The following is a 144,179-nucleotide window of genomic DNA, read 5'->3' as shown; positions in this document are numbered from 1 at the left end:
GTCTACCTAAAAAACAACTTCTCTTGAGAAAACATTATCAACTTGAGAAAACATTATCAACTTGCAAAATAGAACAAAAGACAACTTTCATAACTGCACTAGTTCTGCTTATCCCATGAAGTAACCAAGAGTTTACTTTCTGGGCACCACCACTTGGAGATTGTGCAGATCTTGGGCTAAAAATTGCAACCAGAACCTCAGTGTATTTATCACACTTCCTTAATTGTGACAGAGGTCAGACTATGCTCTGCACCATTTGTCTTTGTTAGAAGTTCTGCAGAAGTCAGGTCATAAGGCAGTTCTGGATTGTTTTCTGCATACCTTGGATGTTGTAGACAGCCAGTTATATCTATGCAGGTAGTTATGCTATAAAAGGACCATTATGGCCCTGTTCCCAGTCTGAACTCTCTCAGCAGCTTCTGCCTTTCTTAGCCTTTAGGTAAGAGAAATTTTTTCCAAGAGACTTGTAAGTGCCTGTATTTGACTTCATCCCAATCCTTGAAACAGGGCTGCTTTCTCAGCTAGATTTCTTTCAGAAACATCTCAGGGTTTTCCCATGGCAGGACTCTAACATAATACAGATGAAAGAAAGCAAATACACTGCTCAGGCCTTGATCTCCCACTTACATGCGTAATTAATTTCATATGCAAAAATATTTCCATTGATTTAGGACTCTTCATTAGTGGAGTATGCAGTTCATATGTTTTTGTAGAACTGAGGGTCATACACTGTACACAACTGAACATTTGGTATCATTATTGGGGAAATATTGAAGTAAAGGCCTGAAGATTTAAATATTAAAAGAAAAATAAATTTTTATGGTTATAGTGTGGAAGCCTTTTCCAGGCTCAAGAAGAATCACAATGTAATGGTTTTCTGGCTATTGGCACACAGGCTTTATGCTTTGCCAGGTCACCTCTTCAACAATACTGGCTAATTCAAAACATTTTGAAATTTCCCATTCTCTAAATTACTCCAATCTAAACAGATCCGTGATTAACTTTATATCTGCATTCCAAATGGCATAGTCCTCCAGCTCTTTAGTTAAGCTTTCTCTTTGCAAAGGAATTCTTATTTGCTTTTATTGCAGTGTTACATTGTTTTTGGTCTAGATGTGAAGGCTGTTTAAGCATTTAAAAACTAACCTGCTGTTAGGAACAGGAGTAAAAGTTTTGGAAACCCTCAGTCCCTTCGTCTGACTCCAATAAACATCATAGACTACAATATTTTTAAAAATTCCAAGTACTTGATCAACTTGGAACAGCTATTGGTATGCTGGCAAAAATTTCATGTAAATATGTGCACTTAATAAAACTTTCATAATGAGAACAATTAAAATTCTATTATATCAGAGTTCTGAGCAGGCAGCCATGCCTTATTTCTACCTCTGTAGGAGTAAAACAATTCATAACTTCAATGCCCACTTCTCACTGCAGGGAACAAGCTCTTTAATGCTGTCAACAACACCAGGCTCCCCTCCAACATCTGCATTATTGGCCAACACATATAAACAAAGTAGCTCAGGTCATGCTTCCTGCTCATTCAAAATAAGGAATACCAGGCATGAACTCTTTTACCCTACTTGTACTGAGCTCCATAACTTAAAACAAAAAGAATCATTTTTTCCAATATTTCTTGCAATTCCTATGCCAAGAGAACACATTCATATATAAATGTGACACATAAAGCAGTACTCCCTTATAAAGTAATACTGGAGGTGAAAAAGGATGAATCTACTGAACACAGGGTAACATTATAAGTATACTAAAAACATCACTAAGCTAATGCAAATTAAGATATGGGCTTCTTTCTCTAGTGATACTTCCATCTGTACTAGCAGCATTTTGAGGAATAAATTAATAATTTTTTTGCATTCTTTGACATGTCTGGATTCTTTCACGGAGAGTTTTGTCTAAATTGCCAGTCAGGTTCATTGGGAAATTCAGGCACCACACCAATAGCTCTTAAAATCAGCTTCTTAATATTCACCAGAATTTCCAAACAAATTTACCCTCCTAACCATCTTTCATTTTAGAACACTAATCTCTGTGAAAGAAGTAAAGAAAAAGTAACAAAAGGTTTTTCAACTTTCTTTAAGAGGAATAGTCACTAATCCTCTATTATTTTTAGCTACTGTAAGGTAAATGCTTTAGTTTCTAGTTAAAGAGAACTACAGAGATTAAACAGGAAGGTCAAAATCCACATGTGAATCACTACAGAAAAGTTCAAATTTTAAAAAAATAATTCCATTCTTCTCGTCACTTGCCAGTGGAAATCTGGTAAGCTGTGCCACCTTGAATATTATAAGTATCTGTGGTTTCTGGTGAGCAGCATGGTCTATTCATTTGAGGTTTTACTGCCTAACAGCATCAGATCACAGAAATAGAAATGCTTCTGAAACAAACCCCTGCAAGTCTCAAAATCCCACTCAGAGACAAACAGTCACAAGTATTATATCAGGCCTGGTATATCTTTGTCTACCCAAGGCTTGAAAACCTCCAGGAATGGAAACTCCATCAGCTCTCTGGCTGACCTAGGCCTGTTTCTCCAGCCCCTCAAACTGAACTCTGTGCTGTTGTCTCATGTCGTCTGCCACTACTGTAAAGGCATTAGATCCACACATTCACAACTGCCATTCAAGTATTTGTAGGCTGCTGCCAGACTATCCCTTCATTCCCCTTTTCCAAAACGAATATCCCAGCTCTCCTAAGCCCTCTGCAAAGGCCCTCTGTTCAAAATCTCTGCCCAGAAGAAGGAAGGCCTCCTTCAGACTCTTGCCATTTCTCAACGTCCACTTGAAAGCGGTACCTAAAACAGGTTGCTGCATTCCAGATGTAGTCTCACCAGAGCCATGCAGAGGGTTATAATAAATTCCTCCAATTGTTTGACCACATCTTCCTAATGTGTGCCATAGCTCATTATCCACTTCTCCTTGTTCATAATGGCAGTGCAATTTTGTCTCTTATTCCAGTAGTTCTTCAGAAAATCCTCTGGTGTCCCTGTGGAAAAGTCAGTAGTGTGCACATGCAGAGAAGAAAGACAGCCAGATTTTGGGCTGTATTTAAAGAGTTTAGCCAACAGTCAAGGGAAGTGACTATTCCCTCTTTCCAGCTCTGTGAGGCCACATGTTTTGTATCCTGTTTTGGGTTCATTCCAGGACAAGAAAGATATGCGGCTTTGGGATCACTCCAGCAGGAGAGTGACCAAGGTAGTCAGTAGGCTGAAGCACAGGATGTTCAAAGAGAAGCTGAGGGATTTGGGTTTGGCCAATATGGAGAAAGAGGCTGTGGGAGACACTATTGCTACCTACAGTGTACTGGGAGAGTGTAGAGAGAATAGGGCCACTCTTTTCTGAGGTGCAGGAAGGACAGCACAGAAAATTCCAGCTCAATACAAGTGACAATTCCGAACATGAGGGTAGATAAACACTATATCAAGTTGGGGTGTGGAGATATTCAAAATACACTAAGACAAGTCCCTAAGCAACCTGATCTTAAAATGCCAGAAGATTCAACGAGTCAATCTCCAGAGACTTTTTTAACCTATGTAACTATTTGTCCTTCACTGTATTCCCAAGGTCTCCTGCAGCAAGGCTGCTACTCAGCCAGCCTGTTCCCAGTCTTCCACAGGCAGGTATTTGTTCTTGTTGAAATTCATGCTGGCCCAATCCTCAAGTTTCTCAAGGTCAGTCTGAATATAAACTGTGTCCTTTGCTGTATCAGCAGCTCCTTCTTATCTTAATGATGGTTGTAAATTTCCTGAACAGTGCTTTCTGCTTTATTATACAGGTTGTGGACAAAAATACTGAGGAACATCAGCTCCATTATCAACCTTGGAATGCATTGCTTTTTACTGACCACTATATGAGCACAGAGGCCTTTCAACTCATCCAATGGTCTGATCACCCAGCCCATCCTTTCTTGGCTTCCAGATGAGGGGTCTGGGGTCAGAAACCCTACTAAAGGCATATCCACCCCATTCCCCTCATTCTGATAACCAGTCATCTCACTACAGAAAGCAACCAGGATGTCTGTTTCTGATTACCTCCTTGTCCTGTCTGAGTTTAGAAGAGGGTTCCAAGAGAGGATCGTGCACCACAATCTTTGCAGGGACTGAGGTAAGCCAGCAGCTGATAGCATTCCAGATCCTATTTTTTTGCCATTCTTGAACATGACTGTATTGTTTGATTTTTCCATTTGTCATGATTTTTCACAGACAATACACAGCAGCCCTGGAATCACAGCAGCCAGGAAGGCAACTACAGCAGCCAACTTTTCCAGTACCTTTAGGTCAGTCCCAGGAATATGAATGTGTCCAGATGAAGCAGTTTCTAGCTTGTTCACACAGCACTGGCTCCTTCCTGAACTGTTCTGATACTTGCAGAGATCAGGGAGAAGGTTCTGCCTGTGATAAGAAAGGTGAAAAAGACCCTGAGTACTCCAGCTTTTTCCACAGAACCCACATTGTGTTGTCCCTTATACAGCAGCAGCCCCAAATTTCCTTTAAAATTTGTCCTTCTTGCTCAATATAATGAAGCTATTTTTAGCTTTAGGGTTTTGACTTTCCTGATTTTGTCCCTAAGCACCTTAGTGATCCTTTCATATTCTTCCTCTGTTGCCTATTTTTGTTTCCATTTCGAACACCTTCACTGTATTTCAGTTCATCAAGAAGCACCCTTTCAGGCAAGCTGGTCTTGTTTTGAAACTTGTTGTTTTCCCACATAAAAGGATGTCTTGCTCACCATCCATCATGAAGGACTTGAAGGAGTCATACAGCTCTGTTGGATACTCTGCTGCTGCATGGCTACTTCACAGAGGACTTTGCTTAGCAATTCCTTGAATAAAAAGGTCTGTTCCCTTCAAGTCTAGAGCCCTAGCTCTGCAGTTTTATTTCCAGACTTCCTCCAAATCCTGAGCTTCATTGCCTTGTACTCCCTGCAGCAAAAGATGCCACCAGTGACTGTGTGTGTCAGTCCTTCTCAGTCTGTGGACAGTAAGTCCTACAGAGCAGCACCCCCAGACGGCCTCTCTAACATATGCATTGGAAATGTGTCACCCACGCACTGCAACCTTGGGCTGTCTGCATGAGGCCACAGTGGCCTCATAGCAGTTGTCTGGACAGCTGAGACCACCCATAAATACAGGTGCCTGCAGGTGGGAGGCTTCCACTGCTTGTTTGGAGAAGGCTTCTTCCCCTGTTTCCTATCAATTAGGTCTGTGGCAGACTTCCAAGATGTCCTCAGTTTTACTCTCCTCTCTGAGGCTGACGCAGAAGCTTTCAATTTAGCATGCTTCTAGTTTTGCCCTATAGAGCCCTGTGAATATAAAAGATAACTTGCTCCTTATTTTCCTTGGATATCACTCCTCAGTGGCCTATTTGCTCCATGGATTACCTTCCTTATATTCCCTGTCTGATGCCAACAGACCCTGATTGGGCCCCGCCTTTTGTCCCCACAAACCTTGATATCCTGCTTCATCAAGAGGGGTCACTAAAGGCACCAAGGGCAGTGAAAATATACTAGATATTTAAATGAAGGCATATAAAAGTAGGAATAAGTGACTAGCTTACACACAATTACTCTCATGAGCAAATGGGATTTTAAAATTTTACTAAAACACCTAATATTTGCATATAATTGCATATTGACATAAATTGCAGAAGTAAATAAAAAGCATTCAGCTTGGAATCTTAAGCTCAAATTTGTGTTATTCATCCTTGGATCCATAATCTGACTCCAGGGCTTGTGTTCTTTGTGCTAAGTTTTCAGGTTCATGTAAGAAACATCTGAAGTGTCATACCAAAATCTCAAACCTTTTTTTCTACTGAATTCTACTAGTTCAGGCTGGAGAAAGATCAACTTTATTTATCTTTATTTTAGCTGTTGTGGCTCTTTTAACTGCCAGATTCTCTGCATTTGCATTGAACATTATTCACAATAATACTAAGCATTTGTATGAGCATCCATGTGTGAATTCTTACAGTCAGTGAGTAGCTTTATTTGCAGCAACTAGCATAATTTGACTTTCAGTTTGTTTTGAAATATTTCTCTTTTCCTCTAGCAATTATATTGTGCACTACAACAAACTCTACAGTAAAAAAATTGTAAGTCATAATAAAATGCCCTGGCTTCCTAAATGTAATGTAAAACATTTGGGCTTCATTTTCTTCCAGACACATTAAGCTTTTATGACTTCTCTTTGAAAGATTGTGTTGTGCTCCATTATTCATATTTGTTTCTGCTCTGGCACATTATCCATTTACCAATAAATTTATTATAAAACGCATTTTGGAATTCTTGTATTTTGGGGTTTTTTAAAAATTCTTTTTTGGGTTCATCTAGAAATTCAAATTAATAGCTCAGACAAATATAAGCAGTTTTCTGGAAGTCAATCCAAAAATAAATGCCCAAGTGTAAACAGAGTGCAGTATTTCACTCTTCTATGGTGTTCAAAAAGAGTATATAACAGCCAAGTTGTATTGATTTGTCCATTTTTCGATTATTTCATTCCATGTTTGAAAAATTAAATTATTACTTCAATAAAATTTAATATTTTCTTCAGGCATTTTTTAGTAACAAAACTTAGGCGCCATCCAATCCTATAGAAAATATTTTCAGATTTACATTGTCACTATTTTAGGCAAAAAAATGCTTGTGAAAAACTAAATTAGAGTTTCCATCACATGAAAAAAACCCACCTTTTAGTTTCTCATAAAGTCTAAGGTTTTTAAGAGGTGGCTGAAGGCAGCTTCTATTAGAAGCATCGGCACTTGCCATCATTATGGACCTCATCACACATCTGTAACACTCAGTTTGCTTTGAAACCCTTGACCACATGTGGTTTACAGTCAGCCTCCAGCCTCCGGAGTTAAGGTTGTTGTTAGAACTAATAGGGTTAGAAAGCTTTGTTCTTCAAGGCCAAAAATGGTTTCTGGTGATTTGCTTCTAAACAGAATTCTGCACCTGCCTCTGCCACCAGCACTCCTTGTGATTGTATTTTCTGGAAAATGAACCTCATTTTTCTGCCTGCTTGCAGTGCATCCTCTTTACGATAGCAATCATAACTTCTATGGTGTAAGAATGCACCTGGTGCATAAAACAGAGCTCACTGGTCCCCAGTCAGGCAGGAGTCTGACAGAATAAATTCAACTCTCCTTTCTTTCAGACCCATGTTGAATACAAGGCCCAAATTGTAAAACTTCAGAAAACCATATCAATGGATAAATTTAAGCCATATCAAATTAGATATTTTCCAGCTCCTGACCCTGAACCTTTTGTTAAAACTTGAACTCTGCAAACCAAATTATTTTTAGCTTCAAAACTCTTGGCTAATTTATTTTCATTTTACATGTCTTTGTGCTTCCAGTTTCTGGCAACTTCTACAAGTAAGAATGCCAAAGTCCTCCATTCAAATTGTATCCTCAGCCAAGTGAAAAGGGGAAAACACTCAAAATCATGCAAGACAGTCTTTTCTCATGAGTTTTCTGTTCTCATGAACTTTGTAGGCCAATTTTGGATGTACAAAAGTTCATAACGTAAGAGACATCAGATAAGGAACCAAACTTCTGAGATTCACCCATTTGTCACTAATTCTTCTTCCTTCTGTCAAAAAAAAAAAAAAAGCAAAAAAAAAAAGCAAGCAAGACTGCTAAAGGGAAGAAAAAACATAATGGAGGGAGAACAGTCCAGAAACTAAAATTTAAGAGAAGATCTGTGAACAGACTGGAAAGAAGTCTTGAAGAAATAAAAATGACAATAGGATGGGCAGAGCTGCATTCAGGAGGTAAACTCTGCAAAGATGGGATAAGATGGACATCTAATTGGATAGAGACATGTCCTTTGTCTTAGAAGCTGATACAACTACCATAACCTGAACACCTCAGTTCAGACAGCCAAAGCTGAGGTGAATAATACATAATTATTTGATTTCCTATCACCTTCTTTATTCTTTTGTGTACATCAGTAACTCTTGTTCTACAATATCGGCAGTATTTTAGGATCCTTATTTTTATACACAGGTGTGCTGGTTTTGGTTCAGGTACTTTTCTTCACAGTGGCTGGCATGGGGCTCTGCATTGGATTTGTGCTGATCACAGAGAGATGTTTTTGTTATTGCTGAGCAGGGCTCGTGCAGAGCCAAGGCCTTTTCTGCTTTTTCTATGGCCACATTGATGAGGTGGCTGGGGGGTGCTTGGGAGGCTGGGAGGGGCTGGGACAGGTGATCCCAACTGACCAAAAGGATATTCCAGACCATGTGACATCATGCTCAGTACATAAAATGGGGCAAAAAAGGAAAAACAGGGAACATTTGTACTGATGGCATTTGTCTTCCCAAGCCACTATTACACACAAAGGGGCCTTGTTTTCCTGGGGATGGCTGAAGCCCTGCCTGCCCATGTGAAGGACAGAATTAATTCCTTGTGTTGCTTTGCTTGTGTGCAGTTTTTGCTTTTCCTATTAAACTATGCCTTTACCTTAAGCCATGAGTTTTCTCACTTTTACCCTTCCAATTTCCTCCCTGATCCCACTGCTAGGATAGAGCTGCTATGCAGGGATTGGCTGCTGGCTGGGGTGAAACCAGGGCAGCAGGTCACTGATGGACTATTTATAATAGGTCTTTATAATTGTAATAGATGCATCAAAACTCTTGATCATAATAGAAGCCTCTATCTCAACTTTGTTGATAAAACCTGCATATTTGAGTACTGTACTACAATATATGGGAACATAATGCAGGGGCAAAAAAAGAAATGTGTGTGGAAATGGACAAAAATGCATTCACATTGTCTTACTTCACTTACATTCACATTCCTGTAGATCCATCTACCCAAGCAGTGCAGTGTTCTCTGAACTCACTCCATGCCCACTGCACTCCTCTAGCTATTTACAGTCTCTTAACATAAAGAGCCTTAAAAAATGCCATTATCTTGGAACTTGGAATTATAGACGCTTTAATTGTGTGGTTCTTATATCATCTGATCAAATGTTCCCAATCTGAACTTTTGCAGCATTGCATGACTGTTAACCTCATGGTTTTCACCATTTGTCAGGAGGCTAAACGCTCACATAACTTTGAAAACATACATGTTTAAAAGGCTCTTGCTGTTATTATGCATGCATGTCTGCTGGGATCCCCTGCAGTGCTTCCATGGTCTAGAGGCTGGTTTTGACTGTTGTGAATTATGTTCTTCTTCACCAGACACTAACCTTTCTTTGCTGAGGTCCCAGGTCTGCAAAATCTATGATTTTTTCACTAAAAAACCTACTTTTTGTGACTAAACTGTAGTATATTGGTTAATGTTTAGCAGAAATCAATTTCATTTTTATTTTTCTGTTTTAAAAACAACAGAGCAATCATGACTAATGCAAGAAACCTCTTAACAGCAATTCAATGTATACACTAAACATGCAACTGTCATTGAGAAATTTATAGATATTGACTATGTAGAGACATACTTGTAAATGCTTTATATGGAATAAGTCGGTAAGCAGAAGTTAGAGTATTTTTCTTTTTAAGAAATAAGTTGGGTTTTTTTCTTAAAAACCCTCTCTTCCAAAAGATAAGACAAGCTGCAGCCTGCTATTGCACAGTGGCCACCCTGTAGCTCTTAACATTAGCTAGCAAGTTCTCCCATTAGTCAAAGAAAGTATTTTTCCAAGAGACCCAGTTATGGGGTTCTCTGATACCAGTCTATTTTCTTTCCTTTAGGCAGTATATAGGAAACTTAGCTTTCCAAAAGGGCTGGGAGGAATCCAGGAGTCCTACCCTCACACTTAGAACTCCATACTTCAGCTCTTTACTCATTTTCCTCAACAAGAACTTTCAAACAAAGGAAGAGGAGACACTACAATCAGTAAGAATCTGAAATGTTTCTCCTTCATTGTAAACAGCTTTGGGTCTGCTGTAAAAGAGAACACTGCACTGTTTGCTGGCATTAATAGAAATGTCCTTTATTAGGGATTCCTGATCTATACTGCAGAAATACAGAATACTGGATGAGACCCAGTGTCCTGGATCCAGCATTCCTAACAGTGGGTTTATCTAATTGCACCAATGTAATTGCAAATGAGAATAAAAAAAACTCATCACCAAGCACCTTCTTTTTCAGCCTGACACAACCTTGTACAGTTTCAGGAAAGCATTTTAATTTCTGCCCTCTTGGAGATAAATTCCTGGTATCTGGCATCTCACAAGGTGTGGGGGTGATCAGCAGGAGCAACAGGTCTGCCCTTTGCTGGTCCTTCAGCCATCTTCTTGTGTGCCTGGTAATGCATTCCCAGGGCTGAAGCTTCCACTGAAACATACATCTCCTCAGTGAAATGCAGTTAGGAAAGGTTGCTCCTTCCCTTAATCATTTCAGCTTTATGCCCAATGCTCAGTGGGACACATCCAGGCCTTGCTGACTCTGAAAGGCTTGCAACCCAGCCACTACTTTGAGGTGCATCTGTCTGCACTTACAGGGAGGGTGCCAAAAATAGCAAAGGTTTAGATCTCTTCAGCCAAGATTTCTGAAAACACAGCCCAAAGAGCAGTAATTTTGACATCAAAAGGAGTCAAATCCAAGAGATGAAAGATTACAATACAAGGTTAGAAAACAGAGCTGCCCTTTGGCATGCAGATTGTTTTCACCAGCCTTTCCTCAGGCCAGCAGCTTTCTCCTGATGCTCTTGGTTGCAACAAACACTGGGCAGTCTGCATGGGATCCACTGGGTAGGTCTTCTTCCCACCACCTGTAAGACAAGTGTTTGTTCCCCAAACCTCTCAGAAAACTTTCAACATCCAAACACTACAGACTCTCTCCAGCTGCCTCCCTCATGCTCCATACTGACCATTCCATCTTCTGCTCCAGATGCTTAGATAGTCCAGGAGAAATCTCCCAGGAGCTACAGCTGCCCCAGAGAGCAGCATCCAGGACAAGTCAACCAGGGGCCCTCTCCTGCTGCCCAGCCAGTAGTAAGGTAGTAGGCACATCAAATGAATGTTCCTGTGTCTCTTCCATCAGTTTATCTTCTCTTCAGAGATTACAACTCTGTTGACTGGAAAAAAAAAAGACAAAACCAAACCAAACAACAAATAAACAAAAAACCCCACCAAACAGAAATCAAAAAGAAACCCCAAAGAAAAAAAAAAAAAAAAAAAAACAAACAAACAAAAACTCCCAAAACTTTCCTCTCTCCCCTGGCTTTAACTGGTGAATGCTTTCTCTTTACTTGCCCTTGTGTTTTATGTTTACAAGTACTCCTCTGATTTTCCTAAACTCAGTTGAGAAGCTCGAAGTCCTTTTTAACAGAGATACATTTCTTCTATGATTTGTCACTTATATGCAAGAGCTTTGTTTCAACATATATTGACATACATACATCCTGACACTGATCAAAGTTTTAATCTTTGCTCTTTCTGATAACCAACCCTTTTCCTTCCAGTTATCCTTTTCAATTTACTCTACATTTCTAATGCTTTCTCTGGTCATAAATCTAAAGTCAGTGTGGGCTTATAAAATGGACTTGTCTGGGGATTCAGAAGGTTGTTTCTTTAAAATTTCATGACCAATTCAAAATGCTGCTAATAAACATGCATACAGAACTGGCCAACCTTCACTTCCAATGGTGCTCCTTTACTGCCTATTTGCCACTAACTGCTTAAAAAGGTAATCTGGCAGGTAACATATAATCAAGTAAACTTCCAGTGTCTCCAACTTGTCTGTCTCAGGTAGCATCCTTCCTCTTCTGTGGCTCAGCTCTATGGACAGGAGCTGTGTAGGCCATGGTACTATGCAGTAACAAGCTCTTGAAAGTTGTTTTATAATTCACTATAAAGTCTGGGCTGGAAAACAGCTTATTACCACAACAAAACTGTATTTGGACTTGACTGATTGCACAGTCTGCTCTGAATCCCTTTAAGTCCCCAGGAATGACAATCATCCCTGCCATTAAAAGTTTTATGAGTAATATGTGTGTGTAAGGACCCTTCAATTCATACTCTGATAGTCTCATTCACCCTTAATGTCTCAGGGGGCGTTTATCTTTCGCATAGAAGCTCATGTTACATCTCCATGAGATCTTGAGCGTGTCCCTTATTTTTGGCAAAGGATTTGTAAACTTAAGATACAATTCATGTAAAATGTGTCTATAATTAAATTAATGGTCCATGTTGCCCAGTCTGGCAACTCCTAAATCTAGAAATGCCTACAGTACTTTTGGTGCCCTTCTGGTTATCCTGAATGTTCTGTAAGGAGATGAAGTACATACTTGAGAAATGCTCAATTCAGCAGCAGCTCTTCTGGAAGGAGTTGGAATTTTGGGTGGTTCCTAAACTGAAATGATCATCTATGCTCTATTGTTGAAGAAAACAGAAAAATTCCATTCTGATGAAGAAATGGGGTTCTGCAAAGTACGTGAAGAAAAAAATCCTTTTCATACGGTCCAGATGACAGGAATTTAGCTGAAGTATTTTGTCCAGTTAAAGATGCTGCAGTTTGCTAAAACTGGATCAATTAGGGAGAACCCAAATGAGAGCAAAGAGAAAGTCTAGAAAAGGATACCTAGGGAGGGGGGAAGAATGAAAGATATCAGAAAAATTATTAAAATGCAAAACATAAATAAGGCCCTTATGAAGATGAGCAGATTATTTCTGTTCATCTGCTCTGTTTTACCACTAAAATGGTCACTGTGTGCAGACAACATATTTTAAAGCATTTCCACAATTGACTGAGCTGCTTAATATTTTAGAACAAATGATAGGATGTAGGAATCTAGCTTCCTTCCTTACTTTGTGCTACCCTTAGTAATGGATCTAGTAATAGCTAGTAATCCACTAACAGCTGACTTGAAAAAGGACACTACTCTTCAGATTCTGCTCAGGATTCAAGGATGACCTCAACAATTAATCTTCTACTGCTGTTCTTGTCTTGTAAATAAAATTCCACCAGCTGCTACATTTATGCCTCTTGAAAAGTGAAGATGTCACTCTTCAAATATTTTAGTGGTAATTGCCTTTTTTTTTATGGCTAACTAGCCTATTATTATGTGAGGTTTTTTCCAGATATGGTGTTTGTATCAAACCAGTAAGAAATAGCTGTGGTGCCAGGATGTTGAGCTTACGTAAACAGAAATAATATAATTTTAACCCATGTACTCTTATTTATGGAGTGTTCTGGACACTTCTCCAAGGTCAGTAGATCTGGGTCAGTGAACATTACTGATATCCAGAGGGCAGAAAGAGTCATTTTTAAACATGCTCTTTTCCAAAAATGCTTCTGAGCTAGTAGGTCATCAAGACTTCCAGACTCTTACAAACAGGGAAGTTTGTAGTTTAGACTTTAAATATATTCTATCACCTTGACCCCACACAACATAGGGACAATAAATAGAGAGATTTCAAATCAGGGCAACTAATGAAGTCCATTAACCACCTCTCATATATTCTGCTCCAGCACTGTGCCCATGTTGACCCATCACATGTTCATTCTCTCATTCCCTAAGTTTCAATCCTACCTGTGTAAGAGCACGAGCTATGGATACGATCTCTATAAAGGGTTTCTGTTAGGGCCAGAATAATTATGAAAAAAATCCTTCCCTGAGATCAGTAACTACTCAGAACATACAGCAAATTTGAGTATAAGCTTAAAAATCTATTAAGGTCAATTTTTCAACTGAAACATCAATGACATTTTAGGGCCTATGAAAAGAAGGGAACATTCAATGCTGCACAATATCACAAGCTGACCACAATTAAAAAGAAAAAACATACAGTATATCTTCCTTCTAGGATATTTCACTTCTCTTCTAATGTAAGCCAGTGACAAAGTGTCAAAGGACAATGTCTTTTAACAACTTAATTCCTAGAAAATGTACAGTGTCTTATATGTCCATAAGTCAAAAACTTCAGAGTAGGGTTTACCCTAAGCAGTGCTAATGTAGCTCTGTCTTTGTGGAAATTTTGTTTATCTGTAGGAAGTAAGTACTGTAGTGGATAGTAGTAATGGTGGCAGTGTAAACGGCCATTAGGGAAATGATAAAAATTATTGCAAAAGCTAAACATTTTTAGAAATGCTTGAGTTGCCCTGCTATTTCATTATTTTTTTCCTCCTGATGTTTTTATTCAGCTTTTTCAGGCTTTACCAATCACACAGCAGTCTTTCTTGTTTTACACTCCCACAAGGATACCTAAAAATCTCATGCTAAGACCATGAGAAACATTTTTTTAAAAAATGCTTGTCCTCTGCCCTTGTGTTCAGGAACAGATGTACATGTAATGGGGCTGTGTCAAGAAAAACCAGATGTATATTATAACCTTGACCAGCACTGAGCATGCTGCTAGTGTCAGGAGCTTGATTCATCATTCCCCACATAAGCATCTGATGCCATTTCAGGAGTACTCTACACATCCTCCAGCTGCAGGTCTCAAAGGTCACGGCTCATATCAGTACCATATCTCCTGGCCCACTGACAATGTCTCACATTCATAAACATTAATATCTAGGATAACTTTAGGCAGCCAAAAGTAATTGAAACACTGTCAACAGAATGTTTGCATTAGGGTAAAGTTGTTCTCTGGGCTCAGAGCAATGAAAAGAGCTTCAGTTAGCTTGGCACATCTGAGACATCCAAAAACTTCAAGAGAAAAATAACTAGCATAAGCAATAAAGAAAAGAGCTAAGCTATTATACTGAACAAAAGGTGAAAAGCAAGGCCTGAAAATATTTCTACTCCAGTGACGGCTACCCAGAAATTTGGACAGAAGAAGTACTGGGCAGACAATGAGTAGTCACCCTAACAGAGCAGCACATCAGAGGCCTCCTGAAAGGAGCAATGCACTGTTTGTAGGTTACCAGCTTTAGAGGGGCAGGATGGATAGGTGAGGGAGTAGTGCTGCACCTGAAATGCCACAGTTCCAGTATCAAAAGAAAAAAATTAACACCCTAAAGTTTCTAAGGGGAGAAATCCCTTGTTCCAAAAAGAAAAGCATTATACTAGACCTGTTCTACTGAGCTCATTTTGGAATTAAAATAATGATCAGGAAGAGCTGAACAGGAATAGAGAAGCTGCAAATATTGAAGATTTAGTTATAATGAGAGATTTCAGCTTCACAGTAAAAAACTGCTTCCTCAGCCATCCAGCTGAGGAACCTACCAGATATGACACTATTCCAGATTTGGCCATGAGTGTTCCCAGGGCTTAGTTCAAAGCATACTAATGGGAAGACTCTTCTGCAGTAATAGTCACAATACAATTTGTTACAAAGCTGTAATAACAGCCAGTAAAATAAATCAATGCATCACAAGGAATTTCATAAAAGAGGACTCTATAAAGTCAGAAATCGGATATCAAGCAGACTAAAGACACTTCAAAAAACACCAGCATACTCCAATAACCTCAATGCTAAATTCTGCAACTCAGAAAGAAATTTAGAAGTACTAAAAAATAGACAGGGTGCCACTTGCTCAAGAACTCTGAAGTAACTCTGACATAAAACTGCAGAACTGCTGGCTGAGGTATACAACCTGTCGTGCAAGTAGCCATGATGCCAGAGAACAAAAGGTACAACTCCCTTCCACAGAAGGGAATCTGCAGGAAAATCTAGGCACCATAGACTTAAGATGCAGATTTTCAGTCCTGGTGAGATGACAGGGTCTATAACTAGGATCTAGACCACAGAACTCCAAGAAACATCAAGCGCATCATGAAAGAATCTGTGTGACTCCTACAAAGGGAAAGTCCTGCCTCACTAACCTGGTGCCCACAGATGTAATATATTCAGATTTTTAAAAAGCTTTTATAGAGCTCCAAACTAAATTTTTTATTGTCAGAAAGCAGCAGGAGAAGGGCTGTTCCATGAAGGGGTAAGTACTTACAAACAAGGGTAAGTACAGCCCAAGCAGAGCCCTCGCCCTTGGGCTCTGAAGCAGAGCACTCCAAGGCCAGGTGGGTGACCATGAGGGGTGACACCCATCACCCTGTGAGAACCAGGCAGGGCCGGGTCAGGTGCTAAATCAGGCCCAGGGTTGGTTCAGGATGTCCTGCCAGGAGGAACAGGAGAGAAAGCAGAAGATCACAGCATAGACCCAACCATGAGACAGGCCTAGAGACAAGGTTAAGCCAGCAGTACAGTAAAAGCTCACCCAGAAAGCCAGAGCAGGAAGACAAAAGGCCAAGATTTACCTGCTGCATGACTCAGGGCTAGAGCTGAACTGAAACCCCTGGGCTCTCAGTTATAGGTGTGGATGTGGCCCCAGGTGAAGATGGTCAGGGCAATTAAGGCTTATTGCTGCCCTCAGAACCTGAAAATAAAATAAATTAAGTTACCACAGAACTGTATTAAATGTCCTATTGTGAAATTAGAATTGGTTAGACAAGAGGAAGCAGTGTTTCAGTAGCAGCATCCCTTGGGGTGTGCTCTTTGGATTGGTTTAATTCACATCTTTATCTGTGATCTGATGAGAGGAATATGGTTATACAACAACATAGTTCACTATCCAAGTCTGGCAATGATACTAAAACCTTTCACCTACTAAAATGCTCAGTGGGTGGGCAAAACGTGGTGAGTTTCAGAATAGAAAAACAAAAGGTGATACATGTAAGTACAGGGCTAGAAATATGATTTGAGGCCTGTATCACCTCAGTTGTGAGGAAAGGCTGGGGGAGCTGGGCCTGTTTAGCCTCCAGAAGAGAAAACTGAGAGGGTGTATATCAATGCATGCAAGTATCTGAAGAGAGGGTGTCAAGAGGATGGAGCCAGGCTCTGCTTGAGCAATAGGACAAGAGGCAACAGGGAAAAAAGGAACACAGGAAGTGCTACCTGAATATTAGGAAGAACTCCTACACGTTGCAGGTGACTGAGCACTGGAACAAGCTGCCCAGGGATGCTGTGGAGTCTCCTTCTCTGGAGACATTCAAAAGCCATCTGGACACTATTCCGTGCAGGGTACTCTGGGGGACCCTGCTTGAGAAGGGCTGTTGGACTAGGTGGCTTCCAGTAGCCTTTCCACCCTTACCCATTCTGCAATTCTGTAATTCTTTGAAGTAGAAATTATCTATATAATGTGTAGTGTACAGATGCAGTGCTCAGGTCTAAATTCAGCAATTCAATGTGCAACTCAAACATTTGGAGTCAGCTCTGTGAAATTGGCTTAGTGTGCAGGAGCAGCCTAAAAAGAGGCATTGCAGTGCACTCTGTCACTAGAAAGGGCATGGAGAATTTTATGGGCATAATTTTGCCAATGCTGAAAACTTTGTTGCACTTGCGTTTGGCATAAGGTGTGTAGTCCTGGTCTTCACCTCTACAGGGAGCAGGAGATAAAGTGCAGAGGAAGGCTCTTAAAATGATCAGGAGGATGAAGTGGCTGCCATACATTAAGAAACTAAAAACCCTGGGACATTTAATTTGGAAAGTAGGAGGTTGAAGGATATATTCATGAGGTTTACAGAGTGGTTAAAAAGAACACAAAACTTTTTTCAGCATAATCCACAACACAATAACAGCAGATACTGGCTGAATTAGCAGGAAGTTATTATGAAACAGCTCTAAAATGAAGCACATTTTTAATACATAGTAGTGAATTTCTGGAAGTTTTTGTCATGGGAGTTTGTGGAGACAGGAAATATCAGCAGGGTATTAAACAAATTTAAGGGCAGCAGATCTACAAACAGATACTTTGGGGCTACAAATTGTTCTCAGTAGGAAGGGGTTCATTCCTTACTGCTCAGTATTCTGATTGTTTATCCTTGAGGCATTGTTGTTGGACAGGTTTTTATGACTGGCAATGTAACAGTTATCTGCAGTTTATCTGCATTTACTCCAACTACTCTCTTCGTTAAAGCCAGCATGAGCAGGGAGCAGAAATCCCAACCAGCTTTACAAGGCAGTGGAGGATTGAGGGTTTGGAAACCAAGCAGACAATCTAGAAGAGCACAGAGAAGACCACCAAGCAGATTATTTAGGCTCCCACCTCCAACAATCTCAGAATGGTGGGATACACATTGTATGTACCTGGCTCTGTTGCCCAACTTACTTCATAACAGAATAACAGAATCTTCAAATTAGTGTGGTTCAGTATGATATTTGTCTCAGGAAATTCCCTGGGCTGAAATAGTTGGAGGTGAGAAGAGTATTTGAGAGAAATACCTCCCATGGTTGCCCTCTAGGATTCTCTCGCTCTTGTAAAAGAATATTGGTCTGAGTCAGCATGGCTGTTCCTACTCTGACCTGTGCTCCTGCCATATATTGACTACATGAACAGAACGTGCTAATATTAAATTTGAAATTAAATCCACTTATCCATTGAAGACTATATAATTAATATACACTCTCTATAATTACATTAGTTCACTTTAGACTTACATGAAGCCCCACTATTTCAGAAACCATGTCTTTACAAAGTTTAAGAAAGGAGAAGTGCTAACTCAGCATACTGATGGAAAGCCAAAGCCTGGAGATACTACGTGACTTCCTTGAAGTTACTCAGGGAGCAGCAGAGGGGCTAAATTAGTGCTGGATCTCTTGGGTTCTGAATCACAACCACAACACTGCACTCCCTCTTCTCACTACTTCTACTCAAACCACAGCTTCATATACTAACTTTCTGCAACTACATTCTTAGGGAAACCCAAGGGAATCTATCTTTTTGGACCTTCCTTCTGTGGGTAAGTGTGCAGGCAGATGAGTGGCCAGTCACAGATGCCAAATATCTGACTGGGTGAGGCTAAGCAGTAGCCAGAGAGCAAGGCTGCCAAGCTGGTCCCTGCAGACAAGGATCAGAGCCTGCACATAGCCAGCAAATGTCCAAATGAGGATGTTAACAGAGACACAGCTCTAGCAAGAGTCAATTCTGGCTCCTCCTCTGCCTTACGCCACCGCGATGACCCATCATGGGAACCAAACTTGGAACAAGACAAAAACTCTGGACACGTATAAAAATGCTGTTTATCCAAAACAGTATTTTCTAGGTTTCCTCTGGGGTCAATGCAATATTTGCTTACTCTGAGCAATAGTGCTCCCAGCAATACAGATATTGAAAAACACAGACCCAGACTGAACAATTGCTCTTAATAATGCAAGCCCTTAAACTCATCAGCCAGAGAGGTTAACAGAGATAATGAAACTGGAAAACTCTGCCGTCTTGGAGTATTTGCTTAGAAGTGAAAGGAAGTACCAAAATAAGCATTCCCAAGAGCTAAATTTCATCCAGTACCCCAGAGCTGTTCTGTTCAGGAGAGAAGGGCCTGAAAGCAGTAAGCTGAAACACAACTTACAGGTTGCTGGAGAAAAACATTTCCCTTCTTTGCTTGTAAAGATGGCCATTTGGGGAAAGCAGCTTCCCATAGGTAACTCAGGCCTTTGGACATGATCCCAAGGCTTCTGGCCTTTGTGAAGCATTTACACAAGCTTCAGAGGGTCTCCTGAGACCTTGTGAGCTATCTCTCTCTGACACAGGGACTTGAACTTTTTCCCCACTCACCTGGTTTTCTCAAGTCCATTATCCTTCCATGCCAGGGCACATCCTGTGGGATACGCTAGATATTACCAAACTAATATTAACATCTTCTTCTTTGTATTCAATCTTCAGATCATAGGTGATTTCAAGTCCAGATAATGTGTCATTAGGAACAAAACCAATACTCATAGCAGCTGTTTTGCCAAGAAGCCTGGAAAATCTGAGCCAGGATTGAGAAAACCATTTCACTTTTCTTCTCTCATGATTGTCTCTTTATTCTGCTTATGGATTTTCATTCAATTATTCCCACAACCAGATCATATGTTTCCAAAGTGCACAGCTTTTACTTAAAAATTTAAATTGTGAGAAATTACATTTCCTTAGTTAAAACATTTTAATAGTTACCTTCACAGTCAATAGTGTCACCTGGTTTACTTGGGTTTGATTTCCAGCTGCTGGACCTTTTGTTTTCTATTTTAAGCTGCTTTATTTTTTCAGCAAATTAAATTGATATCCCCATGGAGAAGTGAAGGGAAACTATTTTAATAAATGATGGAACATGAACATTATGTTAGTTACTGGGTAATGTGCTTTAGCTTGTAGCTTTTACATACATAATTATTCAAAACAGTAGTGCTGCATAGTAATGACATGGCACTTTGTGCAGGTTTTTTTGCATTGCTTTTGAGGTGAAAGTTAGATCAGAAAATCAGGGAGACAAGATTTCTTTTTAAAAGTAGAATGTAAAGTACCATGAATATGCTGAACCATAACTCAGTATAACCAAACCTTATCCCTGACTGCTTTTTGAAAACCACTTCCTCTGATAATTTTGTGTTTGAACAATAACAGCGTTTTTACAAACATTCCTTAGCTCAGCAAATCCATTTTTTGTTAATTGTCTGTCGTCAGTCATAAAATAGGACATTTTAGTTAGCATACGTATGCTCATATAGATTTGCATGAAAAATAGAGTGTGTGTCTGTGTCATTTCTATCTCACCTTTTCCAAAGAACTTGTGCCCTATCTGACACAGCTTGATTAAATACATGTTAATAACAGGTGTTAGATTCCTCTCCCTTTCCTGCACACATGATAATTTTTCATTTCTCTCCTGAATGGAGCCCAGGATGGGACTTCATCTCCTGACATGGGAAAGTGTCTTGTGACTGATTTTTACTGATTGTTTGCTTTAGTGATACCTCTGTGTGTCAGTCACATTCAGAACCCTGTGCGTTACACAGAAAATTTGTATAAGGAAGAGACAATAGTTAGACCTATATAGATGTATAGTACTTAACCTGATAGGCAACTGTCTCAGCATTTACCAATTAATTCAGAGCTTCTCAGGTACTATAGAAAAGGCAGATGCTAAAACATCTCTGGGGTTACTGAATTCATTAATACATATGAAGAGGTTTCTCTCATCAGAAGAGCAACTTGGAAAAATGCATGAAGATACTTCTCATAAATATGTGATAGGAGGATGGTACTGTATTGCTTAGAGCTGGCACTGGCAATAAAGAGATGACAAGACAGCTTCTCAGTGCAGTTGGAAAGGACAAGGAAAATATCACTTGCAGAAGCATTCTTAATTAGGAGCCAAAATATTTGACATGCCATTTTTAGGTCAGGTGCTAAAATACTATGCTAGTATGAGGCCAAACTAAAATCATAAAGGAGGAAATCTAACCTTTTTATTTATTCCATTAGATAGCCTGAATAATGGTTTTATATGGCTTAAATGTGTGTTAAGAAAAAGGTTTAGTCAAAAGATCCTCTATTCCAACTTAGATTATTTCCCAGCTATATCCACCCCTCTGGGAGCTGACAGACTCTTCTGGTGGGCAGACTAGAGACAAGGGGTAGCAAGAACTGAAAAGAGGTGTATGCTGTGCCTTTCCACTCTGAAGGACATCAGTGCATTACTTAGTTGCATCTGAGGCAGCAGTTCCTCAAAAATGTTTATGCCAGCTGGAGAGTTGGAGGCTTCTACAGCAGACTGGACTACCAAAGAGAGCAGTGGAGGAAACAGAGAAATGAGTGGAGCTCAGGTGAGGTCTGAGCCCTGGCTCATCTCCCTACAGAGACACAGCCTTGTTGCAAGCTAAGGAAGAGCATCTGATGGAGTTCTACAAACCAGTGAAAGAAGCTTCAGAGCAGCCTCATAGAAGCCATGTGCTGCAGCTGTCAGCAGAGTTAACCATTACTTGAAAAAAAAAAAATTACAGAGCAGAGCAGAATTTTGAATATGCCAAACTGATTCGGGTCCCTTGCCTATTTGTTGTGGTTTATATCAAAAATGAGGAGTAAAAAGCCCAGAACCCTTCACAATTCTTTGTCTTGGGTCTTACAAGCTGAAAGTAGCCATAGGTTTGTGTTGGATATGACCCAGATTTGCCAAGAATAGAAAACCTATTGAATTCTTTGGCTTTGGGTAGCAAGAAAATAAGGCACAAGGAGCTATCAAATAGTAAACACCTGCTCTGTATTCATTAGTGTTCAGATGTTCAAAAAACCCCAAAACCTTGATATGAAAACAGAGACATCCTATCCCTGGACTGGCTGGATTTGGTACACACATCCTAAGGCTCTTTATGACTGTGTGGTCCTGCTCATTCTTCTAGCTGCTGGTGGGAGAAAAGGGCAGTGGAAATCCTTAAATTGCCTACATGACAGATTAGACAGCCTGGTCTCACAGTAGCACTAAGGAACTCGCTTGCAGACAAGGCTGAGCAGGAAAGCAGGACTTTGCTTGCAGGAAAGCAGGACTTTGCTTGCATCATATCATCATTAATATTTACAGTGGTATAGACGAAAGCCAGACATCCAAAGATTGCCTACATTTCCTTCAGGCAATCCACTCCAGATGCTATCAAGTGACTTCTAGCAGTGACCTGCTTGAAAAGAGGGATTAGCTGGATGATCTCTACAAGGACACTAACTCATTCCAACATAAAAAATGTCAGAAGGCCAAGATATCATAATTATTTATATTTCTGACACATCTTACACTACACAGTTTCAGAAATTGAAAAATATAGTTGGGTAAACCCCAGCAGTGATCACATAATTTGATCAGAACACTAATATGTTATAAATCAGGAAGGAATTACTGAAAATGCTACCATGCATACATAACTTTGGTACTACTGACTAACAGCCTCTTTCTTCTTTCTCTGTTGGTATATCTCCAGAGAACTTCCCAAAATAAATTCAACTGGTTTTTAAACTATACAGTTTGGATTATACTTCTGTAACTAAGAGATCGTGGAAGTGATATGTCTAGAACAGGAAATTAAAATCTGACCATTAAAAAGAGGGATTTTGCAAGGAACTTGCAAGGAACAATAGTCCCAATTGACTTAAATGTAGATTTAGATGCTGAGTAAAAAATTTATAAGTGTCATTGGGATTTTTGGCAATTCCAGCTACAAAAAGGTGTAAAATTATATGCCTGGTCACAGCAAGAGAAAAACTTTCCCAAGGTTAGGGATTTGCCAAAGATAATGCTCCTTGCCTTCCTTCTGTATTGATTTTCCACAATTAGTCCCTCAGGGTCATGAAGGGTATCAAATGTAGGATAATGCTGCATATAATAGGATTCTTTTCCCCCTGAAATGGACATCTATTTGTCTGCCGCTCCTGTTCATGAGAAGTGGAAGTGCAGGTTATATGGCAAGAGGAGGTGCTGGTACTCACAGTGAACCCAAAGAGAAAGACATAACTACTGGAAGAATTTAATCAGTGTATGTCTTTTCTCTGTCCTGTAGCCAGTGTCCCATGCTTTAGCTGCATTGTTCTGTTCTATTACATCACCGCATTCAACTCTTCCTTCACAATAGCCAGACAACAGGAGGGATCAGATAAATTAGAAATTTTCTCATGTCCCTAAAGCTGCAGACAAATTTAGATTGGATCAACACAGAAAAAAGAAATTTGCAGGGGGTTGGCCAGGCAGAAGAGAGAAGAAAAAGCCCCAAGAATATCTGTGGTGGGAATAGAATCAAGTCTGTAAGCATAACCTGACCATGTGTGACAGCCTTTCTGATTAAGGGAAGAGAGCAGTTGTTCTGCTTCTAGTCTTCCAGGATTTATGTTGTCTTTTCCTAAACAGACTCTGAAAAGGGCACAAGCTCCTGTTTCCTGCTCTTTTTGCAAATTAAGAAGAATCTAGAGCACAGTCCAATGCAGGTGGGCTTGGTTTGGACTATGGCTTTATGGCTCCTTTAAGATGGATGTGGTTAGGATTTATATGTGGGAAAAAAAGCTGTTCCTCACCCCCACATTCCCTCTATGCTCACATGTACTCCAAATCATCCATAAAAGGTCTGCAACATAATCACTAAACTGGTCAAATATGAAAGGCAGTCTTTGAAAATTTTACTTACTCATACTGCCTGCGTGAGTCACCTTTCATTTCCAGCAGTAAGTAAAGCATTTTTTGGCTCTTGTTGTCACCACTGATGAAAATATGGATTAATAGATTTTCTGTAACTGTAAAACAAATTCTTCTGTGCTACTTTTCTCATGACATTTTTGCAAGTTTGAATGCAAAGTTATACATTTGTGTCTGAATACAAATTTTGATCTATTTTTATTGTTTTTTCTCAAAATCTCTATGCTTCCTAGACATGAAGAGCACCCAGCACCCATATGCAGAACCTCATCTTTTGATTTATCTGCAATTTTACTTTTCAGGATTTAATCAAATGACAATGATAGCCAGCTAACTTATGGAGAATTTTCCATGACTTCCTAGAACAGTGAATAATTTTCTAACTAGATGTTGCCCTCTGTTGTGTGTTCAGCTGTTGATGTCTAGCACTCCTCTCAATGGACACACTGGTAATGACCCAGTCTTAAACATATTCTGCCATATTTGTGAAGGTGCCACAAAGCTGAAGATTTTTTCTTTATTCCTGAAACTGCTTGATAAACTAGGCCAGATTATAGGACTTCTGAAGAAAGCAATTGTTAATCATTGTGGGGCACTTGTAAGCAAGGAGAAGCAGCTTTCCAATTTTCTCACTCCTGTTCTTTATACACACTAGACCTCTTGGGAGTATCTGAAGCATTGCCAGAGGTAATTTTTATTTTCTTAACTAACATGAGTAAAAGGTTGCAGATGCTGAATGCAGTTTACTTTCTATGCAACTGTGCCACTGATAAAGCTCACCTGGAGATGCAAACACGTCCTTCTCAGGAATACTTATGAGGAACTAGCTGCCAGTACAGCAAACAGCTGTCTTTTAGACCACCATTTCTCAATAAAAGATCAACAAATTCTTAATTATTTTGGTTATTGTTTATGAAATTATTCTTGTGGTGTTTTCCATCTGTGCGCGTATGTTCCCGGAATCTGACTTACAAATAGTCTAATTTGTTCCAGTGAACAGGATTCTTCAGGTCATTGGTTTCTGGTATTTTTTTAATGTGATGATGGGAAGTTCATGTTCAAAGCACTCACAATGTCTTAAATTTTGTAGTAAAAATCAACATGAGAAATATCTTTTAAATGGAGACCCGTGACTGTTCTCCAGTACAGTGTGATGTTATGTTACATCCAAAGAGATTATTTGAGTACCTTGATAGAGCGTACACAGATATTTCCCCTGTGTGTTTTTGCAGCTCCCTTGGTAGCTGTATGCCTTGCAGTCTTCAGTGTATTTACCATAGCATAAATATATTCATTGGGCCTAGTCCCCACAATGGCAGACACTGTGAGACTTACCAATCCTCATCTCAAAACTCAGTGCATTTGTAGGTTGAGCTTATATCAGAGTCTGTTTTTGAAAGTCACTGTGTTCCTGCTTTCCAGGTCATTTTCAGAATTACACTCCACCTTTCCTGAGATTTACTAGTTCCTGCCCAATATGCATCTAGCTAGGAAAGTTTTTGTTATTTTTTTAATAGCTGAAGACTTGAGTCACCAGAAAATTCAGCACCCTGGAGGACTGGAACAGGTTGGACAAAGGCATCTTTCTTTTTGTAAGTGTGACTTGGATTTGAAAAAGCTGAATCTTTGAACTCTGGCGCACTGCCTGCATTTCCTGGTAACTATAACAGACATGGACCATTTGTGAACAGCTCAGATACTTGGACGCCACTTACATACACAAGACTTGATCCAAAACCCACTACAGTCAATGGAAAGACTTTTGGTTGACTTCCATTCTCTCTGGACCAGGAATATTTCATAGGGCTAGAACATACATGCTGTCTTTTGCTGCTTTTTCTCCACGTAGTAGCACATCCATATTGCCTTTTCAAATATTTTCCAAATAATGGTCCAAAACAAAGACCCAAATGCCTCAGCACAAAGTTTCCTTCTTCAGAGAAAAATTCCAAAGGGCAAAAACAGCAACTGTGAATCACCAAAACAACAAATCAGTGAGTAGCAGATGCTCAGTAAAGATAATACATCATCTATAATGTGCAGAAAACAGACAGAAAAGCTTTGAAACAAGATTACCACTATGAAGGCATGAGTCTGTACAAAAGCTCATCCATTTATGAAGCACTGCAGCAACCAGAATTGCCAGGGAAATTAACAAGAGAATAATGTGGGACTGTACCCTAGAAGCCACAGGCACATTATTTTTTGTATATAAAAAATAAAATATTTTTGCCAATTTCTAGTGGAAGTTCGTTGATTGTTTTCACTGTCAAAAAGTCTTGTTAGATTGCCAAAATTGTAAAATAATCATAAGATGTTTCATCAAGTGTGACAATTGCTGAGCTCCTGAAAGAACAGGAAAACTTGGCACACTGAAAACTTTGGGCTCTTTGCACAGCCTGTGAGCAAAAGGAGATTTTCCCTGCAAACTGTTATGAAAGGATCTTAATGTGTCTGAGAGAGGGAGCAAAGGAACTTCTCCGCCTGGGGCTGCTGGACTTGGATTTTTTGGAGAGTGGAAATCCTAGAGCTTCTGGGACACTGATGAGCCCAATTGCACGAGTACAGCTGGTGCTGTGAAAAGCAGCAATGGCCCTGCTGAGCCTCCAGCCCATGGAATCACAGCAGTCTCACTGAGGTGGCACAAGTGTCAGCGTGTACATCCAGAGCCACCACAGCAGCATGAGGAAAAATTAGGCGTTATTAGTAATAGAACAGCTAGCCCAGATTCAGTCTCCAAGGGGCACCTCAGGGCATCAGGTTCAGAGCAGGTGAACCTGCTGCCCTGCCTAGACATGGTTTGGAAAGAAAAGCACTTGGGGGCCCTGGGGTCCAGGCATTGCACATGCAGCCACTTGTGCCACTTGCCCTGTTGCTGCTCCCCACGGAGGAAAACCCAGCTCTCACTGCCATGAGACCATCAGAATGGCCTAAGTCCTTCTTGAGCCGATGGTACTGCCATGAAAACAGCCTATTTATTGTGTCCTTGCTCATGTGAGGCTGCTCCTGGGTTTGAAGGTGGGGCAAAGTGCTTCAATTCATGAATTTCCAAATGTTCTGGAGTAGTGTTATGGTTTTAAATCACCCAAATTTGATTGTAAGGTTGAAGTAATTGAAATTATCATCATAAATCTGAATACACCAAACCAAAGTTTCTCTTTGGGGATGCAAAAATAAGAACAGGAAAATTTAGAAATCCACCTGGTTTTCCAGTTGCAGGTAAACACTGAACAATCAAGGCCACTGACCAACCCAATCAATACTAGATTAGTGCAAAGGAGGACTAGAACAACCCATCAGAAAAATTAAAATGACAAATAAAAGATCAAAAGAGAAGATGTCTATACATATAAAACATAATGTTTGCTTTTCTTTCCAAACCATGTGTCAGAACCCAACATTCTTCAAGAACAGACTGTACTGGCACGGGCAGACAAAAAGCGATGGGAAAGACCAGTAAATCCCCCTTCAACCACATAAACAAACTTGTCTCTAGGCATGACATCACAACCCATAAAAGCCTCCAGTGCTAGGGTTTCATTCTGCTTCAAGTGTCATAAGCATTAATTTTAGACTTGAGTTTTTGAATAACCCCAGAGGGAAAAGGAAAACAAGCCATCAAGACTTTCCTCTATTCATCAAGTTCTGAAGGCAGTTTCCCACCAGCTGACACTATGTATTTCAGCCTTTTTCTTGAAGAGCAGCATAGCTAGAAAGAGCTATGGGGCATGGATTTTCCTCCCAGCAGGGAGGTGAACTGCTGGTTTATATACTGAAGAGTCAGATGCCTTTGTTTGTTCACAGTTATGTACACAGTTTGTACACAGTTTGTTCACATTATGTACAGTATATTGACAGTAATAGAACCAAGAGGGTCTATGTTGACATATATAAACATACAATTCATCCCTTCCTGAAAATGTTTGTGTTTGTGATAATGCCGGGCAATAAAACAAGCTTCCACTGAAAGGCCCGAATCTACATCTCCAGAAAGAACAATTTAGTGATAATATCAAAATAATATGTTATATCCAAACAATAATGGGCCACAAAGTGACAAACCACTGAGAGACAGATGTCGGTGATCTGAAAAATCAACAAACAACTCCTTCAATGAACAAGAAGTTTCCCCCTTGGGCAAGTCACTGGTGTTCCAGTTAGTGCTAGGGGTCCATGCTCCAAATTTTTCTCTGAGTAGCAACTTATGGTTAATTTAAAAGCAGAGCATCTGAGGGAAGGCAAAGACTCTTTCTCTTCCATTGCTTTCAGAGCCTTATGAGGAAAGAGAACCAAATCGGACAAAAAAAAAGCTGAATCTATTGTTGCTTAACTTTTTAAGTCTAAAAATAAAAATGGTTCTTGTAAAAATCTCATTTCCCATGCTGTCTACAATTATTTATTTTGCAGGGTGCTGGGGGAAGGTGAAGAGCAGGAATTGGGTGAGTATAGTCAGAAAATCAGCTATTTTATGACCTACCAACTCCATTTCCCTTCATTTGTCCTAAAATGGCTCTTTCCCTAAAAGATTTTCCATGGAATAAATCATCTCAATTTCTCATTTTTGAATTCTGCACAAAGCAGTTCAGAACTGCAGTTTTCAAACCATGGTAGAAACTGGTGTTTGAGACAGAGCACACAGTTCCTTTGTGTGTGGGATCAGAGCTTTGACATGATGGATAAACTGGGTGGGAAATTGTGCAGTCCCTGGAATGAGGTCCATGGAGGACCCAGCAGAAATGCTTATAAGCCACCTCTGCACACATCCTCCACCAAAACTGCAGCCACTATTTAGTATTTTGTCATCTGTTTACATAAAAATTTTGTCCTCTCTAAGGGTTCACTACTGAAAATAAGCCTCTGTTTTAAATGCCTTGACAGTGACTGCATAAATTTACATGGTGCATTTCACAATCCTTGGAAAATTGCTTTGCTTATGATGGATACTCAACATTTCTTTGAGATAAGTTTGCAGTGGGAGCTGCGGGGGAAGGCTACACTGGCAAGACATCAAAATCTGAGGAAATCATAGAACACTGCTAATAACATCTTTGTGCTGTACTTCAACAATTATTTTTACAGCATGAGGAATTGTGCCAGAAATTCAAATTACATTCATTTTATTGCATTTGCCCAAGTGTTTTGTATGCAGGTATAATACACTTTGCATCACAAGAATTAAGTAGGAGCCTATTACTGAATCATAAAATTAGAGAACTGTTGAGCCTGGAAGGAGCCTCTGGAGGTCCAATCTACCTAAAGCCAGTGGCCCAAGACTATGTCCAGAGAGTTTTTGAGGGTCTATCCAGGGATGGAGACTCCACATAGTCTCAGGACAACCTGTGGCACTGCTCAGCCACTCAGTCAGTGAAAAAGGTTTTCCTGATTCTCAGAGGGAGCCTCCTATGTTTTGGATTGTGCCCATTGCCTCTGGTCCTGTCACTGGATACCACTAGAAAGAGCCTGGCTCTGTCTTATTTTCTCCCTCCTTCAGGTGTTTATACCCATTGATGAGATCCACCCTGAGCCTTCTCTTGCCCAGAATGAACAGTTCAGCCAGGTTCTTCCACCCACTGCCATGAGAGTAAATGTCCAGCTGGTAAATCTGAGCTGTTGCTTCTTTACCCTCTGCCCAGTGCCCTTTGAAATGTGTTTAGATGATTACAACATGGAGCTTTACTTCATCGACTTTTTCCCCAGTTAAGAATAGCAGCACTAAAATTGACCTCATTTTTCAATACGCATGAAGTCACAACTGCATTGGAAGAGAGATAAGTTGTTGTTGGTTTTGGTGATTTTTAAATTGTTCTTGTTGAACTACCTACATTTCATTTAAATCTATATGATGACAGAGAGACTTGTAAGAATTATAAAACTGATTTCATTTTTATTCATCTTTTGCTAAAATAATTATGCTTTTATATAAGTTAGCTCATATGCTTCTGTTCGGTGGGAGATATTCTGAGCAGATGTGCAGCTTGTGTCTTCTTAGGAAAGATGGATGGATGTTTTTAATATGAAATACACAATTCTTTTATCTATTGTATTTCTCACTGGAGCATTTTCTACACTAATAATTGTCCATAGGGAAATTATTCTGCATTTTGCTTTTGCACAATGTATGTAACATATTTAGCTAAGAGATCCAAATTCACCCACTAAAAGATGATATTTTCCCAGTCTTGGGCTTGAGAAAGTTCTACAGGAAGTGAGGTTTTGTATCCCAAAACATAAACTAGGCATGAGATCCCCACCAAAGAGCACTTGCTATGCAGTTTCTGTCTAAATGTCCTGGTTGGCTAATCAGGGAGGAAAAGATTTTATCAAAAGGCTTCATATTTTACTCTTGGCTCTCCACCTTTCTGAAAAAAGGCACCTCCTCCTTCCTCATGGAAAGCACTGAGTGACTGCAAAGCACAATTTTATGATGTAAAGGGAATGAGTTTACTGTAGCTATGGATGGCAAGTAAACTAACCAGTGCTCTCTATGCATGTTCATGGAAACCTCACAATGAGTTCTTACATGGAAGGAATTCTTGAAAATGTGACCACTTCACTTAAATTAAGGCTGCACAGAGGCACATGCTAACCCAACCTGCATCTGAAGATGGGGAGTTACAAGCCACCTCCCATTCAGAGGTTACTGAGATGTATTAATGTGATACTAGATCTCAGCAAATACTGATATCCTACTCTGCCATCATCAGATCCTGCTAGCTGGGGCTCAGCACCATGACAGCACAGCTGACCAGGCTTCTTTAGAAAGCTGGTTCATGTCTAAAACCAGAGTATAACCGGTCCCAGTGCCAAACAGAAGCTGAATTTTCTGGGATAAAAAAAATAACTCAGGGTACTGAAACCTAATGAAAATCTGGCCAGAATTCATGAAATTCCATGCTGATTCATTTCCAATGAGTTTATTAAAAGCAAAACTCAATTGGCTTGGAAGGAACTTGTTCCTTCTCCAGTGGCATTTCCACCACACTGAGATGTGGCTTTTCCCACAGTTCAATGCACAATGCTCCTAATGTTACAGGATAATCATAGTCCAATGTAATGTGCCAAAAAACTGCATTCTAAGCGAGAAATATTGGTTGTAAAATTTGGCTGCCAAAACTGAATTGATTCACTCAGCTTTAGAAATTTGTATCCTTCTGCAGCAATCTGTGTAGGTGTGCAACCTGGGGAAAGACTAGCAAGAATAAGATCCAGTACAGCTTATAAAGGAAGGTGAATTTTAAACAGGAACAAAATGCCATCCAATATTGATACAAAAGGAAGATCTTCCCAGCTGCTGTAGCTGGAGCCATTCTTAAAACTACCAAAGCAAAATCAGTTGTATATGAGAAATATGTATAAAAAACATATATATGTATATATACAACTGATTAATCACAAATTTTCTTAATTTGTCATAATGATCATAATTTATCATTCCATTCACTCTGTTTACCAAGAATGCAAAACAAGGGGAAAACAAAGCCATTTACATGCGAAATAGAAGCTATTTGGATCTTGGGGTTGTAAAAGCACAGTTGACTACAGTTTCTTAATTTGCCATGTAGTGGAATGTCTAGGTATCATAGTAGTATTCTTCCAAAAGGAAAAATATTTTAATGAAACTTATGGTGTTGTAAGTTACCACAAAACCAATGTGTTATATTCTGATCTCCATACAGTTTTTGAAGCCTTGCAATACATGCACGAAGTCTGACAAAGACAGTTGACAGGTAAGAAAAATAAGGGAGATCTGCCTTTTTTTATCACTTCTAGGTAAGACCTATACCTTGATCTCAACAAAACTGTTCTTGCATATGTCCTTACAGAGGGTTTTTTACCTCTCCAGCATTTCTAAGTTCAGTTTGAAACACACCATCTTGTGAGATTGTCTTAGAAGTACTTTAAAGAAGGAATGAATAATATAGTTTGGTTTTGAGATCTCAAGAACTCTTCATCTACTCCATCGTGCAAGATGGATCTATTAAAGTTCATTATATTACCATGCAGAAAATAGGAAAAACTCTTCTTGTGATGCCTAATCATATGTGTATATATAAACACAGACACACACACACATATAAATATAGCTGTAATATTACCCATTCACCTCTGAATTAGAGACATAGAATGATTCAGAACTAAGAATTTTTTTTTTCATGTGAAAGAGAAATTTAAAATTACAAGTTGCAAGACTGAGTAATGCATTTAGACTGAGTTTGAGACATCAAAAATCGACTGAGTCAGTTGTTAAAGAAAATCTTTATTTCAGGAAATTGGTAACATTGCTCCTGACACAGTCAGTGCTTGGCTGAAAGATTATAATTTATGTCTCTTTCTAATGTCTTTCCATTTAGAGCTAATTTCAATGAGAATTGTCTAAAATATCTATTTATAAAAACTGCTTGTGACTCTCATCCATTCTACATTTCTAGGACTATATATACACTGGTACAAAAGGCAGGATATAGCTATCATTCACATTTCTAACATATTCCCTTTTGAAAAAATATCAATCACATTCTGCTCCCAATTACAGTATTTTTACAATATGCAGAAATTGTGCCTGTGTATCGTCTGCCAGAAAGGGATGGTGAGTGCATTTATTTTAAAGCGTAGACCTCTTACTTCTATTTTTATATTTCTGTAGATCATCAGCTACAATCGTCACCATTTTTCCTAGTCTTAATTAATCACAGCACAAAGCAATGCCTTAAATATTAACAAGAGGATTTGTGAGCAATACTGTGGGTTTTCTTAAATTTTATTTCTACTTCAGTGTCCGTAATTCAATTATTTTATGTGCAATATCTCAGTTCTTAATTCATTCCGCTTCTCTGTTTGCAGCCGAGGCCTCATTTTTATCTTTATGTAGTGACAAAATTCACTCTCTTCCATCCCTCCAGCAAGACTCTGCTGTGTCAACAGCCCTCCTAACACACCTTCAGCCTTGGTAGGAGCAGCCCATACAGACCTGTCCTAAGGGAGAGGTTTTGTACAGTTTTACCATCCAACCCAGAGAAGGAATAGTCCCAATGACAACCATTAAGGATTTCCCAAACTAAATATTGTTAAAACACTGCATGAGCAGAAAATAGTACTTTCAGAGATAAATGCTGAGCCTAACTGTACTTTCTGAACAAATATGGGGACCTCCCCACCTCCCCACCCTCCTGTGCCCCAGGATGCCATTTCTGCTCAGCCTGGGGCAATCATCCCCTGTTCCAGCGCAGTTATGAATCATGAGAACACTTTAATTTCATACCCCTGTCTAAGGAAAGCTTTGGATCTTTACTGTACATTTAAACATCTTTCTCTTCAATTTTCTGAAAGCTTTCTATTTCACTAGGAAATTTCTTGCCTCATTTGTAGGGAAGCAAGTGTCATAAAAGGAAGACACATCTTTCAGACTGGACAGAAACTGGACAGATATAGGAAATGTTTGGTGCTGTTTTGACTTTTGTCGCTACTGCAAAGAGATCAGTTCAGGAGACAGAAATATAACTGCAAGATACTACCTTAGAGGACAGTCTACAGGCATTTTCTGTCAAATATACTGTACACAAAGGCATTGCCAAATAACAACAGAGAGTATTCATGGTATTCTGAGAAGCTGCCAAAGAAAACAAGCCTGCAGATTATCCTTTATTTGATGTTATGCTGACATTTTTCACATGAACAGGGTTTCTGGAACTGAAAATTAAAGGATGAACATCTAAGAATGGATTCTGGGCCAGGATTCCTGCTTTCTATTCAAACCTTGGTTATGGTTTTATATCTTTGCTTATTTACTCATAATGCAAAATAATGTTGAGATTAAGGGCCATTGCAATTAAAAGACTCTTTTCCACTGTTTTTCAGTGCACCAAAAAAGTATTTATGTTCCTTGGAATTGCAAAGAAGTAATAGATTTGGGTTAAAATCATGATTTGAACCATCTCACTTCATAGTTGACAACTATGTAAAGCTACTTATACGAAGAAAATAATATAATCTACCCAGAAGACTTCCCACTCGTTAATCTATCACAACAGGAGCATAAAAGCTGGAAGAGGTCTAACAGTTCAAAAAGATACAGGGGGACTTGGAAAGGCCAATACTTATAAAAGTGTCAGCTATAAGAAACCCTAAAACTCTGTGTCCAACCCCCTGCTTTGGAATTCTGGATGCAAGATCGAAAATAGCAAATTGCAAGTCACACGGAGTACATGATTCAGGAACCCTAGAGACTTTCTTAATCTTTTGTCCATATACTGCCAGAAAAATAACAAGTGCTTGGAATAGCAGGAAGGCAGCGGGAGTGGAAGAGAGCAGAAAGATTCCTTCTTGTCAGACTTTACTTTGCCAGGCTAAACAAGGCCAACTTTTGCAATCAGCAGGTTCTCCAGGCCCTGGACCCCTTGGTGCTCCTCAGATGAACTAGCTGTAACATGCCCTTATCCTTCACATTTCCCAGAGTTAAACAGGCAGGAGTCCGTAGAATGGGGAAGGGCACATAAGCTTCAAGAAGGAAAGAGGGCATGGAAGAAGGGAAGGAATACCGTGCCAGGCATCACATGTTGGCATAACATGAGACACAAAAATGCTCCTGTACAATGTACAGTAATTTTAATTGCTTTGCTCTGTTCATTGTCGTGAACGGAACCCAAAGCTGCAAACATTGAATAAGTGTTGCAATTTTCCAGTGGAGGTTGCTATGAGGCATAAACATCTGGGCACTAAAACTGATAAACCTTTTTTTTCAGTTTGGCAGCTGCAAAACCAATATGACTCAAGGTATTTATCAGTTGTATATACTTCTGCTTATTCCAGACAAGAATGCTTTTTTTTCATGATGCTGGAGCTCTGTTTCTTTCTCAGAGACCTCTAATTCTGGTGAAGTTCATGACAGTAGGCCCTGGATATGTTCCTTCTCTAATGGAAAAAGAGAAAGCTTTTGTTTTCTTCTTTCTGGTATTTCCTGTGCATCTGAAGACTTTCACCTTTCATTATAGATGAAGGAAGAAAATACATCTCCCTCAGTATTTTTAACTTCAAAACTTTACAGGGACAACACACTCTGAAAATGAGAAAAAGTTTTTTTATTTCTTCTCTGTCCCATTTGCATTGATTTGTTCAATATTTAATATTATAGAAATAATCTTTGTTGTGACTTGGAAAGTAACTCAAGCTGGTTAAAGAGGCCAAGTTATGAGGGACATATTGTTTTCTGAATCTCAGAGATCAATGGGTGTCTCAAAGTAAGCACCCAGAAATGTCATGTTCTTAAAACTTTAGGAACTCTTGAAAATCCAATGAGTAGCTTGCATCGGCCCAGGAAGTAATAAATATGAGCTTCACAAAGAAAAAGTATAGTGGTAATGAATAAAAACCTCAAGACATCCTGGACTGCCTTTAGAGGAATGACAGACAGGGGAGTCAAACTCTGCACAAAACTATTCTTTGTAAACAGTTCAGAAACAAACAGGAGTGCTCAAGGATGAAGAAATTCATAACCACAAAGCTGACACATAAATGAAACTGAGGCCAGTGCTTGTGTGACAGCTCAATACAGTCTTGCTGCATTTCCTCATCAAAAAGCAATTACTGATTACAATCTCTGATTACTAAGGGCTTTCTAAATCTCCAAGCTTAGGGAACAGATTTGTTCACTCAAAGCAGGGGTAAAAATGAAACCTCACTAAATTTGGTGGAAAAAACATAGTTGATCATACAAGAGAATTTCACAATCACTCTCAGAGGTGGAACAATCACAATTAGCTCAATGATTGCACAGAATAGCAAAAACAAAAAGGTGGAAACATATTAAGCATAAATCAATGAAAATACAACTGAGCAATTTTTTTTCAGATGCCGAGAGTGTATCAGCACTAAAACCACTGTTGTATTCTATTTAGCTGAGTGTCATCTAAGAAATATTCAGATCTGGAGAAACATTCAAGAGAATTTATTTTAATCCTCAAGTCCTTTTCCAGAACGTGAAAGTGATCAGTAAGCATTCTTTAACTAGTTGGTCAAGGCAAAACTGTGAGGAATTCTGCAGGATACTGAAGGTAAGAAACCCTTTATTAGAAGCTGTGTTTTCTTGAGGGCTATAGGTTATATAAGGTATGATCTTTTCTACTTTGAAGACCAGAAATACAACTACCTTCATATCAGTAGGTTCAATGGTATTATTATTAATAAAATTATAGACAAGGTATTCATTCTTATCTAAAAACTGACATGAAAACAACTTCTATTCTCACAATGCAACATCTTCCCATGATTTTTTTCCATTCATAGCTGTGATCTGGGCTGCAGTCAAAAAATGCCAACACATTATTTCATTTCTTAACCTCAAGGGACAACATCAGGGATTATGTGCCTTCTTTAATGCATTTTCCAAAGAAGAATATATTTTTGAAACTTGCTAATAAGAATTATTGCCTTTAAGATCTGCAGAAGTTGATCAATGTATCACTAATACATGTATTTTAATTTTTTTTACTACAAAGAGGGGCCTTCATGGGAACAAAGATCAGCTGCTTGTGTTGTTTTTGAAACCCTTTTTGTCTGGCCAAATCATTTATTTTCCCTGTATCTTCTTCTTTTAGAAGTCTCTCTGTGCAGTCAGCACTAGGGAATTCAACAGATTACTGCAAAACCACAGCAAAAGTAAAAATGACGGGCAGCACTATTACATCCTTTCCTTTGCTCCATTTTTGCCCACTATTGCACAAAGATTTCAGCAGAGATGCATTACCACAATATTTAGCCTCCATAAATCAGTAACATTGGGTATTTTTTTCGGTTTGGCTATCCATGCTCTCAGAAATACAAAGCACTTGCTCTCTGAGCAGGGGGATTGTGGAACAAAGACTGTCCTCGTTATGCTCCTCTCTGCAAACACGGAATCACAAAAATCACAGAGGCACGGAATGGGCAAATTTCAAAGGGATCACAGTGGGTCATGTGGTCCCACCTCCCTGCTCAAACAGGGTCATCCTAGAGTGTATGGCACACAATTGTATCCAGATGTTTCTTGAACGTGTCCAGTGAGGGAGACTCCACACCCTCTCTGGGAAATCTGTTCCAGTGCTCGTTCACAAGTAAAGAAGTTCTTCCTCATATTCAGATGGAATTTCCTGTACAGCAGTTTGTGCCCACTGCCTCTTGTCCTGTTGCTTGGCACCACTGAGAAGAGCCTGGAAACATCCTCTTGGCGCCCTCCCTTCAGGTACTTACAGAGTTTGATGAGGTCCCCTCCCAGTCCTCTCTTCTCGAGGCTGAACAGGCTCAACTCCCTCAGCCTGTCAAGGGCTCCACACTGATCCCAAGCAAGCAGCAGCCACTTCCCACCTGCTTGTTTGTATCCTCAGCTTTTGCCAAAATGAAAGGAAATGTGTATGCAATTAAAATTCTGCTTTCAAACAATTTCTTTCTTTCAATCTGCCAGACTATATAAACTGCTCAGTTGTATATGAAATATTCAGGAACTGAAATTTGTTTGTATTTGCATTGAATCTGTATTTTTCCAGAATTTCTTTGGCTTGCCTTTGCAACAGCTTTCCTAGAAGTGTCATCAGTAGCCCATACCACCTCCTTAGAGCCATTTCCCTGAGAATTCCTGGAGATAAGTTTTCTTCTTTGTTGGCCTCCAACAGTAAACACTAGTTTATAAGCTGGCCAAACATCTAAAGTATTTTCTTCATATTCTGGATGGCCCATTGAAAGTTCTTTTTGCTTCAAAATGTAGTCAAAAATCTGACACATGTCAAAGAGGTGAAAGAAGTGTTGACCAGCTTTGGGGATTATGGGGATTTTGAAATGAAACATAAATGCTTATCAGCACTTATCTCAAGTACACAGATGGTCACAACTCATACTTTGCAATTCTGCAGGGAGCACACAACCTAGAGCTTGCATCTACCCTACAGATCTGTGAGCAGAATTTTGTCATTAAAAATCTATTGACTACAAATAAGCTCAGGTTTCATTGAATGTTTAAGTATTTTAGGCCACCAGATAATCAAATAGTGGCATGTCTATGAGGATTGATATCAAATAAAGAACACCAAAAAAGTCAAGGCATCCTTGGCAGACATTTGGTGTATTTTGTGAAGAAATAAAAGATGATTTAAAATATATGTCTTAAAAAAAGGTAATTTTTTTTTTTGTTTAAAGGACAGAAAGGAATCTTTTAAATGAGGACATGGGCATCAAGTTAAATTTGTCTTAGAGACAATGCCAGAAACAGACAGATGCGAGATCAGTGCAAGATGTCATTATTTTTAAATACAATTCAGATAAATCTTTTAATCACTTCTCCAAATTTCTACTTCTTCTTTTTCTGCCTGACACATGTCTTTCTTTACTGAACATGAAACTGCAAAACATGTTTTTGATACTCAACTCTGAACACTTAGAAAAAAAGCATAAAGAATTAATAGCTTTTATTCTCCTTCCTCAGTTCAACCCAGAATTAGTCTCTTGCAGACTAAAAGACATGTGGATGCAATCAGGACCACTCTTTGAAATTCCATTTATTTGTATTTCATTTCACTGATAACAAGTCAGCCAGTCTAAGGAGTTGTGTAATTTCCATTTGTGGGCACTAAAATTTGCCATGCAGCTTCCAGTGCAGATTCAGTGATCAGGAAGCCAGCCTACACATCTAGCTTCACTTCTGTGATAGATGTCTTGCATGATGAGAAACACAGCTCCAGCTTTCCCCATTATGTCAAAAGGCTTTGCTCTAGGTCCTATGGCAAGAGCCATTTCTACTTATCAGGACAGTTGAGATACCATGGAAAAGAAGGACACCACAGTCCACTCTTTCCTCCTCAGTTAGTAACTCTCCAGGCCCACTGCTGTTCTCTCCCAAATCACTCTTCTGACGCTCTGCAGGTAAAGCTCCATCACAGCCACCACTGTAGTCAGAGCTTGTGTGAACACAGATGACCTCCCCAGGAGGGAGGAGCCACCTCTCCTACAGTCCCAGAAGGAAGGAACTCAGCAGACACCACACCTTGCTTCCTCAAGTGAGCTATTTGCTAATGTCAGTGCTGCCACAATGCTCACAGCACACCAGTACTTAGAGCCTGGGTAGCCCTAGGCACTCTCTGCAGTTCGAGTAGCTCCTCAGGTGGAAAGTCTCTCTCCCTGCAGCACCCATCCACCAGAAATCCCCCAAAAGACAGCAATTAATCCTCACATTCGATCTCATTTTCCTCACCAAAAGCCTTGCAGACTGAATTTCCTAAAAGTTATTCATACCTCAGACAGAGGAGGCATCTCCTGTTTTCATCCCCCCACTTCTAGCCACCACAGCCCAAATATCTATTAAGCTATTCTCATTCTAACTGATTTTTGATATCTGGCATTTCCAGATTATTGAGTAAATAACACTAATACAATACAAATATGTCAGTGCCACAATGCCTTTCAAAAAATGAATAGACACATACATTTTCAGTAGTTTTATTGAAAAATGCCTCTTTCATTTCAGAAATAAATAATATAAGGCAGTGAAATTCACAATTTGCAGTTAAAATATAAAAGCAGCAATTCTATATCCATAGTCTTGCAAACAATTTCCAACTGCTTTTGGTAACTAAGAAACATTGTATTCTGAAAAAAAAATCCATACTAAATATACAACATAAACATGCAATTCCATCTCTGCAGGATTGACTGCAATTTGGCATAAATGTAACTGTGTCTACAAACAAGGAGATTTCAGGAATTATTAAACTGTATCCAGTTGATACAATGATTTCAGCTACTTAATGTTTGTGGTGTTTAGAGGAGACATATAAGAGCTGTATATGCTCCGCAGATTGTAACTCAGAATAGAAGAAAATTAAAATGATACTGCAAGGAGAGGGAAATTTTTGGTTCTTTTTAACTAGATATTGCAGACCTGTGATCTGACTGAACTGAAAACATGCATTGGAAAAAGAAGAAAACTGTAGAGCTAAAGCAGACAGTCCTTAGAAAATTTGCAACAGCTCTGTGATTATTTTTGTTTTGGTTTTTTGGTTTTCTTTTTTTTTTTAATGTATTTGTTTTTACATTATTTTAATGAAAAGGCAGCACTGGGATAACTGAATGCACACCTTAATCTGTATGCAACCACTCTAAGCAACAGTATTTTACAAGCATTTCCAGAGCAACATGAAGTGTTTGGGTACACACATTGCTATTCCCACATAAGCAAGATACAAAACAGGGGTGCGTCTGATATGAAAAGGCCAGAATGCCATATTGCAAAAGGAATGATGCACTCTCCCTGTGTGTATCTGCAAATGCAAGCAAAGCAAAAGAACAAACAAAAAAAACCCACCAACCAAAAAAAAAAACCAAATCAAGACACACAGATCTTTTATGGTTTTGTTTTTGCATTTCTTGACAGTGATCTTTTCCAGCGCATGTGCTCAGGGTATTCTGGTGAATGCATTTCAACTCCATAGTCCTCATACTCGTCCTCTCTCCTTTCTGACTCCATAGGTACTATAAAGGGTTCACCTTCAGGCTGATAGGGTCCACTTTCAGGCACGTATGGTTCTGGTTGAAAATAGTTGTCCGATTGAACATAATAGTTATCGCATGTCTTTGAATCCACATATGCAATGAAAGTTAGTCTGGCTACATAATGTTAGTTCAACCTTATTTTCATATAATAAATATATAAATAATTAGTTCACTGGGGGTAATTCTCAGTTTTGCTCATGAATGCTTTTTTGGCAGTAAAATAATAAAAGGTTTTAAATTCACCTTGAAAGGTTTTGTATTTATAATACACAAAACAGTGCAGAAAGAGTCATAAATTAGGCAAGGGACAAATCATGATAAAACTATTTAAAAAAACCAAACAAAATCAAGAAAATCAAATAAAATTACTATTTTACAGCTACTTCAGTAAATCTAAGCACTGGGCTTTATTTTGAACTGCATAATTAATAGAAGACATGGAGCAGGTAAGATGAAGAGATGGGTTTGGTGTATGCTAATTTTCTGTGAGAGTGGGAAAGTAAGTGTAGACATAACTATCACCAGCGGCAATATACAGTACATGTCATTTTGTCGTGCTGTTCCTCGTAACAAACCGAGTTACAGCTGGTGCTTCAGGAACACCAAAAACTACAGCAAAACAGAAGAAAAATTATTATAAAACTTTGGTATTTATAACTGCAGTTACAGATCCAACAAGATTACACATAAAAAAAAGGTATATGCCCCAATTCAGACATGTTGGAAACAAGCAACAGACAGGTAGGTTTCATAAGTTGTCAAAGATGTTATTCTGGCATACAGCAAGCAGCAGCAGGCTTTTATGCAAAAGTATCACATAGAGTTGTTAACAGATTTTAGTGGATACAGTCCCGTACAAATCATCTACAAGCCACAATTAGTTTACTATTTACATAAGTTATTTCTCATTTTCCAGGTTAAATCTGTCTCTCTTCTAATGGCATTACCTTCGCTGGTTAGTAGTTTTACAAGCCTCCTTCGCCACTGAGGTTTTTGGTGGTCTAGGTCTTTTTTAAAAAAGAAAGACTGTCTACTTTATTATTGAAATGCAAAATGGGCTTAATGAATTGACGTAACTGTCCTTTATCTCATTCATGAGTTGTGTTAGTAAAAGTATCTCCCCGTTCTATGAGGTCAACATGGTTCAAGAACCATATCCGTGGTGAAATATCCATACGGACTCATTTTCTAATAAGCACGTGCGCAAACATCTCAGAAACAGGATTTTCATGTATTCAAACTGTAAGCAGCACTGGCGACTTAGAAAATGTGTTAGCCGAAACCTGAAACAGGTCAAAGATGATGTTAGTCTTTTAAAAAGTCCATCTGATGTGCAAAAACATACTTTCATCCAACTAAATACATAACAGTTAAGTCTTAGGCATATATTTATATATGTATACATAGATGCTTGCTAGAAAGAACACTGCTGAATCACACGCACAATTTTCTTTATTTTTCATTTAAATAAGAATTTTTTTGTGAGATCTGCACAACCACCTGGCTCTTTAACCAGTATCACTGAGTCTGCAAGTGTGTACATATATATATATATTTTCTTTTCTTCTTCTTTTCATGGATACATGCACAATTACACTAACAGCAAACCACATTCAATAGTAGTATCACATACACTAATTTTGAGATCTGGCAAGGCATACATATTAATTTGTTAACAATACTGTGGTCCTGCAGGGTCCCCATGTTAAAATATATTAGAATCTTTCCAGTCAAAAATTGGTGGTCACTGTGACCCCTCATTTTGGTTCCAGAAGCAGCCTACTGCTTTGAGCAACGTCACAAAGTGGAAGGCTTATATGACTCAGGGCTAATCAGAGACTCCATGGCATTTAACTTGATAGATATTGTAGGACAGTGGTGCTTTTCAGTTGTCTGCACTGTTTTTAGCAAATGGATTTCCTTTGTGGAAATTTTTTATTTCAGGAATCAATTTTGTATAAATCCTGACATGGCTCAAAAAGAGACACATGGAAACTGCCAACCACAGCATTCCTTTTATTTTTCAAGAGAAACATGGAGAATTCAACCTTGTTCTGAAGACGATTGGAAGGGGTGGTGATAGAGGGGGAAAAAAGAAGAGAAGAAATTGGTCACTTAAATCCTATGAGCAACACCACCAGCTAGTAACCATCTACATTAAATAAAATTAAAAAAAAAAAAAAAAAAAAACAAGACTACAATATTTACTCACTACTTCCTATTTAAAACAAATCATGCATAACATCAAGCAATCCTAGAACAAAGTGTAAATGGCTGCTCATATACTTGAACATTACAATGAGGCAGGCCTGCTCACTGACCCATCTCCTCCTGACTCATTATGTTCAGATTAGCAGGACTGTCTCATGTAAAGCAGCTCAATATGAACAGCCACACCTGTGAAGGCTATTTAGGGCAAGGTTAAGGTTAAGTTGTTCATAACCTACCTGGGAATCCTTGGCCATTGTAAGGGATGCTAGCACACTGGGATGAATCACAATATCCTGGTGGCCCTGGGGGACCCCGAATGCCCGCATTTCCAGGACGGCCTGGCGGCCCTGGTGGTCCTCGTGATCCTGTGGAGCCTGGTGGACCAGTTCTAGATTCTCCTTGTGGACCTAATTTTAGAATTGAGAGGTTGGGAGGTTACTGTTTTTTAAGAGACATCTTGATAAAACAGCTAATACTTCTGTCTAGACTACACAGCCCAGGCTGTCTTTGGTGAGAAAGCACTCGCACTCTGTTGCTATATGGGGGTCAACAGAAAGAAATACAAAAGAAATCTAGAAATGTGACTCATCATGAGTTGCCTCCCTGTGTGTGGCTTATTTAAGTATTTATTCTTAGAAACTAATTTAGTAAGGTTTGAGCCAAGTAAGAAATGTCAACGTATTCTCTGGTTAATTTCCCCTTTGTGTAAGATATGATATCTCAAGGGAAACTACTAGATTAGACAAGCACACTGGATTTCTATTAAAATATAGGAGTACATCAATTACACTGCCCAGTAGCCCCAGGATAGATGAGGTAATGTTGTTTTTGGAACCAATCTTATTATGGTTAGCAGAAAAGTAAAGCTTCAAGTAACTGGGGCTACAATTTGCTGCAAGCATATTATGGTTCCTGTAATGAAAAGCCATTTTAGCCTAGTAAACTACAAGCAGAAACAAATGATGCAGCTGATTTATGCTAAGGCATAAACAAAATTTCATAACATGAAAACCAAAACTAATAATCAAATAATCTGTCTCTATTGTCCAGTAACTCTGTATTTGGGAGTATTTTGTAGTCCAGCAAGTAAAAGAAAAAAGCCTACATACTACAGAAGAATCATCTGATAAGACTTATGAAAAATATCTGTCAAATATTTGGACAATTTATTTTTATGAAACACATTTTCACATTAACAAGCATGCCAGATTACTAAATTAAAAGATGAAGATCCACACCTACTAGCCATGTCCAAAAATCTTTCTAAATTGCTATTTTTGTGGTGATTTCCTATAAATTTATTAGAGCAAACTAATATATGTCAAAAACATGAAGGGGGCAAAGGGTGTTCATTCACCATATCAAGTCTAGTTCTCTATGAAGAAATATTTACTTTTCTCCTACTTTTCTGCAATCTGATTAAACAAAAAATATTTACCAGGTGGTCCTGGCAAACCTCGTGGCCCTTGGGATCCAGTCCCTCTTTCACCTTTCTCTCCAGGGATTCCTACAGAATAATACAAAGGCAATGAAAATCAAAGAAAGGAAACCACATCAACAGATATTTCTTCACACTCTCTCACTGACATTAATATTTACTTTCCACGTTTTAATACAACAAGAGTGGTTAAAATTTATGTTCTGCAGATGTTCAAATGTGAATTTGCAAAAATAATTTGGATATAAATATAGTAACCCAAGAATAAAATAGGATGTAGATGTAACTTAGCATGAATAAACTCTCTCCAACATAGAAAAGTTTTGAGATACTGAAGCACCACAGAGTCTTCTTATTTTAAACTACAATCAGAAAGTTATTTTCAGTCATGCATACTTCTGCTATAAAGGATGGTTTACGCTCTCTTAGGAACAGTTATAATCAAAAAAGTTTAAGAAATTCTTCTGAATTCCTTGATTTATTCCTAGCCTTTTTAAAAGAGTGTATAAAATACATCCTAAAAAACATAGCACCGAGTCTATGCTATTGTAGAGTAGTGGAAATAAGCAAAGGCCACAAAAGAGTACACTACAGACACTCCATGTAAATGCAGTGATCCAAGATAGATGTAAAGTAGGTTCACCCATATGTTCACTTTCCGTTCAGTTGCTTCCCTCCCTCAGAATATTGTAAAGAGCTAAGGGTGTTGATACAATTCTTTAAAGTCCTAAATTTATACTTGTTAATGACTCATTTTCTCTCTTAATCAGTGTTCTACTTTGCAAAGAGTTGTCTTACTCCAAACAGCCTTTCAAGATGTAGCTCTATAGTGCCAGAAGAGATCTGAGAACAATTGCTTTCCTGGGATATTATGTGAAAGTCTCAGACAGCAGCCAAAATGTTATACCAATTTGTATTTCATGAAACCTGAGCAAGAGAGAGACAGGAAAGCACTGATCTAGTTAACCTTGTCCTTCAGTACCCCAGTGTCCCTCAGGCAATCCAACTGGCCTAGCAGGGCTTCCTAGTCTGACATGGTAAAAGGAGCAGACTGCTCCTCTGGCAACCTCTGTACTACGTCCACAGCACAGCTGCCTTGGAATTTATTCACCTCTTTCACCAGGTGGTCCTTGAACGCCAGGAGGTCCTGGGAATCCTGGTCTTCCTCCAGGTCCAGGTTCTCCTCTTGTCCCAGCAGCTCCTGGGGGACCAGGTGGACCTGGTGGCCCTGGCTGGTTTCGGTTTGAATAATAATCATTTGGGATTTGATTCAGCATTTGATTGAACCGGCTCATTTGACCTTCAAAAGAAAATATAAATGTGAAATGAGTGAAAATCTCTTATCAGAGTGGGAAGGAATAATATATTATCTCTCTTAATTAAATCTTATTCTTGTTTCTATTCATTAAATCAATACAGATTCATTAGAAAGACTTAAGATGAATGTCCAATAAGAAAGCTGAACATAAATGGAGGAGGGAGGGGGTCAGGGAGGAAAGTTAAGGGAGCTTCTGGAAGCCAATGGCATTAAAACAATTATCACAGAACTACTAAAATCAAGAAAAAGGCAATTTTTTACAATACTCTTGCCCTTGGAGTTCTGTTTAGAGGTTGTTTTTACTCGGAAGAACAGAAAGGATTTGCTCCACTTCTAAAGCTGTAGTATCACATTTCTCTGTACTTTCAGACCTCTGCAGCTACCACAGACAATATAAATTATTCATGTGTAGAGTTAGCAGCACAGTCCATGAAGTAATTTTCTTAAGCCTGTAGGCTGCACAGGCTTGTACTTATACACCTTCTGCATATGGTCAAATTTCATTTCCAAAAAAAGGGACTTGTGAGCAAAAGCAACACCATTTTGAAGCTATGCAGGAAGGAAGCCTCAATGGAGAGACGCATCTGATTAGTATAATGTGTCTGTCCTAGCAAAACACTGAAGAAAGAGATCAGCTGAACACGAAAAAGTAAGGCAGGGATGCACTAAGAAATGTTAAAAGATCTTGGACATGACATCCTTGTTCATAAATCTAACACATTCACAAATGTACTTTACTTCTTCTGTGATGGCTAACTAATAGAAATGTTTTGATTAGCAGCCATCACAGACATTTCAAAGGACATACTGTCTTCCTTCCTGTACACAAGCACTCAATGATCCAAAAGGTATGTCTGTTTTCCTCAGTCAGCACTTAACATTGTAATAGATACAATATTAAAAACCAGTTTGCCGTTGTCTTTCTCGGCAGGTCTACTGACAGAAAAAGCACTGATTCAAGATCAGAGAGAAAGCCTCTGTAGAGAGCAACTTCATGGGCTGCAGAGCTGCACTATGTGGCAGCAGAGGACTGAAATTAAATTTGAAGTCATTTTCCAAATACTGTTTCTAGTTGCATAGCACCACTGATTCTGCACACAGTATTTAACCAGCACTCATCCGTCTTTCCCGGCTGGCAAAGTACCTGCAGTAAGCATCCTTTTTCTCACTGAAGATCCTTTTTCTTCTCTTGAAGATAAGACATGTTTAATGAGAAAATATATGCTGATTTTATTGCAAAATGAAGTAATTTTGGAACAAAATGACAAAGGAAACCTCACCAGAATGTTTAAATTGCATGTGTATTTCCAAAGGTCACAGAATAGCTCCAACTCAGTTTATTCTGTTATTCTGTGATTATCAAGCTAGCCTCTGGATCTGGCAAAAAATTGCTGCTACATTTTTTCCACCAAATCATTTGCATTGGACAGCTATCAGATTGTCAAGATCCTGCTGTGCTCTGTGGCCAATATCTGTCTCTTCAAGTTTAAACCATTGTTTTATCTTTTTAAGAAAGTAGTTGATTACTTGTATGGCATACAAAGCAAGCAACACTGTTTACCATTTATCAGTTGTTCACAAACTTGTCTTGCAACTGCTCGCATCATGTTCTGAGAAGCAATGTCACCCTAAATAATCAAATCCAAAACAAGTGTTTCATTAGCACTTGTACTTTTAAAGACATAGTGTTTCATTTTAAAATTATGAAAAGAATTGACTTTTAAGCAGACTTACTCTGTCACCTTTTTCTCCCTTCATTCCAGGTGAACCCTAAAATAAATAAGTAAAAATTAAGCAACTGAAGAATTATGTTATTTGATAACATAAGTTTGAGATGTGTAATTTACACATCTCCAGCTATAAATTGAGATCTGTAATTCTAGAAAAAGTTTTGACTCCTTCAAGAAGAAATATCTGGTTCTCCTTGAACTTCTCATTTCAGAGATGCTAAAACAGGTGCCAGAAAAGAGTGGAGAAACGATGATCTTTTGTCTGTCATCAAACACACTAATAGATGCAGAAGAAAATGATTTGAAGGAAAAATTCAAATTAGGACCAAAAAACTGATGTATTCTGACACTTGGATCACACTGTCAATTTCAAAGTTGAATTTCTAGCATCATATTTGAGTAAATGATCAATGGTCTGATATGAGTCATATATGACTGTTTAATTTTAAGTTTTATAGGACTGTTTAATTTTAAGACAACTTATTACAGAAGGTATGTTAGGAAGAATAACATATGTCAAAAAAAGGTAGTTGTCTTCTTGAATCCATATAAAAAGTATTCTATATTAAGTGAAATAGAGTTATGATAAGATGACACAACATGGACAGAGTGCTTATTCTATTTATAATGACAGCTTCCCTCTTAATTCTCAACCATTTCTAGTCTTTAAAATGTCTTATAGAAGTCTTAGTTTGAGCTCCTTTATAATGAATTACATTTGTCAGTCTAGCAGCACTTTCCATTTGCCTTTGAATAGTTTAGTGGTTGTGGTGTTTTCAGTTTTCAAGAGTACTATGAAAGAAGCAAACGAGGAGGACTGATTCTAATTTTAATGTATGTATGTGTGTGTGAAAAACACTGGGAATAATGATAGGGCTTGCATGAGTTCACATGGATTTTGATTTCTAGCCTAAATTGCTACTTGAACATAAGGCATATTTCAAAGGTAAAAGATCAGTTTGGTCATCTGCTGCTCTGCATGGCTCTCTACATAGTAACACACATCCTGAGTGTTATTGTTTTTTGCAGTGTAGTATTTCTTTAAGGAATCTATTTCTGACCATTAACAAAGCAAAGGCCAAGTGTGGGCTGCAGCTGTTTCTCATAACATTCCTACAGTACCCATAATTAATTTCAACAACACAGAATACCAAATCATTCCACTGAGGTCACAGCAGACACCTCTCGAATGTGGTGACACTGTTTCACACACTTCTGTCAAGGCCTTGGGCAGACAAATGCCCTTGGGGTATGTCAGGGTGTGAGCTTAGTGTAGTCTCTGAGCTTCTTTGCTGCAGAATTGCACACACCTACCCCATGACATGCCACAGAAAATATGAGACAGTTCATCCATCACCGAGTTAAGTAGTTGTCGTACGGTACATTTGCATAATGAATAACAGATTGCTCTTGCAAAATTAATTGTACAAACTCAAATGAACGATTTAGAATGGTGACGCCATAAATGTGCCATTGGAATAAATTATGCCACCAATGAGGCAGCTGCTAATATGGATAAAATATACCCATGAAGCTGATGAATATCCTTCTGTCCTTTGCTTTTCATCTATATTTTTCTTACTCTGTGAAGTCCATGGGGAAATGTTTGTCTTTTAGTTTTAGCTTATTACAGCCATATGCTGAAACAGACTATGGACTTGTAAATGCCATACCATAAATAAATGGTAACAAGTAAAATCATCAGGAAGATATGACATTTCTATCTGTCATTCTCCAATAATTAACACTGTGGTAAATTATGATGTACTGAAATTCTAAAAAAACCTTAATTTGATTCCCAAATAAATAGACATTAATATCTCATTCATAAACTATTGCATGTACCTGAAATATTCATTGAACAGAACTGTAGGTTTTTAATTGCACTACTCTATTACATGAAAATATGTGGGGGGGGAAATGGTAAAGATTAATGCTTCTCTTTCTGTTTGAAACTTTCCAATTTTTCTATTTCCTACAAGTGTACTCATTTGAAATTATCTGCTGTGTATGTATTTATAATACATTCTTGTTTTATTCTCATTCTTTCTATGGCTTTCATAGTAAGACCTTCTACGAGAAGCAAATCATGCAGTACATCTTTTGTGTATTCACAAGATAAGGGGAGAGGGAGAGGGATGAGGCAAGGCAAGACAAGACAACAAGGTCCCCCAACAAGGAAAATGTTAATGCCATGTACAGTGAATTTTAAAATTCACTGAAATAAAATGAGCCTCATTCCTCAATTTGTGACATTGCAAACACACACTGATTCAGCCTTGTGGGTGGAAGTCTAGAGCCTATTTGGAACTACCTTTAAAATTGGGAGATTAGAGGCTGACTGGCCATGTTAACAATAAAGTACATTTTCCACCTGGATACTTTAGAATCAAATTTTCAAAAAAATAATTACAACTTCAGTTACTTCGTTACTATTTGCATCTTCCTCTCTCTTGGTTATATGCCTCTTAAATTTCTTTTAATAGACAAAAAAATGCAGTTTAGCCTACTGCTTGACAGCATTTTGAGAAACAGCAGCTGTTGCTGGCATTCTGTTTTGTTGCTATCCTGCAGTGAGGGAGTCACTTGGGGTCAGTGCAAGGAGAAGCTGGTTTATGCTGTATGTGGGATTTTTTCTGAGCTGTGGGATGAAGGCTGGGGCCGCAGCATAGTTCTACTGCTGAAGAGGACAAAACAAAGGAAGTTTTGCTATTTTTATTTTTAAAGATAATGTGCTCAATTGTTTTTCCCAAAAGAATGCTCTCTTCCCTCAAGAACCACCAGCTCTTTGCTCCCAAAGCAGTGCCTTTTTGAGACTTCATCTAGGACATCTGCATAGATGGACGCAAGAGCAGTGAACACATGGCAGCAGAGAATGCAAAATTCTCAAAACCTGCATGTAACTCACAACAGACTTGGGCTACTCTCGAAAGCTTTTCACATTTTATTTGGTCCTGAAGGCATCAGTTCAATAGCACCTTACTTATTAAATTTAAATGCTTTGCATTTTTCCTCAGGGACTGTCTAAATCAACAAAATCAGACCCTGTTGTCAGAGAGCCTGTTTTATAAACAGGACAGCTCTACCTTAACACAACTTAGTCTGCATACCCATCATTACTATTTTCATTCTCACACCTATAAAACAAGAACTGGAACTTTTCCTCTCTAATAGTCCAGCATCTTTTATTTCCCATTATATTTATTCATAGAAAACATATCCATTTTTTCTTGAACCAATATCCTCTTCTAGTTTAGTGAGTCTTTCTTACTGTTGATAGTTGTTACCTTATGATATGTGTATGAACCACTATGGAATTCTCACTCTCTGACCAGACAGACAGCAGATATTTTAGTCTCCTCTAGGATAGTCTGCATACAGTTCTCAATAAATTACCAACTTGTTTGTGTTCTTACAGTTCCTTTTTCCGTCATTTTGTTGCTACACTGGAAAAAACACCTAAGTTTCTCTTGGAGGCACTTGTAAGCAGACCAAAAAGCCAAATTTCCTACTTCCATGAAAATTCAGTTAACACTTCTAGGATTTACTTGTTCTAGTATAAGTACACAGTGAGGTAGAGAAATGTTTACAGTGTGGTCTGCCTCAGCTTAGCACATTACTGGTATTGAATACATCAGGAAGGAGCTCTAGCTGACCACATTCACTGGGAGTAACTTCAGAACACCAAGGCTGCTCATAATTTGCAAGTAACTGTATACCTTTTACCTGGAATGCAATATATCCCTTGGCTTGCAGGGGTCTTTCTCCTCACTTTCATTTAATAGTACTAGCAATACAGATTGATCAGGGAGAAGAAAAAACTGGCAGGATCTGGTGAAAAATTATTTATTCCTTGTATTTACTAGAGGCTAAGTGAAGCCTCATTATCTTTCTCTTCAGGCAGAATTATGATTCATGACAGTGCAAGTTGCATTTGGCTGTCAGGCTGCACCTTTGGCAGCTGTAGTACTGCAAACAAAGGAAGGCCTTGAAATTCTGTCCACCAGGAATCTGATAAAACATCTGTACAAGGTACAAGCCAGAATTCCTGCTGAGATCTGTTCTAGAAACATTAGAAATGGTAAATATGATGCACAGTGTCCCATTACAATAAAGTGCAATAACTGCAGGGGGAAACATTTATTTCTAATTGAAAGGAACTCTTAAGAATTAGAGTGCAGGAGAATTTAGACATGGTGCCTGGACAGGAGTTGACTGCCTTGCTTTGTAAAAGTCTTTAAACTGGGCTTGTAGCCAGATTTCCTTCTAAACACATTATTTACCTGCAGAAGATCTTTACTTCCGAACTAGGTACTTACCAGCTATCCATTGTCCCAGGTGAAGGAAAAATCAGATACACCTGACAATTTAAAGCTCCCTTGTGAACAAAGCACAGCACTTTGTGCTCCAGCCATGTCTATTCAACATGTAACCGAGCACAAATATCCCACTAAAATGTATATCTAAAGGCAGGAAAGCTTCAAGACTTTCCTAAGACACTCTGTGTCCTCTACTCCAAGGAGAAATAGAATTTATAGTCTGGCAAACACAGACTGAATTCAACGTGTGTAAGAGAAAATTACCCAGCTTCCAGGTACTCCTGGGAGCTTCTGCTTCATGGCCATCAAGTTTCCCAGCCTACTACATATTCTTTCAAATTATCCAGCTTTTTTATATACAACTACACTGAGGCAGGATAGAAAATTCTAGATGACTGCTATACGTTATCCACAAGTAACGAATGACTTCTCATTTCCCTTGATGTCTTACTTAAGTATAATTTCTCTGAGATACCATGAGTGACTCAAATTAAATTTCCCCTGAAACTGTTGGTGGGAGGCAGCACCTCCTGCTCTTTCTCTCTCTTCAGGAAGCACTTTAAAAGTTTAAATAGAACCCACAGAAACCACTCCTAAATAACTGTGAAATAACATTGTAAAAATAATGAAACATTTGCAAAACACAACTGATTATGTAATATTATCAAAGATTGTCCACCTTCAGCAGTTTATCACTTTTTTACTACACATGCATGCAGTAGTGTAAAGACTTTACAATCGTTTTGCTGACCTAGTTTTCCATGCTTATGCAGTGTAGGAATGAATATATGTCTTGGCACATAATAGCCTACGATCTTTTTAGTGGAAACCAGAGACCACAATTTTCAGCCCCAACTATTAAACTCAGCAAAATGGCATACTGTAAAAATAAAATTATTTTTAAAAAATACTTGTGGGTTTAGGTCAACTCCACTGTATTAACCACCATCATAAGTGCAAGACAACTATTTCAAGCAGCAGAAGTCTCGTGTTCAGCAACAGACTGTAATTATAAATTTGATACTCTAAGTGTATCATTATCTTACTGGTGTCCCACGATCTCCTGGTTTCCCTGGTTTTCCGCTTGGGCCAGCAACTCCTGGAACTCCGGGAGCACCCTGCAACAGAAGACAAGTACAATGAATAGTGGAAATACACAATTACCTAAGCCCTAATGAGAAACATGTTATTGTATTGAGTACAAAGCAATATTGAAAGTAGTTCCTATCAGGTTGTTTTCTGTTAGGTACATATCAGGCTTGAAAATTTTTTTATGGAATAAACAGTTTGTTTGTCTTGGAAATGTGTTCTTTTATGTAACATCACAGTTTAACAGACGTTGTGGCACTGAAAGGTGCAGAGGGTGAGTATATGTTTTTTGGTATCATTCTAAATGACCAATTCCTGAAACAGTAAAAAATAGTTGGGCCTTCTAAGTTCACCTAGCAGATCTGTGATCCATGTTAAAATCCACAACAAGACCAAAAGCCATTCTAGTGATACTAGATAAATACAAAAAATTAAAAGAACAATATCAGATTATGTGACAAAAGCTCATCTGCACATTCACAAAGGAACATGAGGAAGACAATTGTGGGGACATGGGGCCAGCCCAAATAATACCCTGCCTTAGAGATTGCTCTCTATATATGTAATGCAAATATGTGTTCTGTGTGCATCTGCCTTTTGGAAATGCAGCTTCCAACTTGCTATAGGTTGGACCTGGTGACATGGGGCTGCAGCAAATTGCCTATCTCGGGCTGTATGATCCACCATACACTTTTCTCTAACAGCCAGCCTCTTTTCTAGCATGCTCCCACAAGACACAGTGAAGCAGCTCTGCAAGCAAAAACTAATCCTCAAATGCTCTTGTCAAGAAAAACTTGTATTAACAGTGTTTGTTTTCACCAGTGTACAAGTAATAAGCCAATTGGTTTCAGGAGACCTAGCTATGCATTTAAAGATCATGGCTAAAGAATCAGATAAACTGGTTCTTCCCTTATTTACCCTGGCAGAAATCAGTTTCAAAACCACTGTTATGAACATTTCTGAATATATGCTTTGCCCAGCTCACCTTCTACCAAGAGCTTTTCAGACCCATTTAGGATATTGAGCAAAGGATCCATTACATATTTGACAGAAATTGAAAATGTCAATGTGGCTCTCTCTTGGATGAGGTCTCTTAATTCAGAGTATATCAAGACAAAATTATATTTACCGCTGGTCCTGGTGGGCCTCTGGGACCTGTGGGACCATCTTTTCCTGTGAAACCCTATTCAAAAACAAAAGTAAGATTAGAGAAAAGTGGTCTTTACAATTATATAATTGTATATATATGATTACTACTGTAATTTCTTTTAAAACCTATCCACAGTACAAGTTAGAAAATAGCTATCACAAATTATGCTGGAGAAGGCTATGGAACACTGAGCTTCAGACACTTTAGATGTTCAGCTGCTGTTGATTAACTAAAAATGAAATCAATGTTTCTTAATATTTTTAAGAAAAGGAATCATTATTCTATCCCAGAGGAGCAAAATCTCTCATTTCACTGTTCTCTCATTCACAGTTTAGCTGGATCATCAGAGGTTTATACTTAACTGGAGAGCCTCCTCCCTCTCAGATATTTCCCCTGCAAAAATGAAGGCTGAGCAGAAATTTACAGAAGGTTCCCATTTCAGTAATCCAACATTCAGTAATGCACAAGTCAATGTTGATGGTCCACCAATCCACCATGACCCACCAATCCAACAGTATCCTCTTTGGCCATCACACAGTCATCTATTTTCATTTCCAGCTTGAATTCCCACTAAAGGACGGCTATAAATGCATATATCAGCTATGAATTTTGCCTGTAAAGGCAAATAATTGCTTCAGTCATCTTAAAGGTGATATTCTACTGTGACAACAAAAGAGATTTACCTGACTGCAATTAGAAGAAAGGAATTGCAGCAACTCCACAATGAAATACCTGTGTACATGCCCCTCATTAGGAAGACATTTCAGAGTTCTCCATCCAAAGAAGCTCCAGACAGCCAAAGGTTTAGGGGCAAGCCTGAACTTCACAGTAAGTTTGGCACAGACAGATTCCTGAACAATATGGCATCTCCCAGATGTTGAGATAAACAGAGTTTCAAAGGGATCCCCTGTAGCAGCAACAATGTGGGGAAGGCAGCAGGGCTGAGTCCCTCTGCAGAGCCCTGCCTAGGGGACATACTGCCCTGAGGGTGAAGGCAGCTGAGAACCTCGTCAGGGGAGGGAGCAGGCCAATTTTTACAGAACCTATCTGGCTACCAATAGCTGTCTGGGGAGGTTTTTACCCCTGATGTGTTTCCAATCCTGCTACTTTTGTCTCTCCAGAAGGGGTGATGATAAAAGGACTCCTCTTGAAAAAACATTTGAAAATTGAAAGATATATAAAGAATGGGAAAAATCTGACAAAACACAAAAATGACATTATTTGGTCTTTTCAGAACATAAATTGAGGAAGCCTTACCCTTTCTCCTGGAGGTCCCACTGGTCCAGGTGGACCAGGTAAACCTGGCGTTCCCTGGAGGGAGAAAGAGTGAGAAATTGTATCCATGACAGAACAAACATCACTGTTATGTCATTCCATATATCTCAAGTATGTTCTTCCCTCCTTTCTGTCTAATCTCATTGTACACTTACATGTAGCATTGCTTCCTACAGGACATTACTACTCCCTAAAAGTATTCTACTAAGAGTTATAAGGACTAATGAAACAGATAAAGAATTCAAGGCCCTTGGCCCATGACTGACCTTATCTGATCTATGAAACTAAGTCCACAACAACACTTAAGCACTCCTCATGTAGTCTTTTTATCATCACTAAATTACGGACAAGATAGTAACCCAGGAATATTCATCATGCCAGGACATATGCAGATCAATGACCTTAGATTATTTATAAATTTGGTCAATTAAAAAAGATCCTAATTTTTTCTCCTCTTTGTATAGTTAACAATACAGAAACCTGCAAGTAACTGAACTTAAATATTGTCTTCTTCTTTCAGGAAGCATACAAATAATGTCCCAAGGCCATTTGAATTCCAAAAGTAGAAAGTAATTAGTAATTACTAAAGAAGGGCTCAGCAAAGTTCTGCAATCTTTATTTTAGGAGGACATTTAACTGCAAGTGGTCAGAAGATGAGAGACCTTCCTGGGGAATTGAGTACTCTTCCTAATCGAATGGTCTGTTATTGTTCATTCACAACAGTCAGGATGGGCATTTGGCTTGACCAAGCACAGCTGGTTTTTTCACATTTGCTGTTTTGAATGGTTTATTATTACCTATATTTCAAATTTCTAAGTGCAAGATAACTATGTTTCCAAAACTGTGGCCCAGGGAGGTATGAGAAGAGCCCATGACTCCTAGTGATGTCAAAGACAGCTGTCCATCAGCCAGATTTCTTCAGGAATAGTGCAAAATGACATCACCTTGTCTAAGTGTCAACTTACCGATCGCCCTGGGAGTCCAGGCTGGCCAGCATCCCCTTTCATTCCTTGACGACCCTATAATTTTCACAAATGATTACAGAATACATCATACTTCCAGGACACAAGGTGTAGGAGGCTATAAAGAAGCAATCTGCTGCCTTTCACAGCTAGCTTGCCTTCCATATATGCTACAGCACTGTAGTATAAATGCACAGTCCAAACCCACATGAGCTAAATTAGGCAAAACAATATTCATTTTTTAGAGTGGCTTGCATGATAATCCAGCATTAACAACTGGTACTAATCAAAAAATGTGTAAACATAGACTGAGAACATGATTCTTAATTGATAGGAAAAACAAAAGTACATGACTCAAAAGTGCTCTAAATTCATGTTAGCTAATGAGAAACTCCACGAATGTTTGTGTTTTCATTCTTCAGACTTTTTCAAGTGAATGTGACAAATAAATGGCTTATTTGCATTATGCATGTAAGAGGAATGTTTTTCCTTTCTTGCTGTTTGATACCTCTATATCTTCTTTAATAAATTTTTAAATTTATTAAATTTAAATTAGTGTATAATGAAAAAAAAGCATGAAAAGAATCTACACAGGGTAACAAAATCATTCTACTTTGTCCTTACAAAACAGAAGGTGTTCCTAATGTCTACCTTAAAGCACATTTTGTTTTCCATTTCCCAAATTCCATTACAGATGGAGCAGGTAACCAATTTTCAAATGAAAAATGACACAGCATGCAATTAGACATCACTTCTTCTTTCCATAGACCTTACATTTTGATCAAAGACTTCATAAAAGAATCTCCTGAATATATTAAAATTCAAGTTAATCCTAAATAGGGAACATCAGAATTATATTGTTGCTTTCAGGGTGATTATTTATTGAAATATGGCAAAAGCGGCCTTAATACATTCACAAAGAGTTATGCATGCAATCTTCTATAAAAACCAGAACATGGTGAAACTTCATCAGTGTTAATAAGACTTGCTCTGGCTTTGAAGGCATGCACATGAAATCAGAAATAGCATCTTGCTAAAACATGGATGCTGTTGCCAAGAAAACCCCTAGCTACTGATTTAAGCCAGCCAATAGAAGTTGAACACGTCAGTCTGTAAAAAAAGTCTTCAAAGTAATACTGCATCCTTAATTTTCCTGTACCACAATTTGATAGTTTTGAGTCCTTAAACTGGAATGCCTAGCAACTCTACAGAAATGCCATTATGGCTGACAACAGAGTAACACAACTTACATTACTCCACTCAGACCTTGTCCCTTCATTAGAATCCTATAAGCACATGTAACATTCAGGACAGAAAATGCTATTTTATTAAGAGACTTGTTTCAGAAAGAGATGTGTTTCACAATGCTACTGTGTTGCAGGGACAAAGGAATGCTCTGACTACGCTGCCACCCTCTTCCCAAGACCACCATCCCATGGGCAGCTCTGGCTCCACACACACTGCCTGCTGATGGCACTCAAAAGGGATACTCAAAAGGGACACTCACCGGTTCACCTGGGATTGACAGCCCGTTGGGACCCTGTGGACCTGGGGGACCTTGAGGGCCTGGAGGACCTGTCTCACCACGAGGACCTGGAGGCCCCTTAAAGCAGAAAATTAAAACAAAATTGTAAATGACAATGCTGTCTGAAATCCATAACTAAAATCCTTTGGGTTAGACACTTAAGGCAAGTCAGAAGCCTGGAGACACATTTAATACTTCGGAAGAACAGTGGAAATAGCTGTTCAAGAGGCATACTCTTTCATAAGCTATTCTCTGATTCATGTTGGCAGTCTCAGGCCAATACATGCCCTCTGGCAGTGCCAATTAGAAGTATTGCCATGTCCTGTGTACAGATGAGAGAACAATAATGCTGCAGAGTGTGTATTAACACTGATGCACATAATCCCAGTATCCTGATGTGTGGTCAATGTAGCTACATAGACTGTGATATATAGTCTCAAATAGATGGGCTGCACATAAGCAACATAAAGGCATATTTTCAACTAAATTTTAATCAACTAAAACTAAGCATAAAAATTTTCATACAGGTGACCCTGTAGTAACATCATTATAGATGCATTTTGGGAAACATACTTACAGATGATCCAGTCAAACCCCTTTCACCTCTGGGACCTTTAGCGCCGGGGCCACCCTAAATTGAGTATTTGGAAAGAAAATGTATTTCAAACACAGAAAGCAAAGGTGCATAATTCTTATGTGCTTTATGAATTCTCTTTAAAAAAACTCTTAAGTGAAGCCCCAAAGTTTTGAAGTGTACAGATCAAACTGCTAAAAAGAGTAGTAGAATAAAATATGCATCAGGAACTCAGGGAAACCACATCAGCTTCAGCCTTGCCAATTCAGCCCATGAAAAATTATTATTTTGGTTTTTGTCTCTGCAGATATAAACTTCAATTTATATTCATCAAAAACTCTGAAGACCTCTCTAGTAGACTACCAGGCAGCTTAACTGGGCTTTAGATTCTTCATGCAGCCCTTTTGATAGTTTCAAAGTATGACTACTGGTCTGGCTATAACTCCCTAATATTCAAAGCAATTGATAGGACTATGTCCATTCCATTAATTAATTAATTAATTAATATCTCTCCCCATAAAAAACCAATTTATTTCCCTGACAGGGTAAAGAATCTTTCCTTGGAGTGAAATCTTGACTCTGTATTTAGGAAAAATATTTTTTCAGTTAATTAAAAATGTCTTGTACATGATGTGCAAGATACACCTGACAATTTAAAGCTCCCTTGTGAACAAAGCACAGAACTTTGTGCTGTGCCAGAGTCTTTCAGCCTATCAAACAATGAGGAGCTAATCTCAGTGATCATACTGGAAATATAGGAAAAGATCATACAAGCAAGTAGATATGGTAGGATCTGCTGAAAAGGGGCTGGATTACCATGTTGTTAAGGATATATTGACAGGAACTATGTCTCTGACTGGCATTTGTTTCACAAAGCCACAGACCAACACAAAACTACTTCCATAAATTTTAAAATCAGAACATTTTCTATTGTGCATAGTTACAGCTGCTAACTTACAGCTGGTCCAGGAGGTCCTGGAGGTCCCACACTGTCTTGAGTACAGGTACAAGCATTTGGAAGAGCTGGGCACTTTGCTTCATCTCTCTGAAAATTCAATCACAGCTTATTACTGTCCTTTTAAAGAAATGTACTCAGTGGAAGCATGCTTTTCTGAAATAATAGCAGGAAGATTCGCTAATACCCTGTTTCCAAGTAAAACTCATAGCTAAACTGTGGTTTTCAAATGTTTCTACAGGATCTTTTATATATTTAGCAAATTTTCTCTGTGAGCTATGCAAGGCATTTACAATAGAGGCACGAGCAAAATATTGTCCTAGTATTTATATGCACTTGACAATCAGCTTGCGCTGACGAAGAATAGTTACTTTTTGAATGCCACTCCAAGAACAGATTAAATAAATAGATAAATAAATTCCCCATTTATAATACCTAGAATTTGAAACATCACTGAAATACAAATGTAACAGACATTTTTTGCAAAATTTCTAAGGGGCTCAATTCTAGCATTACAGCTTTGTGTCTCAGACACAAAGCTTTGAAATAAGGTGCAGTTGACTGGCTGCTCTGACAGCTATGATTTAGAAGTGTTGTCAGTACAAGGTCTAATAACAGCCTAACAGTAATATTATTAAATTTAGTGTCAATAACATTTTTCTGGATAGCCTCTGGTTCATTCATACTTACCATAGAAGGGAGATCACAGCATCTGTCTCTGCTAGTCCAAACTGGACTGCATACAATGTCAAAATTCTGGATTTCTAACTGTAAAAGAAAGAAATACTCTTGAAAGATCATTAAGTTTGGTGTGTTGTTAAGTATGAAATCTATCAACATTATCATTAAAAAATCACTCCTCCATTTATTTCTAATGATAGAGTATCCATAGTATTTGCACTCAATCACTATCAGCTCTCCCTATTAAAAGCAAAAAATTCCTGCCCTTGTTTGAATTTACCTGAGTGTGGCTTCCAGCTACTACATTTTTGTTCTTGCAGTTCTGCTAGAACAAGAAGCTGCAAAGACTAGACTGTCAACTCTACTGACACATGCTTGAAAGCTTTGGATGATGCAACAGTAGTTTCCCAACAATCCCTAATCTTTTCCCTCAGAAAACGTCAAGGTCTTGCAAAAATTCGTATTTCTTGCTTACTGTTGCTGATCTTCGGTCGCCTTTTAGAAGTTTCCCAAGTATTTCATAGCCATCAGTTGTGATATTGCCAGCTTCCTTAATTGGTTTTTCCATTATTTCACTGCAGTCAATGTAAATCTTAACATTTGATGAAGTAACAACTATATGGACCTGAAAAAAGTTTAATGAAATATTTAGACATGGCACATGAGCACAGTTTAACACCTTAGTAGTATTTCATTGATTCAATAGTACTGTTTTAAATTTTATTCCTAGTAATCCTGCTTTGCTTCCAGCTGGTGGAAAAATTAAAACTCAGGGAAAGTCTATGACATTTATAATCTCTTTAGAATGTGTTGAAGGTCAATAAGATGAACACACAAGCACAGCTAAGAAATACAATTAATGTAATAGTTGAACTATTATTAACTATTCTAAAAGCTTGCCCTAATTTTTTTTTAAGATGGCATAGAAGTAGAAAAATAAAAGGACTTTTGAGAGGAAGTGAATATAAGCATTTCTTGTTCTCTTCTGATGGCTGGGACCACACAAGATGTTTATAAGCCTGGGACTGCCCACTGGCTAACAGACTCTGCAGTTCAGAGACTAGATTGTTTCAGACCCAGAGTTCAATTGCCACAGATGATTCAATCAGAGGCATTAACTACATTGAGATCCAGGAAGTGACCAGAGAAGCCTGCCCAGAGCAAGACAAAATAATGGAAGATGCAAGAGAAAATTTCCATAAAAGAAATACGGTTACACAAATATATGCCAAAACAAAGGGAAACAGGGAAGATGAAGAGATTAATTAATTAATTTCCAGTAATTAATTAATTACTGGAAATAGAAAGCACTTAGGAGGGAGAAAGGAATGATTGTAATAGAGAGTACATTTACCAGGAGACAAGAATGAAGAGCTTGGGGGAAACATAGTAAACCTTAAACAGAGTAACATACATAACCTAAGCAAAGATTATCTTTCCAAACATTTATAGTATATATGGCAAATGTTACAAAAGTTAAGTTTCAACATTTCTCTGAAAGCACAGAAAACATTTTGGCGTCTCTGAGAAATAAACAAGGGCCACTTTAGCATGTGTAATATGCAGTTCCTGATCTTCAGGCAAAAGAAAGTTTTCAGGGGCTTTATATACCTTACCAACAGCACATATTTCATATACATCATTATAATATCTATGTAATTGTTAAAGTAGCAACACATTAGGATCAGGAGTAAAGAATCCCTGAAGTATATATAATTTTTTTTTATCTTCTCTTATCACAGTATATAACCATACAGAAACATATTGCTATTTGATGACTGCTTTAAGAATTGGCACAAAGTTGAGAGATTCCCCTAAATGTCCTGAGCCAATAAGTGCCTCAACAATCTCCTGGGAAATATTTTCCTTTTTTTCCCTTTTGAATATTTTCCCATGCAGACTTGTCTCCAAGGCATCAGCACAGCTTATCTAAAACTCTTTTAAAATTATGTACTTACACTTTATATCTCAATGCTGTGCATATAAATGGAGATTTTAATTAAAATTCCCAACCGCATTCGTTGAACAAGTAATAATAATAAAAAAACCTTATTACTGCGTCATCCAGTTTAAACACATCACAGATGTAATTTACTAGCTCTGAAAGGTACCTAATATGCAAGTCCTTCTACTGGAATGTTAAGTATTTGTCACAACTTAAATAAAACACATTCCACAGCAAATATAGATTATTATATTTTCATTAGCACAAAAAAAATTAGTAAAGATAAATCTACATCAGAATGTTGAATGAGATCAGCTTGAAAAGCTTCAAACAGGAATAACTGCTGAGCATCATCTATCCATCCAAAGAAGAAGCAATCCCAACAATCAAAAATAAGGAGAGCTCTCCCAAGTCATTGACTCAGTCACTTAAACACTTAAATCACTGCCAGATCTGCATTCCAGCCTGAATCTCATGGCCTAGGCAATAAATCTAATTAAAGGAGGCATCTGGTGTTTACAGTAAATAACACGTCTCTGCATTCAACTCCAACACATTCTGTTTTCAACAGTTTCTAAGACACCAACATAAAGAATCTGTTCTGATTAGTTCTATTTATTAATTTATGATATTTTAGGAAAGAAAACATACTTTAATTTTTCTCTCCAGATGCCTTATAAGATAAAGTTTGATGGTGTTCTGATCGGTGCTAAGTGAATGGCATCAATAAGCCAAGCAAACTATTTCCCATACGTCTATCAGCAGAAAGATATACACTCATTATCAAATTTCCTCTTGCTAACTACTGCAAAATGGCAAGGTAAAAGGAAGTCTAGTGTGGTAAGAATAAGAAAGTAGAAGCTGTCTGTCTCTCCAAAACATCAGTTAGAAATTTAATGACTGTCTCAGGCAGTCAGAATTTTTCCTATGGAACTTGCCAGATTCAACAGCTTTTACCATGGCTCTACTACGCAGAGTGTTCAAGTATGCCAAAGTAAATTTCCCCACAGTTAGGTGTAGTTAACTGTATTTCAGTGAATTAGCCAGTAAGTCATCAAATGGAAGCCACAAAAATATTTAATATTTTGGAAAATCTCTCCTTGAATTGTAAAGATTTGTCATTTCTTTGAAGCTGGACAACAGGAGAAATTGCAAACCTACCTTTAGAAATGTGTTAATCTTACTTTCCTTCCTTCATCCATCTGTAACTACTGCTATCCATTTTTAGGAGCTAATCAACTCAGCTGATGCATAAGGCTTTCCCAGCAGGTGGGCTGGGGAAACCCATTGTGCCATCATTAACAACCTGACTGAGATAGCAATTTTAGTAATCATCTGGAGAGAAGCCAGAAAAGTTATCTTAGTTTCATGGTGAAAAATCCTAAATATCACTCTAAACCAAGGCTCTTCCAGCTACTTTAAATATCAAAATCTGAACTTTTGATTCCTTTCTGAGAAAAAAAGACAGGGAATTACACATTGCATTAAGTAACTGAGAATTTTTTTTCTTAAGAAATAGTGACTTCAGCAAGAATTCGTAATTGTAAAGCTTTAAGATAATTTGCAAATCACTGCTACTCCTTTTCATTTTTGGCATCTTAGGATCACTTTCTCTCTATATGTATTCATGTATTTAACCATTAAAATTATACAAAATTTTGGATTTTTATTTTCCCTGTAATTTTTTTTTTTTTTTACTATCAAGTGTAATAGACAATTTTACATAACTGCTAATTTCTGGCAGCTAGCAAGGGCCACAGATTTTTCCCCATTTGCTCTGATAAATGAGCAGAACATCACTGTAAGGGCTCTCAGACAAGTTTTCTCAGCTCCATCGCATTTAGAGAAACTATGAGAAAAAACATGATTCTAAACATCAGCTAAATTAGCAACAGATATTTAAAAGAGACTGCTGGCAGTACAGCATGTGGAGAGCTCCACACCACTGACCCAAAGAGTGTCAGCTCTCACAGTGGTGTCTAAAATGAGGAATGTTTTAAACTGCTTTGCATCTAAGCAGTACTTGGGGATGAATCAACCTTCATACCAAAACAAGATACATCCTAGCCTTTACTGAGAGTTTTTCTCACTCCAGTAGATTCTTATATTTCCTTAAAATTGTGTTGTCCTACCAAGCCATTAAAAAAAAAGGCAAATGTCAAAGGCAAAATAAAGGCTGCTTAATGTAGGTTTGGTCCAAAGTTACTCATAACTATCAGTTATAAAATCAATCACATAAACATTTCTTCATATAGTCAAAAATAATCAGGCCTAAATTCTAAACTAACCAGGCATAAATTCTAAAACAAAAATAACTGTATATAATATAAAACCAGTTTGGGAAGTTACTCCAAATTCTGAGGAAACCAATAGCTTTTATAGTACTGCGTTATTTTCATAATCACCTGTCTTTTAAACAGATGAAGTCACAAAACATTATAATGCTGGCACCAGTTATCTTTCCTGGCTTTCAGTCTAGCAAAGCTCAGTTGGCAATTTGGCCTCCAGTATCAGGAAGTTGACAGAGTTGATCAGTATCCTCAAAGGAATGCTGGTAGTGACATGTCATGCAGAAGATTGGGTCATAAAGAAAATAAATGCTACACTCAAGCCATATTTAGTTATCAGATGAAAACTTAACTAAATAGAAGGGAGATAAATGAAAACATGAGAATGTGCATTTCAGCTAACCAAAAATGTTGCAATTTCAGCTCACTTTCTTGCCCTAAACATATATACTTAACGCAGCAAGAAAATGTTTTTAAAATATTTTTAGGTGTGCATGTAGCCTGAGTCAGGCACTTCCTGATGACTAGAGTTAAAGAAGCTTGGGGACATCAAGTTTTCATAACTTGGTGCACAAAATTAGAAAAACAAGCACAGATCTATGGACAAGCGAAGGCAGATGCAGCAACATATTAAGATTTCACTAGCCATTTTGTCAATTCACTAACTGTAAGCTTCATTCTAAATGATAAAGTGACCTTTTATGGGCTCTCTCCTTGTTGCTTCCTCAGTTAACATGACATTGGACTATTTTAAGCCCAGTGTTTTTAAGCAAAAAAAAATCATACTTACGAAATATACACATACACATGTATTATGTTTGTTAAACATACAAATCTTATTCAATATGTTATTTACTTCCCTGCCTACTTACTTTCTCTGGCTGTATCTTCCTCTGCTCTGAATGATCTCAAATCATTACACTCCCATGCAATCTTTTCTCACCACAACTTCCTTTCCTTTCTTTCTTCCACTTTAACTTTTATTCTTCCTCTTTCATGTGGCAGGAACCAGGCTACAATTTCTTCTTCAGATATATCCCTCCACTTGCACAATCTTAACAAATTCTTGACAAATCTCTTACATTGATTCAAAGAAGACCTATAACTTCAGAGATCTTGTTTTACATGATCTGCAGGTCCCTATGTCAACTTAAAATACTATCCAAAAACCAGGTACTGTCACCTGACAGCAACTTGTGCTTGGCTTTCTTCTATTTAAAGGAACAGTACTTCAGAAAGCAACATCATAATTTCAATCCTTTTACCTTATGGAAGCTTCCATAAAAGATTTTCTTTACGACATCATTATCAAAAGTTACGGTTTGAACCTCTCCTCTTGCATCCTTGTTAAAGAATGACAGCACTTTGCTGGCAGCTGCAATAAAGAAAAATATCACATTTCATTTCATACATACTACTGAAACCACCATACTTATACAACCTTATAGATAAAATCTAGTTTACCCCTTATTTGGGTAAACACAAATCATAGGTATCTTAATGACCTGTAAGTATATAGATGTACTTTCCTTTGATTTTAGAGTTAATACTAAAGTTGAAATGCAGTTTAGATTAATTATTCCTTGTTGAACTATAGATCTACAAAGTTTAAAAAAATTTCTTAAAACTAAAAATGTATAATCTTTTTATCATGTAGAAATGCTTTGGGTTTGGAAATATTTGGTAAGAACACATGCAAAGTAACATGACATGTAACTTCTCTATGCAATAAGTATAATCATCCTTACGATCAAGCACAACTCCAACTTGTGGTTTGTAATCTCTGTCTGTAATCTGCCAGATTGCAAAAGGCTCATTGGGGGATTCAGGCAGAAGGCGGAACAAGAGAATGATCGTGTACGCCTGTGGCAGCCCCTCTGGGTGAATCTCCCTGGTAAGACAATATAAAGACATTTTTTCACACAGAAACACATGACAAAAATTAGATCATCATCATTTGCTCTTTTTCAAAGAAAATACACAAGAGTAACAGGGACACCACAGTGTTTAGTGGAACAGAGCATTTTCACTACTCTCTCAAACAGGAAAAAACATTGTGATATAAAAACACAGTGATTTGTTAAGATGAACTCCCAACTGTCTTCAGCTGGCCCCAGAACCACAATTAGAGAGGTAGTCAGAGTATGACCAAGAACTCTTGGGTATGTATTCTTGTGGCAAAATTCTGTATAAATTACACATGTTTTAAATTCCTTGTTGATAAGTACAGAAAAAAAAGACCACAGCTTTATTCATTTTTTTCATCTGGCCTGCTTCAGTCAGGCAAGAGCATTTAACTATTGCTGCCCTTCAGGCACAGATACAGAGATGGAATACTTAATATCTTCTTTGCAATTGGTGATGCATTTGGGCTCCAGCTCATTCTTTAGTGGCTCAGGTTTAAATTTGTGATATTTGGACTGTTACACATTAAATAAGCAGAGAGCCAAAAGTACATAAAAAAACATGCATGAAAAAGCCTCCAGAATTTTTCTGTAGGGGAAAGGAGGGAATGCAGGAAGAGAACGGCAAGAAAAGAGGTGATCACTGCTTCTCCTTAACCATTTTAATGGAGCTCAGAAGGACATTCAGTCACATGAAGATAAACATAAAAATCTTAAATTAAAAGAGGAGCTGCTTTGTATGTTGGACAAAGCTTATGAACCCATACAATTAGGAACACTGCAATAAAAATTACATCACTAAGTCAACAACATCACACAGCACAGTGCAAGAATTCAAATATTAAAGTAAATATAGCAACACAATTTTTAATTTGGATAACAAGTTATTTCAGATATGGAAACAACTATGCCACTAGGATCAGTATGAGTTTATTGCTTTGCTGACTCAGTCTAGAGTTTTATTTTCTGGATTCTCATTGAAAAACAAGTGCCCAGAGTATTCTGGCAAGTCCATTCCACCTCTTTAGCAGATATTAAACTATGTACCACAACATTTCTAAAAAAATGAAATAAATATGAAGCCTATCTTTTTCTTGTATTTTCATCAACTTATCCTAAATGCAATATCTATCAATGCAAGAGAGTTGCAAAACTGGGATTATCTGTATTTCCCTAGACTGCAAAAATCCATGCTGTCAGAGACCTATCATCCCTGCAGGTATTAATGGCATGACAATGAAGTTAAAAATCCTCAAGTCCTCCACTTTTGAAGCTGTGATCTCAGAAGGCTAGCAAAAATAAATTATTTCTTCATAAACCTCAGCTTCTGTGCTTGTGATCTTGTCTTTACCCAATCTGTCAGGATTGCAGTCGATTTCAAAGGCTTCCATGAAAAAAACGCTAAATTTTCCTAAATTTAATGGGAACAATAGGCTATTTTTAGGCATCTCCTCTGAACCAGAATAACCTTTTTTGAAAGGAGAAAGGTATTTCCAGTAAAACTAACTGCTAACTAAATCCTTTTTCTCTTTGGGAAAAAATGTTGGCAATACCCATAATATTACCCATCCATAACCAAGCTCTAAAACCACAGGCCCTTGAAAACTCTGCTCCATTTGCCAAATAAGGCAAGTCAAGTAGAGGAGAAACTATCCTAAGTCAATGGCATCAATGTGCTGCCTACTGCAGTAAGAACAATGCTTCTGGAAAAAGTGATGCTAAGCCCTCCATATTGAAACCATTTCTGTCCAGCAACATGGAATTCATTCTACTAAGGAAGTTATAGAATGAATTCAACAACTTCAACTGCCTCGGTATAAACTGTGGATTATATGCAACTTGAATGGTTAAGAAGCATAATCACGAAGAAAAATAAGCAGCTAGATTAATAGTGAACTATGGTTCAGAGAGAGAAATAGATTAACATTTAATGAAAACAATGATAGATGTTCTTCAGAGTGTATTTCTTGAACCTCAGTAAAAAGAACATTACATTAATGCATCTTCCATAATACACATATGCTATCTATAAACTCTGTTAATCCTTCATCACCTAGTCACCCTAAATATAAGTCTTGAGGTTTACTTACCGTATTGGCTGGCTAACAAAGGCATTTTTGTGGAGTTTATATGCTACATAGCTTGGGAAAGAGCCTGATTCCAGTGAAACTCCTTGTACAGAAGCAAAATGCTTCTCTGTTAGATTGTAGGATTCCAGCATCTTGAAACCTTTAAGTCCAGAAAGAAAATAAAAAATAAGAAACACTGTAGAGTTGTAAAAGACACAAATGAACCTATGCCAAAATACTAGACAATTACTTACCAGGTGAAGTGTATCCCTCCAAGTAAATAAGGGGACAAGCTGAAAGATATGAAACAATATATAATTCAAAACTACTAAGCCTAACAGAATGTGAACATATGTATACTTCAGAAAGTTTTATTACCAAGAAGTCTGTGCGATTATTAATTCTGAGTCACTCTTTGTTACATTTGTCATACTGTGTCCTGTGGTAGTTGTAATGTCAAAATCTCTACCCATCACTTTTAGTAGGGTATTTCTACTCTGACAAATTGGAATGACAATATGGAATGACAAATGAACCCCAAATATTATAAGATTATAAGTCATAAGAAGAAAGGAGGACAATGACACAGTTAACTTTCCATTAATATTTAAGGCATGAGTCAAGCTGTATAATAGCTGTCAGATTCTCAAGAAATAACTGCAAATTTATGTGGCTCCTCAGGAGCCAGCAGATGAGGCAGTTAGGGAACATGCAGTTGCACATGACAGGCCTGAGAATTTCTTATTTTTGCCATAGAAGGATTTCACTTGAATAAACAACTGAGCTTTACTTACATAATTTTAAAACAACGTCACACAGTATAGCTATACATCTTTAGCACTTATTCCAGGGCTAAATAAGAGACTTGTGCCCTGCAGTTTACATTAGGCATCATTCTACTTTTTACAGTTGTCAGTAACTGTTACTCTTTTCTTCTTCTAGTAGTACTTTTGAAATGCAAAATTCAATTACATAAAACACAATGCTCATTTCAATATTTTAAAAAGTAACTTACTCCCTTGAACTATATCCAGCTATTCTGAAATCTAACTTTTTAATATGAACATATCTTCTGATGTACCTTAAATAAGATGGCAAATTGTATTCAGTTTGCATGGCAAGGCTTTGGTAATGGGGGAGCTACAAGGGTGATTTCTGTGGGAAGCTGCCAGACACTTCTCCTGTGTCCAACAGAGCTAGCTCCACCTGGTTTCAAGACAGACCTGCCATTGGCCAAGGATGAGCCCATCAGCAGTGGTGGCAGTGACTGGGGGATAACACATTTAACAAGGGGTGGTGGCTGGGGTTGGGGGTTGTGTGTGTTGGAATGGCACAACAGCCTGCAGCTGCAGAGAGGAACGAGAATGTGTGAGAGACAAAACTCTGCCAGGCACCAGAGCAAAGATTCCAGTCCATTCCTGGTCTTCCCTGTGGTGAAAACTGTGGTGAGGCAGGCTGTCACTCTGCAGACTGTGGAAATCCACAGAGGAGCAGATATCTGCCTGCAGCCCCTGAAGGACCCTAGGACAGAGCAGGTCTGAAGGAGACTGACACTGTGGGAAGCCCATACTGGAGCAGGTTCCAGGCAGGACCTGTGGCGCCCCAGAGGGAGAAGCCCATGCCAGAACACGTTTGCTGGCAGGACTTGCTAACCTCATAAGAGCCCCACAATGGAGCAGGCTGTGCCTGAAAGACTGCACCATGTGGAAGGGACCTAATGAGGTTCAACAAGGGCAAGTGTAGCATCCTGCACACGGAGAGGAATTACTCCAAATTCACATTGGGGGCTGACCTACTAGACAGCAGTTCTGCTGAAAAGGACATGGGAGCTTTGGTGGATAACAGACTGACCATGAGCTGGCAGTGCCCTTGCAGACAGAGAGGCCAGTAGTATCCTGTTCCATCAGTATTCCATCAGGAAGAGTGGCCAGCAGGTCAAGGGAAGTGATCCTGCCCCTCTGTTCAGCCCTAGTGAGGCCACATCTGGAGTGCCATGTCCGGTTCTAGGCTCCTCAGTGCAAGAAAGACTGGGAGCTACTGGAAAGGTTTCATCAGCAGAGCATGAAGATGACAGGTCTGGAGCAGCTCTTTTATGAAGAGAGACTGAGGCAAGTGAGCCTGTTTAGTCTAGAGAGCACTGAGACTAAAATATGTATCTCATTAATACATATAAATATCTCAAAGGTTGGTGTCAAGAGGATGGTGTCAGAATTTTTACAGGAGTGTCCAGCAACAGAAAAAGGAGCAAAGGCCACAAACTAAAACACAAGAAGCTTCACCTCAATATGAGGAAGAACTTTCTTATGTTGAGGGTGGCAGAGCACTGGAACAGGCTGCCCAGGAAGGCTGTTCTCTCTCTCTGGAGAAATTCAATATCCACCTGGATGTGTTTCTGTGTAACCTGCTCTAGGTGACCAGAGGTGTTGGACTGGATGATCTCCAGAGCTCTGTTCCAATCCTAACAAGGTGGTTCTGATTCTGTGACCCACACTGGGACAGTTCATGAAGAACTGCAACCCATGGGAAGGACCCATATTGAGAAGTTCATGGAGGACTGTCTCCCATGGTATAGGGACCCTCACTGGAGCAGGGGAAGAGTTTGAAAACAACTTCCCCTGGGGAGGAAGGAGCAGCAGAGACAATATGTGATGAACTGACCACTGCCCTCATTCTCTGTACTCCTGAGGTGCTCAGGGTGAGGAGATAAAGAAAATTGGGAGTAAAGCTAACTCCAGGAAGAAGGGTGGGGTGGTGAGAAGATTTTTAATATCTGCTTTTATTTCTTTTTATTCTACTCTGATTTCATTGATAATAAATTAATTTTTCCCCACATTGAGTACAGCCCATGACAGTAACTGCTCAGTTATTTCTCCATGCCCTTATCTCAATCCAGGAGCCTTTCACTGTATTTTCTCTTCTCTGTTCAGTTGAGAAAGGGAGCAATGCAGCAGATTTGGTGGGCACCCAGCATCCAGCCAAGGTCAGCCCACCACTCACTTTTAGCAGTATATAAGCAAACATATTAATTTGGGGAAAGGGAAACCAATGTCTTCTACTTACTTGAGGTAGCTGTCTCACACACAAAGGTGACAAGGTTATCTTGAATCTTCTCAAAGGCATCAAAGTCATCAACAATAAATACATGACGCTCACTGGGCTTGCTGGCAATCTTGGCCAGTTCATTGTAATCCACATCAGCCACACCAACCACAAAGACACTGAAGCCTGTAAAAATAACACTTGTTACTTGAAATGCAGCAAACATACATCAACATTTTTAATGTTAATATTGCACAAACCATTGACTTGTGATGAGCTACCTATGAGCACACATTCCAGATCTCTTTTCACCTTGTCAAATCTCTGAAAGATGTTTTGCATCTTTCTTTCAAAACTTTCTCCTCTTTCATTGTTTTTTTGGGGCATTCTCCAATCTCATGTGGCCTTGGCTACATAGTCTCCTCACTCTTCAATACAAAACATACAATTCTCTCAACTCTACAGTATCTCAAATCTGTTCTGTGGCCAAAATCTTACAGACCATTAGTTATCCAGGTGTCTATCTGTTTCCATCTCTTGCATTTCATGCCTCTCGGTTTCTCTTTCTTAGAGTAGTATTCACCTCACCAACTTCTACTTTCTAAGTTAAGTTGTCTAGCTTTTCTCTGCAATCACCAGATAGACATGGGCAGATTCAGAAAGCAATTCATATTAGCTCCCTCACATGCTAACTTCAGGATAGGAAAAGTCATTTTCTGTACATGCCTATCTGTTGCTCTCTTCACCAGTCATAAAAGCACCCTACACGATGGCCTTAGACTAGACATTTAGTTGTCAGATGTCTTAAGTTAAATGAGAAGAACCAGACCACAGAAGTCACTCATATCACCAGGTGTAAATTTCATTCAAGAGAAGCTGCACAGACATTATAAAAGACAGTTGGAGGCTGAAACTGGGATTCACATTTATTCCAAATGATAAAAGTAACTTTTTTTTTTTTAAAAAAAAAAGGTAATTATTCCCCTGTAGCCAATTCTGGTGAAACTTTGGCTGAAATAGTCTGTCCAGATTTGAGCATGCTTTGATATGTGTAGAAAACAGAGCAAGTAGAGAGGAAACTAAAAATTATAAGGGCTCTCAAAAGCATAATCAACACAACATTGAAGGAAAAATAGGTTAGTTTGGTCTAGAAAAAAGAAGACAGAAAGAGGAGATGACAGCAGGTTTCAAATACCAAAGCCCATTACAATGGACAGCAATCAGCTTCTTTCCTGATTATCTAGGTAAATGAAGGCAACAATCTCACTAGCATGGAGAAAGACAGGTGAAATGCAAGACAAAGGTCTCCTACCAGTAGGGTAGTTAAGCCCTGAAGCATAATTTCCAGGGAGACTGAGAAACCATTTAGACAGAGCTAATTCTTCCACATTAAAGAGACAGAGAAGATGATAGTTTGTGCTTTACATGCATGTGATTCGCATAAGGATGTACAACACCTCCCTGCTCAGAGATCAGGACTAGGTGGCTCATGCACTGAAATGCAAAATGCCAAGTGCTGGGACAAGAACAGATTACTACACCCACATAAGCCACAATCATCAAATCTGATGAGGAAGTGCTTCTTAGCTCAAAAGGCAACAGAGGAGTCCATTCAGACCCAGCTCCTTCAAAAACAGTTACTTAAACTGGAGATCCACTGGTTTATACCAGATAAAACATAAACCTCAGGAAAACAGGCCCATTAAAACATAAGCACTAGTATGGAGTACACTTCCCAGTGATTTCTGGTGTCCAAACACCAAAAAGAGGAAGAAGTAACCAAAAGCTACATCTTTGAAATGATATGCATATAAAATCTTTGGGAAGCCACATCCTTCCCCAGAGAGAAGGCTTAAGAAAGAAAATATAAGTCTAGGTCCAGAGAGCACAAATTCTTTGAATAGTTCTGAGGTTTTCCCAAATACTCAGAATACATTTCTGAGTCCATAAAGGATGAGTAAATGATTCCCAGATAATTGAAGCAATACAGAAAAGAAACAGCCAGTTGGTGCTGTGGACTGCTTACCAGAGTGCTGTATGACTGTCGCTGCTTTCCTCACCTCATCCTGAGACCGACCATCAGTGACAACAACAAGTACCTTGGGAACACCTCGCCTCATGCCACTCTCCCAAGTCAAAACCTTTTCTTTGATAAATGTTAGGGCTTTGCCTGCAAAGTGTGCAATAAACAAGGAATCATCCATACTATCCACAAGAGAAGAATTCTTTTACTTCTTAAGGGCAACAGCACAGAACTAAAATACCACAGAAAAACCTACTTCTTCAGCCATGCAATATTTGGAAAATTACACATTTTCTGAAAATATTTTATCTTAAATAAATATAATTACAGGCAAGGATTACCTGTTCTTGTGTTTCCTCCTCTGTACTGAATGTTTTGAAGAGCACCCAGGGCCTGGGCTTTGTCATCAAATGTATTCAGTTTAAATTCAGATTTTGCCTCATCACTGTACTGCACAAATGAAACCTGAAATGGAATACAACAGTGTTCAGTCTTATACCTCCAGATGCAGGCCAACTCTCTCCATTGAAATATGTAAGTTTTTAAATTAATAATTTTTAAATAATCAAAACTTATTTTTAAAATATGTCTGATTATGCACACACATATGTATTTATATATATAGACATCACATCAATGTGCACACAATTATCTTTTATTTTTTCTTTCTTTCTCTTTCTTTCTTTCTTTCTTTCTTTCTTTCTTTCTTTCTTTCTTTCTTTCTTTCTTTCTTTCTTTCTTTCTTTCTTTCTTTCTTTCTTTCTCTTCTGTGTATAAAATGTAATATGGCCTTAAAAGCATATGATCAAATTCTTCCTTTTACTATGGTGAGGTATATATGCCCATTTTCTAATTCTGAGCAGAGGTACACTATCTACTAAACTTCTTCCAGCTTTTTTTTAGGAATAAAAATGAATTTGTCAATAGAATGTCAATAAAGTTGAATACACACAGGAGTACATACTCACTTGCCTTAAGCACTGAAATACAATCACTAAAAATTTATTCCTGCATAATCTTTACTTTTTTTTTATTTTGTTCCTTTTAATATTTAAAATTGCAATATCATAGTATTCTATTTTAATGCTGAATAGAAATATTTCTGTTATGCATATATTCACATTTGTTGTAGTAAATTCCCCTTTTAAAAGTATTAATTTTCAATTAAAAACCTTAGATTGTTGCATCTCAAGTGGTATGTGACTTCAATATTTTACTAAACATTAGTGTTTATATGTGTCTGTCACCTTTATTGTCTTCTCTACTTCCATATATATTACCAAGAAAAATATATGAAACAAAAAACAAATTAACAGGAAAACTACCCAGTACAGACTAGAACTAAGAATGATAAAGATTGCCTGATACAGAATGACTTTAAGTAGTATCTTTTCCTTTAAAAGTCTAGAGAGTTAAAGATAAGGAATCAAATTACTAAAAATATGCCTAGAAGATGAAAAGCAGACCTTTAACAATGTAAATATCCTGTCAGCCTTCTAACCAAAGAAAATGCATTGCACCTGCAGCTCTCTGCAACAGGAAATACCGTGTAAGAAACTCCCTTAGACCTCATGTCATTAATTTCATCTAGTGAAAGAGAAGTGGTTATGGGAACCTAGACATTGATTTCATCCAGCTTCCTACAAGTAGAAGAAAACTGATAATGGTGCAATGCTTATGATAAGAAGACAGACAGGAAGTTAGTTTGACATAACTATGAGCAGCCCAGAACTCCTGAAAGTCTATCCCTCTTTAGCTATTTCTGTTTACTCTCTCAAAATTCATTAAGAGGACCTTTTCATACTTTTACTATGCCCACTGTAGAGTGGACCCATGTTAGCACAGCATGAAAAGGCTTTTGCAAGTGCCTTTTTCAAAGGCGTTCTGCTATTTAATGCAGTGGGACTCTAGGGGGCTCAGCACTGGCAAGCCAGCTGGACCCTGCAGGCACAGGTCTCATCTTTTACACTGAGAATTCAAAATGTAGCTCTCAATCAGAAGTCAGAATCTCACTAAAACAGACTTCTGATATGACAGAGACAAAACCTAGGATACAAGAACTAAGCAGTGTGCCAACTGTTGATGCCGTATACAAAGAAACAAAAATATAAAATTGACTGTACATCGTCCCAGTTTCTCGACCTGGAGGATTCCCACAAACTGTAACTTGTATTTCAGAATATTAACATCTCAAAATAGAATGGATTTTGCTTGTATTTATAAATGCCAAATATATTTAATAAATAATAGGCATGCACACCCAGATACATGTCTTTTACAGCAATCTAATACAAAAAATGACAGCATTCTGAAAGGAAGTAACAATTCAGGTAATCTTCAATTTCCCTCCAAAATGTACCCAATGGGAATAACAAACCTACCTGGATTCCAGCAGGATTGATTAAATCAAAGGCTCCTACTGTACTAAAAACAAATTTCACTACTTTGTTGAAATTATCATCACCAATACTCCAGGAAGCATCAGTCAAGAATACTATGTCTGCTTTGGCACCTCTGCATACTGAAAGTCCAAGAAAAGGAACCCTTAAAATATATCAATCATACCACCATGAAATAAATATTGCTTCAAAATTTGAAAATTCAAGAATAAAAAATATTCAGCAAATGTCTACTACCACACATTCAACCTGGCACATGACTAATGTTCTACACAAAAACATTTTTTAAAATATATCAAAGAAAACTTCAAGAAATGTGAAAGAGTTCAAGATTAAAACGTAAAAGTTGTAAATTACTTTTTTTCCTTGATCAGCTACCATAAAACATGAATTGTCTGTTGAGAGCAGACAAAATCATAGACTTTCTGCAGAGCTATAGAATATCAATAATTTTTTCCCCAAAGGTGTGCATCTTGCTGTTCTAAACCAGGAAAGCTCTAGAACAAAGGGATGGCATTAGGAAAGGTCTCAATATTCATTTCCCTAAAAGGCTGTGCTAGTTTTAAATCCACTTAAAGTTATGAAAAATTGAGGTAAACTATGAAGTAGTACAGCAACTACACAAAAATATTGAATAATTCTAGAAACAAACATACCATCCCGAGCTGGAGGGATTGTGGGAGGTGGAGGAGGTGTAGGTGGTGGAGTTGGTGCCTCTGTAGGTTTGAGGACTGAAAAGAAATAATAATTTTATTCCATAGCTGAAACAAGACAAATTCTATACCTAAAACTTAAAGTTCACAATATCTGTTACCTACCTGTATGCTCCCTCATAGAGACTGGAGGTCCCTCAAGGTTAGGGGTCTGAACAAAGACAGTAGCATTGTATTCTGTGTCTGGTGAGAGGCCAGTAAAACAGTGGCTTGTTTCTGACCCACGAATTGTGATTTCCTGTCCTCTGGAACCTGTCAAAAAAAAGCCCAATGGAAAGAAAGTTAGAACCTATTACTTCCCTTCTAATGTATATATACATAAGTGTAACAATGAAGAAACTTCTTGAGATAGGTTTGGACAGCACGCTTATTCTTGTCCCATAACAACCTTTCTAGACCAAAATTGTGTGGTGATTGTGAACCCTGGAGCACACTAGAAAGTACAATTGCAGCTCACATGTGAAACCAGGCAACTGGTAGGTCCACTTGACAATAAGCAGTACTCCCTCTTTGCAGCCTTTTCACCAATTAAGAAAAACAGGTTATACTCAGAGCTTTAAAACTCAACCAGATGTATCATTATGGCTGGTGCTTGCCACCAATCCAAATAAGTGGTGCTCTCACTGACATAAGACAATTATGTTTCTAGAAAATGCAAAAAAATAGAACACACTTACCATCAGTTGGGTTTAGCTTCAGTCTGTAGGAAGTTGCCGACCGATGAGGTGACCACCGGATACAGAGAGTATCCCAACCCACTTTGTAACTTTTTAGGTCAGTGACATTCAAATATACTGTGAAAACCAGCACACCAAAATGAAAATCATATTAGCAGTGCTGGTTTGGAACTTGATTTTTAAAAACACTTGCAGAAAGAAAGAGCTTTTCTAGTCAAATCTCTTTATTTTACACCCTACAGATTCCCACCTAGTTATTTGCAAGGGCCCTAGATCCCATAATGGGTAACAGCCCATTTTATGAATTTTCACATGAAGTTGATTTCTTCACAAAATAAGAAATCTCCAAAAATAAAAATCTGACTCATATATATAGCAGCATGAAAAGAATGTACTTGATTCATCATAATTGAAGAAATTTTTTGAAGTTTCTTAGCTGAGGCCATCATCAAAATCACTGGACATTCCTATGAGGTAAAAGCAGAGTATCAAAAAGCCTAGACCTGCTTAGTAACATGGTTAGATTCTGTAGTACCCTGGAGATGGGTAAAGATTGACTCCAAGCATAGCTTAACAAAATTTTATGAAATAGACTAGAAAATTTTATTTCATCAAGTCATTACTTTAAAATATATTTTCATGACTCTTTCCACGATCAGTATTTTTAAGATCTACCTCATGGACAGATGACAAGTATTCTCCATGAGAGGATGCTCAGGCTTTCTAGCAACCAGCCATCAAAATCTTCTCTTAATCAACATTATCTCATACCAGCATATATATCTAGCATGACTACAACAAAATTATTCTGACTTACATGTAGTGCCTTGATCTGTCAAAGGTATGCTCATTCCAGAATCATACTGGGCATAAACATTCACATCATAAGTAGTACTGGGAGACAGGTTATGCAAAGTGTAGGAAGTCACTTCTCCCACAAAAAACTCCCTGGGCTCATTTGAACCTTGAATCAAGGAAGCATTAAGAACAGAGAAAGAAAGAATCATGATTACATGAACTACAAAACTATTCCGTCTCTTATACGTCAGTAAATGTTAAACTCATTTTTTCTAAAACAAAGCATATTGATTTCTTAAATTTTGGCATATTACAATGTTGCAAACAGAACATACACATAGTTTTACAAAGTATTGCGTAATTTTTGTTTTCAGCTTCTTGAAAGATATGTGTATTGTTTGAAGGCCACATAAAACAAAAGTTCTGCAGGATATTAATACCAAAATACTTGTCCAATATCCTCTCATATACACCAGTTCATAGCCTTAGAAGGACAAGAGGCATTAAAGAGACTAAAAACAAATCAAGTCACTGTATAAAGTTTTAGCTATACAATTCAATCCCTGTAATTGAATGTCTGATACTATAATTGATAGTTTGTGTTTTTTATAGAATACTGATCATAAGACTAAAGTTTTCATGAAAATTGGTAAACAGAAGAAATAAATAGATCCTTTAACACAAAATGATACATATGATTTCTGCTCTGGTCTGCCATTAGCTACTCACTGTTCTAAGAGTGGTATACTCAGAATGAACAAGTTTTCTTACCCACAGGCTTGTATACAATTTTATAGCCAAGAACAGGGGATGGTGAAGGATCCCAGGAAACTCTGAAGCGTGTATACCATTCATCAGTTATATACATATTTTGAGGAGGAAGCAGGCCAACTACAAAGAAAGAAAAACCCCAGTCTAATTAGGCTACTAATTGTTTTTCAATTTTTAGAAATGCAGATTGTTACTCTGCAAGTAACAATCACATCGAGGACATAATTAACTTAATGAAACCTTTACAATGTTGAAGTGTTCGAGGAATATGTCTTAAATTTAAAAAAGAATGATCAATATGAAAACTATAATTACCAGTTCTGCCATTTCCAGTCAGTTGTCCACCATCTCCATCTTCGTACACAGCAACAACAGTAATTTTATATGGCGTATCTGATTGTAGTGGTTGTAGTATCACATTATTCCTTATGCCAGGAACTGTTGTCTAGAACACAAAAGAAACAGAGGTAAACACATTCACAGTCTTGCAACTGATCAGTAGTGATAGTAGCTAGAAACAAAAATTTGTTCTGACATTTGGCACACTGTTTTATGTCCATCATTCAGGAAAAAGTCATTCAGGATACCTTAAGGGTTATAGCCTATAAACAATTATCAGTATTTTTTATTTTGAATTACAAAACAATGTGGCCATCACAAAAACATAAATCAAATTGATTCTTCAGTCCCAACACACATCAGACTGAGATGCTGCAGTTCTCCACCAAAATTTCAGTACTCTTCCCTCATAGAAATATAGAAGTCATAATGATGTGGGTTTTTTCCTTGGCAGAAACAAGTTATTTTAAGAAGGAAGCTCTAAATACATTGACATATAAAAATGTCCCTATTTATGCATCCCTCAATCTCAACTTCCTTATGCAGCCAGGCACTATTGCTACCTTCTAACGAAAATGTAGGTAAAAACCCAAAAGTGATCCTGCTCCATAAGGAAGACATAAAGCACTGAAACTAAGGGAATAATTTGAGGTATCTCTCTCAAAAGTGCATGCCAGTCAGTACTCACTATGAATACTTGATTAAAATTTTCAATTTTTTGAGACTTGCTGTTTTTATGGATCGTCCAATCTTTTCTGCAAAGATATGTGTGTTGAGAATATGTGTGTCCTGAGTAACGAGTCCAGTAGGGAATTTTCAAACAGTAAATTTTCATGTGCTATACAGTAATATAAAGGCAATAAAAATGTCATTTTGGCTGGTGGCAGTTGGCAGAAATTCTGCCATTGTCCTCTACAGGATCTGAGCTTTGCTTTGCTATAAATACTCTGTGAATTTTATAAGCTTCAGAATAATTTGTGCTATCATTAAGGTGCAGGAAATGAAACACACTTACAATTCATACTGAAACTTAGAACAGCAAGTTAGATGCTGAATCAAAGTTACCATTGCTGTCTTATTAGACTCTGTCAATTCTCTTCAAATTAGGAAATGCAGATTTATGTTTATTCTGTATCCTAGAACACTGACTTTGTAATGAATACAGTATGAAGTAATAGATGGCTATTCAATCCATCACACTTCAACGAAAGGCCAGGAAGCAGATTCTGTTCAGAATCTTCTGATTAGTGTGTGACTCATATATTTAACATTATTTCACATACATATTTGTTCAAGAAACAATATATTTTCTGTAGCTTCATGGAAAAAAAAAACTGTTTTATAAAAACCATGGCTTCCTAACATTTACAGCAATGATCAGAAAACCCACAGAGCCTGTACAGTGTACTGCATGTAGAACATGTGTCTTGTATTTTGTGTAGCCTAAAGAATTGATGAAAAACATGTCAGTGCTTACTAAGGAATTAAAGAACTTACGTATTCGTCAATAGGGTCTCCCACAGTGGGTGAATAAATGATTCTGTACTGCTGGACTGGCCCATCAGCATGGTCCCATTGTACAGAAAGGCTGTTTGTGGTCTCATCAAATACTCTCACATTCCTTGGACCACTGCGAGGCACTGAAGAATGAAAATACAGAAGGTTTTACAGGGCATGATACCTCTAGATCAGTGTCATCCTCATCAATTCAAATGTTGCCCTGAAGCCAAAGTCAAGGGCCCTTCCTGAAACCCTAAATAAATATATATACATGGGGAGATTAAGTCAATGATCATGCCTGAAGGTCTTAAATAGAAAGACAGCCAAACTGAAACAGTACTGAAGGGAGAGAACATCCAGATGTGCAAAGTGAGCATCGACACACATTCTGCTTCTCAAACTCCTGCAGACAAGTATAACTATAGCCTGCCACATCTTCAAGTTTTAGATGAATATAGGGATTTTACAGGGAGAACATAGAAGAAGCAAAATTATTGTTGTGGACAGGTTCTGTTCATGTTACCCCTAGTGTGAATTTTAAAGAATATAAGCATAACACAACCAAGATCCTATGATATAAGTTGTAACAAGGAGATTTTGGTATTTAGGTGTCTGCAGCAAAAAACAAACAGCTGGGGAGGCCAACACATACAATTACTATGTCAGACACCAAACATGAAGCCCTTTTTTTCTATTGACCACTAATTCTACCTATCTTAATAGGCTATTTTTTTATAAAAGTTATATTGTTATTAATTGGTAATTTGATTTTGAAAAGAGCTTTTTAACTCTTACACATGCAAATTAAGCTTATTTCCCAATTGAAAATTACATTGCTAATAATTCAAGTACCACAACTGACAGACAGCATAGCAAAAATTCCCTGCCACAGAGGCCTATAATTGCTGCAGGCATAATTCAGATGCATTAATTCAGAGTTGCACTAAATAGCTTATATTATTTGTAATTGTTACTAATTTTATACGTTCTTCACACACCAGTTTTGACGTATATTTCACAACACAAGTACTGACTGTCTCTTACATGTTCTTCCCTGTGCTTGGCTTGGATTTCCCTCTCCATCTGCATACAGAGCTATAACATTTATTGAGTAAGCAGTGTCAGGAGTCAAGCGCTCCAGAATCACATCACGAGTGTTGCCTGGCACCACAATCTAAAACAGAAACAACAAGCACCTATATAAATAAAGTTTCCACTTATACCATCTTTTTTTAGAAAATAATTTGAATGAAATATAGAAAAATTGGAAACATGACCATGCTGCAAACTGTCCAAGAAAAATAACATAAATTTAAAATAAACATGTAATATTGAAAAAAATTCAATACCGGTGAAAAAAAGAACAAACAGTATAAGAAGCTCTCATTCTGCAAACACAGTTGTTACTTTTTACATTTTACATTAAAATCATTCAGAAAAAATAGGAGAAACATTCATAAACAGAAACTAAAAAAGTAATTTCTGTCACAATTTACTGTGTATAAAGGACATAAAAAGTCCTTACAATTCCTTACATAAAAACATGTACATCTAAATGTACAATATGGGTGTTCATTTTATGTTAGTACATTCATAGTCAAAACTTTAAAAATGCACTTATTTCTATAGAAATCCAGGAATTCTTACTTCACACCTGGAGGGTACTATTTTACCCATATCCAGATTTCACTCACCAACCCCCACAAAAGAGTAATGATTTAGGGTAAGCAGATGGCATCTGGTTTCCTAATTACAGAATGCCTAATAAATATTTGTTGTCTCTGACTCTCTTGAAAAAAAAAATTATTTAACTCATATTCATCTGCAATATGATAAAGGATACTCAATCATCAGTACAGAGTTTTAAATGGGAGAGTATTATTTCTTATTTGTTTCATTTTACCAAATTAAGCCTCTATTAACAATGGACCAGACTCCTATAAACACTGTGCTTTGCGCAGAGACTCTCCTGGGCAGACAGTTGTCCTGAGTTTACTATTATTTTTTACATTCATCAAAGGAAGCAATATTCTCCACACACATTTGACTAATAGTATAAAAACTAAATTACTTACAGATTCTGATGGCCTTGGGCCAGAGAGTGGAGCATAATTAATTCTATATTGCTGTACTGGACCTGGAGCAGGTTCCCAACGGACATTCATGCTGTTTGGTGTGGGATTGTAAACGTGAATGTTTCTTGGTGTTCCTCGCTCCACTAGATCAAGGATAATTTAAATTAAGTTTTACAAAGTTGTAAGTTCTATTTCTAAATGAATTTACAACAGTGCTCAAAAGAAGCTGAAAAGCACCTCAGCTCAAGATAAACACATTACTTTTGTTAGCCTAAAATTTACAAAGCTAAGAATCTCCATGTTCAGTCTTTCCAAACTTCCATACCAGGCAGCAAAGTAGATGTTTGTACTGCAAATTGAAAATATGATCATAAGACTTTGTTTTCCTATTGTTGATCAGATATGTATGAAAAATAACAACAAACTCCATATTTTAGGTCAAGCTGACATTAGTAGCCCCCAACTTCCTGGAAAATTTTAAGTACATGCATGGACATTAGCATGGATTAACAGCAATATTCACTCTTTGTTCACAAGTATTTCTACTAGCACTGCAATTAAAATGTTACTGTTCTGTGAAGTAAACACTAAGTATGCTGCACAACTTTTGGAGCTAAGCTTGCCTGAGTTAAGTGGAATGAAAGCCTCCACACAAATAAGTGAAGGAAACAGAATAAGTTACGAAGCTGCAAAAATAACCAAACAGGTAATTTTTTAATGTAAAATCAACTTCTAATGATCTGAGGCCATTCATAAAAAAATCCTAACATTTTCATGAAAAGGGCTATTTTACTTACAGGTGCGTCCAGTGTCAGAGGTACGTCCACCATCCCCCTCTGGGAAAACTGGAACCACAGTTACAGTGTAAGGTGTGTTGGGTTCAAGAGTCCTCAGGATGACATAGTTTGTATTTCCTGGTACTGTGGTCTATAAATTTAAAAAGAAAGGGTCAAGAAACTTACAAAAACATGCCAAAAAATAGTTTAAGCTTTTTTATTTATCACATACTCCCCTACCATATCTAATTTCCAGACTGGATGTGATAAAAACTTTACAAAAGGTGAAGCTAAAAAAAACCATGGTTTTTGGTATCTTCTAGAACTGCTGTTCAAGAAGATTCTCTCTCAGACTTAATACAAATGAGTTTTATGCATTCATATTTAGTTCCCTTACAGTTCTCTCCACTTTTGGGTCCAGATCCCACTGTACTAATGAAAGTAGCAGAATCTGCCGTGAACTCATTAATGTCTACTATTTAGCAGCTCAGAGGCATTAAAATATCACTTTCTAAGTTTAAGAAAAAAATTACATAGCACTACAACATTCAGATGACAAGAAGTATAATGAGCAGCTCATGTTAGGAAATAAAACTCCATGGCACTTAAGAATATTTGTCATCAGTAGCACCTAGCTGCTATTGAAACAATGGCATTCATGTACGACTCATTTCATGTGCACATTGAATTGCACTGGTGTAGAAAAAGAAACACAACTGGGAAACAATATTTCCCAGTCTGTAGCAAGGGTTTTGTATTTTCAGGATTATTTTAGCTCTTTAGCAATTAAATAATTTCGGGAGATTAGAATATGGATTTTTCTGCTTCCACCAATACCATTGAAGCCTAAAGTCACATGACTTCTTAGCAGAAAAGATGGGTAGAAATGAAGTCTGCCAACTTTATAAGATTTTGTACACCCTGAAGTCAGCTTTACATTCACACACAGTGCCCTAAGGATAAAGAAACAAAAAATTGTGTGTGGTATTAAATCCCATGCTAAGAACTAATCACTGATGGCCTATTATATGAAATCAAACATCTGTAATACATATGGGAGGAACTTTCATGGAGTTGCTGTGAATTTTTTCCAGGGGGGCTATGAACAAAAAAAAAAAAGCAGTGCATAGGCAAACAAGACCTACTTCACCCAGCAGCATTTCTCTCACCACCACCATGAGGTGTAATTTATCTGAGATTGTTAGTGAGATCCACATGAAGAATTTACCATTTCCTCTGCACCTCCAGCTGTAGGTCCATAAAACACTTTGTACTGGCGAGGACTTCCTTCTGCATGATCCCATCGAACATTCAGAGTACTGGTGGTTGGGTCATAAACTAGCAAGTTCTTCACAGTGGTGAGAGGTTCTGAAACAGAACAATAAGATGTCAGAAATGTGGAACCCTATTGTCTCCTTTTTGCTGTCAGATCACACCTCTGTAACGTATCCTTAGAAAATTTTTAAAATAGGTTTAGTAGCTCATGTTAAATCTTATTTATCTTCATCACTCAGAATACATCAGCTCTATCCAACACCTAAAAACAATGCTAAGTTAGAAAAAATTATTTCTGGACACTATTTTAGAATTATGCAATGAGTTTATTCGAATTTTTTCTCCATTCCTCACCAAACCCATTGCTGTGTCTAACTTCCCATTATGAGCTCATAATTAAAATAAATGCAACTGAATTAATAATTTTGTAGTTATATAATTATTTAAGTAAATACATTGAAATGGGTTTTATAACTGAAGTGTCTCTGATAGCAAATCACTCTGTGATTTCTATAGCAGGATCAAAAGAATGCATCGATATAAAATGGGAGAGTCCTAAAGTGCACGCTATGAAGGTCAGCATCTCAATTGAAGGTGCTTAAAAGCACACATATATGAGAGTAACATGCCCTCAGATGCCTTAAGGTGTTTACTAAGTTCTGGCATAAAACAATTAAACAAATTAAAATGAGGAAGAAGTTCCATAGTAAGATTAGGGTTTCTCTCAGCTGTAAAAACTGGGCATCAAGTCAAAGGCAGTGGTCCAGGGCTTATCTAGAGCCAGGAGACTGACAGGTGCGGTTACTTCAGAAACTTGAAAACCACCAAAGGAAAAATGACAAATACAGATGGGATGAATTTCACCACAAGAAACTTTTCTCAGCTCTTCTGAAAGCAATATATTGATATTGCCTAAGAAGACCTGAAGTTACTTACTGGTTCTGCCTCGTCCTGTCATTCTCCCCCCCTCACCGTCTGCGTACATTGATGACACAGTAATAGCATATGGTGTGTCAGGCTGCAGCTTCTGTATCACCACACTGTTCTGTCGCCCCCCAACAGTAGTCTGCAGCAAAATAAAAGGAAAATATTAAAATCCCTTTTATAATCTCTATTTTGTGCTTATTGCTACAGTAAAGAACACAGGCATTTGATGCAGAGTGGAAAACACTGTGATGTGTTTTCCACACACAATACTGCAATTTTCTTCTGACTGACACTAGCAGTAGACATTGAACAGTAGTAATATTTAGTACATATTGGTTTTAGCAAGTTTAGAGACAAAGCCACTATTCTTTAAAATCTCCAAACTTGAATACCACTACAATTATATATAAACTCCCAGTTCTGTACCAGCACAAATTATATTGTAACTCCTATCATTCTTTGTACTTTTAAAACTATCTGCACATTTTCAAAGCCTATTCAGCTAAGGTGTTTGGCATAACACTTCCAATCATCTGCTGATGAACAGACAAAGAGCAAGCATTTACACATCTTCACATTTCATAGCGGTAGCTTACTTTAATTTACTAGCAGACTATTTTAACTTACAATCAAAGGGATTTTTTGTACTCAAGCGTACAAAGCTCCTTTCAAAGCACAAATGCTTTTATCATCCCATCATGGCTGCCTCTACATTTTAGTATCTGATTGCCTTTCAAAACCTGACCCTAAATGATCATGATGGTCTCAGCAGTTCTATGTGCAGTTTTTGCAGACCTTTTTTTTCTGTCTTCAGATCACCTGTGATTCCTCTTGGTGCTGAGACCATTAAAAGTCAGACGGGACAATAAAAACCCCTGAGAAATTATATTTTAAATATTTTGGTTTGGACTATTCTACTGCATACCCAGCACCTACACTTTAATAAAATATCAGAGTAGCAAAAGAAGACAAGGAATTATAATCATATGACTACAAGTAATTTGCAAAGAGACATTAAATGCCGTGAGCAGAGTAGGAGAGTTCTGTGTGCTCTCCTCAAATAGAGGTGTTTTCTCCAACTGCCACTGCTTGACTCTATTCCAGCTGTAAGCAATTAAGTCTATTAACCATATTCTTTGCACGGATTTCAAGAGAATGATCATAATTCCCTTTTTACTCCACTGCCAGCAATTAATTACAGATGTTAATTAAATGTATTGCTATTTTTTATTTCTCTAGTGATTTCTCACTAAAATAGTGTTTGACTGCTCAATATACATTTCAATTACCTCAACCCAAATGCATGTTGTTCAGAAGAGAGTTTAAATGGGTGTGTAAATATCCAACTGATTCTAAAGTAAATATTCCTAGATATACTTCTGAACATGAGTGATCTCCATTTACAGAGGCGAGCTGAATGAATGTGGCTCTCATTTGAGACTGTTCTTCTGACTCATTTGACAGTAACCACAACAGCCTCCTACTAAAGAATAGGGCATTTTTAAGTAGCACATATTTCTGATAAACAGCCTGACTAAATTACCACTCCCAGGCTGTGTTGCATAGACTGCCAGTAGCCAAAACCATTTGTGCTGACAACACAGGGAAAGCTGTCTGATCTTAAAGTACTGTCTCTCCATAGCATTACAGCTTCTCATCACAGTAAAAGAATCTAAAATACCTTAAATACTTCATTAGCACATGTTTTGCATGTATTTCTCTTTACAGCTGCTACCTCTGTGTGTTTATTCTGACCCTAGAGTGGTGACAGAGAGTCTCAACTGTTCACAGCATGTTCCATGGCAAAGTCTTCTTGTAACATGGGAACTACACTATGAAAATGATGGAAAACTCTGGACTATGAAAGTATTCATGGTAGTTCATATTATTGATTGTCCTGACACCTCTATCTGTGACTTGTATCCTTAGATGCTGATTGACTTATTCCTCAACACACTTTATTTTAGTTTTATCCATAGATAAACAGTTGGAGTTTATGAACTCAAAGGTCTTTTCCAACCTGAATGAGTCTATGATTATGTGATTTTTTGAGATAACAGGATGCATCCAAAATTATTGCTGCTCAATTAAGAGTGTTCTAACTTGGATTTGAAAGGGGAGAAAAACAGTGGGAATGTATACTTATTCACTACAAATATAAATCTTCAAGTAAAGGATAATTAATATGTACAGTGTTGTGTTTTGAAAAGAAATTATTCCAATGTATTACTTGACAGAAGGTTGCATTTAAGGCTGAATAACTTAAGCACTTCAAAATTAGTTACCGACTGTTCAGGGCCATCCCCACTGATAGGCTGGTAAATGATCCTGTATCTCTGCACTCGACCACTGGCAGGATCCCATTTGACAGTCAGACTGTGTGAAGTTGCATTGTACACCTGAAGGTTTCGTGGGCCACTCTTTGGGGCTGAGAAGCATAATAAAGAAAGGAATAAATATGTAGCTCACCATAGAGCAGAGACAAATATTTCATTCTTACTTTTAGGGCTGCATGAATGCCTGATTAAGAGCTGAATGTATTAAGTACAGGGGAACATAAACTGTAATGTTTGTAAAATAATAAACATGTGGTAATCTAGTGTTTAGTATTCTTCCAAATACACAATAATATTTATTAAATGATCTCAGCTTCTTAATGTCAACATTCATCACAGTTTAGAAAAAGGGATCTATGAGTTTCCTTCAATAAAATGGTACCTGGAAATTCAGATTCTTACCTTGTGTAGTGATAGGTACCAAGGGTACTAGGAAAAAAGTAGAAAGAATTTTCAGAATTCTTGTATGTGTATGCCTTCTGTTTCAATAACTATGAATAACAACATGCAGAATCCCTTTATTTACTTACATGTTCTTTCACTGCCAATGAGCTCATCACTTTCTGATTCATCAGGATAGATGGCAGTAACTGAGACATCATATAATGTGTCTGGATTCAAATTTTCAAAGACCAAACTATTCTCTTCCCCATTTAAGATAGTCTTGTGAAGAAATTTAAAAAAAAGGAAAATATAAATAAACAAAACCAAAAAATAGAAATGAAACAGGCAAACAGAGTGGGATATAACTGAGTTTTTACTCAGTAACATCACTGAACATGCTGTAAGCATGTGTTCTACACCTTCTCACTGAATTTCCAAGTTACAGACCATTTATCAATTACATTTCTAAGTTTAAAAATACACCCTCTGAGATACTGCCCACAAATACATAAGGTGGCTGTCTATTCTTACCTCCTGTTTTTCTCCTCTTCCATAGGGCCCCCATGTTATTCTATATAGAGAGACATCTGGAGCTCCATGATCCCAAGTACCTCTGAAACTATTCGTGGTTATATCTGTGATTCTGAGATTGACTGGTGCTGGCACAGGCTCTATTATGAGAAAAGGAAAAATATTCCACAAAATGTAACAACAAAATAAATACAGTTAAACAAAAGAATTACTCAGACAAATAATTTAGAAGATTATGTAGAAGACCCATCTCTCAGCTGCCATGATTCTAATACTACAATCAAACACTGTGGTATTACCCAGCCCATTTACACTAAGCAAATTATCCCTCATAAGGTCACATCATTAGGTCATTGTCTGATAAAACAGACCTCAGCAGAGGCCACAACTCACATGCCTACTCAAAACAACTGAAATCCTGGCTGTTACATTTTGGAGTTATATGGAGTGAATGTGAACTCCCATAGACACAGGTCAAGTTCCTGCAGGACTTTCTCACAAATCTTAAAATTCTTTATATAAGCCAAATAAGTCGCCACTTATTTAGAAAGAATTCACAGAGGTTAACTGAAGGTTAAGGCGGGAAAATATTATAGCCACTGGGAAGAAATATGTAAATAGGTAGAACCAGAGAATTAAACTTGAAATAATTTCTTTGGCAGACCTTTCCTCTTCTTTCCTTACAAACACATCCACACAAAACCACAGGTACAGAGCAAAGACTAGCACAACAGTAAGCAGGAAATCTCACAAGCATTTTTGTACACATCAGACTACCAAATGAAAACTTCAGAAGAAAAAATGAGAATATTAATGGGTTTTTTCTTCTTTTTCATACGAGATGGAGGGCCAGTGAAAAGGTAAAATTACTCTTTTCTATTGTAGGTTTTTCTGGTTAACTATATTCGTAAATCCTACGCTTTGATAAGGATGAGAACTTCCTTGATAGCTGCTTTCTCCTTTCAGTCTGGCACATCTCTTGTATGGAGATCAGCTCTTACAGCTTGTGCAGCCCCATTTCCTTGCCTTTATTTATTGAGGTTATTCAAATCCCACCTATATGATTCTCTAAAAGTAAAGGCTGCTTTAGCATCCCATGATGCAAAAACTCTATTGGATCAGAGGCAGGATCATGTCTCTCTAATCTTCTAGTACATGGCCCAGCTTCTTACTCACTTGCCTAGATTTCTGCAAAGACTAGCTAAAACTTTCCTCTATTGTCCTTACATTTTCTTATCAATTCTACACCTACACCTCTCCTTCAGTCCTTAAATAGAAATAGTTTTGCTTCAGTGGCTCTTCACCTCTCTGCAGACTGCAATGTCAGTGTTCACTGCAGTAAGACACAAGACATCTAAGATTTCTGTGGTTTATTATATTGCAAATAATGCTACAAGTGCAAATAAAGTATTTCTCACATTAAATTAGAGCTTTACTTAAACTCAATAACATATTGCAACACACACCATTTAAATTCAACATAAGGTAAAAACAACCATTTAAATCAAACATAAGGTAAAAACAACCAACAAGAATGATTATTAGAAAAACTTACGAGTGACAGCTTCTGCATTTGTTGGTATGGATTCCCCTTCATCATATACAGCAACAACTTTTACATTGTACAGTGATTGGGAGGAAAGGTCAGAGAGAGTAATGCTGGTTTTGAGTCTGTCAAGTTCCACCTAAGAATAAAAACAGTGACTTAAAGGATTGTAAATTGCTCTATTTCTTACTCTGCATTTGCTCTAATGGCAGAAATTCCTGCACTGAAAATCAAAGTATTCTGCACTACATTTTACCATTTGCCCTTAAATTTACACTTAAACATGGAGAGTTCTCTACTAATTCCTTTGCAAAACTTATTATATCAGATACACATAGCCCTTGTGGATCATTCACTGCTTTATTCCTCTGGAAACAAGGATGCAGACTGAACCTTTGGAAAATTCTGGTTCCTTTAAAAATCAAATTTAATTCTCCAAGAGCTGGTTTATGCCTAGCAGCACAATTAAGGAAAACTTGTACATAACTAGAAGACATCTCTAACAATGCTCATTCATGTTCTGTCAGGCAAAGAGGGTAACATACCTTTATTCCACTATCCTGTCCTCTTAATTGTAAGCTATTCTTAGACCTTGGTAGTACGACATTTAAGCAGAGCATAGAAATGGCTATTTACCAAAGCATATGAAAATTCTCCAGTCAGTTTAAGGATTTTTTTCTCTCTGGAGGAAGAGGAGGAGGAAGAAGGGAGTACCCAAGAAATCTATCTTGTGCTCATTCAGTTTCCAAGAAATACATACACTTTCTTGACTGCAATCACTATGAACTGATGTTCTTTACTCTCACTGGTGATTTATAATACAATCTTTATTATTATTTTAGTCATCTAGCTTCTCAAAATAAAACTTTCCTAGTACTTTAAAAATTTTACCTCCTTTACATCAGCATCATCAGCTATTTTGTATCTTAGGATGTATTTTCGAACTTTTCCTGGGGCAGGATCCCAAACAACATTCATGGTACTGTGAGTAACATCCTGAATTTTTAAACCTCTGGGTCCAGGCAAAGGTACTGTAAAAAAAAATTACAGTAAGGTGAATGCTATTCATAGCAGAGGTCTCTCATAGATGGAAGTGAATTCTCTTCATGTCTTTCAGTTAAAGTCTTTTCAGTGAATGGAAGCAACCACTTTCTGACAAGTTCATTGTCCTGGGCATTAGATAAGAGAGTTCAAAAGCTTATTTTCCCAACAATGAGCAAAATAGCTATAAACTATGGTAGTTTCACCTTTGTAACTTATGAGCGCAATACTTCCAGAAGTATCAGGGATTAAGACCATAACGTTTGGTGACAATAGCCAATTTTCATCTACAGTTAATGGTTTAAAAATTTTGAGGACATAAAAGTAGCCATGCTGCATGCATCTAGACCAGAAGCATGCCTTTGACAATAGGAAATGTTTAAGGAAAGGTATAAAAAAGGAAACCATTTTTAGATCTATTTTTTTCTTGATATAGCATGCTTTTTTAGTATTCTCAATGCTTAAGAGGATGTCTGAATTCAGGAACAAGGTTTCTAAATTAATACAAGCAACACTGAAACCTTTTAAAAACACTGTGATCTCAAGAGTTCCTTCATTATTCAAGTTACAAATTATATTGTTCCCCTTTTAGTAGCTGGACCCTTCTCATTGAAATTGCCTTTGAGGCCTTCAGGAAATGTGTAAGTGTTAGAAAATACATAAAACGTGGTTAAGATGGTCTTCTAAATTAAACAGATTATATAAAAACTGTTGCATGAAATTAAAATTAGGTGTTGCTGAAGCAATAACAAAGCAAAAATCAAGATGTCCATACATGTCACTTCCTGTGTGGTGAGTGGGTCACTCTGCATATCACCAAACAATACGTAAGCTGTTAAAGTGTACTCAGTGTTGGGGATGAGATCTACCAGCTGCACCTCATTCACTGACGGTCCTACACGCATCTGCGCATGAAAAATAACACACCATGTTTAAAAACTGAAGAAAGCAATGGTAGAAAAGCAAACAATGATTTAACTTCAAGGGAATTTTGTTTGTGAGATTCACAGTATATTTACAGTTTCCTGACTGATGTCATTGTATATAATATCCCAGTAAGTTCACTGTACTTCAAGATGTACATGCCAGTCTTTTGACTATTATGATACTCTAACATTTTTTCTTAATTTATTTTTGGTAGAGAGTAGGTAGGAAAGACAAATTCTCTTACCTCTTTCTCTGTGGCTGGGACTGTAGCATTCACAGGTTCATATGTTAACAAATAGCCAGTAGCCCCATTGAGAGGTTCCCATCTCACTCGCATGTAAGTTGATCCAATGTCATAAACATTCAAGTTTCTAACTGAAGAGATTGGCACTGTCAAATAAAAAATACATACTATTTTATTTCATTCAGCTTCTTAATATTTTATATCACAATTCATACCACTGAGAATATTGCACATGGGTATTAGGGCATGTTATGGGTAGTAGAGAGGAGATCTGCAAACAATAGTATTTAAATCCTTAGTTTAAGAATGAGGTAATGGTAATACTGTTTTGAATGTGGCCACAGATTTTTTACATACACAGCTAAAACTCTTACAGGTCAGCACCGGAACATTTTAATCTTGTAAAAAGCACATTAACTCATTTTACTCAACATTTAACATTGAAAATTCTAATACGAAACAACATGACTGGCTTGGGATCCGTACAAAGAGGATTTTTGTCCTCTCTTTTTGTTTTCTATATTTCTCAAATTACTAAATAAATGAAAAGTTTCCATGAAACTATATGAAAAAGTAACACAGACTTCATAAAAATTATATACATTTTAAGGATTTTTTGACAAGCCTAATACAAAATTAAGAAGGGAAATGAACAGCAGACATTCAATGTTATTAAAGAGGCGGAAGAGTCATTCTATGTTGCATACAGCATAAATGTACCTGAAATCCATGTAGACAGCTCATAGGAGAAACATAGCTGAGTTATTACTCATAGAAGTGGCATAATTGTGTTGAATTAACTTTTACTAATTAGAAATAATTCTATCTGGCCGTAGCAGGAATGAATTATGTAGCATAAACAATTTGTTTTTTATCAGATTTCAGGAATTTATAAACTCGGTCGTGTAATTCATGTCTGTTGTTCTAGTTTTGTAGAGCCATGCTTTATGAGCCTAGAAAGAGGCTGGGACTAATATTTTCTACCACACTGTAGCTTCACTTTGCTGAAGTCTTCAAGATAACAAGGTCTGGACAACCAGAGTAACACAATACAGTTTGGTAATTCAAATTAAATATTTCACTTCTGCTAAGAAGAAAATCCGTAGTGCTGAAAGTTCTACTGGACAGCTCCCCAGGTGCCAAACTGGCTGTTAACATGTTACTCAAGACCCACTTCTAACTTACAAGTTGTTTCCCTGCCGATCAGAGGTTCACTGCTTTCATCTTCTACCACAGAAAACACGTTAACCACATATTCTGTTTCAGGTTGCAGATCTTTCAGAACTGTTGTTCTTTCCATCCTACTTACATAAAACTACAAGAGAAGCAATGTTAATCACTGTAAGAAAAATATTTTTGTAATTTTATCTCTAAGAAAAGCAATCATTCCTCGTGAAACTGCAGAAATCAATGACAAGGAGATAAGTCTGGTCCTAATTTTGTATACATTTTGTCTGACAATATAACATTATTTTTGCATAGCAAGCTGTAGGGAAATCTCAGACGGACACTTGTTTCAAATTGCATTGGATCTGCTTAGCGTCACTTAGAGTGCATTCTGATATTACACATGGTTTACACTTCTATATCACTAAAGAACATAAAGAAAGGACCAGGAAAAAGGGGCCAGTTTGGCAAAAAATTCAAAACTGGCATAATCTAGATGGTTACAACACAAGGCACTGGAAACACCTTGTAGAACAGAAATGTCTGGATAAAGTCAAATTGTAAAGTCAGTGTGCTCTGGAGCAACAGCTCAAACTTTATTCAAAGCCAAATCTTGAACTCTCCCTGAGCCAAATATAAGATTGGCCACAATTAGAGATGGTACATTCAGAGCTAGGTACACAGAGGCACCTGACTACATTCTTCTAAACACTTCATTTTCCTAAATACGATTCTGTTTGATTAAAGACAGTAATGAGCAATTCAGATTTCCCAGGACCAAGAGTTCCCAGCCACTGGCTCTCTGTGCAGAGAAGTAGTATTACAAGATAAATTTCATCCTGTGCAATAAACAGTTTGGAGTCATATAGTGTTAATCTGAGCACTTCTTACAACCTGTATCCCCCACTGTCATGTTCTCTACAAAGAAGGAAATGCATTAAAAGACAGGGGGCCTACCCACGAGTATGGTCAGAAAATTTCTGGTGCAGAAACATTTGAACTAATATATGACAGTGGAATATGAAAATAAAGGAGTTACTAGAAATAGAGGGCAACTCTTTAAAAGAAATATATTTTACTTCTAGATTCATGACATTAAAACAACCAAAGCAGTATATATGCTCCTATTTTTTGTAATTTTGTGTAACATTTCCCAAGGCATGATATTCTTGACCTTAGGAGCACTTTTAAGTTGCTTTTACACCCTACTCAGCACAAATTCAGAATGATATTACCATGATGTGGAAGTCCAAGGTTACAAGTGGACATTGTAAAAGATGAACATACAATACTAACCTGTTTAGGGCTACCTCCAGAGGTAGGATAATATTCAACTCTGTATCTATCGACACTCTCAGGAGGTGGGCTCCATCTCAATCTGAAAGAACGAGGTGTCACTTCTGAAATAACTAAATTTGAAGGAGGTGGCAAATCACCTGCAAGAGGGAAGCAAATTAAAAAGATATTCATTTATCTTGTCAGAAGGGGGAAAAAAACACTTTGTATAGTTGCTTATATTTATTTTTCCTCGGGATTTCTTAAAACAACTTCATGAAGACATAGCTCATATTAACAGACTCCAGATTAAACAAGTTCCCTGTAATTCTTATTCCACTTCAATACCAGTGTTTCACTGAAGAATCATCAGGTAACATTACATACATGTTTTTTCATGCTCAGCTTTGGTTTTGGGCTGTCAGACATTAATACTTGAAAAGAGTAGGGCTGCTAAAATTTTCCTCATTGAATAAGTATCATCAAAAAACATGCCACAATGAATAAAAAGCTGACACACTAAGAAAGATACTTCACAATTCTGGGGAGAAAAAGAAGGCACATCCAGCAATGTCATGCTGTGTTAGTTATAACACAGTCACTGTTGGAAGGAAAGGAAGGACCCCTGCAGGGTAGTCCAGGTGGTCTGCACAACTTCCTCACACCAGCAGCTGAAAAAACAGCCCATGGCTAACACAGTGTTCCAAATAAATAATAAAAAGGAACTAGCAGTGCAAGCACATAAATGGATAAAGAATGAAATAGACTGAAAAGGTGAGGTACCTGGACCTTTCACACTGTTACACAGATTCGTGGTTACATTATCAACAATGGTAGCCAGGAAGGAGAAGTCTGCAACATTGTAAGCATGGATGTCATCTGGATCTGTTGCGATCTGCTTCAATTCATTTTCATCTGCATTTTTAATACCTTACAAGAGAAGAAGAAAGCAAAACCTGTTAGAAATTATGGCCACGAAGCACAGTAACATGCAATTAAGTCCCTAAACACATTCTTCAAATAACCTTTTATGTACCTTATGTATGTACCACTTACTTATGTATGTACCACTTCTCTGTGGGTTTAGCAGATGAGCAGGAGGGGGTTGCTGCAGGCCATGCCTTCATGGAGTACTTACCAATTGCATACAGCTCCACTCCCTCATCTCTGAGTTTTCTTGAAGGGGCGACTACATCATCTTGTGATTTGCCATCAGTGATGAGAACACCAATTTTGCGAGCTCTGGGCCTTAAGCCAGCAACTGGTTTGAAGTTGTTTTTTAAGATGAAATCCAAGGCCATTCCTAGCATGACACAAAGAAAGTACCCATCACTGTAAACTGTTTGCATATAGTAGTCACAGTAAACGAAATCAGTGCATCCTAGTGACTTCATTCTGACAACATAGTTCCACTGTTTATTTCCTTATAGAAGCATTTTGAATCTAATTGCAGCCCATCATCTAGATCTGAGCAACTGATACTATTCAGGTGCTCTCTTACCTGGTGTTGATCACCCTCCTGACTTCCACTACCCCTCCTTCTGGTTCCTGGTTGTCTTCATCCCAACCCTGAAATGGAACTGACCTTTCTTCTTTTCATAGGCTCAACAGCAACACAAGCTCTTCATCACCCTAAACCTCTTCTAACACATTTCCCCTGAGTTTATAAGCCTATGCTGTACCTCTTCTTTTCCAACCATACTGAGCTGAACTGTTAAGTCCTTTTTATCATAGACACATTTGAGTTCACTGAACAAAATCAGGGTCAGCTACTAGAATAATTTTCATTGGAGCTAAAGTAAAATCCTGGCACTGTGACATACCTGTTAGAGTATTGCCTCCTTTGTATGGTAAGTTGGCTACAGCCTCTAACAAAGACTGTTTGGTTCGGTAAGCATTGAGATTCCATTCTGTCCTGGGATCACCACTATACTGCGCAAGACCTGGGAAAAAAGCCACCATTTACTCAGTCATTATGTGTCTCTGTAGGAGGTATGCTCCATTTTCCCTCCAACATGTGAGAACTTACCAATCTGCACTTTGTCAGGACCAATATCAAAAACTTCAACAATACGGGCAATGAAGTTCCTGATGGTTTTAAAATTTGGCCTCCCGATACTCCATGAGCCATCCACCAGCAGCACAATATCAGCTTCTGCTCTGGTTCTACATTCTAAACCTGCAGTGTCAACCAGAAAAATATAGCCTTAGCATGATGGCTTTCTTTCCCCATCCTTTTAGATGACATATGTCATGAGTTAGCTTCCAAAATAGCTCTAGTTTTATTCACTGGCACTCCGTCAAGTATGACCTATTTGAGAGCATTATTCACACTAGTCAGTGGTTCCATGGCAAAAGCTGTCTAAATTCCTTCATGTATGTTTCCTTTTAAAAATAAGCCTTTGCAAATGTCAAGGCCAGTGTTCTCTATTGTCATGTCATTGTCTGTTTTGGCCTTTAAATATGGCTGATCACTTGATTTCAGAAGTTTTGTACAAGACTATTAAACGAGCCACTGATATGGCAGTAAGCACTATTAGATTATACAATTTTATGGTATTCTAGTCTGTCACATATAGCTAAATTACTGATTAATTTTCAACCATGTAATAGTAGGATTAACGGTATGTATTACAGTCACTTTCACATAAATAGCATTCCTCAATTTTCAGGGGAAAAAGACATAATAATATGTGTGGTATAGAAGTTTGCATGTACAGAAAAGAAAGAGCACAATCCAGAGAAGACACACAAACATAAACACAGGTCAAGAGATACAGAGGGAACAAGAACAAACATTCATATAAAGCTGCAATGTTCTCTAAAGGTAGGAAGTTATTTCAGATATCTTCAGTTTACAAATTACAACATAAAATATGCATCATATTGTTTTCATCACAAGAAAAATCACAAAATATTTACACAAAACAGAAAGACACAATAATTTTATCCACAGCCATTTGCAAAAAAAAAAAAAAAAAAAAAAAAAAAAAGCCAAAATCCTTTCTCTCTTTTTTCCTGTAGATTTTGTTACCAGCTGCAAATTTTCTGGCTTCCTGCCATCAGAGCTTCTGGTCTTTATATGGAAGAAATCCCATTGAGAAAAATCATCCACACTCATCACAGTTGAAAGATATTGTGATTTCATATATGTTCCACAGAACTGATCCAACACTGTAGACTCATGAATATAACTATTCCATGTACCTGGGGGTTAAAAGCATGATCCTCTTCTGCACAGAAAATATAGATCTAGTCTTTAGTCAGGACAATAAAATCAGTTGGAGTAGGGTTTAAGTCAAACCATGTTAGTTCAAAAAATTGCATGCAAAACTTTTATATGAAAGTTAAAGTTAGCTTTACGTACAATTAAAAAAGTTAATCTATTTTGACTTTTATGTTTCTTTCATAATAAATAATTCACTGTTACATTTGCTGTCCAAGATATAAATTAGTTTTTCACATTGACCATTACTCAAATCCATGCATTAATAAAACTAATTAACTTAAAGAGTATAACACCAAAAACAGAAATGAGAGCTACTATAATGAAAAATAACAAACTACTCTTTGTGCAATCTTTTGTTGCCAGCCTTATTAAAGCTTTGGTCTAATGCCACTCCTGGCCTGTTTTAGGTTTTTTTTTTCAGTTTACCCTCTATTATTAGACAGAGTAGGACAATTATTTAGGAAGTTTCTAAAAATATTTCAATAAAGTCATATAAAAGATGAGTTTTTTTTACACAGCCCAATGCGAGCTAAGCAAAAACAATATAGTCAGCTGTCAGAAACCTCTTTTTCTTTATTTAACTCTGAAAGGGCTTTGCAGTTAGGTTCTTTCTCCTCACCAAATTCTCTCTGATGGTTATCCAAGCATTGAAATGGCAGAGAGAAAAGGCTTTACTTATTCATGTATACTTGACTATTCAGAAGAAGACTTGCTTTTTTATGCTTTCCATGAAGAACTGAGCCCTGAATCCTTCTTCAGGTACTATAATTGAGATTATGGTGAGCACAAATATTAACATGCAGAGGCCTGTTAAGCACACCAAAGGGAGGTAAATATCATAAAATTCAAAGAAGTCTTGAAAGAAAGGTTTACTAGCTACAGGTTTACTAGTGAGAAGCTCCCAGAGATACTGGAGAGCACTCTGCAATTGCCTCTGTGAAAAAGTCTCCTCCTACTACAGAAAAAAACCCAAAAGACTAAACAATGACTATGTTGAATATAAACTTAAATAATATACATTAACACTAGGATGTTCCCAACTATCAGATGTTTGTTCATTATATCATCTTAGTCTTAAAAGTCACCATATAAGGACAAAAAAAGGGCCAGCAATCTGCTTAAAGTTCCTTGCTCTACTCCTGTGAAGACCCCTGTAGATGAGCCATGATCTCTGTTCAAAAATTTGACCTTATGTGATCTAACACAGATGTGGACAGCTTGAAAATGCAATGCAGATGGCTTTGAATAATCAGCAAAACACAGGTTGCCTGCATTATCATCTTTGTAAGATCATCTGGAAGGTGCAGAGGACTAGAACTGTGAACTGGGTCATGCTTTGTGGTCATTTCAGAACAGGGTTTATGTCATCAGGGAAGGGAATATAATGAATCCTGTAAACAAGTATGTGCATTACAAAAACAAAAAGCAAATGTAGTAAACTTTTTATCTTTTTTTTTTTATCCAAAATACAAGACTGCCTTTTCTTCAATTCAGTCATGTTTACCTCTAGATAAAAATGGCTCCGTAGTAGTATCTGAAAGGGTGGTCATCTCTTGTCCAACCAGAGGGTTGCTCTCTCCTCCTTCAAACATCCCAAAAACATTTACCTTATAGGTAGTTCCTGCCCTGAAACAGTCAAAGAGGTGTACTTTAACTAAAGTCATTTGGCTAGTAAAATGCTAAACACTTCACTTATTAAATTCTCACAGAAAAAAAATACCTAATGGAAAAGGTGCTAAAACATGAAGCCCAAATACTGGCTCTTCCACAAGACATTGATGTTTCAACAATTTAAAGCTGATTTTACACTCTATACTCAAATTTATAGCCTTCCTCATTCAAGTTATTTAATTCTGTGAAGAGAAATTGTCCAGGCAGCCAGACATCAGGTTAGGAAAGCTAAAGACCTGACAGAATTAAATCAGGCCAGGGACATCAAGGGCAACAAGTTTTTATGGTACATAAAAGGAAGACTAGGGAGAAAACGGGCCCCCTCCAGAAGAAAACAGGAGTCCTGGTTACCCAGGATATAGAGAAAGCTGAGGTACTGAATTATATTTTTGCCTCAGTTTTCACCGGAAAGTGCTCCAGCCACACTGCTGGAAGGTCACAGAGGGCAAATTAAGGGACTGGGAGTGATGCCTGGGCTGCATCACAAGAAGCAACCAGCTGGTCAAGAGAGTTGATTCTCACCCTCTATTCTGCTCATGTGAAACCCCACCTGAGGTACAGTGTCCAGCTCTAGAGCTCTGGAGCCACCAATATAAGAAGAGCTTGGACCTCTTGAATGAGTCCAGAAGAAGATCAAAAAATGATCAGAGGGATGGAGTATTTATCCTGTGAAGACAGGCTGAGAGTTGGGGTTGTTCAGCATAGAGAAGAGAAGAGTCTGGGGAGATCCTATGGTAGGATTCCAGCACCTAAAGGGAGCCTAAGGAAAGCTGGAGAGGCACTTCAGACAGGGGCATGTAGGGACAGAGAGTAATGGCTTTAAACTGAGACTAGATTTAGATCAGATATTAGGAAGACGCTCTTTACTGTGAGGGTGGTGTGACACTTGAACAGGTGGCCAAGAGAAGTTGTGGGTGTCCCATCCCTGGGCATGAAGGCCAGGTTGGATGGCAACCAGATCTACTGGAAGGTGCCCCACAGCAATGAGGTTGGAACTAGATGATCTCTAAGGTTACTTTCAACACAAACCATTCTATGACTGCATGATTCTTTGACTTAATGACCCCATTTTAATTATATTTAATATACTTGCCTAACAGATTTTGACTTGGTGGGAAACCTGCTTTAAAAAGCCTCTGATAAAATGAATCAAGAGCTAAACTAAGCATCTTTTGCGAGACATGAGAAAAGAAACTCTTGAAAGTAAACTTTAGAAATCTCAAATATCCTTTATTATTCCATTATCTTTCTCATATGTGAAGTACAGCTCCAGCCTATATATCTTTGCCTACTTCAGGTCCTGTGAAAACACCACAAGTGACGTAAATGGATAATCTTAGAAAGAAACCTGCCAGGTACCTTTCAGAGATGGCATAACAGGATTTTCATAGCTAATTGACAAAATTACTTGCTTAACTTACAGCAGATTTTACAAGGCATTTCAGTACCATTGATCGCAATTAAACAAAATCCTAGGCTAAAGTTATTTAAAGGAAACTGAACAAAACAAAGCAAAAACCAGTATGAGGGAGTATGCATACCTAAGCTCCTCCAATACCACTGTGCTGTCATAGGGCCCCACTATTAATTCTCCAAGGCTCCCATCATCTTCAGTAGGGTGAAAAGTTACTTTGTACCCCTTCACTCTCCCTGGGGCTGGCTCCCAGGTTACTCGGAAACTTGACATAGTTGAATCTGAAGTTTTCAGATTTCGAGGTGGTTTAAAGGGAGAGGCTGAAAGGGTGGGAAACAAAAGAGTTTAGATCAGGTCTACACATGGCAAAAAATCAACAAATATGCTTTTAAGTATATATATATATATATATGCAAATCTAGTATTAGTGAGAGTCCTAAACTCTTTGTTCCTTTCTTTATCAAAGACAAGTATTAAGAGATGAAAGATGAGATTCCTGACATTTACCTATTTAACCAATAGGTACGTGGGCTAAGTCTATTTTTGAGGCTCCCTCTGCAGTCAATGGACTAAGGGATAAATTGTCTGGCAGCTAAAGCAACTTCAACAACCACAGGTGTGGCAGTGTGTCAAAAACCAATTCTTCTGAGGAGTGCCAGCCAAACAGCTGGTCAAGGTTTTTAGGTCAAGAGCAAGTTCCTCAGAAGACTAACAGCTGCCCACTGCAGGGCAGTACTCACAGACAATAATTAACAAGCAGTTGCTAGCTTCTGTATTTTGTGCAACTTTTACTTGTGTGCAACTCTAAAGTGCAGTCATGGAAAAAAATGCATCAGTGCAAGCTCAAAGTTCAAAAAATTGGGAATCAGAGTAAACAAAAAGCTACCACTATAGCTTTGGCCTAAAAGACAGAGGAAAAAAAAATTGCTTTGTCCCTGTGCCCATGCAATAGTTTAGCTATAGCCAAAAGATCATAAATGTCCTCAAAATGTGAATTCTGCTGAGAAACAGTAGATACACTCCTACTCACAAGGAAAAGTACAGATTCTCTGTCTCATCTCTTGTCATACTCCCTGAATGATCCTAATAGCTTCCACTAAAAAGATGACTCAGGCCTCACTTGCTTCCAAAGAGTGTTTACCACCACAGTTATTTAGACTGAAAGCAGAGATATATCTGTATCAAGATGAAAAGTCCAAAAATCAAAAGCAGCTGGATAATCTAAAATTTACCTCAGTATAATTTTCAGCATTAAACAACCATGTATTGGTCAAGACCTGATCAAGTTTTTGTGACTCCTTTATATCAACCACATTTTAGGTTAAGAAGAAACCTTTCTTCAGTAACTGAGGTGCTGATATCTCCACTGTTAGGATACCTTTATCTTACTTCCTGTCACTCAATATAACATATATTCAGAAAACAGAGAATGGCAGGAACTATCTACAGAGTACCTCAGTGAATGGCACTAGTGTCAGACAGGCAGAAACATCTTGAAAAAGATTCTCTTTAGGTAATGGCTTTCCATCTATGGAAGCAGAAAACTGACACTAAATCTGATTGATCTGAACATATAGAGAACATTTCCTTACAAAATATAAGACCAGCGTTACGTTCCTACTAAAGGTAGAGTAGAAAATGAGTTTTGCTTTTTCCACAAAAATGCCTTCACTGAGACTTAATAAACATTTTAAAGTTTCAGTTTCTGAGGAAGAAGACAGTCTGTCCAAAAGACCATGAAGTCAGACTTCCACAGATAAATCTTCAAAATCATCTACTAGCCCTTTTTAGTAGCTTGGATTTTCCACAGAAAATATGGTGACCAGAGAAGACAAACCTAAATAACAGGATGATGGTATTTAATCAATACCCACAAGCAAAAGGCAAAATATGCAACAGCAGACAACACTTGATTAAGTAGCCTGACTTCCTCACAAAACACCTTGTTTGAACTTCTGATGACAGCATTTCAAAACAATTCTGGTATTTTCAAACAGATTTTACACTGTACTTACACCTCTTAATATCAACAGCAAAAAGCTGTGCTCCAGCTATGCCACACTGAAATTTCAAACAAACTAAACTCTTTTCTCAACTTATAACATTTTCTTCAATTTTCCTCTCAATTCATGATCTTGGCAGACTCCACCATGCTTTTCTATGTTTCCTGATTATTAATTTTAAGCACAAAACTTGCATTATGAAATCCTGTACAACCTTGTGGTACATACCCGTTGTTCCTTCTCCTTTTCTTGATTTCCCATGTCCAAAATCATAAATTGGAACAACAGTTATGTCGTACGTAGTGCGGGGCTTAAGTCGCTTTAGCACGATGCTGGTAGCAGGAGCATTTACTCTCCCAGACATTTGCCTTCCTCCGCTGCGAGCTCTGTAGTTCACACGGTAAGACAAGACTTTCCCAGGCGCAGGCTGCCATGTAACTCTCATTGTGTTTTCTGTCTCGTTGTCTACTGTCAGAGTCCTGGCATTTGGTGACACTTTTCAGTGTAAAAATATGGATAAATTTTTACTTTATCATATACAGATATATTCAAATGCATGACTACAAAATTAGTGATGCTGTATTAAAAAATAAAATTGCCCTTTTTAAAATTCCAGTATTTGATTGTGGGAAAGACACAGGGGAATCTCACAGGCTGTTGTTAATTATTTTTTAATTGTGATGGACTGAACAAACAGATGTGTGGATTTCACTAATGAGACAAAAAAGGGGGAAGTATAAATCACATGATGACACAGCATAATTGGGAGTTTTACTTAATCATGTTTTTCATTAATCCATTAAATAATGGATTCAGTACTCTCAAATTGATAATTGAAAGTCCTTGATTTTCATGAACTCAATGTCCTATAGATTTTCTAAGTTTTGACTTTACAGGTCTGATAAGGTACTGGTGAATTCCTAAACAGCTGGTTGTTGAACCCCATACAAACTGTCCTTCAAATAGAGGTGAGTGACTTTCCAAATGCTTGGAAAATCACTCATCACAACATAGCATATGTGCTGAAATAGGCCCTTGAACTAATAAAGCATTTTCTCGACAAATTGCAGCATTCAGCTTCTAAGAGATATTTTCCAGACTGTACAAATAGTATAAATAATCCCAAGTGAACTGACAGGTATGCAATGCTGGCTGTCAGCCAAAATAAGCCATCTAGGTTTTGGCAAAGCTGAACCCTCTTGGCATGGTAGAATCGGTCAGTATTTCAACACACAGTAAGATAGGCTTTGTAGTTCCTAGGAACTGACAATTTCTAATTGTGTGTATACCAGAAAGATACAATAGTTTCAGGCTATCAGCCCCAGGTCTGGGGCTATTGATAGGCCTAACAGCAAGTTCCCTCAGTCAGCACACAGAGAGTCAGTACAAATGATAAGGCTAGGCGACCCACCTAACCTGGAAGAGCTAGAACAGCTGGTGTCGCTGTGCTTGAACCAAGAAGGAAGCCATGGGACAGCAGTCTGCTAGTCTGCTTTGACTCTGGGGAGTCAGCTCTTACTAACAGCAGCAACCACTACTCTTGCAAAACCTTGAGAACAACTGCTCTGGGTCAAGGACAAAGGTTAACGTAATTCAGCAGCCTGTCTCCAACAGTAGTCAAAACAGATGCTTAGGACAGAGCACAAGAACATGTAAACACACATGATGCTTCCCCAGAGCCCTCACTCAGGCTTTGTCTTTGCATGGCCCCTTTAGGCAAACAACAGGAATGTCAAGCCTTATCCAGGACATCCCTTCATTCATTCTGACTCCTTTACTCACAGTTCCTGCTACAAAGAAACAAGCCATCCCTGGTCTCCGTTTTTTCACTTTGCCTACACAGCAGGAGAGGCTTGAGCTTGCTTTGACCAAATACAGTATAATATTTGGCAAATAAGAAAAAGAAGAGCCCCAGAAAGGTAACTAACAAACATCAAAATCACCCAGTGAGCCTCAGTTTGAGGACTATGAAGATTGGAAGGGCAATAACTTGGAAAGGAAACTCATTGATTCTGTGGGAATGCACCCCATCTTTCCTCTTTGCTCTATCCACATTTCCTTCACCTGATTTTTAGCAATCACACCAAACCTATAAAAGGCTGAATTCAGAGTAATATGCAGACCAAATAATATCTTAATTTGGAAGTAATTCTTGCTGAATCCAAACCTATATGACATAGAAGAGATTTTTTTTTTTTAGGTTTTTTAATAGTCCAACAAAATGTCAAAATTGGCTGAGCTGAGGAGGCATTTTGGTTTGGGGAAACTTTTCATAAAAAATAAAAAAGAAGGGGGAAAAATAAGGTCCATTTTATTTTTTAATTATAATTTCATCAAAAACAGAATGTTACAAATGGTGTTAATGTATTACACTTACCATCAGTAAAAGCCTCTCCTTCTACTGGGTCTCCTTCTCCACTGCTGTAGGCTGCATATACTGAAATCCTATATTTAGTCTCTGGTTCCAAGCCTTCTATCACAGCATCCACTGTATTTCCTGGGACTCTCTTCTCTCCCATGGTATCATCATAATGTGATTTCCATACTATCCTGTAATGGTTAACTGTTCCTGGAGCTGGTGTCCATGATAACCCAACTGTAGTGTCAGTTATGTCTGTGGTAACTAAATTACGCGGTGAACCACGTTCTGCAAGAAAGAAAACAGCAAATTCTCTCTTAAACACAAATAGCAAAAGTTATCAAAGTACAAATGTAAAAGTCAAATGATCTTAAAAGCTAAACTGAACTTTCCCATTAATATTATTTTCAATAACGTATGAGGGTAGTCCCAAGAGAAAATAGATGAAGGTTTCAACAAAATGCTTAAAGCTAACTTTAGACTATGAATGATCTTATCCCTACCATGTAAGATACTAAGCAGTCATGCTTTAGAATATTCAAAATAAAAATGGCAGTATTCAAAGAGCTGGAATGAAGCCAGTGCTTAAATGTGGTGCAGCTCACTTAGGTAAATTTTAACTCTCAAAAAAAGATTTTATTTCATTCATTCATTGTCATTGTTATGTGTGTACCTTTTTTCCAAGGGTTAAATAATGGAGACTTTTCACAGAATAACAGAATCTGTTGAGTTGGAAGGGACCCAGAAGGACCACCATCTACTAGCCCTGTACAGCACCATCCCCAGGAGTCACATCATGTTCCTGAGAGAATTGTCCACACACTTCTCACACTCTGTCAGGCTGGTGCTGTGACCACTGCCCTAGGGAGCCTGTTCCAGTGCCCAACCACCCTCTAGATGAAGAACCTTTTTCTAATATCCAACCTAAAAGTCCCCTAACACAGCTTCAGGCCATTCTTTTGGTCCTGTCACTCGTCACCACAGAAAAGAGATCAGTGTCTACTCCTGTCTTCCCTCTCATATTCAACTTTCCATCAAAAAGAACCCCCAGATCCCTCTCCATGGCACTGCTTTCCAGCATCTCATTCCCTGCTCTGTCTGTACATCCAGGGTTGCCCATCCCAGGTGCAGAATCCAGCACTTGCCCTTATTGAACTCCACATGCTTGATAATTGTCCAGGCCTCTAATAAGAGTACCTTCTCTGACAACTTTATTTGGTTATTTATTAGTACTAGTATATTACAGAGTCCCACTTACCAGATCAGCTATTTCATTTTATGTTCACAACTAATTTGCATGTGTTTACATCATCCCACACTTACTGTAGAAAACACTCTCCATCTTTCCATTCATAAGACCTGTACCTCTTTCCTCCCTAACACACCAGAGTAGTTCCTCTGCTTAAAAATTCAGCTCATTGGTCTAAAGTGGTGCAGTGAAAGGAGTGCCTCTGCTTAATGTTCAATGTACATTTATAACATATGTTCAATTTTCCTGTTGCAATGGCTTGCTTTTGATAGCAGGAAAGGAGCATTGACTGGTGGATTTAGTGCAACAGCCTCATCATACAAAAATCTGCAAAAGGGCTCTATGAAACCAGATCCACATAGACAAAGAAGTACTCAGTTCTTTGGTGTGTATTGTCAGTGGGATTTCTCACTGTACAGGACATTCCTGAGTGGCTCCTGCTTAGGAAGAGGACTTAAACACTTGGGGTGGCCTCATGGCATCACAGTTAAGTTTTACCCTCACTGATAAAAACATATCCTTATACTAATCCATAGCAGCCACAGGAGCAGAATCAAAATTCTTTGAACACAGAGGAATTCAATACTTATCCACTTTCCACTACTTAGTCTCATTGCAAGAACAGACCTCACTACATTCAGAAGTCTGAAGCAATTTCAGGCTGAGCAGCACATTGCTCAAAGTCATAGTCTGAGTTTTCACTTTTCATATTCATTTGTCTTTTACTTCCACCACAATCTGCAACATTTCCAAACACAATCCCAGTGAAGCAGAAAATATTATCTGTAGAAAGTTTTGGTTTAGAAACATCTCATTGCTGGTGCAACTTCATTAAAAGTGAGATAACTAATCCCACTTGACTTAATGATGAATAGAAATTAATGCCAACCTATCAAAGATTCACCAGCTACACAGAATGCAGAATCGGAGAGTACCACAACAATCACAAAGATGACTATCAAATGCACCTAACAGAACATGTGTTGTGGGGGGGGTTCTGATTTTAATTCAGTCTTAGAGACATTCCATCATGTTTTTCTGGAGACAGCTCTTTTTCTGTCCTAACTGCATCAGTTCTTAAAATTGTACCCTTCAAACTGATTTTTCTAGATGCGTAATATAAATTACTACAATTTATGGCATCCTCTCTTCAAATAAAGGTTAAGATACAGAGGGTTTGGTAAAGTTCAGTTAACATTTCCCAATAGTGATTGCATATACTGTAAAAGTTATAGTGAAAAGGCCCAATTCAGCTCATGCTTCATGAAGTCTCACCAAATTCAGTGACTGCATTAAATGAAAGCCAGGGCAGAATCTTAGCTCCAAATAACAATTTTCCTGGAAGCCTGAAAAAAAGATTTGCCTTCAAAAGTAAATTACAGCAATTTTTCTGTCTGCTCTTAAGCTCCTACTCTCAAATCTTGGCTTTTTCATACAATAAAAAAAAATATTAAGGCAATCCAAATGGAAAAAATATGGAAAACCTAACTTGATAGAATGCACAGATGTCTCACAATAAAAACCTTTCTTTCCATATTTTAATGTAATATAAATATACAAGTCACTTTATTTTGGCTACTTTAAAACATGGCTCTGCCACAACATGATTTCAGTATTCAAGTATCTGCTACCACAGCACAATTTTTTGCAAGTGTACTCTTGGATACTACAGCTAATGATATATGTTGGAAATACTGCAAAAATAACTTCTTATTTAAAACCCTTATTGATTAAGTCATTATTGAGGTCATTAAATAACAGAGGAAAATAATTTGTTTGGAATGGATTATAATGAACAGCAGTTACTGTAATATGTTGGTTCTGAAAGAAATATTCTTTGGAACTAAATGTCTTTTTTATAAGTCAAGGTAAAAGAGGGAAAAGGAACTGGGATTTCTACCAAACCACTAGAACTAAATGGAAAATTTTTGCTTCAAATAGTTGGAAACTGCTGACAAGACAACTTACCTACTAAGGGAAATTGGACATTTTATATGTTACACTGCAACTGAGAACATTTCTTCAACATAACACGCTAACTTGATTTGCACCTCACGTGTGAGGTGGAAGTTCACTCATAGCTTTTTTTTTCTGCTTCACTTGATCTCTCACAGTGGTTTATTTTTAATTTATTATTAGGAGAACACCTATGTTTAAGATGAAGTCCAACTGTCAGTCTTATACTGTTAGGATTCCATGAAATATTATCAAAGCTGATATGCTCAGAGTCAAGAAACACATTTATCCTCCACAATAACAATGGTATAATGTGGCCACTAACAAACATGCAATGAGACCTATGAAATATTCTACTCTTGGATTAAAACAAAATACCTGGGTAGCTTGCTTATATGTCATGTACACACAAAAATCTACAACTGTAACACCTGAACACTTATTTTTATTCTTTGGTCAATGTGTTCAGAAATGTTTGTTGAATATCCACTTCTTGCCTGCTTGTTTAAACAGGATGATTAAGGAGCATGGAGAGACAATGCACATCATAAGAAAGAAAAGTGCTGGCTGGCTAGCAAAGGACTCCTGCTTTTTCTTGACTGGAAATGGAAGCTAATGTATGTTCATCACTTCATACAGGCCCCAAGACATCAGCAAACAAGGATTTTTTTATCTCAGAGCACTTTTCACTGCCTACAGTCCCTGTACAACTTTACCATCGCTTAGAGCAGACACACATTGAAAAATTCACTTGGTAACCTTCAGTCATGTGCTTTTATACTCTGTTCTGGACTTCTGAAATGTCCAGTTTCCATATTAAGTTTTTCCACTGTAGTGTGCCAGAGACACGAAAAAGCAGTTTCCCTCTGTCCACTTGGCTCACTTCCCATAGCTCTCCAGCAATCACTGTTGTTATTGAACACAAGACTGAATCAGCTAAAATTAAAATGTTGACATTCATAAAAATCAAATGTCCTTATTCAAATGGCCTTTCCCCTCAGAGACATTTACACAACTCCAGCTGATCTCAGTGGGATTTTTACATGCAATTTGGGCCCAAATTTTAAACAGCTTTCTGTGTGTGTTTTTTTAAAACCAGGTTTCAAAATCAATCTGCAGTGGTAAATTTTGTGCAGAGCTATGTTTCATTTAAGTTAAACATAGGATTTCTGTAAGCTAGCATCCTAAAATTTCAGAATCAACTAAATAAGCCTTCACTTGTAGAGGCATAGACCAAAATGTTCTGGCCTGAGTCCTGCCTTGTTTACAATGAGCAAAAGTCAGGAGTATCCCATTTTGTCAGCAGGCTAGATTGCCACAGCCAAGGAGCCAAGTACATGCATCAGATAAGATGACAGCAGATAATCCTCTAGATAGTAGATAGTAGATGATACTCCAATGGTAAAACTCTCAGTACTGGAGGAGGCAACCACTTGGGTGGGCTGATATCCCTCTCTCCAAGACATAAAGTGGTTAGCAACCAGCCCTCAGGCAAGTAGAGAGGGGATGTGGCCATGGTGCAGGGGAAAGCCAAAGACTTACTACACACTCACATAACCCCATTAAAGCAGATTTCTTCTCTTCTGCAGAAAGGCAAGAAGGCCAACCAGGAGAGCTCTAACCCAAAACAATGGTTAGAGGACTTTTAGCCAGAGCACTCCTGAGTCCCTGATGTAGGATAATGCCAACAGGTGTTCACATTCAGTCCTTTTAATATTCTATCTGTCTTTTCCAAAAGTTATTTAGTTAACACTGTGAAGAAATATCTTATTATTCACTCAATCTTCCTCCACTGGGTTTTTTTTCTGATACATACTTTGTTTCCTAGAAAAAACTCAGATAATTTTCCTCAGATTATCAAGTCTGTTTCAAAGGTCACACTCAAAAATCTTGGAATGTAAAATTTTAAAAATGCATGATACTGCATTAAACCTCCTGAGGACACTGAGTCCTTGTTTCTGTCAGGACGGAAGCAGCACTACACTGTCTGACCATTACGTAAAGTGCCTGTGATCGGCTAAAAATCTCATTGCAAGAAAATGTCACTTGAATTTGTACTATTCTGTCTGTAGGAGGCTGTTCATTTCTAAAGGATTCTTATGTTACTACAGAAACAGCAAAAAATAATCATTTATGTAGCAAAGAACTGCTACTCATTTTCTGACCAAAAACGAGCCTGCCTCCAAAATCCCCAAACCTAAACTATAAGAAATATATACAACAGAAAATCACTTCAAACTGAAAATGATCCAGTTATGACAACTTTTTTTTCATATCTTGCTTTGGTACAGCCTAATTCTCACAACACAAATAGCTACTCCTCAAACAGTATGGAAGATTTGGGTCCTGCATCACTGAAACAAAGATTCTCTTTCCAAAGCAGAAGACACAATTACATAGTTATCTCTCAAATTTATTTATACTCTCCTGAATATAATGCAATATGCCTTTCTTTGCTTATTCCAAAAAGGACAAAGATAAGAAACAAAACAGGCTGACACCTCTGCTAATGCAGACCAGCAACCTCACATATGCCAAAGAACTTCTTTTTTACCAACAGCATGTCTAGCCTAGGATCTTCACTGATATAAGTGGAAATACTTGGAAATTTCTCAGTGCAAGCAATATGAAAACTTGATTACCAAGTATTTTTCTGGAGAAAAAAAATGAACCAGCCTTTTTTTGAAATTTCTCTGAAATTAATTTTTAAAAGTGTAATGACTTCCCTGATTACAGTCAGTTGCTCAAATATTCTTAAAACTTTTTTGCAAACTATATAGCTGCCAGCAAAAGGACACATAAAACAGATCTTCAGCTTTCAAGCTTTTCAGACATTTATTAGGATTAAGCATTTCTGTATTGATTGCTTAATCTAGCAATGAATTTTTTAGTCTTTAAAACAACTTCAATTTATGAAAGCTAATCTGCTTAGCAGCTAATGTACAGTATGTTCTTCTCATCTGACAGCATGCATTTGGGCAGAAAATCAAATTCTTGCCAGACCTAAAACCACTTCTCTTATTAAAAAACAGATTAGAAAAACAGTAGCTCTCACAAACTGCCCACTGTCTGCTGCATTTAGACTCACTGCCTTCACAGTTTCTCATTGTATTTTATTTCTGGTGTATGAGGACTTGGGTAAAGATCATACGATCCCAAGCAATATTGGAAGCCAAATGCTTTGTTTGGAGCATTTGGAGATAAGAGAATGACTTTTCCCTAAGACGTTCCATGGCTGTTTCTTGCTTGTTCTTCAATCTGTATTACATAACATCAATATAAACATCAGTACAAATTTATTTAGTTCCCCCAGCTGTCACAAGCCCTGTTCCACCCCAAGGCCAATGGCAGCCTTCACTGATTTAACTTACTTTAGCAGTTTCAACAACTTTGTGTGAGCTGAGGGGAATCATATCCAAAAAAGTATGTCTGAGGAAAATTTTTCCATGGCACCTTTATAGAAGTGCTCCAACAAAAGCTGCCCAGTTATGGATTGCCATGCACTTTTGAAAGTGAGAGAATAAAAGTGGAGAGTTTTCTACAGCACATATTTTGCACATGCAGTTATGTTTAAAGCAGTATGAAATATAAAGCTCCAGAATTGTCACCTCTGGATGGTACTTCATAACTGTAGACAAAATCAGCCAATGACTGAAAGAAGTCATATAAAAGATGAGAACACTATAAGTTTCCTAAAATCTGGATTTCTGAAGAAGGAAAGTATACTCCTTCAACAAAGGGGCAAATACGTTGTTTCCCTTTTCCTGCTCCAAAAGCACACACACACAAAAAGAAATAAATCCATTCTCTCTGAATAACAATTACCTGGTAATGGAACAGCGCTCAGAAATGAGTCATTTTCTGATTACTCATTTGCTAAGCTCTCTACACAGTGTTGTCTGTGAACAGTTCATAAAATGCTGATCCTCTGGCATGTGTTTATCTTTGGGCTGGACCAGAGAGCTATGCAAACAGTTTATAAAAGAGATTATCTACAATTACTTGGGGGAATATTTGCCCTCTCTGTTTTATGCAGAGAAGCAATAAGGGCAAGCATATGCTTAGCAAAAAGAAAAACACAAGGAGAAACTGAGATTACCCACATGGTAAATTATATCAAGTACACAGAATGGTTTCTAGGTTTCTGTGGATTGATTTTCCCATGAATCCTGAAACAAACAAGCCACTTCAAAACACTGCAAAACTACCATGCAGAGCAAAGCAGAGGAATAGGGGGCAAATTGTAACTGCTCCAAAATATTTTGGAGATAACAAACATAACTGAAGGGCCTTCAATGAATTCTTGGGCAGACATGTCCATGCAGATCAGGTTAGCAGCCTAAAAATTTCTGGTTTTTTCCTTTCTGCTGAAGGATACTCTTGTCTGAGAGTAACTGCCCATGTGGACTCTACTACTAGATGCAGAACAAAATAAATCATTACTGAAAGCAGGAAGAATGCTTGCCTACATCCTTAATCACAGGAGACCATTTAGTGATTCAGTAAAATTCCATAAACATCTGAGAGTTTGGATTTTTCATTTCCTGCCTCTTCACTATAAGAGAGTTGGAGAAGGTACTGTATCCAACTCTTCTTTTCTCACTTTTCTATTAGTGCTGAAATCTTCTCTACACTCAAACTCACTCCTCTTAGGCTACATATCAATTCCATGAACTAGCAACCATCCCAGTTTGAAAGGCAATCTCAAGCCTAGCTCCTGATACGATGAGCAACTATGGCACCACCGACTGAATAGGTTTGGTGAGAATTCATATGGTGAAGACATCAAGTAAGCCCCATAGGGATTCCTGATACAGAAAAATACTTAAGTGCTCAGTCTTTCTGGGTTGTTGGCAATGAAAAACACACACCACACTATTTTGTTTCTCAGACACCATGGCTCATGGAAAAACTAACTAAAATACTAAACACTTTTTTTATGCTTCCTTTCACAGCTTTTTTGTCATTACTGTTGATAAGTTTATTTCTCCAGAAGTTAAGACCTGTCCTATTTCCAGCCTCAGTCAGACAAGTTATTTCAGCTACTCATTAGTCAAGTATTCACTTCACTGACCTATGTAACTTTTCATCCTGGCCCAACCATATTTATTTTAGTTTCTCAGCCAGCATGACATCTCTTTTCATGTAAACTTCTATAATGAGCTTTGAAATTTGAATTTTACCTTTCAGTTCCAAAACTGCAACTCTTTATTCATAATTGTCTGGGTTTCTTTAAAGGTTTTGTTATTTTATCCTTCACTGTGGTAAGATAGGGCCATATAGTGAAATACTGTCTTATATGCTGCAACAAATATTCTGAAAACCTTTCATACTGTTAGTCACAGAGTCTTTTAAAATATCTACAACTATGTTCCAAGTGTTCTGGCCTAATCCAAGTACTTTTATTGCCCCATGAAACTGCAGATATGCTGATTACTGAAATACATGGTAGATATTTCATGAGGAAATATAATGAATTAGGTCTTTGCTTCATACAAAAATAAATTTGTATTCTGTTGCTTCCCTTTGATCACCCAGTAAGGATTGGCATCTACACAGTGCTTTTACTGATGTTTTATCTAACCAAGAAAATTTAAGAGACAGTTTTAATATGAAGAGTAATATTTTCTGAAGAGCACCCTGATAGGATTTTCAAATCCTGCTGAATCTTCAAAGAATTTACACTTCAGTTATAAAGCTATACATGTCAAAGTGGTAAGTAATTTTTAATTTGGTGTCCTCCCAATTGAAGAACTGGATAAGAAGTCATTCAGTTGAGTGATAGGATGCTCTTTACTCATATTTATCCCAAGAAAAAAATCTGTCACTGAATTTTTAATGTAATGTTTCAATTCAGTTGCTTAGAGCAAAGTTTCTTATAGAAAGGTTTCTGTGACCTTTTAAGTCCAACATCTATTTTAAACTTCATCTGGTTTAATATAAGCCTGTTCCTAAGATAGAGGTAAATATTCTTTTAAATTATTTGTCTCTTTAACCAATGTTGAGAATGTTTTTCTTCTTATTAACAATTAAGCAATGCAGAAAGTCCAAATAAGAATCAGAGCCCTCGAGGAAGACACAAATCACGGAGCACTGAAAGGACAAGACAGTCTGTACCTTGAATTCTGCTTTTCTGATGATTTTGGCTTTTGGATTCTACTGTATTTCATTCACTGCTCTCTCTAGGATGTGTTTTAACTGAAGCACTAGGCAGTGCCCGAAAAGATTTTTCTTTTGCTCAAGTTTTATGATAGGATAAAATGCTAAGCTTACTTTATGAATTTGAAACACACTTTATGTCTCCACAACTCCATGTTAATAAAGGAGCTCTCCTAAGTTTACTGCAAACATACTCAATAAAAATGTTTCCACCAAATGTAAACAGCTAACTTGGTCAAACCTTTACTAAAATTTGAGGTTTGTCCCTAAGGAAGTGAACCATTCAGTCTGTTTAACTGTGCGACAGAGGCTTCTCATGATTTGCAAAGGAAGACTGAGGCATTGCTCTACACACTGATAGCACAGAGGAGAAAGCAGGGCTATCAGCTTCCTGTGTCTACTTGGGACTCAGTTTGTTTTTGTTCTGAGAGTGAAATTTGTATTCCTGGGTGGACAGTGGCTCATGTTCAGTGGAAAGAATAAAGGAGACTCTTGCCTAATGTATTCTGCAGTATTGTGAACCTGCTGGGGTGTGGAGGTGAATTCAAACTCTCCCACACAGCACAAAATCTACATTTTCACCCTCCCTCTTCCCTCCTAAAAATGTTAGACCTAGGAAGCAGCAGCACTACCACCAACAGGGAAGTTATTATGTCCTGATCATCTCTGGCTTTTCTGGAGGCTATGGACAGAATATTGATACCTGATCTCATTTAGCTGGATCTCAGCAATGTTCTGGGCAGGAGACAGGCTCTTTTTCCCTACAAAAGGAGTTTTTTGGACCCTGCATTTGTAGTGAAAGCAGGGGAGTTAGGAAACTTTCAGCATGAACTGCAAGGTGCTTGATTCTCTGATAGCTGCATCCATCAGAGTAAGCAGGTCTCAGGCAGTGGGACAGGCAGGCAGTTGGTGTCTAGATCTGCCACTTACTCCTTGTATAGTCAGTGGACAGAGAAATGCTCATTTGAAGGAAAAATGAGATCTCAGATGGACTATCTGCCTACTGGAAGTATTTGCCTTTCTTCATCAATCACAGAAGAATCCTAGGGAGCCCATGCTGCAAACAGCAGTGCTCAAGTGCCTACATTTTATTAGGAAGAATTCAGCACATTGGTGAATCATTGAAACTGATTTTTTAAATTATTTTATTTTACATTTTCCTATTTAAAGTATGTTTTCTGGATTTTTTGTAACCTATGTCATGAACAAAAAGTTGAACTGGTAGAGAAACTGAGAATCAAGTAACTTGACTAGCATCAAGAGACAAGCCTTAATTCCACATAATTCATCCATAAAATGTTTTCTAGTGTAGTGCCTACACAGCTGCAGTGCCAGATTTCAGCAGCGTATCCCTGGCCAGCACAGAGCAGAGTCACACTTCCTTTCAAGGCCTACAAGGAAGCTTTCCCTATCCTCTGACAATCTACAGATCACATTGAGAATGCTCACAGAGAATTAGTCTGGGAAATTATCTGCTCAATGTCAGAGAAACAGCCTTTCCTCCTTATAAGAAAGCCTTTGGGTCTGACTTATGATTTTGCCAGCATTCTGTTTATGTTTAGCTTCAGGTTCTTTGTTAAAAGCAGGATTTGACTCTGTATGCCTAAAACTACATGTTGTTTCTCTGATGCAAAAATAGCCCCTGAACATCTTTCAAACTCAGTACTGTAGAAATGCTGGAAATTTTCAAATGGATGAGATACTTTAACCCCATTAATTAATCCTGTTACATTAAGAAGAATATGCCACTAAAACACCTTGGAAGATAATTGTTATAAGACAAAATATTTAATGGAGGCTGGTGTGGAAGTAAAGTCAGTTGTGGCTGGTGCTTCTGCCAATAGCGTTTTCAAGAGACAGAGTCCCCTCCACAACTAGTGATTTAACCCACTTTTATTCTCTAGAGACAGAAGATTTGGAAAGTCCATGTAAAGTAGGAGAATGTCTATGTCTATTTTTCATTTAGATATTTACTTCAACATTAAACTTGGGAAGACACTTTAAGACACCATAAACATTGGTCTGATAATGAATAAATAATAATAGAAACAATAAATAATTACCTTCAAGTGTTTCTCCCTCTCCAGAAAGGGCATCTCCTGCTCCAGAGGCATACAAGGCAGACACAGTAAGTGCATACCTAGTGGCTTGGTCCAAGCCTTTCAGCACTTTAGAGGTAGTGTCACCTTTCACAGTCACTTCCTTAGTTTCACCTCCTGTGACTGGAGTGTATGTTATAAAGTACTGCTGCACTTTGCCAGGAGCAGCATCCCAAGACAGCTTCATTGTTGATGTTGTAGCATCAGAAACTCTCAAATTCCTTGGATTTCCTCGGACTGCACATGTTAAAAGATGTTGAAAAAAGGTTGAAGCAAGCTTAATTTCTTGGTTCATCTTTAGGTTAACACAACATAGGATTTTATGCTAAAAAATAATTCTCTAATAGGCTGAACCAACACTGCTACAGTGTGCCTTTACTGTAATCAGGACTGTAAATTCCCATCCCCACCCTCCTTAGGCAAAAATGCACAATAAGGTCCATTTTTTTTTCCCTGTTAAAGGAGGTTCAATCCTGGAGCACTTATACATACTAGCATGTCTAGATATGCTCAGATTCAACAAAGATCCATGTTGAAGTCACTGTCTTGAGAATCAAGTCGAAGATGACAAACGAAATATGAAATTAACACGTTTTGGTTTCCTAAACAGGTCTTTTTGATGATGACTTTCATGGATCAGTGAAACTTCAACAATGATCAGGACAGTCATACTTCTGGTATTCTCTAGATTTTGTTTTAATAAGGCATGATACATGTTAAAGGATCATGCATTTTCACATACATTAAATCTACAGTGATAACTTGAGAAAATTAAATATTCCATTAATTTCTTGCTAAACATTCAGCACAAAGTGCAAACAGAGTCTGAATTTATATAAGGTATATAATTTATATCATTAACAATATGAAGAATCATGGGGACAATTAATTAAACATACAAGTAGATTCTTCACCCGAGTTACCTTGCCATGTCAGGTACAAGATACTATATTTTAAAATGAAATATTGCAATTTTGATAAATTCTATTGTCTTATGTTATCTCTCAGCTAGGCTTGAGCAATGTTATAACTCTCTGTTCATCTAGGATAATACATATGAACTATATGGTTTATTCTCCTTTCAGTATGAATATGTCAACATGCAGTGAGTTTTTCTCATGCTTACTATGTTCACAGCATTGATCATGTACCTTCATCAGTTTTTGCATATCCATTCAATGAATTCCCAGGCCCAGACTGATACTCAGGAACAACAGACACTTCATATCTTGTATCTTGGATCAAATTCTGCAGAGTAGTTGACCTATCATTTGCTGATACAGTCACTTGTCTCCTTTCTCCTCCAGTAAGTGGTCTATAAACAAGCCTGTACCGTAAGACATTTCCTGGAGCTGGAGTCCAGCCAACTACAAAGCTATCAGTAGTTTCATCTGTAATCCTTAAGTTTCGAGGAGCACCTTTAACTGCAAAAAATATACACATGTAAGTTGTAAATATTTGCCTTTAATGAAGAAGAATCTGAAGCAAAACCACGTCAACCATTCTGTTAGTTCATCCAGTTTACCAAAACTGCTTATATTGCCCTCCCATTGCTTAAGGGTACACACACCTTTAGTGATTTCTGAAAATTTAGGATCATAGTTACATTCAGCAGTTGAACAAAGTTGTCTCCAAAAGTACATTCATCCCAGTTTATACAACTGCTTCTGAAACTTAAGATAGTCTGACTGTATTTAGTGGTAACAGTAGAACTGAACTGTGTAAGGGACATTTGGGCATAGTGAGGAAACTTCTTAACACAACAACTGGTATAAGTTTCCTTGCTGTGACCCTTTGCTTCTGCACCCCTTCCACTGGCAGTTGTCAGATATACCTGACTACACACTCAGCTATCCTGTTTGCAAGAACAAACAAGGAACAAAGAGAAAAAAAAACCCACCAAACCAATTCTATTTCTTTGAATATTTAAAAAAAAAGTATTCATTGAAATGCGAGTTGCATCTAATGTTTAAAAAAAGTTTCTTAATTTAGTCTCTAATTCGAAGAAACAGCTTGTTATCTTAGAAAGTAAAGGAAAAAACCTGTGGTCAATCCTTTAACCTGGCCTGCTCCTTGACAAGAGATGCAGCAGTTCAGATGAGCTCAGTGGGCACAGCAAAAAAGACTTGACTCTTCCAACAGAAATAAAGATCCACTGTACTGCATGCTGCCTAGCAGCACATAACATTGTCACTTAGGGAAAAAACGTTCTGTTTTTTTGTTGTTTGCTATCTATATTCCATAAATATTGTTCTTCAAAGTTAAGAGCGAGTAATTAATAAACCAAGTTTAAAAAAAGAAACTTGTTTTCTATTAATCAGAAACACAATACTCAACCTCAAATCCTTTAAAAGCCTGAAACCAAAGTTAATTGCCAAGAAAGCCATCTGGCTCAAACTGTTAGCTAGATCTGAATGGAGAACTGCTGATGTTTACGTGGCTGTAGAAGAACTCTGTCTTCCGAGACATGCTGGGACATCATCAGATCACAATGTTAATAATTATTTAAGGTAGTATCAGTTACAAATGGGAAGGCAGATTATTTTTATTAAATCTTTTCCTTTTCCCGTTCCTTATGCACACAAGCTACATGTTCTATCAGCCAAGAGTTGTCTGTTTTCCTAAGGGAAAATTATGTGTGGCCAAAATATTCTGACTGGTACAGTCATGGAAATGTGCACGCTGACAGTGAAACCTGTATCTTCCAAACTTAATATCCAAACTAAGCAATTTTATAAGTGTTTATTTCTATCACTCTTAAGAGGAAGGAGCAATTAACAAATCTTCAAGCTGTTTCTTTTGCTCCCTTGGAACCATTTATGCCACCAAAGGTCACAAATGACAGCATGGAATAATGAAAGAGTAGATCAATATTTTTAAAAGCATGATTTAGAGTAGACTGAGTGTTCAACTATTGGAATAGAAAGTCACATCTACTGTCATGCTGCTCTTCTGCTCTTTTCAATCAGGAGAAATGCATCATGTCAACTCTATCTAAAGGAAAAGTAAAGCTACCATGCTTAAATTTACAGCCACTGATCATATTAAACACATACTGACATCAGTGGAAGTTTTGAATCAGTTATTGGATCAGACCAATGAATTTCTGATAAAAAAACCAGTTAACCAAAACTTCTGATAAAAAACAGTTAACCTTTTAAGCCTAGTGTATGTAAAAAAGATTTCTATTTGTGTTATATTAGATGTAGACATAGCAACTTGCATAGGCACACATTTATCTTTGAATGTATTGAAGTCAACATGCATTCCTGCATCAGTCTCATAATTATTAAATAGGGTAGAATAGAACTGCATAGTTCCATTGGAAAGGATCTACAATGTTCATCTTGTCCAACTTGAGTCTATATTGACAATTATTCATGCCACAGAATTTAATATTGAGAGCACACAACTTCATTTGAAAGCAGGCCACTGCAAAGGAACACAGCAGAGGAACACATCCAACCTCAGAAAAATTAAAGTGCAATCTTAGCAACTTAATGCTTGCATATTATTAGAATTTTTAATTTACTGAATGCACTGAGATACAATAATGTTTATTCTCATCCTGCACAGCAGTACAGCTTCTCAGCCTTACTCGGCTGTTCCTCATTTCCCCATTCTACAGGTAAGCAAATTCTTATTTGAACATGTGAATGCCTTGTGTCTGAGAATAATGGGAATGCTACCTTCTAAGGTGGTTTCCTCTCCATCCAAGGGAGGGCCATCACCATCTTCATATTCAGAAATCACACTGACTGCGTAAGTAGTTTCAGGTAGTAAGTTGGTGAGAACTGAGCTGGTACTTGAAGCTGGCACTGAAACAATGAATTCATCTCCACCGACTGCTACTTTATATTTAATGAGATAGGACAAAACCTCAGGTCCAGCTGGAGACCAGCTCACTTTGAAACTCTCTGATGTTATGTCAGAAAAGACCATGTTCTTTGCAGGTACGTAAGCTGTATGGAAATAAAAATGTGCATACGAGGCATACTTGGCAGAATATATTAAACACAAAATTTCTAAAATAAATAATAAATATTCCTCAATAATTTGATTTATTCTAATTGAACAGGTATTTTGTTGCATGTGCACAGGATTTGTTTTCTACACTTGCTTATATCTATAAAATTTCAAGAAGATCATATCTAGGCTGCCTAAAATCATTCACAGTAAGTAGAAGCACCAACTCAGTGATTTCTAGATCAAATGAAAACAGTCCATCTAAAAAATATATATATTTATGAAAACTTAATTTAGAATCTGATTATCAAGTTGGGTTCCCTATTTCATATGTCCAATGAACAGCAATAACATTATGTTCTCAATGGAAACAAAAAATTTCTGGGGTTTTTTTCAGGTCTAGATTAAAAATAAGACAAAATAAAAACCAGTATTTTTTCAGGAATGAAGTCAAAGGGAGAACAAGGAATTTGACACAAGGAACAAACACAAATCTGACATCCTGGGCTTGTTTTCCTTGGCCTAGTCAGCCTGTCAGCGGGGATCTTAAAACTGTTCAAGCCGTCTAAAACAAAGGCTGCTTTGCTAGTTTGTTCCTCAAAGCTATCCTGAAACAAAAGGTTTAATTTTAAAGAGAATTGGGCTTTCAACAATGGGGACTTTTCAATGTTAGTGTCCTACTAAGCATAGATAGGGGCACTGTGGGTGCAACTAATCACAAGTAACTTTATCTGACCAAAGTTGGCCATTTAGAAAACTTTTGAATGTTAAACATTATCCATGCTGGCCTAATTTGGATGCATGTGAAGACTTTCATGTGCACTTCACTTCAGTCTTTACAGTTAGATTGCAATCACTATCACCTAGCATCTGTTGTATCAAGTTGTCTTGTCTGAGCCCATTTCAGAGGGCCATTAATTTTACCCAAAAACTTAATCAAATTGCCCTCTAGAGTCATTGGCCTTACTTCATTGCCTTTGAACATCTAAAAGACAAGCTTAGACTTGCCACCTCATTTTGTAGAGCTAAAAAAAGAATGCTCTGGTAAGTGTTTTACTCAAGACATTGAGTGCAAAAGCAGAGCCTATGCACTAAGGTCATTCCAATAGACACACATTTGATTAGCTTTTTAGATACCTAGCAGGGGTGGGGAATTTTTTTTTTTTCATTTCCATTTATCCATTAATTTCACCTGTTGCTTTTAATATATTTGCAAATGAGAAGCAAATCCCCAGTTATTAAAATTATCATTTGTATATGGAAAATTTCATCAAAATAAATTATTTAGGTAACTATAAGCACAAAACATTGGTTCAGATTCTCCTTTCACTGCATTTTCTACATTCCTCTAAGTAAGTAATAGTAGTTGCTTACATTTTCTCCTTATAGCAGCCAGCTCCTGCTCAATTCGTAGGCAGACAGACTGTGTAAGTTCAAATGATATTCTTTGAAAAGCATCAAAATCTTCCACTGTGTAAACATGGGTGTCCGCAGGAGGCGACGCGATAGCTTCCAACTCCGTACGCACTGCATCCTTCACACCAACTGCAAATATTTCTACATCTGCATCCCTCAGCTTAATTGCCGGTTCTTTAAAAGCATCTGATGATTTTCCATCAGTGATAAGAATCATTACTCTCGGCACATTTGGTCTTGATCCTTTACTGGTAACAAATACTTTCTCCCTCACGTATGTCATTGCTTTGCCTGTGTTGGTAGATCCACCTCTGTAGGGGAAGGTGTTAATAGCCTGAATTATGTCTTCCACTCTGTTGTATCTGTTCAAAGAAAACTCCATATGGGGATCTCTGCTGTACTGGACAAGACTTATCTGTACTTTTCGAGGTGATATCTCAAAGCTTTTAACCAACACTTCCAAAAAGGCTCTTACTTTGACAAAATTGGCGATACCAATGCTGTAGGAACCATCCACTAAAAACACAACATCAGCTTTTACATCCACACCACGTGAGCATTCTGCAAAGGAAAAGAGCAACCACTGTAAGCGGATTTTCAATAGCCACATAGCATTACTATCGCATCTGTAGTTCATATATCACACACAACTGCTTATAAACAAAGTAAATGATGCTAAGCAAAGCTGTGTCTCAAAAATAATAAAGGCATAATATTACAAAAAGCATCAGAGATTTCATCAATGAAGAGATACAATTTGAAAATTAGGTGGCTCCAAACTCACCCACTTGAACTTTTACTTGCTGTGTTTTTTCCATTATCGTTATTGGCTCACTGGGGGTCAGTCCTTTCATTGCATAAACATTAATTTGATACTCTGTGTCTGGAGAGAGATCTTTAACATTCAGAGCAGTTGTCTGAGGACCCACACTCAGTACATGCTGTTTTCCCCCAGCTATCATTGGAATGAACTGCAGACGATAGCCAGTTATTTGGCTTGTGGATGGATCCCAAGTGATTCTAACAGACTTTGAGGAGATCTGAGTTGCTACTAGATTTGAAGGAGGCTCCACCACTGGAAGAAATCAAAAGCAAATCCAAATATTAGGTACAATTATAAATATATTTTCTTAACAGTTTTTATTTCTGGAATAAGTTTAGTTATCTTTGCTTGATCTTTACTAAAAATCACTTTTGGAGTTTTTTTAGCATAAATAGGCAGAAATTAATTACAGGACAGTCCAAATGAGACATCAGTGAGAGGGCAAAAATATGAGCAATGCATTTGTGGTCCTCCAAGTATAGCATAAGTTCCAGGAGAAGTGCTGCCCAGCTCTAAAACTGCTTCAGTCAAAAGTGAAGGAACCACTTACAGGAACACGGTAGAAAATGTGAACAAATGCAGACTTGAGCAGAATATTACAACAGCAGAGTCATCTCTACTGCCATTTTTGTCAAAGAATAACTAGTTATTAAAACCTTACAGGGAGAGAAAGCTGCAATGATACAGCTTCATGTCTTTGTTTTCTCAGTTTTCTCCAGTTTTCATGCTTTGGTTCTCAATGGTTCTCAATCCATTACATATTTTGACCCTTCACCAAGCAATTTTTTTCCCTTTAATACATTTTTCCACAGAAGTGGAAAAATGTCCAAACTGCACACCACTCTGTTGCCTTTGAAACTATGGAATAATGGAGTTATTCCAAATCTGCTACATCACATGTTCTGTTATCCTGCATTTAAACACACAAAACTGAAACCAGTTTTCCACACTTGCTAAGCAAAGCAACAGATGAAACTCTAGAAATAAAGCAAAGGAAGTAGGGATAGCCTCTTCAATAGACATTGGGATAAACTGAAGCTACAAATACATTTTTTAAAGTGTCTCACCTTCTTCCCCACTAACCAGTTCACCTAGTTGTTCATCAACACCCGAGCACACTTGCAAGATAATTTCATTCTGTATATCCACAATTCCATCAAAATTAGCCACATTGAACACATGCTTCAGTGACGGCTGAGATGCAATTAGCTTGAGCTCCTTTGCATCTGCTGCTTTGATACCTAGAAGTTGTAATAGACAGGGCTATGGTTAAGTAGCCATAAAATACAGACACCTTCAACATACTTGTGAAGTATTAAAACATCTTGGGGTAAGCCTGAGTTTAAATTAGTTCTGTCTTCTGACATGATCAGTAATCAAACTACAAAATAATGACTAATGAAATGAGGTGGCAGACTTAATTTTCAACCAGGGAAAAAATGTGGTGTAAGTGAAGAATGAGGCCAAAGTTGAAACTATGCTAGTCAGTCATATTAACCTCCAGGTAGGAGCTACATAATTACCATCAAATTGACACAACTGATGTGTTCTACTCTGGAGGGCACAAATTACCCATTTCAAGGCATAGACATGAAAAGAGGAGTATAATGAAATTCTTCAACCACACTGTCTGCAAAACTTAAATCAACTTTTTATGAAAGTTAATCTCTCAATCATTAGAAAAACTCAACGTACCCAAGGAAAAAACTTCAACTCCTATGTTGCGAAGCTCTCTTGCAGGAATTTCTACATCATCTTGAGCTTTTCCATCAGTAATGACAATGGCTACTTTGGGAAACCCTTTTCTTGCTCCAGCAGACTCAGTGAAGGTGTTTTGAACCAGGTAATCAATAGCCTCACCTAAAACCAACATCACAAGTTGTGTCTTTTTAGACTTGCATGAACTAGGAATTAAAGCAAATTTGAACTATGAAATGAAATGCTAAATAAACATGTATGTGGGAAATCTGTACCTGTCATTGTGTTGCCACCTTTGTAAGGTATCCTTTTAATTGCATCAATAAGATCACTTCTTCTGAAATACTGATTTAAATTGAACTCTGTTCTTGTATCTGAACTGTACTGAACAACTCCAACTCTCGTCTTTTCTTCCCCAATATCAAAAGCTGATACAAGGGCAACCATGAAGTCCAGAATATATCCGAAGTTATTTCTTCCTACACTCCATGAACCATCTACCAGGAAAACTAAATCTGTCATTGCACTTATGGAGCATCCTGGAACACAACAGGGAAAAAAGGAAAACCAACTCTATTAGCAAATTAGCAATTGCATTCTTACAAATCAGTGAGAAATGTCTAAGAGAAACTTAGTAGGTAAAAGCCAAAGCAAACACATATTTAAAAGACTGATCTTATCTGGGATACTTCACGTGGGGAAACATTACTCACATAAGTGAGCACCCATATGAGTTTTCTAACAGCCATTATCAAAAGGGAACTGCTTTGAGACATCTTTCATGCTAATCCACAAGATCTGTTATGCCACAACAGATGAAAACACCCATATAAAACTTTTTGCAATGATTTGATGCTACAGAATTTTTTTTTATTATTACTATTTGCACCTCGCATCTTTATTTCCCCGTTATAGCTGCATAGGTTCTTCTGCAAAGCCTTTTATCCACAGCCCAACAGCTTTTGTTGATAGGACCAAGACACCCATAGACATACTCAGGTTAGTTGCATGAAATCCCTAGTTTCAGTACCAGCTTTGCACCTTAATCTTTCAATGTAGCTTATCTTTCTATCACAAGTCCCTTCACAAGTTTTCTTAACTCTACACAACTTTACAAGTTAACTTCTTGGTAGGTAGCACAGAAGCACAGTTTAACTTTGTGAGCTAGACTTCAGATAAATGTCAGATAAGTTGAAAAGCAAAGCACCTTACTTTGTAATTGAGCCTCAACCTTCTTTTCCTCTGGTATCCCTGGGCCACCTGTCTGAACTACACAAAGCACAACATAGACAAAATGAATGGGCGAAACAGGGTTAAATTTTTAAACATCAAAGAAAGCACATAAGGAATTAGAGAAATGCATCTAACAAGCCTCAGAACACAAAAACATAAATGCAGGTTCTGAAAATACCACCTAAACTTACAGAGTTGACAACATAGTATTCAGCATGACACAAAATACAGAAAATGTAAGTATCTAAGAATCTTTGGTATTTGTACATCTTGTAGAGTCATTTCCTGAAAATGAACTGCAACATGCCTGGAAGAAATACCAGTATTACCCTTCTCTATCACCTAGGGGAATTGATAATTTTTTCCATGGTTGTTTGTGAAGCCTGAGACATGATACAAAATGTGTCATAGAAAATAGTCTGCTGTGCATTTTTATTTAATTAAATTTATTTTATGCTTTTTAAATTATTAATATAAATTATTAAAGCTTAAATTCCATATTTTAGTATGAATTTAGGTCTATTGTGTCACATTTTATCATTATTTGATGAAGATAGTTTGCTTTCTCACACAGGATGCCAGTTCATTTCATTTGTTACTGAGGTCAGTGATTGTCTTCCCCTTGAATTCAGCAGATGCAATTTATTGGAAAGAGGTATAGCTCAAAAAACATAGTGGCCTCCTGCCAAGAATTCTGTAGAGGTTGGCAGACGCTCTATCCATGTTAGTATCCTTTGATCTCTTGCAAATTTTCTCTGGTTCCACTAGGACTAATAGAAAAAGTCTGTTCAGACAGCTCCATCGAAGGACAGTTTAGGTATGTGGCAATTTTGTTGGAGAACTGGATCAAAGCCAAGTTTTGTGAACAACCACTCTTAATTGGTTATCTTAATTGGCTTTCTAATTGTACTGCAGCTACTTACTTGTCAGCTGGCCAAAAACAGGCAGACTCTCCTCTCTGTCGTCATATGAAGCTATTGATACAATATACTCTACATCAGCTATAAGATCTGATATGACAGTTTGGGTAGTGCTAGGTGAAAGAGTAAATTCTTTAGTAGGTCCATCTGCAATAAATATATAAAACACTCAATGCAGCCTTAAAATACAATAATATTGATAACCTGGTTGTAAAACAAAATGCAACAGGCAATAATTTATCTCAAACCCAATAATAATTTTAGAATTATATACTTTCTGTTTTCATGAAGTATAAATATGGAAACATGAAATTTTAGGCTAATGTGATTTTTTTAATAGTGAAAAAAATGCTAAAGTGTTTAATAAATTCCAGAAAATTTGAAACTTCATATGCACATACAAAATATACTATCATCTAATAAATCATGTCCTGTTCTCATTCAATATCACTTTTACACTGATTATTTCTTAAAGTGAAATAGAATAATGGCTGTCTTACACAGCACAATACAATTCTTGAACTTTAAGGTAAAAGCATAGAAGAGGAGCAGAGTGATGATTCTACCTCCTTTTTGCTCTCTACAAAACAAAAGCTTCCAAAACTTGTTACCTGCAGTCCCAAAATGGTAAACACTAAGGCAAGAATAGCTCTAACTTGGAAGAAAAACTGTTTTTCCTGTATGCCCTTGCTGCTACCCAGGCTTGATCACTAACTTACAAAAGATTTTAATGGCTACTCTCATAGAGCCTAAGTTAGATATAGGCAAAAATAAACTCAACACTTCAAAACACTTAATCAGATTAAAAAAATTGACAGAACTCACCATTTGTTGGAACCACAGTTATTCTGTAACCCACTATTTCATCTGGTGGTCTTTTCCATGACATTTGAACATTATGTTCATCTATAATTGTAAAATTCAAGTCTGATGGTGGGTTAACTGCAAAAGATTTATACCAGGTAGATATTTAAAATCTTGAACAAGTTTTGGCAAATGAATAAATAAAACAATGTTGAGCAAAGCTTACTAAAATTGTCTTTGCATAAATTTGTTTCCAACAAATATAAAGATATATTGTTGGAAAAAGAGTAAAATAAAAGCTGACAAAATATGACAAAACATTAAAGAGTATATGCATTACAGAGGACAGCACAGAACATATGTTTCTTGAGTTGCCAAGACATTCAAGAATGGCCAGCAAAATCAAGCACAATAGAAAACACATTTGGATACATGTACAATGAGTTCACAGATAATCACCACATATGCAAACATTTCACATAACAATTAAAGGAAATTTTTTTTACATGCTGGGTGCAATCCGTACAAGCATGCCAAATCACAACCTGCTTACAATATCATGAGATCATTTAGGATGTGGAGAACACAGTACTCTTCTTAATTAGACATCAAAGAATTGATCAGCTTTTTTAATATAGTCTCTGCATTTAATATTTCTTATCAATTTCACTGAATCTAGAAACTTGGCAGAGAAAATAAACTATTTAAAGAATACAGGAAAAAAGTGGGCATTTAATGTTCAGTAAAACAATTTCTGTCAGGGTCTAGATAGGAATATACATGCAAAATGTATATCAGCAATAATGATACACTGATGTATCATTATATTCCAAAATATGGAGAACTCCACCCCTTTGTTCCTAGAAGCCACTAAAGTGACATACTTTGCATATAGCAACAAAGGATTTAGGAACTAAGGGAGTAATAAATGGCATTAGTAGTGGTTGCAATTTGCCAAAATATTCAAGCTGATGCGAAGTTCTCAAAAATAAAATTCTACCTGTTTACACCAGATTTCTGTACAATTTCAAAGGTGTAAACTATTGTTTTCATGTTCCCTTTGCAGCAGGTGTACCCATACTAATAGTGGCATTTTAACATAAAATGCCAGTATGGTTCCAAACAACACAATGGTTAATTATGAAAAGACAACATCAAAATATATTTAAGGACATTTATTTTACAGAATTTATAGAGAACGGCAAAGAGGGCACCAGTGAACTGAACAAATGACTGCAAATAAAACTTGTAGGAGCTGATGACAGAAGTAACTGAACAGTACAGAAAGAAATAGTTTATATATGCTAATTTGCAGCATCATGCATACGTAAATGAAATGTTGATTATTGTTTTTTTAGCTTCCCACAATGGACAAAGCCTCCATGTACAAGGTTCATTACACAAAGACATTTAATAAATATTTTATAATGATATTCTCTTTTTTAAATTGTCATGCTTATTCATGCAGTATTTTACTGACTCACTGTCAGTGCATGGTAGGTGTATTATATATTATTGTTTAAATAGGTCTACAAAGTAAGATTAGATCCAGCCATACTTTCCTTAACTACTAGTGAGAGAGTTTTGCAGGCATTTTTAAAAGACAGATCTTCTGTTTCATAGAAGATCTCCATCATATGTCAGATTTCATATCAGATTTGAATATCATTTTAAAAGCAGATAAAGTAGTAAAGGCTAGAATGTTTAATTATGAAAAGACACTGTCCAATTACAAAAAGTAAAACTGAGCTAAAAATAGACATTTTTTTCCTTTTCATTTTCTGTAGTTTCCGACCAGAGGATAATATGGCTTTATAATGCTGATACAATAGATAACACTAGTACTGAAGTAAATGTTATTTTTCCTGTTGTCCATACACAGGCAGTGAGATTAGACCATTAACCTGCATGCACAGTTTATTCATCATTCAGTTTATGAGTATCACAATGCTAGAGATGGCAGGGTAGTTACTTAGTATCAAAATCATGCAACATGTGTTAATAGTAAAATACATTTAGATGATAAGAATATCATTATAAAATATTGTTTCAGTAGCAATGGCTCAGGACAAATTTAATGCAAAGGCAGAGACAACTGACCTGAGCATGCTTTTAAAAAAATTCAGTACATGGAAAAAGTAGCACCACCAACCTTGCAAGTAAATTGGCATGTTGCAGCAGAGACTTTAGGCTTTAACTGCTGAAGGACAGCAGCAGCCCAGCTTGTTGATATCCAAATGACCGGATTCCAGATAAACTGAAAAAGCTGACTGTGAGGAAAAGTCTTTAGCATTTTAAAGAATGTTTTTCCTTTTTATGAAAATTCAGATGTGGGTCTTGGCAGGTAACAAGAATAGTACATTGACATATGAGTGATGTATCCATTCATCCAGGTGATCATAAACAATGGTATTGCAGGGGAATTTGAAGGTCCCCTTGTCCATCCCATGGTCAAGACAAGATTGGCCATCCTGTGTCATTCCCGACATGTTTTCCTCAGATCATTCTTAAAGACCTCCACTCTTGTCAAGACTGACAGCTTCCCACAGAAATTGCTCCAAAACCTCACTGCCTTTATCATCATAGTTACTTCTGAAACCTAATCCCCGCCTTCATTGCTGTACTTAAATCTATTCATTCTCAGCCTATGGCTGGCTTATCAAACTCAAGCACTGAATACTTCTCCCATAGAAATCCAAAAAGGAATCTTTCTTGAGTGAAAAAAAAAAGCTCTTTGGATCCAATGTCATCAAAATGTCTTCCAGATGGCCTGTGAGCTTTTGATACTCAAACAGAATCTCCAAAACATCCATGGACCTTCAAGGGGGTCAGATTTCACCCAAGTGAAACCAGCTGTGGGTGAAGACCAAACCATGGTCATATGACTGAGAGTAGTAAGCTGATCTGAAGTACAGAAAAATGTTTGGATGATAAAAACCTTATTGTGATAATAAAACAGGGCAACTGTTACTCCATCTCATTAAAATTCTTCTTCTAGAAGGGAATTCACCAGTGGAAAAATAATACATTTGCAATACTGAATCAAACCAGAGTCTAGGGAAAAAATGCCCCTTGTTGTAGTGGGAGTTTGCCCTTTTACAGGGACAAACCTTAAAATTTCACTCAACGAAATCTTATGTGTGAGTGCAGCTTAACTCCAGCAAGCAGTCTTGATGTCAGGCTACTTGCAGCAGTGAAGTTGCACCTATTCTTAGTGTAGTGACACTGCTGATCCTGTGTCCATCAAAATCCATGCCAAACTTCTCACTGACTTGTCAAGGTACAGGATCATGATCATAATGTGTCATGGTGTTGTAGTATTGCCTTCATACAGTGATCCAACTGTTGATGCACAGAAATGCATGGCTGCCCTACAGGTTTCCAGAGCAGCAAAAACATATCCTGCTGTACAACAATCATGTTTCCACAGCATTAATTTTGACCACTCTTAGAACTGTGTTATGATCATTTCCTTAACTGGATCTTCTATGTTATGCACCACAAAAGAAAAACAAAAGAAAAAAATCAGACATAATGTACTTAAAACATTGTCAGTTCTTCTGCTACATAAGGATATAATTTCTGAAAAAAAAAAAAAAAAGAGGGCAAAGCATCTTTCTCATGCTATGCAGGTCTTATATGTCTTATATTAGCTTGTATCACTTCACAAGAAATATAAAAAATTTACAGCTTTTTGCAGATAACACAATGTGATTGCTAGAGGATCCCAGTGAATACCTTAACAAGGCAGAAATAAAATGTAACTGCAATATCAAGTAATCTATATCTAGAATCAGATTTAGAAGTGATATAAGTTGGAAGTAGCTGCCATCCACAATCCCTTTGTGAAATGTAGTTTGTGATTCCATCACTTGAAAGGACACACTATAATTAGCATGTAAAATAATGTGTTAGCCCATGTTAAAATATCATACAATCTACAGAAGCTGAAGAGTAAGCTCAGCCTTACCATGCCATTGATAAGGCCTCCTGAGGCTGGAAGGTGCCAGAACTCTTAATTTACTATTTTTTTCAGAAGTGGCATGAATTTGGTACCACTAACTAGATCATGACCCCAGTTAAGCTCCTCTGAAGCCTGCTTTGTCAATATGACTGGAATGACCTACAGCCTAGAAATGTAGTAAAGAGCAACTTCGAAAAAGAGCAGTTCTCAGACTTGTTAGGTATTAATTGCCAATCACAACACAGAAATTTTGCCACCTGTATCTTTGCATTTTTAAATTTTATATATGTTTATGAAACATCTTCAAATTTGAAGATGCAAAGCTCATAATGTACTTTAAAAATTTCATTTAAAACTATATACTTATACAAATAAAGACATACATATCTCGACTTAACCCATATATATATATATATATACACACATTGTATGTATGAATATTTACCAAATTTCACACCTGTGAGCATACACATGTATATGCATATGTATATACACTTATACATGCATGTATATTTTGCTTCTAATTAGCAGCAGGAAAAAGTATAGTCACGCTCACGTATATAAAAATTTCAATTTCACATGTCAATCTACATGGCTCTCTATTTAGGAACTTTGAAATCAGCAGCTTCTTTCTCAAAAGATATTGCCATCAAAAGATAATAAAATAATGGTTCTACCAACAAGTTTCAAAACTTCAAAAGTTTCAGCTATCTCAGATCACCTCTGAATTATTCAGTCAATGAAAAATAATGTTCTCAATACAGATTTTTTACAAGCCAAAAATTCTAATCCTTTGCAACTGCTACGCTGCAATTATTTGTCACTCACTATAGTGGTGTCTTGGTAACAGATTTTTCACCAGACAAACCTTTTTATGCACAACACAAAGGTTCCACTCCTGGATTAGTGATGCCCTCCTTCCCTACCTCCAGCCTAGAAAACAGACTTTTCTAGGTCTGAACCAATTCCTGGAAAACTGAAAAGTCAGCCCCTTCAGAAGCTCAGTTAGGCTACACAAAACCAACGATTTCCTCATTTCTTTCCTGTGCCTTTGAAAATCCCTCTGTATTAAGAAACATGATATGCTACAGAAGCCATGACAACATCACAGCAGTAACTGGAGGTTATAATTAATAGATTCTTCACATGCCAATGTACTTAACTATGACTAGAATAAGAGCTTTGGCTCTTTGTGATCACAGATGAAAAAAAATACTGTAACAGAAAGAAATTCTGACATGTGGACAGACATGGAATGCACTGGAGTATTGCTGTGCTGGACTAAAAAGGCACAAAACAACTTTAAGTATAAACAACTTTAAGTATGAAATATAGAATCACATATGGGGAGTTTAAGCTGGGAGAGAGATATCAGTAGGATTGCAAAATAAAACAAGAAGAATTTCACTGTAAAAGAAAAGCAAAAATGCTGAGCATGAAAATAGATTTGCTTCCTTGACCACCATAAACAAACAACTTCCCCAGTGAAATGAGTGCATTTAGACTAAATGTGGGCTTTCCCCCCTCTACTCCTACAGTGACTGCCCAACCAGAAACTCCTGTTCTGCTGTACCTCTGTAGAAAAGCTCTAAAGCTCTAAAGCCATTACTGCAGCTCACTTACTGCTCATTGACAAGAGCAGCAGAGCACAGCTCTCACAAAGACCTCAGAGCAGCTGTGATGCTGATTAAGAGACAGTTTCATACTGGAAAGTTCATGAATCTATGGACAGCAGCATCAGATAAATACCAGATCTCCTCCCAGGGGAGACTGAAAAATGAAAGCTGAAAGAGGGCAGAAAATAAAACTAAGCTTTTTCTTTCCTCTGCTCTCACCCCATCTTTCCACATCATATCAAGAATCTTCATCACATTAAATGGCTCTCTCCGTTATTGTCCTCTCACTTTTTCATCCCATCAAGTGTCTACCCACACCTTTGGGAAAGAAATTTTAAAATGCATGTCCTGTGAATGGTACGTGGAGAGTCAAAAAGAACGAAGAAAAGAGATACAGGACTGACTGACTGGTGGGGGAGGATAGCTTTGGCACAAAGTGATCTGAAATTTGGAAAAATAAGACCAAGGGACAAATGTTCAGGGGAAAAAGTCGGTTCAGCAAACAGGATCTAAGATGCAATTACACCAAAATAAAGTAAATACATAAGTAAGGAAATAACTTGCTAAAGTAAGTAAGATGCAATTTACAAAATTATGCAAACTTGCAGCACAAAATTAAAACAGTGCAGAAGAATGATCAGTACAGTGCAAACAAAAGCCCCACTGTAAAAATCTCTACAAAAGCAGTTCCCACCACAGCAAGTTCTTCGGCACTCCTAGTTTTTAACTTTCATTTTCAGCACCACTATTTCTCACTCCATTTTCAGCACCACAATTTTTCACCCCACACTTCCCTGCTCTTACTTCAAAACTCTGGAGCTAGGAAAATTTTCTCATAGAAACATGATCACTGTAAACTAAGTATTTTATTTATCAAACATTTCTGAGTGCAAAGTAATGTAAGTTCTGTCCAAGAGCCCTCTACAACTCTCAAGATCAGGTTTTTTCCACTCTTTTGCTTGGCAATAGTGCATCCTCCAACATCTAATCAAGGTCATCCAGCTAATGTGTCAAGATTCACTGTTACAACTCTGCTGCTCCAAATACATTTTTGTAGCTTGCTTTAAAAGTACTGAAGCTATGGCTGGTTTAGTCTACACTATAGCTAAATAAAACATCTTCGCTTATGTTCGGAAATAACATACTCCACACATGTAAATCGTAGTGCAGGACAACAGCAACATTAGTACAGCTCTAAGTGAGATCCCTTCTAAGATGGATAAGAATGCACAAACATATCCACTCCCTTCCTCCATCAAAAAATGTACACTTTCTCTGCTTTCTCTGGCACAGCAGTCCTGCCTTTCAAATGCAACTCTGAAATGACTTCAAATGACCTTTTTCGGTTCCTTTGCCAACAGCAACACAGCACGAGAGAAAGGCAGTGGACTGATTCTCTCCTAGAGTGACCAGATGTTGCACTACTGTCAAAAATGCCATCTTCTTCCCAGAAAGCCAGTGTATTTTACATCTGCAAGCCCCAAGCGAGCACTATTACTACTGCTTGGGGTGCAAACACCACAGAGGCATCTCTGACAGCCCATGCTTTTAGAAGAGATCAGCCAAGGTGACCAGGTCCAGACAAGGGAGCTTGTGGCAAGCCATGATCAGGAAATTTGTTTTAGTTCAAGACAGAAAGAGAAGGAAGACTGGCTTCTGGTTTTTTCCAGTAAATCCAGGAGAGTTCACACCTATGATGGAGTCAGGTCCCAGAGGTCAGATCAAGTCATTTCAGTGCAGAACATTGCGCCTTTTCATTTCCCCTGGAATCCACTGCTGGCAGAAATGCCATGACTATGACCCAAAAGCCAAGCAGCTCACACTGAGGGCACAGGACACAGCTGCTGTTAATCCACTGGGGACACTGGGGAGCAAAGGCCGGGCCAGGCCATGTTGAGCCATGCTGTGACAAGTGTGGCAGTGAAGATGTGTCTCCCCAGGTCTTCAGCTGGAGGCAGGATGCTGCCAGGGCTGACAGGGGCCTCCAGAGAGACTGCGCTGAGGAGGAAGAGGAGGAGGAAAAGGAAAGCCTTTATGGAGGTGACAGTACCACCTGCATGCCAGAGCCTTGGAGCCCCGGCTGCCACAGCAAGGCCTGGCCCAGCCTTCCCTTCAGCAGTGCCCATGACACATGTCACAGCGCTGGCAGCACTTCTCCAGGCGTGTTCCCTGGATCAGACCCAGCACAGAAGCTGAGGTGTCCCTGAGGGAGGGTCCGGCCACCCCGAGGCTCAGCCGGGGGTCGCCCCGCCGAGCAGGGGAGGCCGATGCACCGGCAGGCCAGTGGGGCAGGGGCGAGGCGTCCGGCCAGACACAACACACAGGCGCAGAGAGCCAGACTCTGTTGGAGCATTTTATTTCAAAGCTGCAGGTTGTTGAGTAGTAGGTTTTCCGTTTCCTCTCTCAACATTACTAAAAGAGGCCAGAGACCAGCCCTTCTTGGTCCATCCTGGGGGCAGAGCCATGTCCCTGGCCACGCCGGGCTGCCCGCCAGTGGCAAAGGGCTCCTCGGGCCCTGCGCCCGGGTGGCCACACCGGCTGGCCCAGGTCCTGCCTGTGGGGTGGTGCGGACAGCACACCAGAGGGACAGAGAGAGGGAGCTACGGTCCGGCCCACTAGCCGGGAGAAACAGAACACAGAAGGAGCTGGGCAAGGAAGGAGAGGCGTTTCTCTGAAGGAGAGAAAGAAAGAAGGTGAAGTATTCACACTCAAAAACAGAGAGGGAGAGAGCCAGTAGCTCAAGGCTGATTGGGAGGTTTGCTGGTCAGCAGGGCACCAGGGCAAGAGGGCAGGGAGGAGAAGGTTACCTTCAGCCTCGATGGAGGAGAGGAGGGTGGCTGCACACAGAGCAGCGACTGCCGAGCACAGCGCTGTCTTCATTTCTGCCCTTTCAGATCACAACAACATGAATGAATCTGCAATGATGAGGAAGGGAGGAAGGGGGAGAAACGAGAAGGAAATGATACATGTGGATTAAAGGATTGCGTGGGTGTATTCATGAAACATAAAAAAGACAAACCGTGGATTTCACTTTGTTCCCTTATCCCCAGCCCCCACCCACGGGACCAGGTTGAAACCTCTAGACTTGAAAGCTGTCCAAGACCATGAAAGATCTGTATGACTAACTGGAGAGTCTCGTCTCGCTATAATGTGCCTTTTGTTGCTGAACCCTTTCCAATCACAGTAAGCACATGAAGCTTTAACCCCGTTAGGGTTAATTTGATCAGAGAAGCGCAGTGATGAACTGTGCCTCCGCACAGGCAGCAGCCAGAAGGGAGCTCCATGACTTCATCGCTGAATGTGATGATAGCTAATTCAGAGGTCATTCCTGCTTTGGATCAACTAAATGTCTCTTTCAGCTGGGGATTTTAATCGGCTCCTTTTTCATAACTGTTGAACCACTTAGTTAGCTTTGTTTTACTGGTCTCAAGGCAGTATGGAAACTGTAATAAAACTTTTTTGAGGGGTTCTGCCTACAATTGCACTATTCTTCATTTCTTGAAAGTCTGAAATAGGTTATACAGAAGTGTGTGTAACACACATCTGAAATTTGACACGTCTGTCTAGCCATGATGTTTCAACATCTGATAATTCATTTACATGTCCTGAGAGAAAATATATTTAAAATACACTATATAAAGCTGACAGGCATAAGAGTCACACCAACTGCTGGTTGTCTAGCAAAAGAAGTGGGATTAGGCCAAGTTAGTGGCTCCTAATTGCAAACAGCCATACTTTCATTACTATATGCTCTAATTCATGTAAAATTACTGCCAATTACCCTAGCAAAACTTTCCAAATTATTTCCTTGTCTAAGTAAATTCTAATATGAATCTACACATGCATGTAAGTGTTTCTATAGTTTCAGATTTTCTATCTCAAGAAGTAGGAGGGTGGCAATTTGTATGAATAAAGTCATACATGCATCATATATCATAATTAGACCGGGGGAAAGAGAATTCCAAAAGCAATTAGGCAACAGATTTTATCAGGAATGTTTCAAGAGCAAAACAAAAGAAGAAAACATAAATCATTAGTCTGCAGAAACGACTGAAAGGGAAAACAATATTCTTCTACCATCTAAAGAACTACCCCACAAGACACATTTGGTGGGAAGATGCTATGGAGATCCAGGAACTTCCCAGTTATTGACTCTGAGCTTAATAGGCTTCCTTTGAGCAGCTGTATATACTTGCCTTAGCCAAATGCCTTGACTGCACACAAAAATACCAAAAACTCAACAAAAATCTAAGTAAAGGTTTCAGTCTAATGGCAGTTCCAATGGCTAAACAGAAGAGTAATATTGACCATAATGACACTAACACAAGAAAGGCCAAGGTTAGTATTAAAATGCTCTGAAAGCTCCAAAATCTTATCACTGTTCTGCGTGGGAAACAGCTGCCCCTGGGCAAATTGTACAGCATCCTGCAGTGAGTTTAAAGATCGCCTAAATTCAACGCTAAAGGACATTTTGTCCTGATAATCTCGTGCGAGCTTTGACTGCCATCTTTTGATCGTTTTGAAAAGCAACAGAAATTAATCATCTCACAAAGGCATCTAGGAATTCCCCGCTGCTGCAGGTCTTCCATTCCTTATACACGTTTTTATTTCATGAAATACACCACCTCAGCCAAAGCATTCACTTGCTAACCTAAAAACACTGTTTCCTTCTCACGAATTTAGGTGTGTGAAAGAAACCCTGGAGGTGGCAGAGGACACCTCCAGGCTCAGCAGGGACACAGAAGACTTTGTGTCAGAACTAAAGGTTTTCTCATTGATCTTTAGAGACCACTTAGAAAAAAGTCAAACCCGAGCTTTCACACTGCCAATCCTATCTCAGGCTAATTCATCCTACAAAAGCTTAGCCAAAGCATTTCTAAACCACACAATGCATGACATTTAACACTTTCAAGAAGAAAAAATTAACGTAAACAGAAAAAGAAAAAAAAAACGCAGGAAAAGCCTATCAAAGATATAAAAAACTGGAAGCAGGACAAAGCATCACCGGCAGCTGCACACACAAGGGAGGGAAGCGAGAGCTCCTGCCAAAGCCGCAGCGGTAGCATGCCTGCAGGCGCCCTGGGCGCTGACAGCAGGCTCCGCCTGGAGCCTCCGGCCACCCTGAGCCTCCGTCTCCGGGACACCACCGCCCCTGCCCGCCTTTCTGCCCAGGCACTCGTCCGCGGGCAGCGCTCGGGGCCGGCGTCCCGCCGGGCATCCCCGTGCCTTTCCCGGGCTGACAGCCAGCAGCCCCGGGGCGCTCTGCCCTGAGCCTCTCGGCCCGCCCGGCCGCAGCCTGCAGCCGGCTCTGGCATGCCCAACGCGCGCACACACGCTCCCTCCTAATCCCGCGCCAGCTTCCAGCCCGAGGTGCGCTGGAAGGGGCTGCGTGCGGGGTGCGTGCGGACAGAGCGGGACGCGGGGGTCGGCGGGCAGGGGACCCCACTCCTGCGCGGGCACACACACACACAGACCTTCCGGGGTGGCCGCAGGGTGCCGGGGTCGGTGACGGGACAGCTCCTTCGGCGATGGCTCTGGTGGTGCCCGCAGCGGAGCCGCGGCCGTCGGACCTGGATAAAAGGAGGAGGATAAAGGATGAAGCTCCGGGGGCACCTTGTGGAGGGAGCAGCAAGTAGCAGCAGCGGCGAATGAGGAGCAGCAGCAGCGGCAACACCGAGCGCAGAGGAGGCGTCTCGATTACTGTAGCTCCCGATGCGAGGGGTCTGTCTGGGAAGACTTGCCTTCTCCAAGTGGGAAGAGCCTCTTCTCAATCTGCTACTTAATAGAGGGCTGTTCCCAACTCTCAATTTACCCTCGTAAGCGGTTACGAAACTTCAGGGAAGGTGGACTGCTGCCACCGGGTGATATATGCGCTGCTGTGCTCCAGCAAGGAAGGGGATCCACTTCTGGAAACTGGCGCATACCTCCGCGCATTCCTGCGGCATGAGACGGGAGCCGCGGCGGCAGCGCGCCCGGAGGCAGGGGCCCGGCCCGCCGCCCCCTCCCTCCCTCCCTCCCTCCCCCCGCTAGGCTTCCCAAACGGGGAGGACACGGGAGGGCAATGGAAAAATTGAGTCTCCGGGCAGGCTTCGACGGACGGCGGCGCGGAGGGTGTCCCCGGGCGGGGGGTTCCACGCAGCCCCCGCCGCCCCCGGGGAGGACCCGAGGCTGGGCTGATCCCTGGCACAATCTTCTTGCAAAGGAGTGCGGGGACTCCCAGGAGCCTTGAGGGCAAAGGTGATAATAATCATTGTGTCACGGTTCGGGTGTGTCTAGCCTCAACCGTATGCAGCCATACATACATTAAACCTGCATTAAATACACACTCCCCCCGAGAGCCCTCCGCCTGCGGCGGGGCGGGTACGGTTCCCCGGGCTGAGGGACCGGGAGCACGGCCGCACCGGCCGTCCCTCGGACCCCGCGGAAAATCCGCGCCCGTAGCCCACGTCTGAAATTCTGTGCCTTCAGGAACTTCACCTTCCAAAATTGGATAATCCTCTGGGGGACAGGCTCCGCGAGGGTCCCCCATCACTCGTTCTCGGGAGCCTCCCCGGGTCACCCGACGTGTTCCGGCTCTGCAGCACGCCGTGCCAGAGAGTGACACGGCAAAATAGCCGGGCCCTTCTCTGCCCGAGCGCCCAGACAGAGCATCCCGGGGGGCCCCGCGCCAGCAGCGGCGCTGCTCCCACACCCATGGGGAATGGCATTCCCGGTAACGCTCGCGGTCCTCCGGGACCCCTTCGGGCTAAAATACGGGATGTCATCGTCCCCTCGGAGCGGGTGCGCAAACTCGGGACGTGGAACAGAGATGAGCGAGGAGCAGGGGTAAACAGGGAGGTGGGAAAGCTGGGGGTTTCTCCCGGCCGCAGCCCCGCTCGTCCCGGAGCCCCAGCGCCGCGGCCCCGCCGCGCCGCGGCCATCCGTGGTGCCGGAGCGCCCCCCGGTGGCGGCGCCGGGCAGCAGCGGCGACCGACGGACCGACCGTCCGTCTGTCCGCCTGCCGAGGCTGCCGCTGGGCCCCGGGGCGACCCCTGTGGGGACCGCATGGAAAACAGGGCCGGGAAGGGCGGAGAGATGGGGCCATGCCTCAGCGCAGAGCTTGGGAGCCCCGCTCGGAGCGGCCGGGGGCATTCCGGGCCGCACTGGGTCCCTTTCGGCTCCGTGCACGACGTGACTGCGGAGTCATCGCGGGGGCTCCAGCCGGGGTGGAAGTGACCGATAGCGGAGGTTAATGTTTTATCAGAGGTCCGTTCCTGGGCACTTTTCCGCAGGACTGGGAGATCAAGGACCTGTCGGCAGGACTTGTGTCTCCTGAGCTTCATTTCTGCAACAGACCTGTTATCTACACAAGAACCAAAATGTTGAAAAGAAAGTGATAACCAGAAGACATGCCCTGACATTTCCAGACACTTTGGAAGCGAGTCAGCTGTCTTTGGGACACGGCACAGTTTCAGCTGTCTGGTATTGATAGAATGCACTTTCCGAAAGCAACATCTCCTGCACTGATAAAACCCTTGACCTATTAAACCCCCTTGCCCAGCTGTTGAGTTGGATTTTCTCTTTTGGCATCATTTTGGCATGGGGAACTGGATTTCTTCCTATCCAGGTCTGACACGGAAAAGCAATATTTCTAAGTAATAATACATTTTAAAATTTTTAGTTCCCTGAATGAACACACCAAGAACATGAGTATAAATGTGGTGTGGAAAATAGTTTCTTAAGAATGGACATCAGGGATTACAATGAAATATCCTTCCACAGGAAGTGAATTAATGCAAATGAGGTATTTTTATCACTTGTGCACTACAACGATATTTTTTTACAATATACTGAGGATTTTTTTCATCATAGGATAACCAAGATTTTATGTTAATAGTTAAAAACAATTAATGCAAAAATGAAGCTGGAAGAAAATATGCATTGTTCTATGTAAAAGTTAAATCACCCAGAAATATTGTTTAAATAATTTGGTGCATTGCTACAATTGGATTTACATTAGTGGAGGCCTTGAAAGCAAGGGGTCTCTCAGGTCTGCAAGGATCTCACACACTCCCCCTCACAGACCTAGATGCTGCTGAGGGGAGTATCTTCCCTTCTTCTCAGCTGACCAGAGTTGCTTAATTTCTTTGTATAAAATAAGATTCAAAGCTGGCAAGAGCAAACAATTAATTGATTCCAAGGGCAGCAGGATTTTGTTCTTATCCTTAACTCCTTATTCTAACTCTTCTAACCATGATTCTCCTGAGATCATTTACGTGCAAAATACACCATCAAATTGCATTTAGAGTGTGTGCTTCCATATATCACAGTAATTAAATTGGTTGTTTTCAATCAGCACTGTTGCTATGTACATTCATAGTCTGAGTATATAGTATGTGATGTAGAAGGCATTTCTGAAATGCATAAACATTTACTAACATTCTCCTGTCTGCTTGTTTCTTAGACAAGTCTTAAACACATTAAGACCATCGCACTCCAATTCCACAATTTTCTAATCTGAACATACTGAAACAATAGCAGATTTAAATACAAAAATCAACATTTAAATTCATATTTATACTTTGAATAATATTTTCCATTTCTGGTGTAGGTGTGTAATAGTAATGTTGAAGGTAGCCAGGCATTTCTAAGAAATTTTGAAATGTTTTGGATCTAGAGTAATTCAGAAAACTTTGTCTTTCTGACACCTCTTTTTTTTTTTTTTTTTTTTTTTGTTCTCTCAAACTGCATTGCCAGGGCATAATAAAACAGTATATTCTGTATTTCAGCACTGTAAACCTTAAATATCATTTCCATGTGGCTATCACACTAGATTTGGCCTCTGTATTGTCTTGACAGTTAATTGCATCTGCTTTACATATGAATATGGTAAATGTGTTATTCATATATATATATATATGCATTTAAGATGCATTTAAGTATATGTCTTGCACAGAGGAAGAATAAAAAAAAAAGTGTCAGCTCTTTGAACATCAAACAATATATAGATTAAGCATTAAGTATATTTGTACAAGCAAAATTGTGCTGCTGCCAGTGACTTGCAGTCAGTACAGTACATCTGCCCAGGAAGAACTTTGCTGTCAGTCTATCACTGCATCAATCACTACAGTGCATCTAAATTAAACACTGTCTTAGCACAGTCATTTAAGAGGCCCATTTATTCCTGACTGCACAATGGACAGCCTTTCCAGTATATGTTCTATTCCCTATTAAATCAGTCATAAGACTAATATTGCACAGGATTATATCTGCACTCATAAAATGCAGAAGGACAAAACACATTTAACAGCTTCCACCAGGCTCTTCCTTATATGAGAGATTTCCAGTCAATGGCAGGAGAAAAACTCAGTCTGGTGTTTATTTATTTGGATAAGTTCATTTCAGAGCTGGAATTCAGAGAGCAGAACTAGTCTGACCTCTCATAACGAGGATTGGCTTCTTATATTAGCAGTGTTCAGAGAGGATTTATTCTATCTGAAATCTGCTCATTCAATGGAACAACTACAGAAGCAGCATCCCTGGAAAGTGTGACAGCCATGAAATAATTATCTGCCTTACCAGGTATGTTTTCCTTAGCAACTATTTATTTCTCTAATTTGTGAAGCTGGTTTTTTCCCATCATGTAATGTTGTGAAAGTTAATTATTGTGGCTCCAGATAAGTAGAACTGGAAAAGCAAATAAATCTTTCAAAAGCAGAGTTATAAATAGAAAGAGGCTGGTATTTAGTGGAGTTTGTGAGTCTGAGAAAGTCCAGTTAATTTGTAGGCAGTCATTTTTTAAAAAATATAGATCTTTAATACTAAAATTGGAAAAAATAGATGCAACAATCTTATAGTCCCTTACATATTCACAAACACACTTTATATTGTAACATTTCTAAATAAAGTTGCTTTTTTTCAAAGAAGCTGGTTCATTATTTCATGACAGAGTCCTAATCTATTCAGGAAGCATTCCTCTATGAAACCAGTACAAATCTTGCTTGATTAAAGAGGACAAGAAAATAAATTGAGGACCTGTGACTCTGTATATTTTTCAGGTATCACTGTATGTTTTAATGTAATTGTTCCTGTCACAGCAATGGACTGGCCACAAAGAATTGTGAAGGCAGATCTAAGCATTCATCTTCACGTAGCTGAGGGTTTCTTGGTGAAACAATAATTCACTGAGAAAACCCATAATTTTAAAAAATTAAATATTTTTAGAAATCACTAGCCACTAGCTGCTACTTGTAGAACATTGTAGTACAGTGCTCACTGAGTACCTAATTGGATTCAACATCTGCTGAAGGGTTAATAGCCATGGGTTTCCCTATATTTGGTAGGATTTCAACTATTGCAAAGTAATTTCTTCCTATGAAGAAGCTCTCGATATTAATCGGCAACAAATGCTGAAATGGCACAGTGCCAAGCTCTGAATAGGAACATTTTGCTAATTCTTCTTAGTACTTCTATATATGAAAAAAATCAGAATCTATTGGGACAGCAGGGTCTGTGGCAGGTAGTCTTACAGAGAAGATAAGCTTATGTCTGAATGTAAAGTATTCAAAGCTGCTGAAAGTTCAGGTTGCATTAGCTAATGAGTGACCTGATCCTTTTCTTGCAGACAGTGGAATAATTAATGATGGGAGGGAATTTTAAGACTCAATACCTTGTCACCAGGCTGACTGCTGATGCTGGCCTTCTCTCCCCCACAGACACAAATGGCACTGAGGATGTGGTGATTCCTCTGAGTGAAGAGCAGGTTGGAGGAAAGCTGTCAAGGGGGAATAATCAGCTGCTGCTGCACTCTATCCCAATACATATCTTTCCAAGAAGGTTTAGAGGATGTAAATGTCAAGCCCAAATCCTCAGTTCAGCAGGACAAATATTCAAAACTTCAAGCATTCTGACAAGTGAATCTGATGTGAATGCACTGAACCATAGTAAATGAGGCTGGAAAAGATCCCTAGAAGCCATTTAGCTCATGACCTGTTATTTCAAGTACCCCAGGACTTCAAAGAGAAATTCTCCATACCATACTTAGTACTAACAGCATACTTTGGGGAGCTGTTTTGTACCAGCTGA

At 38.2% G+C, this 144,179-nt stretch overlaps 1 protein-coding gene across 2 annotated transcripts; it reads right to left on the bottom strand.

The window, feature by feature from the left end:
- Positions 1–39,271: 39,271 nt before the first annotated feature.
- Positions 39,272–138,836, bottom strand: COL12A1 (collagen type XII alpha 1 chain). Of its 2 annotated transcripts, XM_036379929.2 has the most exons (66): positions 138,590–138,836; positions 135,923–136,030; positions 127,557–127,673; positions 126,735–126,878; positions 125,791–125,847; positions 124,854–125,117; positions 124,576–124,740; positions 123,948–124,121; positions 122,842–123,132; positions 122,016–122,618; positions 120,365–120,637; positions 117,827–118,099; positions 116,640–116,912; positions 105,231–105,500; positions 103,082–103,348; positions 100,978–101,170; positions 99,270–99,391; positions 96,566–96,715; positions 96,360–96,479; positions 95,675–95,839; positions 95,320–95,466; positions 94,558–94,697; positions 93,280–93,409; positions 92,095–92,240; positions 91,699–91,828; positions 90,774–90,913; positions 89,892–90,021; positions 88,337–88,476; positions 87,952–88,084; positions 87,824–87,850; positions 87,371–87,513; positions 85,095–85,224; positions 84,112–84,251; positions 82,905–83,034; positions 82,108–82,250; positions 81,077–81,206; positions 80,030–80,172; positions 78,509–78,638; positions 78,194–78,313; positions 77,442–77,588; positions 76,625–76,741; positions 76,053–76,199; positions 75,891–75,965; positions 75,217–75,356; positions 73,177–73,300; positions 72,839–72,982; positions 70,834–70,998; positions 68,028–68,066; positions 67,795–67,933; positions 65,549–65,691; positions 65,066–65,175; positions 60,043–60,192; positions 59,577–59,654; positions 58,890–58,976; positions 57,935–57,988; positions 57,340–57,435; positions 55,836–55,889; positions 54,853–54,906; positions 53,575–53,628; positions 52,403–52,474; positions 47,042–47,077; positions 46,869–46,935; positions 45,101–45,289; positions 43,990–44,058; positions 42,788–42,958; positions 39,272–40,373 (listed from the first exon to the last, which is right to left on the bottom strand). In XM_036379929.2, the coding sequence occupies exons 2-66, from the start codon at positions 135,993–135,995 to the stop codon at positions 40,192–40,194; spliced, it is 9,369 nt and encodes a 3,122-aa protein (XP_036235822.1). In that variant the 5' UTR covers positions 135,996–136,030; positions 138,590–138,836; the 3' UTR covers positions 39,272–40,191. The 2 variants fall into 2 exon arrangements, with proteins under 2 accessions (XP_036235822.1, XP_054370232.1); XM_054514257.1 differs by lacking the exons at positions 123,948–124,121; positions 124,576–124,740; positions 124,854–125,117; ... (3 more) ...; positions 135,923–136,030; positions 138,590–138,836 and having other exon boundaries at positions 40,349–41,623; positions 122,016–122,419; positions 122,533–122,618; positions 122,842–122,954.
- Between the last annotated feature and the right edge of the window lie 5,343 nt (positions 138,837–144,179).

The sequence above is a fragment of the Molothrus ater genome, chromosome 3 (assembly GCF_012460135.2).
Source record: "Molothrus ater isolate BHLD 08-10-18 breed brown headed cowbird chromosome 3, BPBGC_Mater_1.1, whole genome shotgun sequence".
Lineage (NCBI taxonomy): Eukaryota > Metazoa > Chordata > Aves > Passeriformes > Icteridae > Molothrus > Molothrus ater.
Note: the sequence above shows the minus strand (reverse complement) of the source record. Positions and strands in the feature narration are given on the sequence as shown.

Coding starts and splice junctions, on each gene's coding strand:
- COL12A1 (XM_036379929.2), bottom strand. CDS start 135,995: ATGAAGACAGCGCTGTGCTCGGCAGTCGCTGCTCTGTGTGCAGCCACC. Junction 95,467..95,674: donor AGTGGAGCTGTATGCAATTG/GTAAGTACTCCA, acceptor TTCTCTTGTAAG/GTATTAAAAATGCAGATGAA. Junction 91,829..92,094: donor TCCCAGCCACAGAGAAAGAG/GTAAGAGAATTT, acceptor TTTCATGCGCAG/ATGCGTGTAGGACCGTCAGT.